General features: G+C 39.0%; 6 non-coding genes and 2 pseudogenes across 6 annotated transcripts; 2 read left to right on the top strand and 6 right to left on the bottom strand.

Annotated features, from left to right (window-relative positions):
- Positions 1-1,288: 1,288 nt before the first annotated feature.
- On the bottom strand, positions 1,289-1,361 carry TRNAF-GAA (transfer RNA phenylalanine (anticodon GAA)). Its single transcript has one exon. It is a non-coding gene; the product is annotated as a tRNA-Phe (tRNA).
- Positions 1,362-30,743: 29,382 nt separating this feature from the next.
- Positions 30,744-30,837, bottom strand: TRNAI-UAU (transfer RNA isoleucine (anticodon UAU)). The gene is made up of 2 exons: positions 30,800-30,837; positions 30,744-30,779 (listed from the first exon to the last, which is right to left on the bottom strand). It is a non-coding gene; the product is annotated as a tRNA-Ile (tRNA).
- A 24,005-nt stretch (positions 30,838-54,842) lies between these two features.
- TRNAT-CGU (transfer RNA threonine (anticodon CGU)) lies at positions 54,843-54,915 on the bottom strand. The gene has a single exon. It is a non-coding gene; the product is annotated as a tRNA-Thr (tRNA).
- A 9,540-nt stretch (positions 54,916-64,455) lies between these two features.
- On the top strand, positions 64,456-64,562 carry TRNAL-CAA (transfer RNA leucine (anticodon CAA)). Its single transcript has 2 exons — positions 64,456-64,493; positions 64,517-64,562. It is a non-coding gene; the product is annotated as a tRNA-Leu (tRNA).
- Positions 64,563-69,188: 4,626 nt separating this feature from the next.
- Positions 69,189-95,068, bottom strand: LOC143668965 (UAP56-interacting factor-like; annotated as a pseudogene).
- On the top strand, positions 81,270-81,341 carry TRNAM-CAU (transfer RNA methionine (anticodon CAU)). Its single transcript has one exon. It is a non-coding gene; the product is annotated as a tRNA-Met (tRNA).
- Positions 95,069-101,598: 6,530 nt separating the features above from the next.
- Positions 101,599-101,671, bottom strand: TRNAK-UUU (transfer RNA lysine (anticodon UUU)). Its single transcript has one exon. It is a non-coding gene; the product is annotated as a tRNA-Lys (tRNA).
- Positions 101,672-102,696: 1,025 nt separating this feature from the next.
- LOC143668964 (RNA-binding motif protein, X chromosome-like) lies at positions 102,697-105,018 on the bottom strand (annotated as a pseudogene).
- Positions 105,019-107,031: the final 2,013 nt, after the last annotated feature.

Below are 107,031 nucleotides of genomic sequence, written 5' to 3'. Positions count from 1 at the left end.
TCTTTAAAACTCTTTCCTCCTTCGGGCAAATGGAGTTCCCTAAGGTGGCTCATCTCCCTGACTTTCCTAGATTCTATCTTAAGGTTTATGGGCAGTTCTCTCACGCTGATGAAGCCTTGCTGGTGGGGATGCTGCACTCCTGCCTAGAAAAAAAACAATGCATTTCCAGCAGGTAAAGCCTAAGCCTGGTAAAGCCTGTCGCCCTCAGCCTATCTCCCCACTGTCAATTGCATTCTCTGGCAGAGTGAAGTCCCAGAGTCAAGAACTGCATTTTACTTTACCCTGCCTTTGAATGAGACATTGTGTGTGAGTGAGCCTAGCAGTGATTCAGGACCAAAGGAAGCACTTACTAAAAAAACTTTTTTTCACTTCTATAACTTTAAACAATGTGTAGAATAAAAAGTAAATTTCCATCGATCTTAGATTCTAAATACCCTATAACCTCCTTTGAGACAACCAGAATTTTCAGTTTCGTGTGTATCCTCCCCAAAATATGCTATGCATAATCAAGTATATTTTTGTTTTTTTAGTTTTTTATATTTTTGGTTTTTTATTTTTTCATAATCAAGTATATATTTAATATCTCCACCTAATTAATGGCAATACACACTGAAATATTTGTCACGAGTGTCTTGTAAATTAATTTCAAAATAGATCATATTCCAGATTAGGTCTTATTCATTAATTTCCTGACACTGTCTTGGGAAAAATAATAATCAATACAACAATGTCTATTTTATTTTACAGTGTATATACACACAATCATACATTATCTTATTAATTAAGAGATACAACAAAATTCAATGTGTTCATGACATCATCTTTTGCTTTCAGGTAAAATGACAAGACAGGCACCAGAATTGTCCTTGTACATTAAAACATCTAAATTGCTTTATAAAATATGCAAAACTTCTAACAAGAGTCAAAATGCTGACAAGAAATTAACAAGCTGAAAGCTAAGGTAGAAACCGAGGGAATTAATGAAGAAATGAAAGCGTTTATGTCTGCATTCTTGCAGACCATTTAGTTAGCTGTAAGCACACCTTAAATAAGGCCATGAATAAACTTTATTTCCCTCAAGGAATTCACTGGAAGCTGTGGAGAAACTTATGTGTAAGGGCATGGAGCTGCTTTTTGCGAGAGAGTTTATAGACCTTCTCTACCAGAAGGATAAATCATGTAGTTCCTTACAACTTAAATGGACATGTTTAGAATTTCGCGATTAAGACTTCTAAGTAGTATCCAGGGCTGGGGAAGGGAAAAAAAAAAAAAAAGAAACACCACCATCTGCCGAAACCCGGGATCGAACCAGGGACCTTTAGATCTTCAGTCTAACGCTCTCCCAACTGAGCTATTTCGGCGATGCTATGCTGCCTTTTTCTTAAATAACATTTTTGTAAGAACTGCTTATTTCCTTTTTGTTCCATTTCAGGAAAAAAAGTTTTCGTTTTGATTTTTTAAAAGTATAACATTTTGGTTACTTAAAAAGTAATTGTGTGGCAGACCACAGTGGCTCAGCAGGCAGAGTTCTCACCTGCCATGCCGAAGACCCAGGTTCGATTCCATGTGCCTGCCCATGCAAAAAGAAAAAGTAATTGTCAGATGAGTAAAAATACGGATTAAAAGTAAACAGATAGTAGGGGGAACAAAGGCTTAAATAAGAGGAGTAGATTGAAATACTAGTGGTCAATGAAAGGGAGCGGTAAGGGGTATGGCACGTATGTGTTTTTCTCCTTTCTTTCTTTTGTTGGAGTGATGCAAATGTTCAGAAAAACGATGGTGGTAATAAATATACAACTGTGTGATGATATTGTGAACCACTGATTGTAACCATGTCAAGAATGTTTGTATGTCTGTTTGTTGTTTATAATAAAAATATTAAAACAAAAACAAAACAACAAGAAAAGTAATTGTCAGCTAAGCTACTGCAAATTGCCATGGTATGCCAAGCCCCAGTACGCCTGAAAATCCTAAAGAATACCCAGGGCCCTATCTGAGGCGCTATAAAAGTTTCACTCACTAAGTTTATTTTTCAGAAACTTTAAACAACCAGATTGTTCCTAGGCCAGATGAGCCCTGAAATACAGAAGCACCAGTCTCTCCAAGAGCAACTAGTTGCATAATGTCTACACCCCTGTTCAACATGAAGAAGTTAAAATGGTCATTGCCCAAATATCCCTGAAAATTGGAAGGAGAATCAAATGAGAGGAAGGAGTTGTAACAGAGAAGTTAGGATTTAACAAATGATTGTGACTACTGAATTATTATATTGATATTTCTTCTTAGTCTCCAGTGTATTAGGATGGCTAGAAGTAAATACCTAAAATTGTGGAACTGTAACTCAAACCATACTTTGAAATTTGCTCTGTAACTACTTCTTAAATAGTATTGTGAAATGTATCACTTTTCTGCATGTCTGTTATATTTCACAATAGAATTTTTTTTTAATTGTGCAGACCAGGCAAAGATTTTTTTTAAATCCAACAATGTGGGAGTGGGTCCAAAGTTTCCAGAATATGATAGCTAGAACGAAAAGAAAAAAAAAGAAAACAAACAGAGCAATAAAGGAAAATTTATAAGTGGTTCCAAAGGCTACGAATTGGGTAGCTGTAGGTATGCAGTGAATGAACACTTTCTTCCAGAATGAGACACTTTCTAAAATTCAATATACCACCATCATTATAATTTGACGTCCAATCTTTTATTCTTTCAGTTGTTTTTATTTCTCTTTCCCTCTATTCTATTGAAGTATCACTTACACAAATTTCACAAATCTTAAGTTACAGCTTGATGAATTTTACAAGTTTTTACTTCCATATAAACAACCACTATCAGCTCCTTCAATACCCCTCTCATTAAAAAAAAAAATTATTGAGAAATCTTCACACATATACAGTCCATACATGGTATACAATCAATGGCTCACAATATCATCACACAGTAGTATATTCTATGATCCTCTTTAGAACATTCGTATCACTCCAGAAAAAGAAACAAAAAGAAAAAAAAGAAAAAACTCATATATCCCATTCTCCCACCTCTCCCTCTCAGTGACCACCAGTATTTCAATCTACCCAATTTTTTACCCTTTATATCCTCTGTTATTTGTTCAGCTTTTTTCATCCTTATTTTATTTATTTATTTATTTGCTCCTCTGTCCATACTTTGGATATAGGGAGCATCAGCCACTAGGTTTCCACAATCACACTTTTATGTTGTAAAAGCTATACAATGATCAATATCCTTAAGAATCAAGATGACTCAACAGTTTCAGGTACTTCCACCTAGCCACTCCAATATACCATAAACTTAAAAGGGATATCTGTATAATGCATAAGAATAACCTCCAGGATAACTTCTTGACTCTGTTTGAAATCTTTCAGTCACTGAAACTTTATTTTGTCTCATTTCTCTCTTGACCCCTTTTGGTCAAGAAAGCTTTCTCAGTCCCATGATGCAAGTTCTGACTCATCTCAGGAGTGCTGTCCCACATTGCCAGGGAGATTTATACCCCTGGAAGTCATATCCCACATTGGGTGGGGAGCAGTGAGTTCACCTGCCAAGAGTTGGATCAGAGAGAGAGGCCTCATCTGAGCAACCAAAAGAGGTTCTCTGGGGGTGACTCTTAGGCATAGTTATAAGTAGACTTAGCTTCTCCTTTGCAGGAATAAGTTTCATAGGGGTAAAACTTATTCAATCAAAAAAAGATTGCTTTGGCTATTCCATCTTTTTTTTTAACATTATTATTCCAATATAAAATTTAAAATCAATCAGTCAATTTCCATTACCAATGCCCCTCCCCCCCCAAAAGAAACCTACTAGTATTTTTATTGTGACTATATGGAAGCCATAGACCAGATTAAAGAGAAAAGATTGAGGGGTCGAAGGATCGAGCCCAATATCGAGGGCTCAGTCTATTTAATTGGTTGTCCCCACTGCTTGCAAGAATATCAGGAATTCTCCTAATGGAGAAGTTGAATATTTCCTCCTTTCTTCCCAGTCCCCTATGGGGATTTTGCAAATACTTTCTTGTTTTCTGCCCAAATTACTCTAATGCTGCCTATCATTTGATACACTCCCAAAGTAACCATTGTTCTGAACTCTTTCATAATAGATGCTGCCATTTCTAAACTTCATCTTTTCATTGAATAAAATATAATTTGCATTCTTTTGTGTGTCTAGCTTATTTCATTCAATATTGTTTTTAAGATTCATCTATGTTTTTACTTGTAAAATTTTTTGTTCCTTTTCATCAATATCTGTTGTATGCATAGACTGCAACTTATTTCTCCATTCTAAAGTTGATGGGCATTTGGATTTCTCCCAACTTGGGGTTATTATAAAAAGCACTCACCTGAATCTTCTGCTACATGGCTTTAGGTGGACTTTAGTACTCATTTATCAAATAGATAAGGGGAAATGGATAAAAAAGATAGAGATATATAGAGAATAGCTAAGTTATATATATACCTTATATGTATATATGTGTGTATACATATATGTTTAACTTTATGAGATGCTTTAAACACCTTTCTAAAAATGAACATACCTATTTACACTACTAACAGCATGTATGAGGGTTCCGGTTGCTTCATAGCTTAGCCTACATTTGATATTATCCATCATTTTCATTTTAGCCATTCTGGCCAAGATAGTTTGCAAACATTTTCTCCTATTTTAGTTTTTTGTGATTTTAACTTGCACTTTTTGATGACTAATGATATTTTACACTTTTGTATGTATTTGCACTTTGAAAAATTGGGTTGTCAGTCTTTTTAAAATAGATTTGTAGTTGTTTATTATATATTGTTAATACAAGTGCTTTGGTCAAATGTACATACTGCCAATTTTCTTCTCCCAGCTTGCAGTATGCCTTTAATTCTCTTAATTTTGCATTTTGAGTTCATAATTTTAATGAAGTTCAATGTATTGATTTTTATGGTTAATGCTTGTTGCATCCTATTTTAAAAATGTTTGCCTAAATTGAAATCACGAAGCTGTTTTTCTATGTGATTTTTTTTCCCTAGAAGCTTTATTGCTTTCACACTTAAGTCTATATCTTATCTTGAATTTATGTATGCTGAGAGGTAAGGATCTAATTCATTTTTCCCATATGATTTTAATTGACCAAACAATATTTAGTGAAAATTCAATCATTTCTTCCGCTAAACTGCAATATTTCTTATGTCATAAAAGAAGGAAATGTATATCTATGGAATTTTTTTTTCCTTTAGGCTCTCTATTCTGTCTCAATGGTCTACATTTTTATCTTTTCAGCAATACCACATTGCTTTAATATCTATAACTTTAAAATAAGTAGTACCTGATAATATAGGGCTTCTACTTTTGTTTTCCTTCCTCAAGATTGCCTTGGCTATTCTGTTTTTTAAAACATTATTATTCCAATATAAAATTTAAAATCAATTGGTCAATTTCCATTACCAACACCCGTCCCCCCCAAAAAAAAGCCTACAAGTATTTTTATTGTGACTATATGGAATCTGTAGATCAGATTGAAGAGAACTGATATTTTACCAAGATTCAATCTGGTTGGAATAATAGTACATTCTTCCATTTACCTAAGTCTTCTTTAATTTTCTCAGCAAGATTTGATAGTTTTCAGTTTCAAAACCATCACCTATATGTAAAATCATTTGTCCTATGAAGGCTTACATGATCACTCCAAAATTAAGCAACTACAGGATATTAGGGAGAACTCCCCAAAGAAATCACCATTCCTCCTTTTATATGCATTATGAGGGTCATTTACCCACTATGGGAATTATATGATTAGAAAAAATTGTTCAAAAGTATCTCCTTATTACTTATAGAAGTAATGAATGACACCACTTCTGCCCTAGAAGTATAGCAAATAAGCTTAAACTCACTGGCTAGAGTCACTATGGATAATCTTATAGTTCTCACCTTCTTCCTAGCTAGAGAGCTAGAGAGGGATGTGTCTGCACCTTTGTCAACCATTCCTACTGCTCTTGGCTAAACAGCACAGGCCAAGGAGAATAGTCAATTACCAAACTCAAGTAAAAGGCTACTTGGCTGTCTAAGAGTTGATCTGAATGGTCTACAGGACATTTTCCCATGCCAGGATTTAGAAATAGGGGATCCTGCTTTTAAGGTATGTTACAAAATTACTTATTTGCTCCTCCTTGTAACCTTATGCTTTGCAGTTGTGCGATACATCCTGTCTGTATTAGTTTCCTAGTTACTAAAACAAATATCATATAATGGGATGTCTTAACAACAACAATGTATTGACTCACAGTTTTGAGGCAAAAAGTTCAACATTGAAGCATCAACAAGGCGATTCGTTCTCTCTGAAGACTGCGGCATTCTGGCACTGGCTTTTCTATCACATGGCAATGCACATGGTGGCGTCTTCTCGTTTCTCTTCTGGGTTCCATTGACTTCCAGCTTCTTGTTCTTCCTTTGGCCTTCTCTATGTCTGGATTTCAATCTGCTGATAGGGAACTCCAGTAATCCAGATTAAAGATCACACTGATTTAGCTGACCACAATTTAACTAAAAATATCTTCTTCAAAATGTCATATTTAGGGCGGACCAGGGTGGCTCAGCAGGCAGAGATCTCGCCTACAATGCTGGAAACATGGGTTCAATTCCCAGTGCCTGCCCATGCCAATAAATAAATAAATAAAGTAAATAAATGGTTGTATTTACAATGGGTTCACACACACAGGAACAAATAAAAGGTTTTTCTGGGATACATAAGTCAATGCTGAATACTGTTCAGGGTCATAAATGCTTGTACATAGCTATTGTTTCAACAAATAATTCAACAATATGTCATGATCCAGACAACCAACAACATTACATGTGGAGATATATCTGGACTGAAAATGGTGATGATTTGGATATTCTCAGCTCTTCATTTCCAGACATGGTTGTTTGCGTACAGCCTGTGCTTGTGTTGAACAAGAGGAGGGACTGACAAGGCCAACCAGAACTTTCTCTTTCTTTCCTGAATCTGCTGACAAGGCCAGACATGGGGGCAGACAAGGGCCTTTCATCCCTAGCCAACTTCAGTTCTTTGTCTTACAAGTTTTTAGCTAAGATGAGAACCATTTGTCCCCTTGAAACTAGCTAGACACAGAGCTAATCATTCTGTGTTCATTTGACTGAGATCTCTTTTGATTGCAAAACAATCCCAAATGTAAATCACCCCATCGGTACCTTGTCAACTCTTCTCCATAAAAATCTAAAGCAAGACACTCTGATTTTTGAATCTGATGTGCTCACCCTATTGCAAAACTCTGAATAAAATCTAACTCCTTACTTAGTCAGCTTTTGTTCTTGACATTATTGAGCTTGTGTTTGAACGTTTTCAATGATAGCTAATATTCTAATTATCAGGGCTGTCTAACTGTACTTGAATAATTCTGAAACTTTTCCCTTTTTAACCTGAGATCTGTCTTCCTCACATATAAGTAATTGGTGTTAGTTTTTACCATAGTAGACACACAGAACATTTTAATCTTTCTTATTGTATATATTTTTAATTACAATTTTTGTTTTGTTGTGTAGGGTATGCACTATAAAAATACAGTTGTTTTTTTCTTTTCTTTTTCTATTAATTTTTAAATTTTTAAAAAATAAATAACAAACACATTCTTAACATATAATCATTCCATTTTACATATACAATCATTAATTCACAGCATCATCACATAGTTGCATATTCATCACCATGATCATTTCCCAGAACATTTGCATCAATTCAGAAAAAGAAATAAAAAGACACAGAAAAAAATTCATAAATACCATAACCCCCACCCCTCCCTGCCACCGATCACTAGCATTTCAATCCACTAAATCCACTTCAACATTTGTTCCCCCTATTATTTATTTTTATGCCGTATGTTTTACTTGTCTGTTGATAAGGTAGATAAAAAGAGCATCAGACACAAGTTTCCCACAATCACACAGTCACATTGTGAAAGCTATATCATCAGACAATCATCCTCAAGAAACATGGCTACTGGAACACAGCTCCACATTTTCAGGCAGTTTCCTCCAGCCTCTCCACTATATTTTGACTGACAAGGTGATATCTATCCAATGTGCAAGAATAACCTCCAGGATAACCTCTCGGCTCTGCTTGGAATCTCTCAGCCACTGTTACCTTACTTTGCCTCATTTCGCTCCTACCCCTCGGTCAAGAAGGCCCTCTCAATCCCTTGATCCTGAGTCCCAGCTCAGTCCAGGATACCTGTCCCAAGTTGCCAGGAAGGTCCACACCCCTGGGAGTCATGTCCCACGTAGATAGGCGGAGGGCGGTGAGTTTGCCCATTGCGTTGGCCGGAGAAAGAGACCACATCTGTAAAAATACAGCTGTTTTTAAAAGTTACCATGTATCTCCTACAAATGAGAATGACCACATAAAAATTTTGTTCAACTTAATTACTGAGGAGTCAATAAGATAGTAGAGCTAGTTCGAAAGAGAATTTGAGGAATGGAGATTTATTTGGTCAATCAATTAAAGGAATGATAAAATATATTTGATGTTAATGTCCCATAAGAAAATAAAACTTTCCTTTATGGTTATAATTCTTACCAGATAGAAATGGTCATTATTTCTACCAGATAGAGATCTATAAGTTAACATGTAATTTTACAATGTTTGTGTCCTAATCAAATAGTGAATTGCAAAGTCAAACAAAAGTACATTCTCCTTAAATAGCCCTTGCATAAGTATGTTTTACAATGGAATTAAAAGGGCATGCAGTTGTTCCTTCATTTACATACGAGTTCAATAATTTTCTTAACAATGTTTTCATTTCTTTTAAATGTTCTTATTATGTTTCTTATCATTTTGTCCATTCTGGTCGCCGTACTCTTTCATCAATGACCTTGTTAAAAGGTAGTTTCTAAAATTGAAATCAGTACCTAAATGTGGTATGGCTAGTTTTCTTGTTCTAGTAAGGTTTCTTTAGTTATTTTTACCTCATTTAATATGGTTATTATGGTCATTTAATTTATAAAATGTGGTTTTATCTTTAGACACCAAACATATGCTCACTAAACACATTCTTAAGCATTGGATACATTTTTAAACAATTTACTCTCTCCACGCTCATCCTCTTATGTCTGTATCTGATCCCAGTATTTTAATATAGCTTTCTAATCTGTGTCCTGATTTACTTATTATTTTGCAGCAGAATGTCCAATAGAAATCATAATTGCAAATATCCAACTGTGCAAAAGGAGAATACCTAAGCACAAATAGGAGACAATTTCTTTTTAAATAAATACTTAGACACAACAGAGAGTTGTACAAGCATTTGGACTTGAGGGAGTCTAGTCTGGAGCTGAGCCACCTCAACCATGGACCTACGATAATGGTCGTGATTCCCTTCTCCCCCAGTAATCCATAAATGGAATCGATGGTGCCAATGGTCCAAAATGATCCCAATGATCCCCTTTTCTAGAGCTTTCCCTAGCCCTCTACAGATTTGATCTGCCTGAGTAAAAACGATAGGAATTTCTTGAAAGTCAATGGTCTATAATTGTTAAGTAAGGATTCTATATGATTCTCTTGGTTCCCATTTCTAGTAAAACAGACACAAGTAGATGACTTCCTTCAATTCATCATACAGGACTGGCACAAAGGCCCCACCCAGCCTCTGAGACACTGGACCATGCATCCTTGAAGAGGGCTTTGCCACCTTCATCCTTGAAAATCTTCCTCCAAGCAATGGACAGTCCTACTCTACAAAATGTCAACTCCTTTGTGCCCAGACTGCATCCTCATCCACCGCCTCACGGTGGCGAAGGGGTGGGAGACCACACCAGCCATGGCTGTCACGGTTCTGGCTATCATCCAACTCGTCACCACGTGTGTTCTTGGGGTCGGAAAGCACACCTTTGGCATACCATACACGCCAAAATAGGCTGTCCTGTAGATGATGATGCCTTGCCAGAGACAATGAAACCCTGGCACAGGTCTCGGATGCTGTTAGACTTTGTGATCTTCACCAGTCTCCCAGGCCTTTGAAATCTCTTTCTGTGCCAGATTTCCCAACACCAGCGGCCACACAGGTTTTAGCGAAATCCACCGGTAGGCAAAGCAGAGAGAAGTTACCCACTGCAGGCCAGCGCGCCAGCAAAATACCTCCAGAACTGTGTGTGCTTGTGTTCACTGCCCAGAAACACCTGCTTATACTTATCCTAAAGGCAAAGTTGAGGGATTGGGTGGGGAAGTAGAGGATGACGCTGGCCAACTCACCACCAGGAGAGGATGCCCTGCTCCCTGGGAAGGCGGACTCTACAGTCCACGATGGCTTTGTACTGCTTGTTGGCGGCGATTCATTTACTGGTAGGGTGTACTTGCAGCTGCAGCTTGACCAGCTCGATGGGGACCATGGCCATCTTGGAGATGACCACGGCAACACAGCCCGCAGGTAAGTCCTTGGCGAAGGAGCTGACCTGCTGGGTCCCAGTGGCGGCGAGGGAGACACAGCCGGTGCAGGGCCAGGTGTAAGCATCAGACAGTGGCGCCGCTAGTTCAGTGCAGCCGCTGCCAGCACGGGCCAGCACCGAAAAACGCTTAATACAACTTTTAACGACACCCTTTCCACATAATTCATTAATGCACAGTAATTGTAATTAGAGACTCTCCATAGAAAACAAACAGACAAAAGCATGTCTACTGGATTACTACTCTCGAGGAATTCATGAGATATAAGGATGATATAGAGCTATAAAAATACTTACAAAATAGCACAAGTACTGAAATTGGATGAAGACATGAATGCTTTGAGAGCAGAGAGGAGGGGGAGACTTGCAAAATGTTTGAAGCAACTTTGGTCCCTGGGGCTTTGGATCACCTCTCCATACATGTAGGCATTTTTTTTTTGCTTACTAAAGCTGATGAAATGCAGTAGACCAGAAATGGGTAGGCTTTTATAGTGGGGACTTATAACTTAAAAGTTTACGGTTATTAGGTCACGAAAAATGTCCAAAGTAAGGCATCAACAGAATGGTACCTTCTCTGAAAACCAGTTGAGGGTGAGCTTGGGCTCCACTGGCAGATAGCAGGCTCATGGCAATGTCTACTGGTCCTCTCCTGGGTTTCATTGCTTCAGCTTCTGGCTTCTCCATCTGTGGCTTTTTCTCTAAACTTCTCTGGGTGTTTCTCTCAATTTCATCTTTTAGCTTCTCCTCCTTTATCCTCTTGTAAAGGACTCCACTAAGAGGATTAAGACCTACCTTGAATGAGGTGGGTCACATCTCATCTGAAATAACCTTATAACCTAATCAAAAGATCCCCCCTACTATAGGTTTCCACCCACAGGAATGGGTCAAATTTAAGAACATGATTTTCTGGGGTACACAACAGTTTCAAACTACCACAACTTTCATCTTGCTGTTTTCCGTGTCTTCAGGGCTCACTTTGAATTTCCCTAACTTTTCAACCTCTAGGATAAGTATCTTTCCACTGTACTTCCATAAGATACTGAATTTACTTCTTCATAGCAATTATTCCACTAATTATATGTGTGTGTATCTTCATTAAAATTGAAGTCCCAAAACATAAGCTCTTGATTTCAATTTAATCCAGCATCCAGCACTCTGACTGGTACATAGTAAGATGTGGAGCTGTATGTATTCAAGAAAAACATGTTCTTAAATGTAATCCATTCCTGCGGGTGTGATCCCATTACAAGCAGCACCTTTTGATCAGGCTACTTGAATGAAAATATGAATGCTTTGAGAGCAGAGAGGAGGGGCAGACTTGCAAAATGGTAGACCCATCTCAGTCAAGATAGGTTTTAATCCTATTACTGGAGCCCTTATACGAGAAATGAAATTCAAGCAGAAAGAGAGAAAGCCATCAAGGCAAGAGGTTATAAGTATGAATGGACACAAGAATGAATTATCTAATGAGTGAATGAATGGTTTAATGAGCTAATGAATTAAGTGAATGATTATAGGCCTTAGAATCCAGTATTTATTTATTTGTTTTTATTAGAGCAGTTGTAGGTTTACGGAAATATAATGCAGAAAGTTGAATTCCATATACTGCTTCCCTCACACAAACGCAGTTTTTCCCTGTTATTAACATTTTATATTTGTGTGGTAACTTTGTTCCAAGTGGTGAAACAATATTAGTGTGATTATATTAACTATAGTTCCTAGTTTACAAGAGGGTTCACTCTTTTGTGTTATGCGGTTATATTCCGGTATAGATACATGACCCAAATTTAACCATTTTAGCCACTTTCAAGTATTCAGAATTGCCAAGTATATTCATTCACAATGTTGAGATACCATCACAATCATTCATGACCAAACTTTTCCAAACACAAAGTTAATGCCAATCAAGCATTAATTCCCCATTCCTGACCCCTTCTTCGGCTCCTGGCAAACTTTATTCTAATTTCTTACTCTTTGAATTTGTATTTTCTGATTATTTCACATCAGTGAGAACATAAATATTTGTCTTTTTGTGTCTGGTTTATTTCACTCAACATTATGTCTTCAAAGTTCATCCATGTTGTCGCATGTATCAGAACTTCATTCCTTTTTACAGCTGAATAATAGTCTATCATATATAAATACCACAGATTCCACTGATGGACACTTGATTACTTCTACTTTCTGGTAACTATGAATAATGCCACTATGGATATCAGTGTGTAAATACATGTTTCAGTCCCTGCTTTCAATTCTTTTGGGTATACACAGGCAAACCTCAAGACATTGAGGATTTGGTTCCAGGCTCCACAATAAAGCAAATATTGTGATAAAATGAGTCACAAATTTTTGTTTCCCAGTGCATATAAAAGTTATGTTTATACTATGCTGCAGTTTATTAAGTATATAATACAAAATTATATCCTTAAAAACCCACATACATATTTTAATTTAAAAATACTTTTTGCTGAAATATGTTAACCATCATCTGAGCCTTCAGCATGTTGTAATCTTTTTGCTGGTGAAGGGTTTTGCCTTGATGTCGATGACTGATGACTGGTCAAGGGGATGTTTGCTAAAGGTTGGAATGCCTGTGACAATTTCTTAAAATAAGAAAACAATGAAGTTTGCTGCATCAATTGACTCTTCCTTTCATGAAAGATTTCTCTGTAGCCTGTAATGCTGTTTGATAGCATTCTACCCACAATAGAACTTCTTTCAATCTTGTCAAACCCTTCCACTGCTTTTTCAAATAAGTTTATGTAGTACTTTAAATCTTTTCTTGTCATTTCAACAATATTCACAGCATTTTCACCAGAAACAGAATCTATCTCAAGAAACCACTTACTTTGCTTATCCATGAGAAGCAACTCCTCATCCATTCGAGTTATATGATAATATAGCAGCAATTCAGTCATATCTTTAGGGTCCATTTCTAATTATAATTCAATTGCTATTTCCACAGCATCTGCAGTTACCTTCTCCCCTGAAGTTTTAATCCCTTCAAACTCATCCATGAGGATGGAAGCCAACTTCTTCAAATTCCTATTAATATTGGATATTTTGGCCTCCTCCCATGAATCATGAATGTTCTTAATGGCATTTGGAATGGTGAATCCTTTCCAAAATACTTTTAATGTATTTTGCCCAGATCCATCAGAGGAATCATTATCTATGGCAGCTATATCATTAGAAAATGTATTTCTTAAATAATAAGCCAGCCAACCTATATGCAATGAAAGGTTCACCCCTGTACTTGGAGTTGGCAGGCCATCTGCTCAAGCACTTGCAGCAGATGGGCCTTGTGCCCCATTGCTCAGAGACAGTGCTGCTACCTCAGTGCTTAGAGATGGTGGAACCTGTGCCACGGTGTTTGTGGAGAGCCTGGCTGCCATCTCAATGCTCACAGGGGGAGGGGCGTACTCCCCAGTGTTCAGGAGAGCATGGCTGCTGCACAAGAACTTGCAAGGGGTAGGGCTGCTGCTTCATCAGTCCTGGAGGATAAAGCTAATTCTGGGGATGACTCCCAGACCTTGAAAATCTAGTGGAGTTTGCCTTCTTGGGTTTCAAATTTGTTTGGGATCTGTGACCCATTTTCCTTCCAATTTCTCCCTTCTGTACTGGGAATGTCTATCCTATGCCCAACCCACCCTTGTATTTTGGAAGCAGATCATTTGTTCTCTAGGTTTTACAAGTCTACAGATGGAAAGGAATTTTACCCCAGTGTGTATCATGCCCATAACTGATTTTGATACGGTTTTGTAGTTAACATGGTTACTGAAATGATTTAAGACATTTGTTATGGTGTGATGGGTAGATATATTTTGCATATGGGAAGAACATGTCTTTTGGGGGTCCAAAGGATGGACTATTGGAGATTGAATTATGTACCCCAGAGAAGTATGTTCTTAATCCATTTCTGTGGATGTGACTCTATTGTAATTAAGACTTTTGAAGATGGCAGTTTTAATTAATCTGTGGCAAACTGAATCAAATTTGGTCTTTAGTCTGGATTAATGGAAAGCCAAGGGAAGAGCAAGAGAGGCTGGCAGTCAATGGAAACTGGAAGAACAAGGAGAAGTTGCTGCCATGTGTATTGCCATGTGAAAGAAAGGCCAAAGACTGAAGGATTACTGGCAGCTAGGCACAGAATGCCAGTCTTCAGGCTGAAAATATTGTTTCGTTGAACCTCAAACTTGGACTTTGCTTAGCCTCAAAACTATGAGCCAGTAAATTTCTATTGTTTAAGTCAAACCATTCTATGGAGTTTGTTTTAGCAGCAGGGAAAGTAAGATATCTGGTATGTCCAAAGTCTGGTCTACTTCATTGATTATTTCTGATGTTTTATTTTTGCCCCTTGGATGGGCTATAATATCCTGTTTGTTTGCTTTGTAATCTTTTGCTGCACCCTATGTATTTTAATATTTAGTAAATATTTTAATATTTAATACTATATAGGGTGTTTAGTATTTTAATACCCTGTCTTAGCTCTGGAATTTAGTCCTTGAACTACCTGTTCCTTACATTTGTATATAGCTAGTGATAGGACAGAGATTTCCTGGACTGTTAGGAGCTAACAAAACAGCCAAACCAATCCAAAAAAACACCCCTCACTGTCTTGGCAAGTTGGCTCTGTATGGGCTGGTACTCTCCTTCAGAATTTAACCCTCTTACTCAGAAGATCAACCTGAAGTGAATTCACAAGTTCCTCTCTGGTCTTTTCTGAGCTTGCGCCTTTTCTTGGGCATGAGCTCATGGCCTTAGGAATTCCCCATTTACTGGGATCCCAATGCCACCTTTTTCCCTATGCAGTAGACTTTCCCTCCATTCCAGCTGCTCTATTGTACATCTAAAGCAGGTAAGCAGTTGTCCCAGGATGCTTTGATTGTTTCTTACACTGTTTTTGAATACAGGGCGAGCTCTGGGATGGCAAGCTAAAGATGAGAGTGTCCTGGATCAGTTCTTCAGGCTGTCAGGAGATAGATTGGCACAGGCATTCATGCACCACAGTATGCCCATTACTCCTTCCTCCAGTAGGGGTTACTCTGCTCCATCTAGAATGAGGACAGGGACTCAGATTGAGCGTACAGGCTGGCTCCACAACAAGCTGTGGAAGGGTGGGGGAGGGGCCAGCAAGGGCACCAGGAACTTTTCTTACCATTTTTATACTGCATTTTCTTGATTTGCTCATCTGATTATTGCTACCCTTTGACTTCTCTGGAGTTCTGAGGCATTTCAGCCTGCCAATTTTTGTTCAAGGACTCTATGGGGAAACAAAACTCTGGAGCATCTCATGCCAACATCTTGGTCTTGAATCTAGTTTTTTTCTTTGGAGCAAGAGGTATACAGGGGTAGAGACACAGGACCATAATGAAATCCTTTGGAGTATAACACAGGCATGAGTTGGTAGACGGAGAGCAATAACTACATTCTAGCCTCTAAGTAAGTTTTACCTCAATTATGGGCACAAATTAAAGAAATACACTAAAAGAAGCCATCAAATAAGACAGAGCGAAGAAAAGTCAGATTGAAAGAGTTACTGAAGATACAATGGATATTTGAAATGAATAAACATAAAAAAAAAATACAGCAATAAATTGGAACACCTAAAGAGAGTGGATAAATTTATTAAAATATAAATTGCCAAAATTAAAGTAAAAGAGAAAATTTTAAACAAAAATAACCAGAAATAATTAAATAGATTAAAATAATAGTCAAACACCTCCCTTTCCCAAATATCCACTTTCATTTTTCTTGGTTAGCATTCTATGAGATCCTATGAGATCTTTAAACCTCAGGGTTTTTGTTTTCTTTAATTCTGAAATGTTTTATCTTCACTATTTTATAAAAAAATTTCTCCTTCTCTGTATTTTCTCATTATGGAATTCCTTTACCTTTAGGTTGACACTTCTACTCTCCTTATCATTTAAATGGTATTTAATTTTCTACCCTTATTGGACAAGTTTCTAACTTTCTAGCTCATTGATGCATTGTTCAAATAGATTCCCACCCTAATTTTCATATACCATGTTCTTTATTTCATCCTTATACTTTCAAACCCAATTTTTCCTCTTTGCTCTTTTTTTTTCAAATTTTTTTATTAATTAAAGAGAAAAAGAAATTAACACAACATTTAGAAATCATTCCATTCTACATATGCAATCAGTAATTCTTAACATCATCACATAGTTGCATGATCATCATTTCTTAGTACATTTGCATCGATTTAGGAAAAGAACTAGCAAAACAACAGAAAAAGATATAGAATGTTAATATAGAGAAAAAAATAAAAATAATAATAGTAAAAAAAAGAAAAGAAAAAAAACAAAAGACACAAACAAACAAACAAACAGACAAACAAAAAAAAACTATAGCTCAGATGCAGCTTCATTCAGTGTTTTAACATAATTACATTACAATTAGGTATTATTGTGCTGTCCATTTTTGAGTTTTTGTATCGAGTCCTGTTCCATAGTCTATATCCCTTCAGCTCCAATTACCCATTATCTTACCCTGTTTCTAACTCCTGCTGGTCTCTGTTACCAATGACATATTCCAAGTTTATTCTCGAATGTCAGTTCACATCAGTGGGACCATACAGTATTTGTCCTTTAGTTTTTGGCTAGACTCACTCAGCATAATGTTCTCTAGGTCCATCCATGTTATTACATGCTTCATAAGCTTATCCTGTCTTAAAGTTGCATAATATTCCATCGTATGTATATACCACAGTTTGTTTAGCCACTCGTCTGTTGATGAACATTTTGGCTGTTTCCATCTCTTTGCAATTGTAAATAATGCTGCTATAAACATTGGTGTGCAAATGTCCGTTTGTGTCTTTGCCCTTAAGTCCTTTGAATAGATACCTAGCAATGGTATTGCTGGGTCGTATGGCAATTCTATATTGAGTTTTTTGAGGAACCACCAAACTGCCTTCCACAGTGGTTGCACCATTTGACATTCCCACCAACAGTGGATAAGTGTGCCTCTTTCTCCACATCCTCTCCAGCACTTGTCATTTTTTGTTTTGTTGATAATGGCCATTCTGGTGGGTGTGAGATGATATCTCATTGTGGTTTTGATTTGCATTTCTCTAATGGCCAGGGACATTGAGCATCTCTTCATGTGCCTTTTGGCCATTTGTATTTCCTCTTCTGGTAGGTGTCTGTTCAAGTCTTTTTCCCATTTTGTAATTGGGTTGTCTGTCTTTTTGTTGTTGAGTTGAACAATCTCTTTATAAATTCTGGATACTAGACCTTTATCTGATATGTCGTTTCCAAATATTGTTTCCCATTGTGTAGCCTGTCTTTCTACTTTCTTGATGAAGTTATTTGATGCACAAAAGTGTTTAATTTTGAGGGGCTCCCATTTATTTATTTCTTTCTTCAGTGCTCTTGCTTTAGGTTTAAGGTCCATAAAACCACTTCCAATTGTAAGTTTCATAAGATATCTCCCTACATTTTCCTCTAACTGTTTTATGGTCTTAGAACTAATGTTTAGATCTTTGATCCATTTTGAGTTAACTTTTGTATAGGGTGTGAGATACGGGTCCTCTTTCATTCTTTTGCATATGGATATCCAGTTCTCTAGGCTCCATTTATTGAAGAGACTGTTCTGTCCCAGGTGAGTTGGCTTGATTGCCTTATCAAAGATCAAATGTCCATAGATGAGAGGGTCTATATCTGAGCACTCTATTCGATTCCATTGGTCGATATATCTATCTTTATGCCAATACCATGCTGTTTTGACCACTGTGGCTTCATAATATGCCTTAAAGTCCAGCAGCATGAGACCTCCAGCTTCGTTTTTTTTCCTCAAGATACTTTTAGCAATTCGGGGCACCCTGCCCTTCCAGATAAATTTGCTTATTGGTTTTTCTATTTCTGAAAAATAAGTTGTTGGGATTTTGATTGGTATTGCATTGAATCTGTAAATCAATTTAGGTAGGATTGACATCTTAACTATATTTAGTCTTCCAATCCATGAACACAGTATGCCCTTCCATCTATTTAGGTCTTCTGTGATTTCTTTTAACAGTTTTTTTGTAGTTTTCTTTGTATAGGTTTTTTGTCTCTTTAGTTAAATTTATTCCTAGGTATTTTATTCTTTTAGTTGCAATTGTAAATGGGATTCGTTTCTTGATTTCCCCCTCAGCTTGTTCATTGCTAGTGTACAGAAATGCTACAGATTTTTGAATGTTGATCTTGTAACCTGCTACTTTGCTGTACTCATTTATTAGCTCTAGTAGTTTTGTTGTGGATTTTTCCGGGTTTTTGATGTATAATATCATATCGTCTGCAAACAGTGATAGTTTTACTTCTTCCTTTCCAATTTTGATGCCTTGTATTTCTTTTTCTTGTCTAATTGCTCTGGCTAGGACCTCTAACACGATGTTGAAGAATAGTGGTGATAATGGACATCCTTGTCTTGTTCCTGATCTTAGGGGGAAAGTTTTCAATTTTTCCCCATTGAGGATGATATTAGCTGTGGGTTTTTCATATATTCCCTCTATCATTTTAAGGAAGTTCCCTTGTATTCCTATCTTTTGAAGTGTTTTCAACAGGAAAGGATGTTGAATCTTGTCAAATGCCTTCTCTGCATCAATTGAGATGATCATGTGATTTTTCTGCTTTGATTTGTTGATATGGTGTATTACATTAATTGATTTTCTTATGTTGAACCATTCTTGCATACCTGGGATGAATCCTACTTGGTCATGATGTATAATTCTTTTAATGTGTTGTTGGATACGATTTGCTAGAATTTTATTGAGGATTTTTGCATCTATATTCATTAGAGAGATTGGTCTGTAGTTTTCCTTTTATGTAATATCTTTGCCTGGTTTTGGTATGAGGGTGATGTTGGCTTCATAGAATGAATTAGGTAGCTTTCCCTCCACTTCGATTTTTTTGAACAGTTTGAGGAGAGTTGGTACTAATTCTTTCTGGAATGTTTGATAGAATTCACATGTGAAGCTGTCTGGTCCTGGACTTTTCTTTTTAGGAAGCTTTTGAATGACTGATTCTATTTCTTTACTTGTGATTGGTTTGTTGAGGTCATCTATTTCTTCTTGAGTCAAAGTTGGTTGCTCATGTCTTTCCAGGAACCCGTCCATTTCCTCTAAATTGTTGTATTTATTAGTGTAGAGTTGTTCATAGTATCCTGTTATTACCTCCTTTATTTCTGTGAGGTCAGTGGTTATGTCTCCTCTTCCATTTCTGATCTTATTTATTTGCATCCTCTCTCTTCTTCTTTTTGTCAATCTTGCTAAGGGCCCATCAATCTTATTGATTTTCTCATAGAACCAACTTCTGGTCTTACTGATTTTCTCTATTGTTTTCATGTTTTCAATTTCATTTATTTCTGCTCTAATCTTTGTTATTTCTTTCCTTTTGCTTGCTTTGGGGTTAGTTTGCTGTTCTTTCTCCAGTTCTTCCAAGTGGACAGTTAATTCCTGAATTTTTGCCTTTTCTTCTTTTCTGATATAGGCATTTAGGGCAATAAATTTCCCTCTTAGCACTGCCTTTGCTGCATCCCGTAGGTTTTGATATGTTGTGTTTTCATTTTCATTCGCCTCAAGATATTTACTAATTTCTCTTGCAATTTCTTCCTTGACCCACTCGTTGTTTAAGAGTGTGTTGTTGAGCCTCCACGTATTTGTGAATTTTCTGGCGCTCTGCCTATTATTGATTTCCAACTTCATTCCTTTATGATCCGAGGAAGTGTTGTGTATGATTTCAATCTTTTTAAATTTTTTAAGACTTGCTTTGTGACCCAGCACATGGTCTATCTTTGAGAATGATCCATGAGCACTTGAGAAAAAGGTGTATCCTGCTGTTGTGGGATGTAATGTCCTATAAATGTCTGTTAAGTCTAGCTCATTTATTGTAATATTCAAATTCTCTATTTCTTTATTGATCCTCTGTCTAGATGTTCTGTCCATTGATGAGAGTGGTGAATTGAAATCTCCAGCTATTATGGTATATGTGTCTATTTCTCTTTTCAGTGTTTGCAGTGCATTCCTCACGTATTTTGGGGCATTCTGGTTTGGTGCATAAATATTTATGATTTTTATGTCTTCTTGTTTAATTGTTCCTTTTATTAGTATATAGTGTCCTTCTTTGTCTCTTTTAACTGTTTTGCATTTGAAGTCTAATTTGTTGGATATTAGTATAGCTACTCCTGCTCTTTTCTGGTTGTTATTTGCATGAAATATCTTTTCCCAACCTTTCACTTTCAATCTATGTTTATCTTTGGGTCTAAGATGTGTTTCCTGTAGACAGCATATAGAAGGATCCTGTTTTTTAATCCATTCTGCCAGTCTATGTCTTTTGATTGGGGAATTCAGTCCATTGACATTTAGTGTTATTACTGTTTGGATAATATTTTCGTCTACCATTTTGCCTTTTGTATTATATATATCATATCTGATTTTCCTTCTTTCTACACTCTTCTCCATACCTCTCTCTTCTGTCTTTTCGTGTCTGACTCTAGTGCTTCCTTTAGTATTTCTTGCAGAGCTGGTCTCTTGGTCACAAATTCTCTCAGTGACTTTTTGTCTGAAAATGTTTTCATTTCTCCCTCATTTTTGAAGGACAATTTTGCTGGATATAGGAGTCTTGGTTGGCAGTTTTTCTCTTTTAGTAATTTAAATATATCATCCCACTGTCTTCTAGCCTTCATGGTTTCTGCTGAGAAATCTACACATAATCTTATTGGGTTTCCCTTGTATGTGATGGATTGTTTTTCTCTTGCTGCTTTCAAGATCCTCTTTTTCTCTTTGACCTCTGACGTTCTAACTAGTAAGTGTCTTGGAGAACGCCTATTTGAGTCTAATCTCTTTGGGGTGCACTGCACTTCTTGGATCTGTAATTTTAGGTCTTTCATAAGAGTTGGGAAATTTTCAGTGATAATTTCTTCCATTAGTTTTTCTCCTCCTTTTCCCTTCTCTTCTCCTTCTGGGACACCCACAACACGTATATTTGTGCGCTTCATATTGTCATTCAGTTCCCTGATCCCCTGTTCAAATTTTTCTATTCTTTTCCCTATAGTTTCTGTTTCTTTTTGGAATTCAGATGTTCCATCCTCCAATTCACTAATTCTAGCTTCTGTCTCTTTAAATCTACCATTGTAGGTATCCATTGTTTTTTCCATCTTTTCTACTTTGTCCTTCACTCCCATAAGTTCTGTGATTTGTTTTTTGAGTTTTTCTATTTCTTCTTTTTGTTCAGCCCATGTCTTCTTCATGTCCTCCCTCAGTTTATTGATTTCGATTTTGAAGAGGTTTTCCATTTCTGTTCATGTATTCAGCATTAGGTGTCTCAGCTCCTGTATCTCATTTGAACTATTGGTTTGTTCCTTTGATTGGGCCATATCTTCAATTTTCTGAGCGTGATCTGTTATCTTCTGCTGGCGTCTGGGCATTTAATCAGATTTCCCTCGGTGTGTAACCCAGCAGGTTGAAAGGTTTTTCTGTGAAATCTCTGGGCTCTGTTTTTCTTATCCTGCCCAGTAGGTGGCGCTCGTGGCGCTTGTCTGTCTGCGGGTCCCACCAGTAAAAGATGCTGTGACTCCTTTAACTTTGGAAAACTCACGCTGTAGGGGGTGGTCGCCAGCCGAAGCGGCTTGGGGGAGTGCCAATCCGAATCTCCCAGCCGGCCCAGTGATCCGCGCGTGGGGAGGGTCGCCGGCCTCCGCGGCTTGGGAGAGCACCTGTCCAAATTTCCCAGCCGGCTCGGGGCGCCAAGCGTGGCGGGGGGGCGCTGGCCGCCTCGGCTTGGAGGATCTCCGATCCAATTCTCCCAGCTGGTCCGGGGGGCCGCGCGTGGGGAGGGTCGCCGGCCTCCGCGGCTTGGGAGAGCACCTGTCCAAATTTCCCAGCCGGCCCGGGGCGCCAAGCATGGTGGGGGGCCGCCGTCCGCCGCGGCTTGTGGGATCTCCGATCCAATTCTCCCAGCTGCTCCGGGGGGCCGCGCGTGGGGGGGGGGGGGCACCAGCCGCCGCGGCTTGAGGGGACCGCCTGTCCAATTCTCCCAGCTGGCCCGGAAAGGAGGGAGAGAGGGACTCCAGTCGCCTGCCGCCCTGGCCCCGGGAAGCACGCACCCCTCGGTGTTCTCACCGCAGCGCATTCTCCCAGCCAGTCAGCCATTCCAGAATGGGGTACGCTGTCTTCTTGGTCTCTGTCGTGACTCCGGGAGCTGTTCTGTATCGTTTCTACTTCCCTAGTAGCTGTTCTGGAGGAGGAACTAAGACCCACACATCTTACTAAGCCGCCATCTTCTCCGGAAGTCTCACAACCATTTTATTTTGCTAATCAATAGTTTGTGGATCAGGAATTTAGAAAGATCTTGGTTAGGTAGCTCTTGGAGTTTGTCACATGGTTGCAGTCAAGGGGTCTGCTGGGCTCTAGTCAATCTGAAGGCTCATCTGACCCTCTTTGCTCTTTTAAAAACACATATCTTTTTGTCCCAAATACTTCTTTTTATTTCTTTAACTGCATTTGTTACACATATTTTTAATACTGATCTCTTTGTTTCAACAATTCCATTTTAGTCAGTATTTGTTGTCCAGTTTTGATTGGTTTTGTTTGATTGTTCTTTTACAGTATTTGTGCTGTTTTGCAGTCTAGTTCTTGCTCCCCTGGGTGTTTCCTTTTCTCCTTAGATCTATAGATTATGAGTGGGGCTGAAGGCCATGTACTAACTGCTATTAGTTCCCGTGAATTTACTGAGAAGAGTGACCATTCTTATTTATATTTATCCTTAAAATAGTTGTGGTTGGGTGGGCCATGGTGGCTCAGCAGGCAAGAATTTGCCTGTGCCTGCCTGCCCAAGTTTAAAAAAATAAAAGTTGAGGTCAAATAGAGAGGGAGAGATCAAGGGGTAGGGGGCAGGGTGCAGCTCCACATCAGTAAGCAAGGTGCAGTAACTTCCCATTTCAGAAAAAATAATGACTGCATGAGACACAACAAAATAGACCTCCAATGTTTTCAGTGCACCCAAAACCCTATCATCATTACTCACCATACATTTCAGTGTTGAGGACCCCTTGATTCAATAACTATAGCTGCATTGTTTTCCAGTTGAGATCTCAGGGTTGATGCTATTTGGCTAACTTTGGCTTGAATCCTGCAGCAGCAATTTTTTTTAAAGGAGTCCATCATCATCAGAGTATCTGCCGCTTCATTACCAAGATTACAGCTTTTAAATTCTTCCCTGGTTTTAACTTCAAGGCTTAATGATGAATCGGAGTTTCAAAGAAGACAGAACTGAATGCAAAAATTTATCTAGATTTCTTTAAGTCAGTTTCTCATTGTCCTGTGGGTCACTTTCTAAAGTACTTTAAGCTCAATATAGGGGACTAAGAGCCCAAATATTAGTCAATACCTCATCTGTTTTCCCCTAGAAGCTTGTCTTTCTCAGGGACAATCTTCAATCCAGCCCTAAAGCAACCTGGATCCACTGGAGAACAACAGAGTCCTTTCACCGTCATCCTTGAAAGGATCTAAGGTCAGCACAACCCCCCAGAGGAGGAGCTGGGCTATAAAGTGACTCAGCTGTTACAGCTCTTCCTTATCTCCTAAGTGAACTACTGAAGTTTTAATTATTTAACTGTATTTTTTTTTACCATAACGGTCATAAATTTTCCTCCTTTCATGCTCAGTTTAAGTGTTTATCTCGCTAACTGCTGTCTGGAAGGGAGAGGAAAATTCTCGTCCTGTTTCTCCAGGATCTTAGTACTGTTTTGTTTGTTTGTTTTTAACTTTTTATTGTATAGTATAACATATATACAAAGCAAAGAAATAAAAAAGTAATAGTTTTCAAAGCACTCTTCAACAGGTAGTTACAGAACAGATCCCAGAGTTTGTCTTGGGCTACCATACGATCCTCTCATATTTTTCCTTCTTGCTGTTCCAGAATATAGGAGACTAGAGGGCTTAAATTTTTTTTTATCATCACAATCAACTTTTTTCCCCTTCTTTTTTATGAAAAATGATATATATATACAAAAATCCTATAAATTTCAAAGGACAGCACCACAATTAGTTGTAGAACATATTTCAGAGTTTGACATGGGTTACAATTCCACAATTTTAGGTTTTTACTTCTAGCTGTTCTAAAATACTGGAGACTAAAAGAGATATTGATTTAATGATTCAGCATTCATATTCATTTGTTAAATCCTATCTTCTCTGTATAACTCCACCATTGTCTTTGATCTTTCTATCCTTCTCTTTAGGGCTATTTGAGCTATGGCAATTCTAAATTTTTCATATTGGAAGGGTCTGTCAGTAATATGGGGTAGGGAGATGAAATTATCTGATGTTTTGGAGAGTATGACCTCTCTAGGTTTCAGGACTTATCTGTTCCAGGGACCCATCTGGAGGTTGTAAGTTTCTGGAAAGTTACTCTAGTGCATGCAACCTTTGTGGAATCTCATATATTGCCCTAAGTGTTCTTTAGGATTGGCTGGAATGGTCCTGATTGGAGGTTGGCAGGTTATGACAGGTAGCAAGGTCTAACTGAAGTTTGTGTAACAGTGACCTCCAGAGTAGCCTCTCAACCCTACTTGAACTCTCTCTGCCTCTGATACTTTATTAATTACACTTCTTTTCCCCCTTTTAGTCAGGATAGAATTTTTGATCCGATGGTACCAGGGTTGGATTCATCCCTGGGAGTCATCTCCCACATTGCCAGGGAGACTTTCACCCCTGGATGTCATGTTCCACGTAGTCAGGAGGGCAATGATTTCACTTGCAGTGTTTGGCTTAGAGAGAGTGAGGCCACATCTGAGCAACAAGAGGTCCTCCAGAAGTAACTCCTAGGCATGCGTATAGGCAGTCTAAGCTTCCTGCTACCTACATAAGCTTCACAAGAGTAAGCCTCATGATCAAGGGCATGGCCTATTGATTTGGGTGTCCCTAAAGTTTGACACAGTATCAGGGGATTCCCTGATAGTAAGGTTTAATAGTTCCATCATCTTTCTCCCATCCCTCAGGGGATTTTGCTAATACTTTTTGATTATCTGCTTAATATACTCTAGGATGTATCCAGGCATTACAATAATCTATACAGGATTAAAGGACCTCCTTTTAGTACTACTTTTTACAATGTGGAGGACCTGAAGATGACCACCAGATTGGCAAAAATCTGTCTATCATGAGGAGCAAAAGCAACAACTGGGGCACTGTTTGGGCAGCTATATTTAAATCTACCTTGCAGTACTCAGTCTATAACCACCTCCCCAAATCAACCTTGTTAATAGGCAATAAAGTAGAAAATTATTTATTGCTGAGTTGGCCATTAAATTTGATCAACATGTTTGCTACCAATTCTCATGGGCTCACCTCAAATCCTGTTAGTTAACCCATAAGGCCATCATCCTTCCTTCCTGAACTCCATGTCTCTGTCAGCCTTCCACTCAACTCACCAAAACTGTATCATGAACTGTGAAAAGTTTGAGATTTTGCTCTACTTGCTACCTAACTATTTAGCCCACCACAGCTTTATGAATGCTGGCAGAAGACGCAAGACTCCTGGGTCAGAAACAAAAGAGTTCATTACTCACTCAATAGCAGTAGCCATAGTATCAACATTTGCACCAGTTTCCTGGGCACTAATTACCATAGAGCAAAGCAAAGAGGCCAGGTGTTGCCTACACATACAGTGGTTTGCTTTACAAGAGAAGAAATCTGATCTTAGAGATCCAAAAACTTTTGTATGGGACAGTAAGCCTAACTGATCTTTGTCTGGAAGGACACACTATCTCTGTCTTCTGAGACTGTGTGCTATGCACACATCCTTAAAAAGATAGTTTGAAACAAACACCTTGCCTCTGCTTTCCTTGATATCCAATTTCCCTTGAGCCTTTAATTTAGTCTTCATTTTTGAAATGGTTTTGTATTTTTCTTCTATTTACTCTCCTATTCACCCTCCTATCACCTGGTCTTTACCTCTTATTGTTTTGTCATCTCTTCTCTGAGCCTCTATACTTCATTTTTTGTGGTTTATAGCTTTATAGCTGTATCTTTCTAGTTTTATGATGAAATATTATAATTTTCATATGTTTTATGGCTAACATACTTCTTGTGAGATTTATGCCATCCCTTTTTGTTCTTTTATTTGTGGTAGTTTTATGTGGAGCTAGAAATTACTTCTTATTTTTGGTGAGATGGTTTTTGGGTGGGAAAGCTGGTTGTATGAGCCTTTTCTGGAGGGAATGATGGGTCTATCTGCGAGGGCTTTCTCTCTTCTATTACTATACCTCTGCCTTTCTGTATAGGATATTGAAAATTCAATCAGCAACTTTAAAGACTGTAGTAACTCAAGCAATCTAATTCTGACTCATACTACCAAGAGGTAGGCCAGGCTCCACAAGCCAAGGGCAATCCTCTACGAGATTATCCTTCAGGCACAGGTCACAAGGTCGGGGACCTAGATGACCTGCGTTTCTGACCAACTGGTTACAAATTCAGGGGTTCTCACCACCCCTTTGGGTTTGACAATTTGTTAGAATGATTCACAGTACTCACTGAAAGAGCCATACTTAAGATTATAGTTTTATCATAGTAAAATAATACAAATAAGAAGAAGCCAAAAGAAAAGATGTACAGGGCAAGGTATGGGAAGTTCTCAAACACAAGCTTCCACGTCCTGCCCATGTGAAGCCAGAATGCTCACCCTCCAACACAGCAGCACTATATATTCTCAATCATGGAAGCTCATCCAAACTTCAAGTGTTCTGAGTTTGTATGGGGTCTCATGTATGCATGATTGATAGAATAAATGCTCATGTGGTTAAATTCAAGCTGCATTTCCCCCACCTCTCCTAGGGGCTGGGCAGGTGGGCTGATACGGCCTGGTTCAAAGCTCTAACCCCCTAATCACATGGTTGGTCTCTCTGATGGGGCCAGCCTCCACCCTCAGACTGCAGCTGTGATTGGCCTCTCCCTGTCATCTAAACATATGTGCTATCAGGTATAGTCCTGCACCCACCATGAAGAACAAAAGACACCCGTATCACAGGAAATTCTGAAGATTCAGAGCTGTTTCCCCAAGAACTGAGGACAAAGACCAGCCAAGTTTTTCATTATACTGCAACTACACTTTCAGAGTCTCATTTGGTTTAGAAGGGTATGTGAATCTGAGGTAGGGTTAGAATTAGGGTGGTGACTGGATAAGCAAAAGGTGAATTCCCAGAAGTGGTCAGACCTCAAGGAGAAAGAGATCTCTGAGAAGAATAGTAATAAGCAGCACCTGGAGACCAAAGGACCCCACCTGAGTGAGTCATCTGACATCAAGTATCCGCAGGTGAGGGAAAAGGGGAGGGTAGTAAAATAGTTAATAAAAATTACAAAAGGAACACAAATCTATAAAAGCAGATGGCCCCACAATCTCAGTACCTCTTGCTTCTCAACCCTCTTTTCTTGCAAGAGTGCCTGCATGTCTTCTCACACGTGTATTCAATAAACTTTCTACCTGCTTACTCTCTGCTGTGCTGTGCCCTTGAATTCTTTCTCACAGCATGGCCAGGAACCTGGAAACCAAATCCAGCAGCAAATCAACTCCCATGTTTTCCAGATCTCACCACACACATCTCCCGACTTCCAATATGATGTACCATTTTTAAAATCTGTATTTTGCTGGTACTTTTTTTAGATGTGCAGCCTCTGACTCACTTCTACCTACACCAAAAATCCTGCCCTCTTCAATCTCGGTCCTGTTTATAGTGATTTCCTTCCAGCCTGGGACCTTCTCCTTCTGGAATAAAATATTTGCTAAAATTTCTGGGATCTGCCAGCAACTAGCCCCTTCAGTACTCTCTGTCCTTTCTCATGGCACCTTCACGATGCACCTTGTGAACATTCTGTTCCTTTCAGCTTCTAGCTGCACCTACATGCAAATCGTGACAAAGGAAGCAGAGATCAGAGTGATTCCATGAGCCAAGGAATGTGAGAGTCCTTTAAAACCTGAAAATGACAAGAAAAGAGATTCTCTCCCAGAGCCCCGAGAAATAAATGTGGCTCCACTGACACCTTGACTTTAGCCCAATGAGAATAATTGATGACTTCTGACCTCCAGATTTGTAAAAAAATTAATTTATGTTGTTTTAAGCCATCAAGTCTGTGATAATTTGTTATAGCAGCATAGGAAACTGATACAATTACCAAAATTTATCAAACTGTGCATTTAATATTTAGTAAACACCAGTAATAATAATTTAAAAAAGCATTAGAAAACCGAGTTGCTGCTTTCTGAGTTGAACAAGGAAGAAGTTGACTTCCTTAGAGTCATTTCAGGGTTCTGAAAACAAGCCATGAGAACTGGGGACAAAAGAGTCCTTGACTGGTCAGTGATTTTTAGAGAAAGTACGAACAATCACTGGAGAGATTTCTTTGTACCACTGACAATTTTATTTTCAGTGTTTCCTCAAACGTCATTTGGCCACTGCCATTGTATATAACATTATAACTAACACTAACTGATACAAAACTGGCCATCATATTATATATTAGTTTTTTTTTTTTTTTTTTTAAAGTATTTTTTTATTTTATTATTTTTTGTTTGTTTGTTACATGGGCTGGGGCCGGGAATCGAACCGGGGTCCTCCGGCATGGCAGGCAAGCACTCTTGCCCGCTGAGCCACCGCGGCCCGCCCTATATATTAGTTTTTAAAAAAATTATCTGGTGTTGGAAAATGTACTGGGGTGCACTTTTCCATGTTCTTCCCTAGCTAATCACATCCAGGCTCTTGCATCTGCTTCTCCCTCTGCCTGGAATTGCTTTCATGAGATATGTCCAAGACTTTTTCCTCCAGTTCCTTCAGATCTCTGCTTAATTGTCACTTACTTAGAGAGGCTTTCCATAATAAGCTGCCCCCCACCTCACTCCCTAACACATACCTTGGAATCCATTTTCCTCCTATCCTATTTTTATTTTTCTGTATAGAATTTACCGCCACCCTGTATAATTATATATATATATATTTTTAACTTTTTAATTATATACAAAGCAAAGAAAGAAAAAAGCAATATTCCCCAAAGGACCCTCAACAAGTAGTTACAGGACAGGTCCCAGAGTTTTGTTATGGGCTACCATACGATCCTCTCACATTTCTCCTTCTAGCTGCTCCAGAATTATATTATTTTAAAATGTTTACTATTTATCTATCTCCATTAGAACTTAAGTTCCAGAGAGCAGGGGCTTCATCAATTTCGCTCACCATTGTTTCCCCAGCCCCTAAGAGAGAAGAACAAAAAGTGTGCACTAGGCCATTGTTGAATAATTCCACCGACAGAAAAAGTGCTGAAGGGAAGGGGATTTGAGATTGATAATGAGTTCATTTTTGTACACGTTGATGTTACAGGCCCAAGGGGATATCACGTGGTCTGCAGGATGTATGGTTCTGCATTCAAATAGGGGATTGGGTAGGAGAGAAGATTTTACAGTCATCAATTTTTAGAGCGTTGTGGAAAGTAAAGGAATGAATATAATACAGAGAACGTGTATATCATTAGATTAGAGGAAAGCTGAGGACAGAACTGTGGGGAACTTCCATACTTAAGTGGCACGTGGAGGAGGTAAAGAGCTGGGAAAAGGAGGGCCCTGCAAGACAGAATAAAATGCAGGAGAAACTGGATAAAAGCATAGAGGTCTTCGACCATTTATTTCAGACACAACCGTCAGGATAAATGTAGTTCTCACAAGTGGTTACCGTTTTTTATTTTCTGATGAAATTAGGAAGAAATACATACCAGCCGCTATGCCTGATGTTTTGCTGCTGTGGGAAATGGGCGTTTCCTGTGAAGCAGTCGAGTCTTTGTAAACCAAGCTGCGGCGCTGCGCTTAGAGCACGTTTAGATGACACAGGTGGAACTGCCTGCAGACGCAGTCAGAGCTGGGCTGCTCCGGGCGGCTGCGGCCCGTGGGCGAGCCCGGCGACAGCTGCAGGAAACCGCGGACCACCACACAGTTATCCCGCTTGGTTGCTCAGCCTGAGGTATCCTTTAAAGAAAGGGAGAGAGAAGGCGCAGAGGAAGCTACTTTGAGGCTGGTACAACCTTGCTGTGAGTTCTCCTGAATAAGGAAAAATGAATTTGCTAGAGTGGATTCGATTTGCCTTCTCTTGCCGTGTTTGGAAAACACCAGATAGTCTCGTTCACCAAAGGAACCTCTGATGTCTCAACAAGGAAAAAACTACAACCTCTTTTTAGACTTTTCTTTTTAAGGACGGGGGGCAAAACGTATGATTGCACTACAATCAATTGGTTCTGAAATCGCGAAGGGAAGAAAACATGCTCCAGGTGAGGCTCGAACTCACAACCTCGGCATCACCCGCACATATACTGCTGTATAAGTACCGCGCGCTAACCGATTGCGCCACTGGAGCATGCTTTCCCCGGGCCTTCCGGGCGCGCTCTACAGAGACACCGGCGAGGGGCGCGCCCCACCGCGCCACGGACACCCCTCCCCACTCTCCGCGCTGGCGCGTCGCGAGAATAAAATACGCTTTGATCCACCTGCTTTCACCTCTCCTGGAAGCATGTTTATGATCCTCCCTCCACGCCACCGGGAGCCCTCATTTTCCGGGGATGCGTCTCCAAGAGGCCCCGAGGGGAGACCGAGGAAAAAGGGCCAGAGGACTCCACGACCCGCGCGTCCTCCAGGGACGCTGTGGTGCCGGGGCGCTTCCTGCACACCCACGACGCCGAGAAGCCGCGCCTGCCCGGCCCTCCCTCCGCAGGCCACCCGCACCCACCGTGCTCCCCACCGCACCCTGGGCTGCCCATCTAGGTCCCCCAGGCCCTTCCCCACTCGAAGCCATCGAGCCCGCTGCTCGCTGCTCGGGTACCTCTTTCGGGAAAACCCGCAGAGCAGCCACCATTCGTTTGTGCAGAGGTCAAAGCAGGGGCCCGCACGCGCTCCATCCCCCTGACTTGGCCTTCTTTGAGATTCACAGCCCACCTCTTAACTCTCCTTTCCAACCTCCCCTCCCCGGGGACACTAATTTTAAAATTAAGTGTTTGTTCGTTTGGTTTTGGTCCGGGGAAAAGACAGCTATCAAAGTATAACTATACCCACGAGATACAAAGCCTTTGGGCTTTATGGGGTCATTTCTGTTGGTGAGAAGACCAGTGTAAAGGAGGGAAAAGCCTGTCTATTCCTGGCCACACCGCACCTAACAAGCAAAAATAAAAGATCAATGACCAAACTTCCCTATACAGACTCATGAAAAAGACAGAAAGAAAGAGGGAGAGAGAGAGAAAATAAAGAGGAATTGCTTCCACATCTCAGAGGTCATTGCATTCCCTGTATTGAGATCTTGTGTTTTAAGTAACTCCTTGAAGTAAGTAGTGAGAGGCGACACAGGCTCTTTGATAATCACTTCACTAGAAAATCTATATCGCCACCACTGTGTCCCACAAGAGACATGGCTCTGCTTGAACCTCTATTTAGATAATAAGAAAAATAATAGCAGCTGACGCTCAGAAGATCTGTAAACCTCACATAAGCAGGTATAGAGCTGTGTTCCAAGTCCAGATCTAGATCTAGAGAACAAGTGCTTGGGGGAGGAGAGCAAGGCAGGTCATACCCAAGTTCTGCTAGTGACAGAATATTATGGTATTGTTCTTAAGGGATGAAAACTTACAAGCTCACAGGCATTTGTATGTCACTAGATAGTAAACTGACTCTCACGGCACACGATAGGACAGTAATATAACATAGGCTTCGGAACCATGAAGTCATGATCATGGACAAAAAAGCAGTTAGAGAGCTTTTTGCTTTCAATTGTTGATAAAGAAATTACTGTTTTCTTAGTTAATGAGAATATAATGCACGATAATAAATGCTACCATTTATTATTGTGTCAAATACATAATTTTAGTTACCTTTCACAGAAACACCATGGAGAAGGTACCACTTAACATTTTCACAAAAGAAAAAGAAAATGGAGGTTCAGAAAGATTGAGTTCCTCAATATATATACCTCATCTATGACAAAACAGTGATTTTTTTTTAGAACTCCTATTCCTACAACTACACGGTTCAGCTCAATGACATGAATAGCTTGCATTCCTGGTACTTGCATACAATAAATATATCTTAAAAAGAATCTTGTTGCAACAGATCATACATTGTATTAATCGTGAGCCAGTATTTCTTCTTCTTCTTATCTAAATTGCTCATATAAACACTCTCTACCAGAAAGTTTAGTGTTTGATCTGCATTTGAGAAACTGCTTCTTTACCAAAGATCTTATTTTCCTTCTAAAGTTTGGCATTATTGAATACTGAATATTAAAATTTTTTTTTCAGAAGGATCTATAAAAGAGCACTTCTGAGAGATGATCTGAGTACTTAGTTTTCCTACTCTTTAGTTATTCCTTTCATCCCAAAGACATAATAGCTAGGTGGTTGAAATCAAAACATTGGGGTCAAAGATTCCTGAATTTGAGGCCCAAATTTTCTATTTACTAGCTTTATGGTCTGTAGAGAATTTTGCCAATATATACATCTGTGTGTACCTAATTATGCTGTTATTTGTCCATATGTGATTGCACAAAGAATAAATACAACTTTCAGAATTCTAAAAGACAATCAGTGGAAAGAAATGGTGAGTGAGGGCCCAGGTGTACTGTGGACTGGATGTCTTCCAGTTGCCCCTGGATTCCTCCCTATACTTCTCTGCCTACTCTGCTGTGGAAGGCTGGCCAGTGAGGACTACATCAATGACTTCTCCTGCCATCTGTTTCAAGTTCAGTTTCATGAATGGGAAGTTCTAGCACAAAATCAGAATGAGAGAAGATCGAGAAGTTGGAGCATTCATTTTCCCAGTTCGCTTTCTGAGCGTCGACTCTGGCTATCTCATTAATGGGAACCATACCTTCAAGGTTCAGTATTTGTTCTTTTCCTCTCCTTCATGCTTAGGAATGGTGTTCTAATTTGCTAGCTGTTGGAATGCGATATACCAGAAATGGAGTGGCTTTTTAAAAGAGGAATTTAACAAGTTGCTAGTTTACAGTTCCAAGGCGGTGGAAATGTCCAAGTTAAGGCAAGTCTATAAAAATGTCCAAATTAAGGCACCAACAAGAGGTTACCTTCACTCAAGAAAGGCCGATGAAGTTCAGGGTTTCTCTCTTAACTGGAAAGGCACATGGCGAACATGGCAATGTGTGCTGGTTTTCTCTTCAAGCTTCTTGTTTCGTGAAACTCCTCCAAAGGTCTCTGGCTGCATGAGCTCTCGGGGTGTTCATGGCTCTCTCTTTCTCCAAAATATTTCCTCTTTTAAAGGATTCCAGTAAACTAATCAAGACCCACCTGGAATGGGAGTCACAACTCCCTCTAATAGAAGGTTAATACCCACAATTGGGTGTGTCACATCTCCATGGAAATCATCTAATCAAGTTTCCAGCCTACAATACTGAATAGGGATTAAAAGAAGGGGCTGCTTCCACAAAACGGATCAGGATTAAAACATGGCTTGTCTAGGGTACATAATCCTTTCAAACCAGGACAGATAGTAATTATTCTTCTGTCAACAGCCCTAGAGTATTGCCCTTTTCCTCCTACCTGCCTGTATCTTTATTAAACAGCTGCTGTATGAACTCCTCTTGAATTATCCCAGTTTGAACGTGCCCATCTGTTTCCTCTTGAGACCCTGACTGATAGAAATCTTCATATAGTTGATAGTGTCAGTTTGATTGACTGAAAGTAGTTTTTAGGACAGAGATGATATTATGAATGTTTTCAATATGGAGGCAAAACTGAAATAAATAACTACTGAAACAAATACAGAAAATCACTGGGTCTCAAATACAGAAAATCACTGGGTCTTATACCCTGCTTTTTAAGAAGGAAATGAAGACCTGGTAACAATTGAAATGTTCTATTAAAGTTAACTCAAACAGCTACTATAGTTGGCATGCAAATTCTCTCTCTCAAAATAAGAAAATGATTTTGAAGGACCCAGAAACAATAGATAAGGTTGCGCTTCTTTTTCCCTTTTGAAAAATATGATGAGTGTTTTTATAACTGGAGAAAAATGCCATTTAACTTTTGGTGTATATTTGCACAAATCTTCAAGAAGATATTAATAAAATGTAAATGCTGTATTAGTATCTTAAACATCTCAGGGCCTGGCTCCTATATAATTATGAGGCACAAGATATCCAACCACATTGAAGACTTCAGGCCTATTAGATAATATTTTCTCAAGCCTGAAAATTGCCTAAAATAGCACCTATAAGTAGTCCCCAGTCCCAAGGATTGATTTATTGGTCTGACATGGGCCCCAGGCATCATATTTTTTAAAAGCTCCCCATTGATTATAGTAATCATAGAGCCTTCCTGTCACTAAATCTAAGGAAACAGGTAAAAACAAGAAAAAAAGTTTGGATCCAGTGCTGGTTTGAAATGGTTACGTACCCCAGAAAAAAGCCTTGTTCTTCTAATCACTCAGTGAAGCTGTGTGATTTCATGTAAATGAAAATTACATGAAAAAAATTTTCTAAACAGCCTCCAGATTGATTCTCTGGATTTCCATGTTATTTGGTGTTTTAGAGGGTAAATTTTAAAGTGGATAAAATGATGCAAAAAATATAAAATGAGCATTTGCTGAAGATTTTGAGCCTATATAATACTATAACTGGTTCAAAGGGAGATTAAAAGTAGTGCACATGTATAATCAGATAAGGAGTACTGAAATGGATTTACAAGTTGGTGCTAGCCCACAGAAAACTGCTCAATATCCTCAGGTGGCAGATAATCGCATTTCTCCAGACATAATTTGCATTTCTATGGACACAAATTATTTGCATTACTATCAGTTTTCTACAAGCTAACTTCTTCTTTCACAGTTATAAAATAGTCTACTCAAAGGCAAACAAAAGCACACATCTTAATAGGATTAGCTTAATGCCCAGAGACACCAGCTTTCCATTGAAAAGATAGTCTATAATCTCTTTTGCCCATTTCAAAACCTTTTATATGACTAAATTTTGAGGACAAATTTTGGTTTGTTCTAAAAAGCTACTATTAGTAGCTTTTGCTTTTGGCAATTCAAAGCCATGAAGTATAAAATTTCTGGAAACAAAAGCCAAGAATATACTTGAAAGAAAAATACTATAAAATGCCCCATGGAAAAAAAAATGCCCCATGAAATGCCAAAATAATTCAGCAAAATCAATTTATTGAATGAATTGGGCTCAGTAGGGTACAGGCATCAAGAAATGTTATTCTCTCCTCACACTACCTCAAGTTTGCTTTGTAGACTTACCTTTTCTTCACCTCTGGATGAAAAAGGAAATAATACCCCATCTTGACCAATTTTTGAAGAGAACAAAGAAAGAAAGGACAATAAGACAGGATGTTTGAAAAGGGATTGTAGAGACTTAGCAGGATTCGGAAATGTAAGGAATAAGGGACTCAGAAAGTCCAGAAAACTAGGGAGCAAAATTGAAAGGTTTAGGAACTCTCAGAGGTGGGAACAGGTAATCCTGGTGTTACTTATGATGCTTGTGCTACTTATGCTGCAATTTCTGTAGGAATTTCTTTTCTTTTTTTTTTAACATTGATTTTTTTTATTGTAAACAAACATACAAACATTCTTGACATGGTTACAATCAATGATTCACAATATCATCACATAGCTGTGCATTAATCACTTGATCACTTTTTTAACATTTGCATCTCTCCAGCAAAAGAAATAAAAAAGAAAAAAACTCATACATATCATACCCCTTATACCCTTCCCTCTCATTGACCACTAGTATTTCAGTCTACTCAACTTATTTTAACCTTTGTTTCCCCATCATTTGTTTATTTCTTATCCATAATTTTTACTCATCTTTCCATATCGTAGATCAAAGGAGCATCAGACACAAGATTTTCACAATCACACAGTCACATTGCAAAAGCTATATCATTATCTGTAGAAATTTCTTGTTTTGTAACTGAGAAGTAAGGATTTAAGGGATGATTATGATTACAGAATCATTATGTAGAGATTCTCTTTTACTTTCTGGTATATTAGAGTAGACAGAAGGAAATATCTGAATTCTCTGAACTGTCATTCAGTTGCCTTGATCTCTAGTGATTAATTGCCTTTATCTTCTGCCCTTGTGAATGTGTAAACCTTGTGACTGACCCTCACTTGTACCCATTTTATCTAGTTCTTCGACTTTGGAGTCTTGTGATGATGAAGGACAGCCTTAATGTTTACTAGTCACTAAAGACAACCCTTAATGTTTATTAATGAAGTGTCTACTCCCTGGTAGAGCTCACCGCATCCAAGATGGAGAGAGGTGAGTCCACACGCACGTGGGCTTCAGTGCGGGCAGCTTTTAAGGATGGGGGTCAGGTAACATCCGGAAGGGGCGGCTCATTAGTTCCGGAAGTCAGGTTGGGAAGGGTGACACAGCCTCTGCAGCTCCAGTTGCAGTGCCTTTCCCCTTTTCCCCGACCTAACATTAAACTTTGGCAGACCCCAAAAGTAGAAGCACAAACTTTAATAAACAAGGAACTTTCATTCATTTTCAAAAGTATGTTACTAGACAAAGGTGGTGGATTCATGCCCAGTGTGCTCAAAAAAACAATTCTTGGGACACTTGTTTTCAAAGACAGAGTTCATTGCTAGGCATGAAGCAGGAGATCAAATGGCCTAGCAGCCTAAAAATCTGTCTCCTCAGGTTTAGGGAGTTAAAAGCTTTTATGGATTCTAACAAGGGGAGAAAATTCATTACTTTTTTTTTCATGGGCAGGCACTGGGAATCAAACCCTGGTCTTCTGGCATGGCAGGTAAGCATTCTTGCCTGCTGAGCCACCATGGCCCACCCTCATTACATTTTCAATGGCAAGTATGAGCAGAAAGGGAGAGAGACAAGAGTTACTACTTCAATAGCAATAGGCAGAAACAATTTACAAATGTGAAAGAGTAAAACTGTGCTGGAGCCAGTTAATGGTTGGTTCTCAGCTGATTCAAGCTCCTCGTTTAGCATTAGGAGATTTGACCTTACAAATGACTTTGAGAAAAAGACCAGATAAAGGAGTACCAGCTTTTCCAACCACAAAGGCATGAAATAAGGACTTTTACAATCATTATCGGAGATGATGATAATGAATCAGAATTCAGAGGTTTCAGGTCTCTTCTCTCCACTCCAATAATACCAGAAAGAAAAAAGGAACATTTATATAATAATCCAATAGTCATAATCATTTGTTAAATCCTAACTTCTTGGTTGTAGGTATGTTACCAGACAAAGGCTGTGGATTCTTTTGCCCGACGTGCTCAATAACCAATTCCTGAGACACCAAGGTTTCAAAGAGAGAAATAGTTTACTACCAGGTGTGTAGTAGGAGAGCAGATGGCCCAGTGGCCCAAAATCTGTCTCCCTGAGTTTAAGGGGTTCAAGTTTTTAAGGATTTCAGCAAAAGGAGATGAGGTCATTTGAATAGCAAGTTCAAAGTAGAAAAGGAGACAGTATTGTCATTATCATTTCAATAGGAAAACATAAGTCGAAAGGAGGGAAGGCAGAGCTATCACTTCAATACTAAAAGTGAAAGCCAAAAAAAAGAAGACAAGTTATCTTTCAATAGCAAATTCCAGATGACAGGATTTACAAATGTCTGGTGCTGAAGCTAATTAATGGCTGACTTTAAACTCTTCATTTGCATTAGGACCTTTGTCCTACAAGAAAATGACGAGATAAAGGGCACAACAGCTCTTGTGGTCACAAAAGCACAATATAAGGGTTTTTACACTCATTTCAGGTATCAGGGCAACTGAATTATAGTTTAGGGATTATAACTGCAGTCATTCGGGTAGTTTTATTAGAGAAAAGATGGACAGGGTTTAGGATAATAAGCACAGTGGCCCCAGATGATGTAATTAGAGGTTATTTGATTTTTGAGCATGCACAGACTGGTTACCTGCTTAGTCACAGAATGTATGAAAGAAAATGGCAGAATGAGGTATAAGTGACTTGTAGATTAAAGTCTAGGCTACTGCGCATGTCAGGCAGGCCCACTTTGGTTAAATCCAGTCTTGATTATCAAGATAACTTTAGATTTAGGGTGGGTGAGTTCTCGGCTGACCCTAGACCCTTCATTAATAAACATTAGGGACTATTGCAAGACTCTAAAGTTGAAAAACCGTATGACTGGGTACAAATGAATGTTAGTCTCAAGGCTTTTACAATCACAGGGGCAGAAGATAAGAGCTATACAACCATTATCAGAGAGCGAGGTAGCTGGATTACAATTTAGAGATTTCAGGAATTTCCCTCTGTCTACTCCAATATACCAGAAAGCAAAAAGGAATATCTATATAATGATCCAGTAATCAAAATCATCCCTTAAATCCTGATTGCTCAGTTACATGTATTCTTCCCAAATGGAAATAGACAAATAAATTGAAAGACTAAAAGAAATTGACTGGACTATGGTAATTACTTAAAAGTAATTCCAATACCACAGTCCCTATTTGTTTGGTTAATGTTGTTGTGTCATGAAAAATATATATAACTGGAGTAAGGGAGGAAATTTAAAGACACTAGACTCTTAGTCTTCATACCAAAAAAGACAAAATTATTTAAAAGATATGCTAATTGTCAGCAGAATTCTTTACAGTCCATTCCTAAGGTAAGTGCAAGAAGTTTTTTCTCCCAATTTTGCCAGGAACCTGCTGGCAATTGGATTTCATAGATTTAATGCCTGCAGAAGGCAAGAGATTTTTACATAGTCATGGTGTGTCTTATGACTGGATGGCCTGATACACACCTCTTCAAAAGCTGATGCTCGGGCAGTGACAAAAGCTCTCTTAACATGCATGATTCCCACTTTTAGGATACCAGAGCATATTAAATTAGACAAAGGAAGTAATTTTATTTGTACTATTGTCCAGGAGATACACAAATGCTTGCAGATTCCTTTAGGCTTCAGCCCTTGGGCATTATGAATCAAACTTAAAAAAAAAAGAAGCATTCATTGGCCAACATTCAGCAATCTACTCGGTTAAAATGGCCTGCAACTTTGCCAGCAGCTTTGTTAAAAATTAGAGCCACCCCTGCAAACAAGCTCGAGATTTCTCCCTCTGAACTTACGTTTGACAAATCCATGAATTTGGGTCTGAGACCATGTTCTGTGCCTGATTGAACTGAATTCTCTCATAATCATGTTCAATACCTAAAATAACTACTCTCTTCTCTAGAAACTCTGAGCCTTCAAGTCAGAAAGAACTGGAAGGATGTGCCATAGAAGGCCTGCCACCCGTCTCAACAGGGGAATTCTGTCTACACAAAAGTGGCCTAGAGGAAAGACAGACTGTCACTATATTGGGGTTTCAAGTACTGCTGATCACCATAAAGTGAAGAAATCTGTGTTCATGCTTCCCATGTGAAACCAGCACTACAAGAGAACTGGACAAGAGTTCCCACAAAGGACTTGAAACTTAATTTTCTGAAAAAATTGATATTGGCACTAAAGCTATTCTAGCAAACTTAACTATTCTCATAAGCTGCTTTGCTGTCCTATTTACAGTAATGGCTATCTCAATTACTTTGAGTCACATTTTCCTAGCAAACAAGTTATGCTGCTTGTTTCAATTTAAATTTGGACTGCTTGGAATAGTTTAATGGTGAAAAAGAAAATGATCACAAGGGTTTCAAAGACCTTTACTCATATATCTCAGCAGCAGTTAGCTATGAAGCGACTTCAGTATGTTATTATTAGTATGGAACTACAGGATTGTTCATATTTAAGGGAACAATTAGGTATTGGTACTAGACAATACCATAAGAAAAGATGGTTGGTGTAGCAAAGAGAAATGTCTACTTGATAGACAAATTTAAATTTGACATTTGCAAATAGAGACTATAGAACCAGGTCTAAATTCACTAAATTAAAATCAGAATGTAAGTTTTCCTCAGTCCCAATATGGATGGATAAGTAAAAGTGGGTGTCTGTCATTCATGGAGATTTAGTTGTTTCTTGTAATAAAAATGACTATTAATTTAGACGGATGCACCAGACAATGTGAAACAAGCAAAGAGGACTTTATTCAAAGTTACATGTAATAGAGAAAAGAAAAAGAGACCAAAAGACAATTCTGAGAGAGAAAGTGAGATTAGAAGGCTATCACAATAGAGGAGAGAAAGTGTTGCCGGCGTTGGTTTCCTACATTTTTGCCCATACTGCGAGAAAGAATTCAAGAGCACAGCACAGATCAAGTAGGCAGGCGGAAGACTTACCAAGTGCATACGCAGAAAGGCATGTGGCATTCTCACTAGAGAAGAGGTGAGAGGTGAGAGGCCCTGGCTCTGTGAGGCAATCCGCTTGTACAGGTTTTTGTTCTTTTTGCAATTTTTATTAACTATTTTAGTACCCTCCACTTCTTCCTCTTTGGTGGATGCTTGATCTTAGATGACTCACTCAGGCAGCGTCAGTTGGCCCCAAGTGCTGTTTATTGTTTGGCTTTACTTATTCCCCCTCCCTCTTCCTTGTTCAAGGCTCTTCTTCCTACCCTGCCTTCTCCCCAGGGTGGTGCCTGGTGGTAGATATTGCATTTGGCTGGGTGGGCTGCTGCCTGGTGTTTTGCAGAGGTCGGTAGCCCCAGGCAGGTTGTCTGTGCAGGACAGGCTCTTCTGACCTTGATTAACCATACTTGGTCAAGGACTTCTTCACAGGATCTTTTCTCCCTTATCAGGTCCCTGCTCTGGCCTGACTCAAGAGGACCCAACTCCACTGAAACAGAGGGCGAGAGGAGTTTTAAGAAACGAATGGAAAAGCACTGGAGAAGGAGGTCACGCAACAAGGTATGCCAATTCTATGATGCTATTTCCTGAGTTTATAATGGAGGCCAGGTAGAACATGTTTATCTGGATTCTTAAGTGTCAAAGTGAGGAAGATTGAAGTTAGGAAGAAGCCTGTCCAAAATTAGTCAAGCTAGGGAGAAGTGAAGACCCCATAATGGGGGGGAGGGAACCTCTTTTTTTTTTTTTTTAATATTTTTACTGACACATCTTCTCACACATAAAACACATACATGATGTACAGTGGCTCACAATATCATCACATAGCTGTGTATTCATCACCATGATCATTTTTAGAATATTTGCATCACTCCAGAGAAAGAAATAAAAAGAAAAAACACACACATCAAGTATCCCTTACCCCTCCCTCACATTGGCCACTAGTATTTCCAAATACACAGCTTATTTTACTCCTTATCCCCCTAATTATTTATTTATCCATATTTTCCCCCTACGATTCATCTTTATTCCATATGTTTTACTCGTCTGTTGATAAGGTAGATAAAGGAGCATCAGACACAAGGTTTTCACAATCACAGTCACATTGTGAAAGCTATATCATTATACAATCATCTTCAAGAAACATGGCTACTAGAACACAGCTCCACATTTTCATGCAGTTTCCTCCAGCCTCTCCACTATATCTTGACTAACAAGGTGATATCTATTTAATGCATAAGAATAACCTCTAGGATGACCTCTCGACTCTGGAATCTCTCAGCCATTGACAAGTTGTCTCATTTCTCTCTTCCCCCTTTTGGTCGAGAAGCTTTTCTCAATCCCTTGATGCTGAATCTCAGCTCATTCTAGGGGTTTTCTCAATCCCTTGATGCTGAGTCTCAGCTCATTCCAGGATTTCTGTCCCATGTTGCCAGGAAGTTTCACACCCCTGGGAGTCATGTCCCACGCAGACAGGGGTAGGGTGGTGAGTTTGTTGTGTTGGCTGGAGAGAGAGGCCACATCTGAGCAACAAGAATTACCTGGGGGTAATTCTTAGGCCTAATTTTAAGTAGGCTTGACCTATCCTTTGTGGGGTTAAGTTTCATATGAACAAACCCCAAGACTAGGGGCTCAGCCTATAGCTTTGATTGTCCGCACTGCTTGTGAGAATATCAAGAATTCAACTTGGGGAAGTTGAATTTTCCCCCGTTCTCATCATTCCCCGAAGGGGACTTTGCAAATACTTTTTTATTCACTGTTCAAAACACTCTGGGATTTATCGGGGCATCACTCTGTACAAACCAACAAAATTTCATGTCCTACTCAAGGTTCCATGTACTTATGGTGTTCAATTAAGGTGTCTACATAAGTTATATTAGGAAATGCACTAGTCAAAATATAAATTTTGTACCAAATAAACATTTTTTGCTTTAGTCTCACACATAGAGTAAAATTTAAAAATATTAATTACCATCTATTTACAGTACCCTGCAGTAATGACATTCTTTTGTTCTTCCTCATGCAAAAAAATTTTTTAAATTTGTACATTTAGTCACTATCATTATACACTCTAGGCATTCCTGGATTATACCATCTCAGTCTTTATCATCTATCTTTCTTTCTGATTTCATTTCTGCCCCTATCCATATTTTGTTACTCATCTGCCCAAACCCCAGATAAAAGGAGCATCAGACGCAAGGTTTTCACAATCACACAGACACATTGTAAACGTTATATCTTTATACAATTGCTTTCAAGAATCAAGGCTACTGGAGTACAGCTCAACAGTTTCAGATACTTCCCTGAAGCCACTCCAATACACCATAAATTAAAAAAGGGTATCTATATAATAAATAAGAATAACCTCCAGGATAACCTCTCGACTGTGTTTGAAATGACTTATTTATGTCTTCCCCCTTTTGGTCAAAAAGGCTTCCTCAATCCCATGGTGCTCTGTCCTGGCTCATCCTGGGATTTCTGTCCCATTTTGCCAAGGAGATTTACATCCCTGGGAGTCATGTCCTGCATAGGGGGGAAAGGCAGTGAGTTCATCTGCCTAGTTGGTTTAGAGAGAGAGGCCACATCTGAGCAACAAAAGAAGTTCTCTGGGGGTGGCTATTAGGCCTCATTTTAAGTAGACTTAACTTAGCCTTTGCAGGAATAAGTTTCATAGGGGCAAACCCAAGATTGACATCTCAGCCTATTGATTTGGTTGTCCCCAGTGCTTACAAGAATATCTGATATTTTCCAAATGGTGAAGTTGAATATTTCCTCTTTTCTCCCCAATTCCAAACGGGACATTGCAGATACTTCTTTATTCACTGCCCAAATTACTCTGGGATATATTGGAGCATCACACTAACTTGGACAAACCAACAAAGCCTATTCAAAATTCCATATATTTACAATGTCTAACTAAACTGACCCAACAAGTTAAATTAGGTGATGTGTAACCCAGAATATAAACTTTGCATCAACCAAACATCCCTTCCTTTGGTCTTACATAGCAGTTGAAATTTTAAAATATGGACGATCTCATCCTTTACCGTGTATTCTGATTTATCCCAGTCCTATCCAGAATAGCTTCTATGCTGGTTTGAATCTTTTGTGTACCCCAGGAAAGCCATGTTCTTTTTTTTTTTTTTTAACTTTTTTTATTAATTAAGATATCATTTTTTATTAAGATATTCCATTCTACATATACAATCAGTAATTCTTAATATCATCACATAGTTGCATATTCATCATTTCTTAGAACATTTGCATCAATTTAGAAAAAGAAATAAAAAGACAACAGAAAAAGAAATAAAACAATAATAGAGAAAAAATATATATACATACCATATCCCTTACCCCTCGAAAAGCCATGTTCTTTAATCCTTATTCAATATTGCTGGGTGGGAGCATTTTGATTATCCAGGGGACTGTAATCCACCCAATTGTGGGTGGTAACTTTTGATTAGATGGTTTCCATGGAGGTGTGTTTCCACCCATTCAAGATGGGGTTGCTTACTGGAGCCCTTAAGAGGGAGCCACTTTGGAAAGAGCCACCAGAAGCAACAGAGCCCACACAGCCAGAGATCTTAGGAGATGAAGAAGGAAAATGCCTCCAGGGAAGGAAGCTTCATGAAACAAGAAGCCTGGAGAGAAAGCAGATGCCTCCATGTTCACCATGTGCCTTTCCAGTTGAGGAAAAACCTTGAACGTCATTGGACTTCTTGAACCAAGGTATCTTTTCCTGGATGCGTTAAATTGGACATTTCTATAGTCTTGCTTTAATTTAGACATTTCCACAGCCTTTGAACTATAAGCTCACAACTTAATAAATTACCGTTTTTTGAAAACTGTTCCATTTCTGATATATTGCATTCCAGCAGCTTGCAAACTAGAACAGCTTCATTCATATCTCTGGTCAAAGTCTGATGGGAGGGGGATTTCTTAACCTATGCTGCTTTTCAGTATCACAGGATTCAGGTAAAATGAACATGGCCAAGACATTTACAGCCATGAGTCAGATAAGGCACTAATTTATGTGACCCTTATATTTCAGATTACACATATCAGATCTCTAAATGTTTCCTTGAAGCCTTCCTCAATGACTTTGGAGGTGGATGCCCTACCATTCTCTCTCCTAACTCCTTTAGCTGTGGACTAACTTCAGACCAATGCTTCCACCTCCGCCATCATTCTCATCACTGATTTCACCTCCTTCATGCAAAATAAAACTCTCACACTGCCATACCTAGCATCCTGAAGATAGCTAATATACAAACTTACCTACATTTTTATACTGCCTTATTATCCTTTTGCCTTCAGTCTGTCACTACACATAGCAAGTGTGTTCTTTTTGAAATGCAAGTAAGAGTGTCAGTCCTAAAATATTTTTTCTTATGCACTTTTTATTAAGACCCCCTTCCCCCTTTTCCCTGTAACCTCTGATTGCTTTCTATCTCTGCATATTTGCTAAATCTAGTCATCTCTCATAAGTAGTATCATACAATATGTGTATGTCGGTCCTTATTTTTAAATGTAGAAATAACCTCTCACTGCTCTTAAATTGAATATCAGATCCTTCATGTGCCTGAAAGCTCTGCAAAATCTGGACCCCATCCACCTCACTATTTCAGATTTCCATGGCAGCACCTGCTTGGTATGGTCATTCTAGTAACACAGGGCTTTTGTAAGTTTTTTTTTCCAGGTAGACACAGCTCACCTCAGGTGTTCCTTCTGCCTGAAATATTCTCCTTTTACCTACTTAAGTCTTTCTTCAAGTCAAATTCTCATAGCAGGACATACTTCCCTTCAGAGCATTCATCACAGTTGCAAATTTACATGATTTACGCTACTATTGATTTTCATCTCTGTCTTTTACTAGATTGCAAACCCTAAAAGATCATAGAATGGGTATTTAAAAAATTCTTTTGTTCTACCTGTGCCTAGAATATTACCTGTCACAGATTTTACTGCGAAAAAATTTATAGAATATTGAATAAGAAAACAAGCATTTTCTTTTCAGTGTATAAAATCTTGATTTTGCTGCCACTATGAATCAAAATTGAATCGACGTGCTGAGCTGGAGACCTGGGTTCAATTCCTGGAGTCTGCCCATGCAAAAAAAAAAAAAAAACAATTGAATCGAGGTGGGGAAAATGGCAATATGCTTGAAGACTAATTTTATTTAATACTGTGGATTAAAGGTTCTAGAGAAAGAAAGGAAGGCTATCTCCTAAAATGGTGCATGTAAGGATGAAGATCAATCAAATAATTTGATAATTTACATTTAATATATAAGATAATTTTACATTGTGAAACAAAGAAAACCCATGATGTTTGTTTAAAAATGATAGAACTGTTAAAAGGTAATTTTAAAAATATGACAAAATCATGACTTTCTCAGAGATATAAAAATGAACATATGGTAAGGATTTTACTTAGGTCATTAGTAAAATGGTGGAGTATTAGAGCTGTTTTCAAAGGCGAAGCAACAGGACACATTTATAGATCAGGAGCATTGAAATGAATGTAGAAATAAAAGTAGAAGAGAGTTGTGAAATAGCTCCCATAGAATTGGAATTAGATAACTTACAAAAGTTTGTTATACGTAAGGGTTTCCCATTGAAGTCCAAAAATTTCCTTACAGAATATCAACTTTTGAAAAAATTACATAAAAAAAGGCTAGAAAGCCTGGTCAAGAGATCTGGGCTCTGGGTGTGGGTTGGCTTGCAGCAGGAAGCTGGCAGGTTCAGTCAAGTAAAATAGTGCATGATATTTGTCATTGGTTGATTGGTGGGGAGAGGGGGGGGTTGGCAAGAAGGTAGCAACAGAAATGCCATCCAGCACATGTTGGTCCGTGTGCCTTCTCCCCAGAGGTGGGCATGGCCCAGGCCTGGTCTGTGCTCAGGCCTGGGGTCTAGAGTTAGGATTCTGCTGTGGAGGTCCCCCAGAAGTCTCCCTGGCTCAGTCCCCTGCTTCCCTGGGGGCCTTGCACTAGTTTGGGTCCTCTTTTTTTTTGCCATGTCCTGCCTCTTTCCCTGACTACATGGTGTAACTAATTCCATATCCAAAGGGAAGTAGTGGTTCTGATTGCAGAAGAGACAGCAGCTTTAATCTGGCTTTCTAAAAGTTCCCAGCTCAGTTCCTTCCTCCACCCCTCTCAGATTCTGCATCATTCTCTTCTTCTTGGTCTTGGGCTGATGTGCCACAGTGAAGAGGCTGTGAACAGACAGGGCGGGCCCCAATATGTCTGAACTGCATTCCAGAACAAGTGGAGGGCTCCACTATGTATAAGAGCCTGGCTTTGGAACTCCACCTTCTGTCAGCATTCGAGCTTTGAATCTGTGGCCTTGGAGGCCTAGAAATTGCTTTGAGACCACAGAAGCCTTTGGAGAAAACCTGGCCACAACTTCTCATCACTCTCTGGCATCATGGGGTTTCCCAGGCTGGCCTGCTATAAGCTGCTTCCCTGAGCTCAGTGAGTCCCTTGCCGTTCTTCAGTTCCATTGCACTTCTCCATTTCTACTTCAAAAGCAGTCAATAAATTCATTCAACAAATATCCTTTGACTGCCTACTTGTGCCAGGCACTATTCTAGGGCTGAAGGAGAAGGTGTGAGTTGGCGAGAGAGACCTGGGAGGACGGCAAAGTGAGTATTGGCATCATTTAGCCAACACAGCTAAGTGAGTGTTGGCATCTTCAACTATGAAGATGGCCCTTGAGAGCATTTTCCTCATTCTCTCCAACACATTGGCTCTGGACATTGCTCAGGAACGCCCCCAAGAGGGCTCGCTACATGCATTGCCTTGGCCTGCTTAGCTGCTCAGCTGGTGCTAGCCAAGCAGAACAAGAAGCAGAACAAGAAGCCAGAATAGCATTTGCCTCTGTGGGCAATTGGGAAGGACAGAAAGCAGAGAGAGCCTTGCACCTGGGACCAGGCTCAAATGACAGAGTCAGCTGCATTCCCTCTGGACCAGGCTGATGGGCCCTCTCCCACACTCCCTGAGTACTATAGCATGCATTCCACGCACCAGGTTTTACAGTGCTGGTGGGGAAGCCACAGAACCTTCTTGACCTTGTCAGCTTGAGAGCTCCACCCTTTTGGGGCCGGGAAAGAAGTTGGAGTGTATCATCCTTTCTGGGCCACTTGGAATTTGGCTTGGGCCTCTCTGTCTTTGTAGGAATTAGGTGAGTTGAACACTCTTGGGCATATCTCAGAAGGAGGATCTTTGATCCAGATTTTGTCTCTCCCCCAGAGGTACCTGTCTACAGACTCTAGGTGTGAGGCTCAGGGCAGGGATAAAGTGACCAGGCTTAGGTTGTGGACTAGCAAGTGTGTTCAGAGATCTTCCATCCCATTACACTCTGACTTCCTTCCATGGAGAGGCAAGCAGTGCTACCAGGAGGGAGGGGAGCTGCAAAGCTAAAATCTCGGGCACCATTTCCTCCCCATCATCCTTATCACAGGAAATATCGAATGTAGCTTGTCTGTCCTCAACCTATTTTTCCCTTTTTCTCTTTTTATGGTTCTTATCCTTTCTGTCCAAGAGGCCATGTGGTATAGTGGGAAAAGTCCCAGAGGGCCATCAGAAGTTCTGGGTGGCCACCCCAGCTCAGCCCCTAACTCACATGGGAAATTGGGTGGGTCCCTTCCCCTCTTGGACCTCAGTTTCCCCATTTGGAAAAAAGTGATTTGAATCAGCTGCTCTCCAAGGTCTTTTTCCTCTCTGTCAACCTATATAGCTTCATTTTCTCTTACTTTGCTTTTTTGGGCTCTTCTCCATCCAAGGGTATAAGAAGTTTCAGGACCTGTTTCAGTTTTGGAATCCTGCAAGCACATTCAAAGACTGGCCTGAAATTGCATAAGCAACATTATTCCAAATTATTTTTTTTCAAAAAGCACCTTTCCAACCAACTGCCATGCTGACCTTTACTCATGTCCCTCTCCCCTCTCTCATACCTGTGCTCCCACACTTCAGTGGTCCATGTTGTTTGCATGTTCTTTCTGTTCTTGTATACTCAATAAAAATGAAATAAATGTGTTTGATGCTGTACCACAAAAACAAAAAAGGCTGGACAAAGCATTCAGAACACTGCAATGAACACAATTTGTGTGCATGGTATATGGTATTAGATATTTGTAAATGGTGCAATTCATGCTGCTATTCCAAATGTATGAAGTAGATATTGTAAGTATTCCTGTGTGAAAGAAAGTATAGATTTTATTTTACAGTCCCTATAATGCAGTAAAAAAAAATCTTAAATCTACTTGCCTTCAGCTTTTAAAAAAAAACAATACTTTTTTTTTTTATCTTGAACTAGCTTTCAAAAATAGTACAAAAGGGTCTCATATACCCTTCACCCAGTTACCCCCAATGGTTATACCATAATATAAAAACCAGGAAATTGATATTGATGCAACAAATGTGGGTAGTTCTATGCCATTTTATCATATGTAGATTCATGTAAATACTACCAGTAACAAGATACACATCAATTGAGGTGAAGTATTGCAACCTTATATCCCTTAAATGCCTTTTGCTAGTCCCCACTTATTATATAATTGTCATAAATATTTCCTCTACATACATTGAGAACCATACTGGCCAATTTTACACTTTTGCTTCAGAAAGACAAATATTATCATGTCTCACTCATATAAACTATGTATAGTATACAAAATCAAAGAATTGAAGTTGAGAGCATGGGTTATCAGATTGGACCCTATTGTAAAGCTTCCTAGATTGTAAGCTTTTACAACAGTCACATCTATTCCAGAGTTGTAATTATTATTTTTAAATTCTGAGATATTGAGCTATTTGTATATAACCTGGTCATTCCCTGAAACTTTGGGTATTTATGTGACACTTGAGACTCAGAGTTAGAGCTCTGAAGCTATGAAAGTTAGCATTATCCCATACAGGAACTGTTAAAAAGCTGAAAAAGTGAGCAGACTTCTATTAGAGATATGAATGAAGCTGATCTGGATAGGACTGAGGCAAACCAGGATTTACCCCTCCCAGGGGTGTAAAGGATAATATAGTCCATATGTTAAAATTTCAACTCCTGATTGAGATCAAAGGGAGAGATATTTATTTGGTGCAAAAATTATATTCTTGGTGATACAACATATAATTTAACTTGTATGGCCAATTTATTCAAACACTATAATTACACAGAATCTTGAATGGTAAGTGAGATCTTGTTGGTTTGTACAGGTTTGTGTGATGCCCCAATATATCCCAGAGTAATTTGGGCAAAGAATAAAAAAGTATTTACAAAGTCCTCTTGGAGGACTGGGGAGGAAGGAGGAAATATTAAACTTCCCCATTTGGGGAATTCCTGATATTTTCACAAGCAGTGGGGACAACCAATTCAATAGGCTGAGCCCTCAATCTTAGGATTCACCCCTATGAAACATACTTCTTTGAAGGAGAAGTTAAGCTAACTTATAATTATGCCTAAGAGTCACCCCCACTCAGAGAACCTCTTTTGTTGCTCAGATGTGGCTGCTCTCTCTAAGCCAACTCAGCTGGTAAACTCATAGCCCTCCCCCTTACATGGGACATGATTCCCAGGGGTGTAAATCTCCCTAGCAACATGGGACACAACTCTCCAGGATGAGCCGGGACCTGGCATCATGACTCTGAGAAAGCCTTCTTGACCAAAAGGGGGAAGAGATTAATGAGACAAAGTTTCAGTGGCTGAGAGATTTCAGAGTCAAGAGGTTATGCTGGAGGTTATTCTTATGCTTATCTTATTCTTATTCTTATCTTATTTTTATATAGATATCCCTTTTTAGTTTATGGTGTATTGGAGAGGTTAGAGAGAAGTATTTGAAAATGTTAAACTGTGTTCCAGTAGTCTTGATTCTTGAAGACGATTGTATAATTATACATAGCTCTTACAATATGACCATGTGATTGTGAAAACCTTGTGTCTGATGCTCCTTTTATCCAGAGTATGGACAGATGAATAAAAAAATATGGATAAAAAGTAAACAAATAATGGAGGGGATAAGGTGTAAAATAAACTGTGTAAATGGAAATACTAGTAGCCAATGAGAGGAAGGGGTAAGGGGTATGGAATGTATGTGTTTTTTCTTTTTATTTCTTTTTCTGGAGTGAAGCAAATGTTCTAAAATGATCATGGTGATGAATACACAATTATGTGATGATTTGTGAGCTATTGATTGTACAGGTATGGAGTGTATGTGTATGAAGACTTGTTAATACATATACTAAAAAAAATAAAGACAAAATAAATAATGGGGAGGATAAGGGATTAAAAAATGGGTAGATTGAAATACTAGTGATCAATGAGAGGGAGGTGTAAGGGGTATGGGATATATGAACTTTTCCTTTTTATTTCTTTTTCTGGAGTGCTGCAAATGTTCTAAAAATGATCATGGTGATGAATGCACAAGTATGTGATGATACAGTGAGCCACTGATTGTATACTTTTGATTAAAATATTTAAACAATATTCTCAATAGAAAGTTAACAAAAAGTTGTTTATCAGGACTCTATTGAATGGATGTTTGAGGCACCTTTACAACCACTACTCACTACCATTATCAATATAACGCATCCTTCTGCAGAGACATTTAAAAGTTTCTTTAATAATTCATCCTCTCTCTCTGTCTCTTTCTTCCACCCCATACCCCCATTATCTGAAAATTTTGCTTTGTAACACTCTAACCAAAACCATTCCTGCCAACGCCAAAGAATACCAGGGTTTTATCTGAAATTCTACAAAGGTTGTACGCACAAGGGTAACTTTCCAGAAACTTAGAACCTCCACATGAAGTTCCTAGGCCAGATAAGTCCTGAAACTCACAGGGGCCAGCCTCTCCAGAACATCAGTTAGTTCTGTCCCCCACCCATATTATCGACACCCCTTCCCAACACAAAAAAGTTAGAATGGGTATAGCTCAAATTCCCCTAAAGATTGGGAGAAAGATCAAAGGAAAAGGAAGAGTTATAACAGAAAAGACAGGATTTAACAAATGAGTATGACTGCTGAACCATTATATTCATATTTCTTTAGTATCCAGTGTCTTGGAGCAGGTAGAAGGAAAAATCTGAAATTGTGGCACTATAACCCTGTAACATAACAATATTTTTGCATTTTTCAATATCCCCCAAATCTTCCAACTTTGCCAGCAATTATGCACATTCCTGCACGTGCTCTGTCAGTTCTGTGCCGTTGTTATATTTCCCCAAGGTTAAGTCCATGAGAACTTGTGTCCAGAGAGACAAACATTATGAAACAAAAGAGTTAACTAAGTTAGCAACACATACATGTCCTCTCTTGGCTCTGTGCCTTCTTTGTCTACGTGCACTATAAAACTTTGCTTCCCCCGCCGCCTCCCTTCCTTCCCCGATCAAAGCAAAACCCTTTCACACTGAACTCTGTATCAGCCCCTATCAGAGCAACTTGACTCCTAGATTTATTTCTTTCTTCACTCCTTTAAGTAAGTCCCTATAATAAAGGCTCATGTCTCAGTCTGTGCCTGGTGTGTTCTTTGTTCTCTGGGCTGGAAAAGCCCCTTTGGGATGGGACAAACCCATACCAAATTCTGAAATCTGTTCTATAACTACTTGTTACAATGGACTTTGAAATTTATTGCTTTTTTTTGTATATATGCTATATTTCACAATAAAAAATGTTTTTTGAAAAAGATTTTGGTAAGGAAAATCACACTTAAAAACAAAACATGACGCAACAAAAATAAAAAGACACCTCCAAAAAACAAACTAATAAGACTTTTACATCAAGAAAGATGTCTATTTTGCCCTGTGCATTGCATTTTAAAATTACCAAAAAAAAAGGATCCATGAAATTTACAGCTTTTTCCCAACATGTGTCAAAATCATAGCCTCTGAAGTTCAGTGGATGAGCTGGAAATACAGAAATTGACACATTAAAATCACTACATGGTGGTGCGATGGTGGCTCAGTGGCAGGACTCTTGCCTGCCATGCCAGAGACCGGTGCCTGCCCATGCAAAAAAAAAAAATCATTACAAAGATAGTTTTAGGTTTCAAGACTATTTTCTGTTAACCCCAGACTAAATAATTTCCTAATAATTTTGGCTGCCTGTAGAGCACATGCAGATTTGGATATGTAGTATTCATTCATTCATAAAAAAAAAAATTGATCACACATATGTTGAGTGCCTACTGGCAGGTTGTGATTCATCCCTAAAGAAATCTTGGTTCGTATACTCAAGAAGTTTATGTTTTAGTAAGAAAAAGAGAGAAAAAAAATCAATCATTTGGTAGATATTATGCAAATATATGTTCCAATAAAGGTGTGCAAATGGTAGTATGCAAGTACATGAAACAGCACCTCTCACCTAGATTAAGACTAAAGTGACAAACTGAATTCTGAAAGACGGATAGGGCTTAGCTAGAAGGGATAGAGTTATGTTTCAAACAGAGAGAGCAGTATCCATGAAGTTATGAAAACATAAATTACCCTGAGGTCTTGGAGGAACAACCAGAGTCCTGAATTGCAATCAGTAGAAAGCTGCAGTGGCTGATTTTAGTGGAAACAAATAATGTGTGCCGATTCTGCGTCTTGAAGCAGTTTAAGGTAGAAATCTTGAATATGGCACAATGTAAAGTGTATTGGATTATTTCAAGAATCCAAAGTACTTTCTTGAGAAATGTATTTGTGGCTTCTGAGCATTATTCTATTATTAATTACTTATATAAATGTGCTGTAGGGAAATTCCATAATTTTAATCTATGATGTAGATTATGATTTTAACAATTTATGTAAGTCATTTATATGTTACCATTAGGTGTATATTTTTGAGGGCAGCTAAATTCCAATTATGGGATGATACATTGAGTGCCTTCTGCACTGCTGCTGTTACTTTATTTTTCTATATTACTTGATCTTGGTTCTTTGATCTCTAGGCACTTTTTTCTTCTTTTTTTAGGCAATTTTTAAACTTCCTAAGGAATGTGCAAACACATCACACTTCGTTTACATTTCTTTTGCTACAAACCATCACTAACCAGTACAAGGGTCCATCCTCTGCAATGCTCTGGGATACAATATGAATGGGATAAAACTTCTGTCCTTAGGGTTGCTTAGAGTCCTTTAAATAGAAATGACACACCCCCAAGAGAACCTCTTTTGTTGCTCAGATGTGGCCTCTCTCTCAGCCAACACAACAAGCAAACTCACCGCCTTCCCCCTCTCTACGTGGGACATGACTCCCAGGGGTGTGGACCCTCCTGGCAACATGGGACAGAAATCCTAGAATAAGCTGGGACTTGGCACTGAGGGATCGAGAAAACCTTCTCGACCTAAAGAGGGAAGAGAGAAATGAGATAAAACAAAGTGTCAACGGCTGAGAGATTCCAAACAGAGTCAAAAGGTTATACTGGAGGTTATTCTTACACATTAAATAAATATCACCTTTTTAGTTAAGGCGTAACAGAGAGGCTGGAGGGAACTGCCTGAAAATGCAGAGCTGTGTTCCAGGAGCCATGTTTCTTGAAGATAATTGTATAATGATATAGCTTTCGCAGTGTGACTGTGTGATTGTGAAAACGTTGTGTCTGATGCTTCTTTTATCTACCTTATGGACAAATGAGTAAAACATACGGATTAAAAATAAATAAATAATAGGGGGAACAAATGTTAAAATAAATTTAGTAGATTGAAATGCTAGTGATTAGTGAAAGGGAGGGGTAAGGGGTATGGCATGGATGATTTTTTTTCTGTTTTCTTTTTATTTCTTTTTCTGAATTGATGCAAATGTTCTAAGAAATAATCATGATGATGAATATACAACTATGTGATAAAATATATATATATAAATGACAATTATAACACAGCCTTTTAGGACAACGGTGGCTAAATTAGTCAGGTCTTTTTGGGTTGCAAGGAATTGAAACTCATTACAAATTTATTTACTGGAAAATGGTACCCTACAGCTGAATTTCCTGTATCATCAACAATTCGGTTAAGTCAAACCTTGTTTTAATCTCTTCTGAGGAATTTGTTTTAAAACACCCTACCTAAATTGGCAAACCATCTGTGTGATGTGAAGGTAGTGTTTAATAGATGTCCATACGTTAAAAAATTCTGATTCTGTGTCAACGTGGAAAACGGAGCCCTTCAAAATAGCGCCTATAGGCCCCAGCGAGATTCGAACTCACGACCCCTGGTTTACGAGACCAGTGCTCTAACCCCTGAGCTACGGAGCCTTAGCGTAAGACTCATTTTACTCCTTATCCTAAACATTTGTAGATACAATCTCAGCTTTGGGATGGGGTGGAGGTATTGGTTCCTCGAAAATTCGATGTCCCACCATCATCTCCTTTGCGGTTCTCTGGGCTGTTTACAAATTCCTTCACTCTCGACAGAAATGGAACTGAGACCAGGGGCGGCGGCCTTTGAGAATGAAAGACCTTCCGGAGTTTTCATCCAGGCAGCAAACCCCAGGCCGAGTTTCTTCCTCTGTACTGGATGGCGCTGGAATGAAAATACAAGAGTTCGGTGCGATGGAACCGTGATGGACACCAGAGAATTGCCACACGTAACTTCCACTATTGTGAGGGATTGGGAGGGGCATAGAAAAAGCTGTCTCGGGACTCGGCTCGGTCAAGCAACAACCACAATGGATCGAGACCGGATTAAAAAAGAGAGCTCAAGCACGAACTGCAGGTCTCCCGTCCCAAGTCAGGACTCCTGGGCAGTTGCTGAGCCGTCCCTAGAGAGCATCCGAAGAGAAGCAAAAATACTTTTCCTTTCTACTCTCAAGGTTTCATAGCCGGCTCAAAAGGAAACAGTAGGTCTCAGTTAAACAGCACCAACGAAAACTACTCGACTACTGAAAATACATTATACAAAATACAGAATAACAAAAGATTCTAGAGTAATATTCCTAAATGCTCATTGATTTAACTTTACTCTGATGAATGTGATTTGGGGAGCCAAGTGATTCGGGACTCAGAAACTGTAGGACCTGACCCTTGGGCTCTGTGTCACTAAGCTAGACGCAATTTTTCTCTATTGGGGAAATCACAAATGTAGGAAAATTACTGTTCATGTCACAGACGTTGCTATAGGTCCAATTCTTGAAATGTTTCCGTCCATTATGGTCAAGAGGGGAAGCTCTCTGAGGTGGACTTGGGAAAATCTGGTTGTTTTAATCAGTGCCCAACAGGAGGCAGGTAGCACACCAGAAGGGCAAATTGAGGAGAGATTACTGGATGATCTCTTTACAGATATACTATATTTTAGTATAATGTTAAGAAAACCAAGAAGATCGGAGGAAACCATCAGAGATGAGAACAGTGGAAGTCTTTAGCATCCCAGACATTAAGGGCAAGGGGGAGGACCTGGGTTGCCAGGATTTGGAAAGAATTCTGGCCATGGGAAAGCAGTCACCCACCAGGAGCTGTGCCTGTAGAGGAACACGGCTTGGCAGAGATAGAGTGGAAAAATATGTCCACCTACACCTCTTTCTTCCTGCTGTCTGATCTCCTGCTGGTACTTTCCATTGCCCGGATCTAACGTGAAGCAAGGAGACAAGAAAACCCATGTGGTGCAGACTTCCAGGGCACAGAGTAGGGCAGAGAATGGAATGCCTAGAAGGGCCAATGGAGAATAATCAGCACACTATTGCAATTTGTAGTGATACCTTCCAGGAGTTCATTGAGTCGTGAATTTCTATCCTAGATAGACCTTGGGTCATAGGGGAAATAGGAACTTGAGCAGCTTATAAGAAATATTTATTTCTAGACATTTTTTATTTTCCTATATTGGGAGGACAGCCATTGCAAAGAAGAATACAAATGTATTTGCTATAAACTTCCATGAAGTGAGGACGCAGGTATGAGGTATAGATGCTGGCCAACAGATGTACCCCGCTGAAACTGTACAGGGCAGGCAGAGCTTTTGTCTATTAAGGCCAAGAAAGTATATGGAGAATGTGAGGAACTTATGACTTCAAGTGATATCTTGTTTCATACCAAGCACTGGGCTAAATCTGCAGTGGTATTTCCAGGCTACATTCTGCTGTATTGCTCCTTCTGGAAGGACAACCCATTCTGTTTCTCTTGGGGCCTTTGTGAGATACATAATTTGTTTCATAAACCTCTTTCTAATTATACTAGGAGAAGGAATTCTCTTTTAAAGTGCATAATATTGACTTTATTAGTTAAAGTTCTCTAGAGAAACAGAACCAACAACAGATATCTGTAAATATGAGATTTATAAAAGTGTCTCACACAATCATGGGGGTGCAAAAGTAAAAAAAAAAAAAAAAAAAATTTAAGGCAGGCCACAAGCTGACAGGTCCAATGAAGGTCTTGATAAACTCCCAAAGAGAGACTGGCTGGTTGACTGAAGGGAAGAGAGTCTCTCTTCTGAATTCTCCTTAAAAGACTTCAGGTGATTAGATTAAGTGTCTCTCACTGCAGAAGACACTCCCCTTAGCCAACTGCAGATGTAATCGGCCATGGATGCAACCAACATGTTCATGATTTAAGTCCATGAAATGTCCTCACAGAAACAGATAGGCCAGTGCTTGCTTAACCAGATAACTGGACACCATCACCTGGTCAAGTTGACACATGAACCTGACCATCACAGTCCACTTCCTGTCAACTTAACAGCTATTCATATTACCTTAAGCCATATCTAATCTCTAAATAGAAAACAATAACTGACAGTTTTTTTCACCTAACAATACTTAACTGTCCTGTAGACAACCAAAAACACACTAAATCTCTCCAGAAAAGGGTGCAAATCCTTGGGTAATAATCACTCTTAAACTTGATATCCCATACCTTAAATACTATAACATGAACAATACAACTTATGTCATATGATAAAGGGGATAAGATAAAGAGAAAAACAAAGATATTTGCTTTATGTGCAAATACAAACATATTCATTACAAAGCAAGAAATAAATATTCATGCCATGACAGTCCTCATTTCTGTAACTGATCATGTGGTCATAGTTCATTTTTATCACTACCTTCTTTCACTATCCATTCCATGTTCCCTTTACCATCAGCAAGCACTTAAGCTGGCTGTGGTTCTTTGCCTGGTGGGATGACCTAAAAGTTCATTCCTGAAGTTTTTGGGCCATTGGTAGTCCTGCTTGGATTGAGTTGTTGCAGTTTTCCATTGACTTTAATTACAGGGCATGGTAGTAGTAAGAGATGCCTTAAGGGATCTCAGGTATTCCAGGAATACTCTTTCTTACTGCCATTGTGTAGTTGCAGTCCTATTTTCCCTTGATAGCCAGGGTCAACAAGTAAAGTAATCCCCTCTTTTGCCTGTTGATACAGGGGCATGAGTAGCTCGAAGTGACCAGGTGGTAGTCAACTTCAGTTCAACAGAATCAAGTGGTGTCTCCTAGTAGGAACACTCCTCCTTTGGGAACTGTTTTAGTTTGCTAAAACTGTCAAAATGAAATATACCAGGAATGGAATGGCTTTTAAAAGGAGAATTTATTAAGTTGCAAATTTACAGCTCAAAGACCAGGAAAATATGCACATTAAGGCAAAGCTATAAAACTATCCAAACTAAGGCATCATTGGAAAGATATGTTGGCTCAAGAAGGTGGATGATGTTTGGGGTTTCTCTCTCAGCTGGAAAGGCACATGGCACCCTCTGCTAACTTTCTCTCCAGGCTTCTGCAATGACTTCCCCAGGGACGTTTTCTTTATGCATGTCCAAAGGCCTCTGGCTGTGTGCACTCTGTCAGTTCTGTTGGCTCTTTCCAAAATGGTTCCCTCTTACAGGACTCCAGTAAACAACCCCACACTGAATGGGTGGAGACACATCTCAGTGGAAACCAGCTAATCAAAAATTACTACCCACAATTGTGTGGTTCACATCTCTATGAAAACAATAAAAAAGATCTCACTCAGCAATATTGAATGAGGATTAAAGGACATGGCTTTTCTGGGGTACATAATAGCTTCAAACTGGCACAAGAACTAAGACCTGTTGACCAGCAGAGTTCAAGGTTTCAGGCACAGGAAGCAAACACTTTCCTAGTGGATCACTAGTGGTAACAGTAAGTAGTGCTATTCCCATTTCCACCCCTTGATTCCTGGACCCGTGAATTCTGGCTATGGAGAAACAGCACCATAGAGTAGATGCTGATTCAAAGCATGCACAGCTTCTTAGAGAACATTGCCCCAGCCCTGCAAGGCATTGCCACCTAGTTGGCACTGTAATTGGGTCTTCAAAAGGCCATTCCACCATTCTATCAATCCAGCTGCTTCAGGATGATGGAGAACATGATTACATCAGAGAATTCCATGGGCATGTACCCATTCCTGCATTTCATTTGCTTTGAAGTGGGTTCCTTGATCAAAAGCAAGGCTATTTTGGCAGAAGAATTGTGTGCAAGAAAAGCAAATCCATATCCAGAGTATGTGTCTGTTGCAGTTAGAATAAATCATTGCCCCTTCCATGATGGAAGTGGTCCAATGTAACCAACTTGTCACCATGTAGCAGGCTGATTACCTCGGGGAATGGTGTCATATCAGGAGCTGGGTGTGGGTCTCTGCTGTTGGCAGATAGGGCACTCAGCAGTGTGTGTAGCCAGGCCAGCTTAGTGGACATCTATGTTGCTGAGCCCATGCATAACCTCCAACCCTACCACCATGACCACTTTGTTTATAAGCCCATTGGGCAATGCAGGAATGCCTGGGGGAAAAGGCTGACCTATTAGTCATAGAATGGGTCATCTTATCCACTTGATTATTCAAACCTTTCTCTTCTGAAGTCACCCTTTGATGCAAATATCTTCCTGTTTTTTGCCCATTCAGAAAGGTCTATCTGCATGCCTCTGCCCCAGACCTTTTTGTCACCAAATTTCCAATCATGCTCCTTCCAAGTCCCTGAGCATTCAGTCAAACCATTAGCAACAGCCCATGAGTCAGTATACAAACACATCTTCTGCCAATTTTCCTTCCAAGCAAAATGAACAAACAGGTGTACTGCTTACAGTTTCACCCACTGGGAGGATTTAATCTCACCACTGTCCTTCTGGAGCATCCAGAAGGGAGCTGCAGTACTGCAGCTGTCCACTTTCGAGTGGTCCCTCCATATCATGCAGAACCATCTGTACACCAGATAAAAGTCTTCTCTTCCTCAGTCACTTGACTATAAGGAACTCCCCAAGAGGTCATAGCTCTGGGCTGGGAAAGAGAGGATAATGGGGCAGGAGTGGGGGATGGACATTTGGGCCACTCTTCATGTAACTTACTTGTGCATTCAGGACCTGCTCCGGCCATATCTTGTATATACCATTTCCATTTTATGATGGAATGCTGCTGTGCCATTTCCATTTTATGATGGAATGCTGCTGTGCATGTCCAACTTTATGGCTTGGTGAGTCAGACCACACCCAGCTCATGATAGGCAACTCAGTTCTTGTTCTAGCTTGCTAGCTGCTGGAATGCAATATACCAGAAATGGATTGGCTTTTAAAAAGGGGAATTTAATAAATTGTGAGGTTTACAGTTCTAAGGCTGAGAAAATGTCCCAATTAAACAAGTCTATAGATATGTCCAAGCTAAGGCATCCAGGAAAAGATACCTTGATTCAAGAAGGCTGATGCAGTTCAGTGTTTCTCTCTTAAGTGAAAGGCACATGGCAAACATGGTCAAGGGTTTCTCTCTCATCTGGAAAGGCATGTGGTGGACACAGCATCATTTGCTAGCTGTCTCTCCTGGCTTCCTGTTTCATGAAGCTCTTTGGGAGGCATTTTCCTTCTTCATCTCCAAAGGTTGCTGGCTGGTGGACTCTCTGCTTCTCATGGCTATGTCATTCTCTGCTTTCTCAGAATCTCTACTTTCTCCAAAATGTTTCCTCTTTTATAAGATTCCAGTAAAGTAATCAAGACCCACCTGGAATGGGTTGAGACATGTTTCCACCTAATCCAGTTTTACACCCACTCTTGAGTATGTCACATCTCCATGGAGATAATCTAATTAAAGTTCCCAACATTGAGTACTAAATAGGGATTAGAAGAAATGGCTGCCTTTACAAAATTGGATTAGGTTTAAAATACGGCTTTTCTAGGGTACATACCTCCTTTCAAACCAGCACATTCCATCCTCTGGACCCTAAAAAGTACATGTTTTTCCCATATACAAGAAACACTAATTCTATCACTATATCAATAGGATAATAAATAAATAAATAATAGACAGGGGAGGGCAGTGAGTTTGCTTGTTGTGTTAGCTGGAGAGAGAGTCCACATCTGAGCAACATAAAAGGTTCTCTTGGGGTGACTCTTAGCCCTAATTTTAAGTAGGCTTGACCTATCCTTTGTGGGGTTAAGTTTCATATGAACAAACCCCAAGACTGGGGGCTCAGCCTATAGCTTTGGTTGTCCACACCGTTTGTGAGAATATCAAGAATTCAACTTGGGGAGGTTGAATTTTCCCCCTTTCTCACCATTCCCCAAAGGGGACTTTAATGCCACAGATTTTTTTTTTTTTTTTTAATGGCTAAAACTTAACTCAGAAGCCGTTACTCCCTCAGTTTTCACTTACCCAGTTTCTGCCCAACAAAAAAAAGCTGAGAATACAAAATAAATGAATATCAAGAGGTTCCCAGGAAATATGCTACCCAAAATTCATGAAATATTGACTGCCCTGTGCCCCACAAGAACCTATCAAAAATGATTGTATTATGACATATTTCAGTTGCAATTCCATATCGCATTAGATTTCAAAAAACATCTATTTTCAGGTCTCTTAGATATTTTTAATACATATTCAGAGATTTTTCTTTCTACAAAAAACATATACATATAATTTCAACAGGTATGATAAGCAGTAATGCAGAGAATTCAACATATGCATATATTTTAACAATACACTGCCAATTTTGCATACTGCTGTCATTGCACTGTTAGTATAGAGGAAAATAAATAGTCAAAATAAAAAGAGTAAAACCTACAAACATAAATATAATTTAGAAGAGATGCTTCTCATTTAATTTTATGGTAATAATATTTGTATGGAAATTAAAGATTTTAAAATAACTCCCCAAATTTAAGTGTATTATACATTTAGGCCTTTACAATCTGTATTAGTTTCTTAAATGCTGTCAGAATGCAATATACCAGAAATGGAATGGCTTTTATAAAGGGAATTTAATAGGTTACAAGTTTACAGTTCTAAGCCTATGAAAATGTCAAAACTAAGGCATCCCGGGGAAGATACTTTAATTCAAGAAAGGCCAATGCATCTAGAACACCTCTGTTAGCTAAGTAGTCACATGGCTGGGATCTGTTGGTCCCTTGCTCCTGGTCTCTGTTGCTTCCAGCATCTGTTCCTGTGGGGGTTCCTCACTTTGCTTCTCCAGGGCTCACTTTCTTCTCTGGCTTCCCTTGGTTCTCTCCAGGTTCTGGTTTGCTTACTATCCCAAGGCAATGACTGCTGGGCTCCAAGCATCACCAACCACCCACGTGTCTGCTCCCCAAGTGTTGGCATCTATGTCAGCTCTACTCTGAAATTTCTGTTGGGTCTGCTGTTTCTGTCATTTCTGACTCTTTCCAAAATGTTTCCTCTTTTAAAGGATTCCAGTAAACTAATCTAGACCCACGTGGAATGGGAGTCACATCTCCACCTAATCAAAAGGTCACATCCACAACTGGGCATACCACATCTCTATGGAGATAATGTAATCAAAGTTTCCCAATTTACATTATTGAATTAGGATTAAAAGAAACAGTTGCTCCCACAAGATTGGATCAGGATTAAAACATGGCTTTTCTGGGGTACATAATACCTTCAAACTTGCATACAGTTTAATTATAGAAACTTAGTGATAGTCCTCTCTACAAGAATTTTAAACTGTTTCTCTCCTTCTGTGCTGGTTTGAAACTCTTATGTATCCCAGAAAAGCCACACTTTTAAAATCCAATAGTGTGGGTGGGACATTTTGATTAGGTTATTTCTATAGAGCTGTGACCTCCCGCCCATTCAAGGTGGATCTTAGTTTACTGGAGTCCTTAAGAGAGTCGACACATAGAGCGAGATACACAGATGCTTGAGACAGAGAGACGCTCAGGGATGCAGTCACTCGAACCAGGAGGTGAAAGCAGGGAAACCTACCAGCAAAGGGCCAGCAAATATCGCCATGTGCCTTCCCATGTGACAGAGGAACCCCAAATGCAATCAGACTTTCCTTTTTTTCCTTAGATATTTTATTAATTTTACCCTCTTTGCTTACATCTCTGATCCAATTTGAGTTGAACTTTTATATGATGTGAGATGGGATATCAAGATTCATTAAAAAATTTTTTTTATTTTTATTGACAAACCAGAACAACATACATACACGAACATTCTTAACATACAAACAATACATACATGGTGTATAATCAATGGCTCACAATATCATCACATAATAGTATATTTATCACCATGATCATTTTTTAGAACATTTGCTCCAGGAAAAGAACTCCAGGAGAAGAAATAAAAAGAAAAAAGAAAAAGTTCAACATATCATACCCCTTATTCCTCCCTCTCATTGACCACTAGTATCTCCATCTACCCAATATATTTTAACCTTTGTTCCCCTATTTTTTTTCTATACCCCTTGCCACTACCTTTCATTGGTACTAGTATTTAACATTTGTTCCAACTATTATTTATTTATTTATTTATTTTTTGCTTGGGCAGGTACCTGGAATGGAACCCAAGTCTCTGGCAAGGCAGACAATAACTCTGCTTGTTGAGCCACTGTGGCCCACATTATTTATTTATTTTTAATGCATTTATTTTACTCATCTGAATTGGACTTTCTTGAGTGAAGATATCTTCTTGTTGATACCTTAGTTTGGACATTTCATATAAAAATGGCCTTAGAATTATAACTTGTAATTTAATAAATCCCTTTCGTACAAGCCAACGCATTCCCGGTATATTGCATTCCAGCAGCTTTAGCAGACAGCAATACCTTCATAACTTAATTCTAGAAAAATCATCGCAACAGGATCATTTCTTTCTTTTTGGGGGCTGAGCTGGGTGTTATTTCATTTTCACACTCACTGAAACATATTCTTCAGTCACAAAAGGCAAACAGGTGCTGCCTGTCAAGGTGGGTAGTACTTACTGAAAAACATCCAAGGATTATTCATGTAAAGCAGCCTGTAGGGCAGAAGCCTGTGATGGGTACTGAACTGCGAAGTGAGAGATGTTTCTAGCACGGCCCTAAATTCATAGTCTGGGTCGGGGAGAACAAAGGGAATGTCCTTTTCTCTTGATAGGATCCCCCACGCCCCTTGTCCAAAGCAGGGGGTGTAGACATTTGTCCAGTAAAAGATTCCACCGGCCCTGGGCAGTATCTAACTGGCCCTGCTGGATCAGGGCTTCAAGTCACCGGCAAAATGTCCCGGGAGCCGGCGGTAGGTGGAGACCCAGACCGGGTCAGTGCGGAAGGAGGAACTCGGCCGCGGGCGGGAGGCTAGGGAGGCCCGGGTCAAAGGACAGGGAAAGGCGTGGCCGAGCGCGGGAGAGGAGGGAAGAAGCGCCCGCGGCACCCAGCCGTCGCCCCTCCCCACCCCAGTCCCCGCTTCAGAACCGAAAGGATGACTCGCCTGGGCTCTAACACTTACTCTCTTGCTTTTCCATTTCGCAGTGAGTTCAGAGATGCCGCGTAATCCGACGAATTCCGGAAACTGCTTTTACTGGATTCTGTTGGAAAGTGATCTATCAGAGCCTACAGCAAGACACTGGTGAAGCCAAGTTCCTGTGTGTCAGGATGGCCGAGTGGTCTAAGGCGCCAGACTCAAGCGTTCGCTTCCCGGAATTGGGGATTCTGGTCTCCGCATGGAGGCGTGGGTTCGAATCCCACTTCTGACACAGTTCTCTTTTTTTGTTCTCCCTATGCTCAATCAAAAGTTTCAGCTTGGAACACTCAGGGATCAACCCTGTTTTAACACACAGAAGAGCCCCTCGCTCCGATTGATTCGGAACACTGGAGAAGTGTTGGAACACCCCAGAGAAGCAGCAGCAAAGAAAGAAATTGCTCTCACACCTCAAATCGAACAATAGACGAACAAAAATTCCTCAACTGAAGAATTCTAGAATAGTTACAAGGTGTTTAGTTTCAGTTCCTTCTCCCAGAGGGAAATAGGCAGTGGTGAAAACATTTTTTAGATCATCAAGAGTTAAAAAGTGCTTCTGCTGTTAAAATGCACTAAATTAAAAGCTCCCTTTGATATTTCTTGGGAGAATTAAATAATTTGATATTCTACCTCCCTTATTTTTTTGAAGACAAAAATTGCGTAGGTTTGAAGTTCTATGTGGAATAATGGTAAGATCTTAGATTTCTTGCAGTGTTGGTATTAAATGAGCTTTTCTTCCTGTATAGCTTTTTTATTTCACTGTTTAAGGAATTTTTATTAAAGCAAGATTTTCATAACCCAAATTATGTTTCCTTGATCAGTTATAAATTCTGTTATCTAAAACAGGAGTGATATTCTGAACTATTCTGCAGAACGGAAATGCAAAATTAAAGAAAAGAATGCTTTAAATTTTTGTACTTTGCTGAAAATTCTTTTTCCCAGGGTCTATAAAACATTAATTTGTTTTTATATTTTACGATGTTTGTGGGGTTTTTTGTTTTGTTTTGTTTTTGCACAAAGAACAAATATTAAATATACCAAAGACATGTTGTTGTTTGATGCACTTACTGTCAATATTTGGGGTAATTTTTAAGGTATAAAAAAGGCAATAATAGCTCTGTACAATACTTAAAATAACAAGAAAATGAAAACTACCTCCACACCACATTTCACAAATTATTCTAAAGACAGTAAACTCATGTTCAGTTGTGTTTTCCTTTGCTTTAAAATAAGCTACAGTAATTCTAAATGTATTGTTCCTCGACCAAATACAAACATTCATACTTGGAAAAATGTTTTGTAAAGGTACTTTGACCTCTACAAAAAGCATAAAATAGCTTAGGAGAGACTAGAGTTTATTTTCAAATACTGCAACTGACTTCCAATAATCTTTTATCAGTAGAAGTATTTTCAAAATACCAGATACTTAGGATCAAATTTAGTTCTTTGGTATAAGCATGAAACTGTTAATGACAGCTTTCCATGGCTTCTGAGTAAACCAATAAGAAACCCAAGGAGCATGAGTGACAATGAAATCTAGTATAAAATACAAGGCAGGCAAGAGTGATACAGTAAATGTTTTGTTTTGTTTTTTATCAGAAAAGTAAACACTAATATTGTACTCTCAAGAAAACCAAAATTTGGTTTAGAGAAATTTAGAGAAAACCAAAATTATAACTTGTAGCTGGAATTTTTTGCTGCATTTTGGCCATAACTTATACAACTCTTTGAGGACTCTAAGGTCTTGGCATAAAAAACTAACTCCCTGCACCACACCAGAAGGGAGAAAAACCAAATTGTTTTCTCCCCACAAATGCCTGAGCTTTATACTGTAAATTAAATCAAAGTGGGAGGTATAAAGCAAGGTTATATTGCAAACTTACTAACACATTTGCATTATTTTCCTTTGTGACATAGACAAGTATATTCTTGTTTTTGGAGTAGGATACTGCCTAATTTAGCAAGCTTAAAAGCTTTTATAATCAACTTTTTGAGTAAGAAGAAAGTTCAGGACTTTATGATTTTCAACTTTACTACCAAAATATTTATGGGACTCAATCTATTTTAATAATTATAGTTCTTTTAAATGTTGCTTGAAAAATACTGTATGGATACTGGACACAAGACTATACTACATCCAAATAGAATACCTCTGAGCTGGATTTTGAAGTTTTTCACTTAGTTACCTGTTCTTCAATCTGCTACTTCTTCTCAAGCTTTCTTCATTTACTAAACACAAACTGTGAGATTTTTCACACTGGACCTTCTCCTACAGGCCTTATCAGATTACTTTGTAAACATACATTTACAGTCTTTGAACACCAACATCTTAAACTGAGACTAATGCCTAGAGCCATATTTTTTATTAAAAGTTTGTCACTAAAGATTTACCATTCTGAGTAATCAACCTAACACTACCTGAAAAAGAGCTGAGTTACAGATATTTAGGGGAATTCCTCAAACTGGAGTTCTAATGAATTTTTTTTTAATTTTTAAAATTAACTTTATTGAGAAATAGTTTACATATAATATGTCCCACTTTATTTACATATTCTGTTGAGTTTGACAATAATCCATTACTTTATCTTTTTTACCTGTTGATAACTCTTGGGGTTATTTCAGGTTTTGTCTGAATAAAACTCTTATGAACATCTCTGCATAAATATTTGCATGGACATACATTTTAACTTCTCTTGATATATACTTAGGAATGGAATTACTGGGACAGATGATAAAGGTATGCTTGGCTGTCAGAAATATTTGAGAACTGCCAACACTTGGTATATCTGTCTTATTTTAAGTTTATCATGCTAAAGAGTATATATAGTATTATTTCACTATGATTTTTATTTGCATTTCCCTAATGAATAGTGATGTTGAGCATCATTGCATGTGATTATTGGCCATTTATATAACTTCTTTTGTAAAGTATTAACATTTTTTTTGCCTATTTCTAGTTGTTTTTGCATGTGTCTTATCATTGAATTATAAATGTTTTTTATGTATTCTGGCTAAAAGACTTCAGAAATTTTTAGTGGTGGTTATACTATCTAAAGAAAATAATCACTGTTGACTATGGTTTCCCCCAAAGAAATAGTGAAGATCAAGCCAAACTTAATTTACTAGACCTATTTATTAAACAGTCTTGATGTCTGAGAATGGGAGGGTTAGAGGAGGATATTTGCAGGTTTTTAGGCAAGTGTGATTTCTGGGACAAGATAAAAAGCAGTGTCCAAAAAGGAGACTAGAAGCAAAATTGGGGAGTTTCAGATAACAAAAAATTGAAAGCTTTTTATTTTGCCAAGTTATGACATTAAACCAAAGTCAATTTTTGACCATTCCCAGTATTATTTTACAAAAAGATCTTTTTTCATAAAAAGTAATGTCTCATAGTAAAGTCTCTTCACTGGTGACTAACAATTTCTGAGTAATGGGATTAATAATACGAAAGTGATAAGGGACTAGAAATTACTTTTCCAAGAAATTTGACTTTGAAAAGGATGGAGGGCGGGCCACCGTGGCTTAGCGGCAAGAATGCTTGCCTGCCATGCCAGAGGACCCCGGGTTCGATTCCTGGTGCCTGCCCATGTCAAAAAAGAAGAGGATGGAGAACAATTGGATATGGGGATCCAAGGCAGGAAATTTTCATTTATTTTTATTTTTAGGTAGGCTGCTAAACATATATTTAGAACTGAGGTAAGAAAAAATACAGTTGAGGGCTGAAGGCACTGGAGCAGTTTCTAATGACATGTACCTGAAGAAGTTAATTAGAAAGCTTTTTATGCAGAGAAGGACAGCATTCCACAGACTTTGTTTATGATCTGTCTCATGGAATGTGAAACCCTAGGCTTTTGTTCCAGGGAGGAAGTTTAGCTGGGATTGCTTCTGCTGCTGTTTTAAGTCCAATACATACTTGGTTGATCTCTTCTGTTTCTGGAAACATTTTCTATACAGGAAATTCTTCTTTTGTAGCCAGCCTCTCACCTGGTAGGGTGACAGGTTCAGGTATTGTGCCAGTCTTCGTGCCTGTGGAGCATCAACATTTCTGTTGTGTCTAAAATGGATCCAAAGTGTCTCCAGGACGGGTCCTACCTCACACTCGTAGGACATGTTACTGTCTTGTGGTCAAATTCTCCTTTTCTCCATATCTTTTCCTTTTTAGGCATCAAGCTGTGCTTTTCATAATTGTAATCACCTACTGCTGCTTTGTGGAGATCTTCCATTCCTTTAGAAGTACTAGGAGTATAGTGTCCAGTATGGGACAATCCCTCCAACACAAGACTTTTGAGTGAGCAGAAATATTTCTTAGAAATTCCTACTTCTGCAGCCCCAACGGGACAAGAGAAAGAAGTTTCCAGAGGAGAAATGGGAAGATCATGTGATGATTCTTTAAAACCTCTCATGAATTTTTTAAAAGCATTTCTACTGAATAAAAGGCAACTGCACCTATTACATCAACATTATTAAAGTATAAGTGACAGCAACAAAGGGTCCTACTCACATTTCCAAAGACCAAGATTTACCATGGCAAAGTCTGAAAAAATAGGCAAAAGAGACAAGATTCTAAATATCACTATCATAAAAATAATTGATTTCTATATTTGTCTTTCTTCTGCTGCATGAGGAATCAAAGAGCTCAAATAGAGGATTGTTCTGCTGAGCCTACTATGGAAACTTTAAGGACACATAGGTATATATTCCCCGTCTTTCAGGACATTATTTTATACCTCAAAAATAAAGATAGTTATTTCGCCTTGTGAATATTTTGTAATAAAGTTTCTTGAATTTCTATGACAAAGTCTTCAAGCAATTCAACTTTTCAAATAGAGTTGTCACTCAAAAAGTCCTTTTGACATGGGATCTATCCCATGGTTACAAAATTTCCTCTTTTGTTGAATGAGAGAGTGGTTCTTTGTTCCTTCAGAATCCCAAATTGCTCATTCAAAGTCATCCCTGCCTGTTTTCCAACACCATTTATGTAAAATTATAGGAGTACACCTTTGTATTAGATTTGTTCCCGCTTTGCCAAGAATGAGGGTACAGTAGTATGACTTAATCATGGTTTCTGAGTTAGTGGGCACTGCAATGCTCCAGAATTGTTAATGAATACAGCTAAAATTCCTCCATTGGTCATGGAAGTCTACATTGGTGAGTTCTCTTAATTACTACATTGTCTAGCAGTTGTTCTGCATTGAATTGGGCCTGAACCTTCAGGCTTCTTCTGAAAAGAAAAATTACCTGACTCATGTCTTTCTGATGGTTTTAATGTATTTCCACTTCTGTTAAAATTTGCTGGAATATTATTTTTTCTGTTTAACTGGTTAGATCTCTTGAGAATGGCAACTGGTTTCCTCTGCACTTCATTTTGTCTGAGAAGGTCTGCCTTCCTTTTTTTTTTTTTTTTAATTGAGAAATCTTCACACACACACTCCACACATGGTGCACGCCGATGGCCCACAATATCATCACATAGTTGTGCACTCACTACCATGATCATCTTTCAGAACATTTGCATCACTCCAGAAAAAGAAACAAAAAGAAAAAAGAAAAAACTCACACACACCACACACCCCACCTCTCCACCCACCGACCACCAGTGCCTCCATCTACCCAATTCACGCTACACTTTGTCCCCCCACATTTTCCATTTATTTATTTTTCACCCATATTTTCCACTTACCCGTCCACACCCTGGACACAAGGAACACCAGACATAAGGCACTCACAACCATACAGTGACATCTTAAATGTCACATCCTTATACAATCATCTTCAATAATCCAGGCCACTGGAACACAGCTCAACAGCCTCAGGCACCTCCCTCCATCCATTCCAACACACCACAGACCAAAAAGGGACATCTATATAATGCACAAGAACAACCTCCAAGACAACCTTTTGACCCTGCCCCAAATCTACCAGGCACTGAAACTCCAACCTGTCCCATTTCTTTCCCCTCCCCCTGGGTCAAGAAGGCTTTCTCAATCTTTTATGCCAGGCTTTCTGTCCCACATTGCCAGGAAGATTTACACCCCTGGGAGTCATGTCCTATGTAGGAGGGAGGGCAGTGAACTCACCTGCTGAGTTGCCTTAGAGAGAGATTGCCTTCCTTTTTAACATAGGAAAATATCGCTGTATGTACTTGTCACTTAGAGGTGGTTGATGCATACAACCAATTGCTTTTTTATTTCCAGTTGCTTTCCTAGTGCAAGGCCAGTGATAACCCCATAAGGACATCTCCTTCTAGGCATGACTCTTCCTCTCGGGCTCAAGCTTTTCTTACCAAAACCAGAATTCTGTTGGATTCCCCATCTTATTCTCCTCCTGAATAGCTGGGAGAATGGTTTCCTCTGCATTACATTTTGTCTGAGAAGGTCTGCCTTTCTTTTTTTTTTTTTTTATTGAGAAATCTTCACACACACACACTCCACACATGGTGCACAACTAATGGCTCACAATATCATCACATAATTCTGTACTCACTACCATGAAAAAGAATGCACTTTGTTGGCATCTTCTATTTAGTCTCAGAAAAATTTGCTTCTTTCTTTCCTTTCAATTCGACTTTATTATATCATCGAAAGACATATCGATTTTGTTAATGTTTTCATTGCCGTTAGTTTTCAGCAATGGTGCCACAGCCACTGTGGCTCCCACCAACTGGGTACCTTGTATTCTTTTTTTTATATATATATATTCATCATCATGATAATTTATTAGAACATTTGCATCAATTCAGAAAAAGAAATAAAAAGAAAACAGAAAAAAATTCATACACACCATACCCCTTACTCTTTCATTGATCACTAGTATTTCAATCTACTAAACTTATTTTAACATTTGCTCCCTCTATTTATTTAAATTTATTTATTAATTAAAAAATTAAGAAACCAAATAAAACATCAACATATATAATCAGTAATTCACAGTATTATCACTTAGTTGCATATTCATCATTTCTTAGAACATTTGCATTAATTCAGAAAAAGAAATAAAAAGACAATAGAGAAAGAAATAAAACGAACACAGGAAAGAAAAAAAAAAGATTATACCTACCATACCCCTTACCCCTCGCTTTCATTGATCACTAGCATTTCAAACTAAATTTATTTTAGCATTTGTTCCCCCTATTATTTATTTTTATTCCATATGTTCTACTCCTTTGTTGACAAGGTATATAAAAGGAGCATCAGACACAAGGGTTTCACAATCACACAGTAACATTGTGACAGCTGTATCATTATTACCTTGTATTCTTAACTTCAACTCTCCAAGCTCACTCTTTAATTTTAGTTCACATTAGTGAAACCATACAGTATTTGTCCTCTTGTTTCTGGCTAATTTCATTCTGCATAAAGTCCTCAAGCTTCATCCACATTGTTACATGCTTCATGACTTTATTCTGTCTTAGAACTGTGTAATTTTCCATTGTTTGTCTATACCAGAGCTTGTTTAGTCACTCATCCCTTGATGGACATTTGGGCTGTTTCCACCTCTTGGCAATCATAAATAATGCCGTTATAAACATCGATGTACAAATGTCTGTTTGTGTCCTTGCCTTCATTTCCTCTGAATATATACCTAGTAATGGAATTGCTGGATCATATGGCAAATCTATACTTAGCTTCCTGAGGAACCACCAAGCTACCATTTTACATTCCCACCAACAATGGATAAGTGTGCCTCTTTCTCCACATTCTCTTCAGCACTTGCTGTTTTCTGTTTGTTTGTTTGTTTACTTTAATAATGGCCATTCTAGTGGGTAGGAGATGCTACCTCATTGAGGTTTTCATTTGCATTTCCCTTTTAGACAGTAAAGTTGAGCATCTTTTCATGTGCCTTTTAACCATTTGTATTTCCTCTTCTGAGAGGTGTCTGTTCATGTCTTTTCCCCATTTTTAAATTAGGTTCTTTGTCTTTTTGTTGTTAAATTGAAGAATCTCTTTATATATTCTGGATACTAATCCTTTATCCAATATATGGTTTCCAAATATTGTCTCCCATTGCATAGGCTCCCTTTCTACTTTCTTGATGAAGTTCTCTGGTGCACAAAAGTGTTTCATTTTGAGGGAATCCCGTTTATCTATTTCTTTTTTCAGTGCTCATTCTTTGGGTGTAAATCCTAGTAACCACCTTTATTACAAGAGTTATACAATATTCCCCTACATTTTATTCTAAAAGTTTTATGGTCTTAGCTCTAATGTTTAGGTCTTTGTTTTACAGTTAATTTTTGTATTGGGTATAAGATATGGATCCTCTTTCATTCTTATGCATATGGATATCCAGTACTTCATACACCACTTATTGAAAAGGCTGCTCTTTCTCAGGTGGGTTGGCTTGACTGCCTCATCAAAGATCAGTTGTCCATACATGAGAGCGACTATTTCTGAACACTCAGTTCAATACCACTGGTCAATATATCTATCTTGTTTTGACCATTGTAGCTTCATAATATGCCTTAAAGTCAGGCAGTGTGTTACCCCCCCCTCACACACACACTTAGTTTTTCTTTCTCAAGATGTTTTTAGCTCTTTGGGGCACCCTGCCCTTCCAAATAAATTTGGTTATTGATTTTTTTTTATTTATTAATTAACGGAAAAAAAGAAATTAACCCAACATTTAGAAATCATACCATTCTACATATGCAATCAGTAATTCTTAACATCATCACATAGATGCATGATCATCGTTTCTTAGTACATTTGCATCGGTTTAGAAGAACTAGCAACACAACAGAAAAAGATATAGAATGTTAATATAGAGAAAAAAATAAAAGTAATAATAATAGTAAAAAAAAAAACCTATAGCTCAGATGCAGCTTCATTCAGTGTTTTAACATGATTACTTTACAATTAGGTATTATTGTGCTGTCCATTTTTGAGTTTTTGTATCTAATCCTGTTGCACAGTCTGTATCCCTTCAGCTCCAATTACCCATTATCTTACCCTGTTTCTAACTCCTGCTGGACTCTGTTACCAATGACATATTCCAAGTTTATTCTCGAATGTCGGTTCACATCAGTGGGACCATACAGTATTTGTCCTTTAGTTTTTGGCTAGACTCACTCAGCATAATGTTCTCTAGGTCCATCCATGTTATTACATGCTTCATAAGTTTATCCTGTCTTAAAGCTGCATAATATTCCATCGTATGTATATACCACAGTTTGTTTAGCCACTCTTCTGTTGATGGACATTTTGGCTGTTTCCATCTCTTTGCAATTGTAAATTATGCTGCTATAAACATTGGTGTGTAAATGTCCGTTTGTGTCTTTGCCCTTAAGTCCTTTGAGTATGGCAATTCTATATTCAGTTTTTTGAGGAACCGCCAAACTGCCTTCCACAGTGGTTGCACCATTTGACATTCCCACCAACAGTAGATAAGTGTGCCTCTTTCTCCGCATCCTCTCCAGCACTTGTCATTTTCTATTTTGTTGATAATGGCTATTCTGGTGGGTGTGAGATGATATCTCATTGTGGTTTTGATTTGCATTTCTCTAATGGCCAGGGACATTGAGCATCTCTTCATGTGCCTTTTGGCCATTTGTATTTCCTCTTCTGGTAGGTGTCTGTTCAAGTCTTTTTCCCATTTTGTAATTGGGTTGGCTGTCTTTTTGTTGTTGAGTTGGACAATCTCTTTATAAATTCTGGATACTAGACCTTTATCTGATATGTCATTTCCAAATATTGTCTCCCATTGTGTAGGCTGTCTTTCTACTTTCTTGATGAAGTTCTTTGATGCACAAAAGTGTTTAATTTTGAGGAGCTCCCATTTATTTATTTCCTTCTTCAGTGCTCTTGCTTTAGGTTTAAGGTCCATAAAACCGCCTCCAATTGTAAGTTTCATAAGATATCTCCCAACATTTTCCTCTAACTATTTTATGGTCTTAGACCTAATGTTTAGATCTTTGAACCATTTTGAGTTAACTTTTGTATAGGTTGTGAGATACGGGTCTTCTTTCATTCTTTTGCATATGGATATTCAGTTCTCTAGGCACCATTTATTGAAGAGACTGTTCTGTCCCAGGTGAGTTGGCTTGACTGCCTTATCAAAGATCAAATGTCCGTAGATGAGAGGGTCTATATCTGAGCACTCTATTCTATTCCATTGGTCGATATATCTATCTTTATGCCAATATCATGCTGTTTTGACCACTGTGGCTTCATAATATGCCTTAAAGTGTTATTGATTTTTCTATTTCTACAAAATAAGTTTTTGGGATTTTAATTGGTATTGCATAGAATCTATAAATCAATTTGGTAAAATTGACATCTTAACTATATTTAGTCTTCTAATCCATGAACACGATATGCTTTTCCATTTATTTAGGTCTTCCATGATTTCTTTTAGCAATTTCTTGTAGTTTTCTGTGTACAGGACTTTTGTATTCCCAATTGAATTTATTCCTAAATATTTTATTCTTTTGGTTGCAATTGTAAATGGAATTTTTTTCTTGATTTCCTCCTCAGATTGCCCATTACTGGTGTTTGGGAACACTACTGATTTGGGGGCATTGATGTTATATCCTGCCACTTTGCTAGTTTATTAGTTCTAGTAGCTTTGAAAACTCTTGTAGATTTTTCTGGATTTTCAACATATAGTATCATTCATTTGCAAACAGTGAGAGTTTTACTTCTTCTTTTCCAATTTGGATGCCTTTTATTTCTTTTTCTTGTCTAATTGCTCTACCTAGAATTCCCAGCACAATGTTGAATAACAATGGTAACAGTGATCATTCTTGTCTTGTTCCTGATCTCAGAGGGAAAATTTTCAGTCTTTCCCCTTTGAGGATGATGTTAGCTGTGGGTTTTTCATATATTCCCCTTATCATGTTGAGGATGTTCCCTTCTATTCCTATCCTTTGAAGAGTCTTCATCAAGAAAAGATGTTGAATTTTGTCAAAAACTTTTTGAGATGATCATATGGTTTTTCTGCATTGATTTGTTGATATGGTGTATTACATTAATTGATTTTCTTATGCTGAACCAGGCTTGCATACCTGGAGTAAATCCCACTTGGTCATGCTGCATAATTCTTTTAATGTGCTGCTGGATTTGATCTGTAAGTACTTTGTTGAGATTTGCATCTATATTCGTGAAAAAGATGGCTCTGTAATTTTCTCTTCTTATAGTATCTTTGTGTGGCTTTGGTATGAGGGTGATGTTGGCTACATAGAATGAGTTAGGTACCTTTCCCTTCTCTTCAATTTTTTTTTGTAGAGTGTAAGTAGGATTGGTACTAATTCTTTTTTTAATGTTTGGTAGAATTTGCCTGTGAAGCCATCTGGTCCTGGACTTTTCTATTTTGGGAGCTTCTTGATGACTGAGTCAATCTGTTTACTTGTGATTGATTTGCTAAGGTCATCTTTTCCCTCTCAAGTCAGTGTTGGTTGTTCATGCCTTTCTAGGAAGTTGTCCATTTCATCTATGTTGTCTAGTTTACTAGCATACAGTTACTCATATTATCCTCTCATTCCCTCCTTTATTTTCGCTGGGTCAGCGGTATGTCTCTTCTTCCATTGCTGATTTTATTTATTTGCATCCTCTCTCTCTCTCTCTCTCTTTTTTTTTCCTGTTATCCTAACTAAGGGTCCACTGATTTTATTGGTTTTCTCAAAGAACTATCTTCTGGTTTTCTTGATTTTCTCAGTTGTTTTCATATTCTCAATTTCATTTATTTCTGCTCTAATCTTTGTTATTTCTTTCCTTTTGTTTGCTTTGGGATTAGTTAGCTATTTCTCTCTCTAGTTATTCCAAGTGAACAGTTAATGCCTTGATTTTAGCTCTTTCTTCTTTTTTAATGTAGGCATTAAAGGCCATAAATTTCCCTCTCAGCACTGCCTCTGCTGTATCCCATAAAATTTGATATGTTGTGTTTTCTTTTTTCATTTGCCTTGAGATGGTCACTGATTTCTCTTGTAATTTTCTTGGTTCCTTTTTGGAGCTGCTGTAGGTGGGCGGACAGGTTGATTTCAGCTGCTTCAACAGGTTATTTTATAAAAAAGGAAGGAAAAAAAATTCTGGCAGATAGACATGGATTTTTTGTAAATGGGGGGAGGGGTTAAAAAGATTTTTTTAGCTCAGGTTTTTGTTTTTATTTTTCCATAATAAATGTTTGTTCCGAGCTCAGAGCACTCACTGCACACTCTTAGCACCAATTGCCAGGGAGAAGGGTCCTGTATAGCTTTTTAATTACTACCCAGCATTGTCCCTCAATGACATTACAGTTCAGCTAATGGTTGGCCTTACCTAGGATAGTCATTATAGCAGATTGCTAGAGGCAACTCATGTCCACCAAGCGTACTGCAGTGATGGCATTTGATAGTCTTACTATGCAACAGCCACAGGAAATGAAGCAGCTGTAAATGTGGCATGAAGGATAGATTTTTCAAACTGTGTTGAGTGAAAGACAAAACATATCAGGAGTAGCAGGACTAATGACAACTAAAATCACACAACTCAGCAACACTTTTGTTTAGGATAGTTCTTTTCTAAATTATAATATTAAATACTTTAGAGAGGGTGTCTACATGTTGGAGGAGAGGAAAGGACTGGATATGGGACATGAGAGGGAAATATAATGAAACAAAGTAAGACAGAGTTTTCATTGACCAATAACAAAAATGAGTCATGGACAGTCAAGTGTGATTAACTTAACCCACCATGCTGGAGGGTCTGTGCAAATGCTCCCTGCCTCTCCATAATTAAATTCCACTTTCTACTCTCTCCTCATCCCTACAGATTCAAAAGCACCTGAAACTCTTTCTTGCTCTATATTCCCCCTTAAACGATGAAATTCTGGATTATTTTCCTCTTTTCTCTGCTCATTCTTTTCCACCCATTCTTCTGAATGGAGACTGTTCATTTTTCTGTTACCATTTTGCTTTTTTTTAATGCTGAATACAATTCATATTTATTCCAATTTCCCAAAATATGCTGTCAGAATTAGCAGACAGCTATCAATTTCAACAAGCAGCTGTTCCCCCCCTTTTTTTTTTAATTACAGCAGTTGTATGTTTACAGAAAACTCATGTAGAAAGTACAGAGCTCCCATACCTCCTCTCACACATGCAAAGTTTCCCTATTATTGGCATTTTGCATTAGGGTGGTAATTGTATTGCAATTGATGAAATAATATTATTATTATTACACTATTACTGATAGCCCATAATTTCCTTTAGGGGTTCACTCTTTGTGTTATGCAACCCTATGGGTTTTTTTTTTTCCTGTAACTTACATGTAACCTGAAATTTCCCACTTTTCAAATATTCATTTTCAAATACATTCACAAAGTTGTGCTTCCATCATCATTATCTTTTGACAAAACTTTTTCATCATCCCAGACAAACTCCATACCAATTAAACATTAACTCACCATTCTCCACCTCAACCCAGCTCCTGGTAACCTGACTTTATGAATTTGCATATTATGCTAATTTTATATAAGTGAGATCATCCAATATTTGTCCTCTTGAGTCTGGTTCATTTTACTCAACATGATGTCTTCAAGATTTGCCCATGTTATCATATTTATCAAAACTTCATTCCCCTTTACCATCAAATAATATCCCATTGTCTATATGTATCATTTTGTTTATCCATTCATCGGTTGATGGACACTTGGGTTGCTTCCATCTTTTGGCAATTGTGATTAATGCTGCTATGAACATTGGTGTGCAAATATCTGTTTAGTTCACTGTTTTCAGTTCTTTTGGGTCCATACTTAGTAGTGGGATCATACCTAGAAATGAGGCCATGTTAATTATATACTTAGCCTTCTGAGGAATTGCCAAACTGTTTTCCACAATCAATGTATATTCATTCCTACTAACAATGTACTGCAGTTCCTATTTTCCCACATCCTCTCCAACACTTATTTTCAATTTTCTTTTTTTAAACAGTGGGTATGGAATGATACCTGCTTGTGGTTTTGATTTGCATTTGCCTGATGGCTAATGATGTTAAGCATCTTTTCTTTTTTGCATGGGCAGGCACGAGGAATCTAACCCGTTTCTCTGGCATGGCAGGTGGGAACTTTGCCATCGAGCCACCATAGCCCACCCAAATCATCTTTTCATGTATTTATTGGGCATTTATGTATCTTCTTTGGAGAGATGCCTAGTCAAGTCATTTGCTCAATTTTTAATTGGGTTGTTTTTCTTTTGTTGTTGAACTGTAAGAGTTCTTTATATACTCTAGATATTAAACCTTTATCAGATATGTGGTTTCCAAATATTTTCTCCTATTCTGTAGGTTGTCTTCTTACTTTAATGATAAAGTTCTTTGATACACAAAACTTTTAATTTTTATGAAGCCCCATTCATCTATTTTTTCTTTTGTTTTTTGTGCACTTGGTGTAAAGTCTAAGAAACCATTGCTTTAGACAAGGACCTGAAGATGTTTCCATATATTTTCTTCTAGGTGGCTGCTGAAGCTCCAAAGGGCCCCCTACCTTGCCACCCCTACTCATGATACATAGCCCCATTGAATTCATAAAACATATGTTGAAAAATAAAACACTTAACAATTTCAAAAGAACAACTGTAAAGCATTAAACCCCCAAAACAGGGCCCTTCTGAGGAGAGAGGGGTGGAGTAAGGGGTGAGCACTTGCATAGGCTCAAGTGATAAAGCTGGCCTTGATGGGGAGCTTAAATCATATTCAGAATCATGTGGAGAGATAATGGTTTGGTGCCTCTGAAAATGTCATCTGCAGCTCTTTTAACAGCTGCAAGCAGTAGCTATACTGCAGCTGCAACATTGGAGCTTCTAAATAAGACATTTAAACAGCTGCATAGAAATTCAAAGATAGTTTTGACATTAAAGACGAAAAACAGTAAGGAGCAAACAATGAAAATAAAATATCCCCATGGAATCTGGGGATCCTGTGATCCTGTGGATCAGAAAAGATGAGAAAGAGTGGAACCAGCACCCTGTAAAATTCAGAGGGGAATTGAGAGGGAAAGAACAACTCAGAAAAGGGATCAGCCAGCATTCCTGTGATTGGATTTTATGCAGCAAAAATCAGCATCCTTCTGGATTCAGAATCTCAGTGACCAGCATCGTCTCAAAAAACAGCTTTCTCTCGACCATTGGAGAATGATGGTTTCTGGTTCCTTAAGAGGTTTGGAGTACTGATAACCTGTCTTTGTAAAACCCCATTTAAAAGTTACACCTCTCCAACAGTGCTCGCTATCTCTAAGATGTAGACAAGATATCAGAGCAATTCAAACTATATAAATGAATATTCCATATAACCATGAAACTGAAGGGGGTAAGTAAGCATGGGTGACTCCAGCAGTTGGCCATGGACTCAGGTATAAAGAAAAATTCCAGCAAAGGAAGTTTACACTGGGATTTGATGAGTATAAGGCCAATTGCCAAAGGAAGAAAAGGGGAAATGATATTCACAGACCTAGAGGAGACATTGAATAAGCTGAGTAAGTAGCAGTGACTACTTTTTAAAGGATGTTATCAGGAGGGAGAAAGAAGGGAGAAGGTCAAGACAAGAACAAGTAGGAAAGTTGAGGACACCATGGAAAAACATTATAACATCCAGGCAATTTCTTTTCTGGAAGAACTAAAACTAGCTGGCAAAAGCAGGTCCACACAGACGAGTAAAACATACGGATTAAAAATAAATAATAGGGGGAACAAATGTTAAAATAAATTTAGTAGATTGAAATGCTAGTGATCAATGAAAGGGAGGAGTAAGGGATATGGTATTTATGAATTTTTTGGTTTTCTTTTTATTTCTTTTTCTGAATTGATACAAATGTTCTAAGAAATTATCATGATGATGAATATACAACTATGTGATGATATTGTGAATTACTGATTATATACGTAGAATGGAATGATCATATGGTAAGAATGTTTGTGTTCGTTGTTTAAGAAATTAAAAATTAATCAAAAAAGCGGGCCCACAATATGGACAAATCTGGATAAATAAATAAATAATAAGGGGACAAAGGGTAAAACAAATTGGGTAGATGGAAATACTAGTAGTCAATGAGAGAGGGGTTAAGGTTTATGGTATATATGAGTTTTTTCTTTTTACTTCTTTTTCTGGAGTGATGCAAATGTTCTAAAAAATTATCATTGTATACACAACTATGCCATGATATTGTAAGCCATTGATTGTACACCATGAATAGAATGTATGTATGTGAAGATTTATCAATAAAAATATTTTAAAAAAAGCAAAACACAGGTCCACAGACCTAACTAGAAAGCGATTTGAACCTGTTTTCTGAACCAAGGTCCACAGACCAAGTGGTTAAGACATGATACACACATACAACTCATTCAGTCTTGTAACGAAAGAGATAGCAGCCACCATCTTTGTGAAATAAGTTTCACTGTGGTTGGGGAAATAAACCCTGCTGTGTATTGGTGTCTTGTCTCCGTATTTCCCTCATTTTTTGCGTGCGACTATTCTCAGAAAAAAAAAAAAGAAGTGTTCTTCCTTCCGCTCTTCAGCTTCATCTTTATTTCGCCGTGATCGCTCCAGCCTGGCCGGGGACAGGACCGAATGACACCGCAGTGCCCCTGCTTTGTACTTGGCCTCGCCAAAGATGCAGTCGTCAACGCGTCCCGGCTGCAGAGGGAGTACGTGCACTGTGGGAGGCACTGAAAAAATCCGAGTTCTAAATCTAACCCTAGAAATCAATATTTAAGACCCTAATGGGTTGAGTGCCAAGTTCCCGAGAAGGGATTTCAGAGCTTATGGTTTCTTAAATTGCAAAAGTTCAGACACTTTAGAGATTGCTTATAGACAACAATTTTGAGAAGGAAATGTGGGGCCAGCCTAGGGTGAAAGACAGGGAATAGAAGAGATAGGTGGAAACGGAGGAAAGGAAATACAGACAGGAAGAACTCTCTGGACCGCTGTATTAAGTGATGTGAAAATTAATAAGAATCAAAAAGATATATGAGCTGGGGAGCAGAGTGGCGCAGCGGGAGCGTGCTGGGCCCATAACCCAGAGGTCGATGGATCGAAACCATCCTCTGCTAAGCCTAAACTTTCTATTAGTACAATTCTTTTTCTTTATCCAAAACTCCACCCAACAGAAACACAAGGAAGAGAAAGGAAGTCAAGACAATCAGGACAGAGAGAATGCTACATCTTTTGTCCACTCTTGGATATTGATGACTGGTTATTATCAAAATTGAAGAAGAAGGAAACTGTTGAGAAATATTTCACAAATATTGAGGGAACAGTACCACATCCCATTTATTGTCTGCATGCAATGACTCTATCACTGCTTCTTTGCCCTCTGCAGTGATGTCTTTAGCATATCTGATAATGAATGAAGACCTACAGCCCCCGAGGCCACCGACACTATTCCAACAGTGAGGTCGTTCTTCTTTTAAATAGGATGAAGCTCAAGATAAAATGTAGACTTAAAGAAATAGACTAGTAGAAGGATAAATGTGGGCTTTCGGTGTTTCGGAGGAAGATGGAAAGTGCATCGCCCAGTGGTTCCATCTGGCATTGAAGGACTGAAGCATAGGTAAGGAAATGCCTGAAGTGACTAATGCAAGGTTGTAAAGGTAAGGGGAGAGTGAATAGAGAGCAGTGGAGAGAAGAGAGGAGAGGAGACTGGAGAGAAAGTGAAGAAAAGGAATGCAAAGGAAGGGGTAGAGGTGGGGGGCTAGGGTAAACGTACTGAAAACGCCGTATACCAAAATCTTGAACAAGTCGATTTTTTTTTTTACATGTAACAAGTTGATTTTGAAGGAGGTAGTTTTCCCTGACAGAAGCAACTCTTGGAAGTGAGCGTCACATTTATTTGTTTGCTTGTTTGTTTATATTTTGTTCTGGCAGTAAGATTCTAGGAAATCACAACTCTGAAAAAGCTGGAAAAACATGGAAGGGGATAACGGGAATTGAACCACCTGCTTTGAGCCATCATCTTCATTCTTCTTTACCCAACTTTTTTTTTTTTTTTTTTTTTACGTTCCATACTTGCTCTAGTTTGCTAACTGCAGGAATGCAATATACCAGAAACGGAATGGCTTTTAAAAAGGCGAATTTAATAAGTTGCTAGTGTACAGTTCTAAGGCCAAGAAAATGTTCCAGTTAAAACAAGTCTATAGAAATGTCCAATCTAAGGCATCTCTCAAGTGAGAAAGCACATGGCGAACACAGTCAGAGTTTCTCTCTCGTCTGGAAAGGCACATGGTGAACATGGTCAGGGTGCCTCTCTCATCTGGAAGGGCACATGGCGAGCATGGCATCATCTGCTAGCTTCTTCTCCTGGCTTCCTGTTTCATGAAGCTCCCTGGGAGGCACGTTCCTTCTTCATCTCCAAAGTTCGCTGGCTTGTGGACTTTGCTTCTTGTGGCTATGTCGTTCTGCTCTGCTCTCTATGAATCTCTCATTCTCCAAAATGTTTCCTCTTTTATAAGGACTTATCAAGACCCACCCAAATGGGTGGAGACATGTCGTCATCTAATCCAGTTTAACAACAACTCTTGATGAAATCACATCTCCAGGGAGATGATCTGATTACAGTTTCAAACATACTGTATTGAATAGGGAGTATTCTGCCTTTATGAAATGGGATTTAGATTAAAACATGGCTTTTCTAGGGGACAGGCATCCTTTCAAACTAGCACAATACTCCTCATTTATTGATTTTTAAACTTTTTAATTGTGTAATATAACATAATACAAAGCAAAGAAACAAGAAAAGCAATAATTTTCAAAGCACTCTTCAACAAGTAGTTACAGGACAGATCCCAGAGTTTGTCATGGGCTACCATACCATCATCTCAGATTTTTCCTTCTAGCTGCTCCGGAACATTGGGGACTAGAAGGAATAAATATATTTTTTATCATCACAACTTTTTTTTTCTTTCTTTGTGAAAAATGACATGCACAGAAAAGCAATACATTTCAAAGAACAGCACAACAATTAGTTATAGCAGAGATTTCAGAGCTTGGTATATTTTACCCAAATTTTGAGCCTCCTAAAAATTCACCTTAGCCCATCCTCATGCTCTGGATTGTTGAGCTACCTGACTTGCATCTAGCCTAGGTGGTTTAGTCGGTAGTGTGTTAGATTTTTTTTTAACTTGAGGGTCTGAGGTTCAAATTCCTGCTCGGGAGAAAGTGCATGTTTTTTCAGTTATGAGTGGGTTTTTGGATGGAGATCACAGCCAAAACAGGAAAAGACACTACCTTGAAAGAGCATTTACTCTGGTCTGTCTTCATTAGTATGTTTTCCTAATAACAACTGAGCCATCTCCCTAAATTTCCAAGGGGAATAGTAAAAAACAAACACAGAAACATTATGTAAAATTAATTCATGATGGGATTCCTGGGACATAGACCATTTTACAATTTTCTTAGAATAGTTCGTTAATCCGAGGATGAGTTTGTGTGAACCCACTGGAATGCAGCATCTTTGAGAATAACGACCTTTACATCTCCTGTCTCTGAGGTTCCATATGGCTTACACCAGATCTTTTTGTTGTTGTTGTTAATTTTTTTTAATTTAAGAAAACAAACAATACACTTAGAACCACCAGAAATGGACATCTTAGTTAGCTTAACCATAGGCATATTTAAATAAAGTATTCATATAAAGATTGTAAAGCCAGTGTTTGTGCAGTGAGTTTTATAAACCAATTTAAAATTAAGGCAGCAAGGAAAAAATCCTCAAATTCAGATAGCAAAGTTCTTAAATTCTAAGTATAAAACACTAACTTAGATACCGTGTGATCAACTTCCAAACTGTGAATGTTCTCAAAATATCAAGTAGAAAGTTCTTACAAATATCTGCACTGCTATAGTAATGACCTATGTTACTAAATATTTTCCTGATTTCAGGAAATTATGAAGATACAAATATTTTTACAATTAACATATGGAAATTTTAACCACTTAAAATGGATATCTTAGTTAGCTTATCTATAGGCATATTAAAAAATCTAAGTAATTATCATAAAACCTGTTTGCACAATATATTTCATAAACCAATTTAAAATTAAAGCAAGGAAGGAAAAAAACCTATCTGTACATATATCAGTTACTTGTATTCTAAATATTAAAGTATCTTAAATACCATTTGATGAACTATCAAAACTGTGTATGTTCTCAAAATATCAAGTAAAAAAGTTACTACAAATATCAACTTTGTTGTAGTAGGGAGTTATGTTGCTAAATATTTTCAAGTTTTTGATTTCAGGAATTTATTTTTTCTAATATTACTATAACTGCCTATACTTTTTAAACCATTTTTTCTTGTAAATTTTTTCTTTTATATATATATATATATATATATATATATATATATATATATATATATATATATATACACGCACACAAAGAAAAGAAAAAAGCAATAATTTTCAAGCATCATTCAACAAGCTACTACAGAACAGCTGCCAGAGTTTGTCATGGGCTACCATGCCCTCATCTCAGATTTTTCCTTCTAGCTGCTCTGAAACACTGGCGGCTTTATCAGAGTCATAATAATGGAATCATACAGTCTGTCTTTTTGTGTCTGACTTTTTTCACTCAGCATTATGTCCTCAAGGTTCATACACATTGTCATATGTTTCAGGACATCATTTTGTCTAAATGCTGCATAATATTCCATCATATGTATATATACCACATTTTGTTTCGCCACCTTCTGTTAATGGGCACCTGGATTTTTTCCATGTCTTGGCAATTGGGAATAGTGCTGCTATGAACCTTGGTGTGCAAATATCTGTTCATATCACTGCCCTTAACCCTTCTGGGTATATACTGATGTGATGGTTAGGGACAGGTGTCAACTTGGCCAAGTTGTGGTACCTGTTCATCTGATTGGGCAAGCACTGGCCTGTCTGTTGCAATGAGGACATTTCATAGGATTAGGTCATGATCACGTCAGCTACATCCACAGCTGATTCCATTTGTAATCAGCCAAAGGGGAGTGTCTTCTGCAATTAGTGATGCTAAATCCAATCATGGGAAGCCTTTTAAGGAAGACTCAGAGGAGACAGGTTCCATTCCTGCTTTGGCTGGTGAGCCTCTCCTGTGGAGTTCGTCCAGGCCATCCATTGGAGTCATCGGCTTCACAGCCTGCCCTGTGGATTTTGGACTCTGCGTTCTTACGGTCACGTGAGACACTTTCATAAATTTTATATTTGCAAGTGTTCCCTGTTGGTTCTGTTTCTCTAGAGAAACCTAACTAATACAACTGAGTATTGATATTGCTGGGTCATAGGGCAACTCAATATTTAGTTTTCTGAGGAATTGTCAAACTGATTTCTACAGTGACTTAACCATTTTACATTCCCACCAACAGTGAGCAAGTGTTCCAGTTTCTCCACATCCTCTCCAACATTTATAGTTTCCAGTGTGTTTAATAACAGCCATTCTTATAGTTGTGAGGTGGTAACTCTTTGTCGTCTTAATTTGCATTTCCCTTATAGCCAATGAACATGAGCCACTCTTCATGTGCTTTTTAGCCACTTGTATTTGTTCTTCAGAAAAGTGCCTATTCATTTCCTCTGCCCATTTTATAATTGGGTTGTTTTCGTTGGTGAGCTGTATAATTTCTTTATGTTCACAGGATATCAAGCCTTTATTTGATATGTGTTTTCCTTATATTTTCTCCCATTGAGTTGGCTGCCTCTTCACCTTTTTAGCAAAGTTCTTTGAGACATAGAAGTTCTTGATCTTAAGGAGTTCCCATTTATCTATTTTTTTCTTTCACAGCTTGAGCTTTTGGTGTAAAGCTTAAGAAACTACCACCTTTTACTAGATCTTGAAGATGTTCCCCTACATTTGTTTCAAGAAGTTTTATGGTGTTGGCTTAACATTTAGGTCTTTAATCCATTTTGTATTGATTTTTGTATATTACACCAGATTTTTGAACATAGAAAATTCACTTCATCTTGCAAAAGTCCCTGGTTGAAAAGCTCATAACCAAAATCATTTGAAATCTTCTCAACTGTACCTGTTAAGCAATAACTCCCCTTCCCCTACTGCTCCTACCCTGTTAACCTGTAATCTACTTTCTGTCTCTATGAATATGATATTTTAGTTATTTCATGTAAGTAGAGTCATACAATATTTATCCTTTTGTTTCTGGCTTATCTCACTCAATATGATGTTTTCAGGGCTCATCCATATTGTCCCATGTATCAAGACTTTATTTCTTTGAAGGAGTGTACATTTCCTTGTATGTATATACCACATTTTGTTCATCTATTCTTCTGTTGTTGGACACTTGAGATGCTTCCATCTTTTGACGATTGTGAATAATGTAGCTGTGAACATTGGTGTACAAATATCTGTTCCAGTCCCTGCTTTCAGTTATTCTGCTTATATACCCAGAAGTGGAATTGCAAAGTCATATTGTAATTCTGTATTTAACTTTCTAAGGAACTGCTAAACTGTTTTCCACAGTGGCTGCACCATTTCACATTCCCATCAACAACGCATGAGGTTCCTATTTCTCCACATCCTCACCAACACTTGTTATTCCTAATTTTTATTAATAATAGCCATCCTAGTGAGTAGGAAGTGGTATCTCATTGCAGCTTTTACTTGCATTTCCTTAAAAATGTTGAGCATGCTTGTTGGCCATTGGTATATCTTCTTTGCAGAAACGTCTCTTCATGTCCTGTGCCTATTTTTAAAATTGGGCTTTTACCTTTTTGCTATTGAATTGTAGGAGTTCTTTATGATTCTATATTTTAAACCTTTATTAGACACATGGTTTCCACAGATTTTTTCACTCCTTTGTAGGTTGTCTTTTCACGTTCCAGTGCACAAAAATTTTCATTTTTTTCTTTTTTTGTTTATTTATTTTTTGTTTTCAATTTTGATGAAGTCCAGTTTATCTATTTTTTCTTTTGTCATTTGTACTTTTATTGCAAAATCCAAAAATTCATTGTGTAATATAAAGTTCTTGAAGATAGTCCCCTAAGATTTCTTCTAAGAATTTTAAAGTTTTAGTTCTTATAAATTTAGGTTGTTGATCCATTTTGAGTTAATTATTGTATATAGTGTGTGCCAGTTTGAAACTGTTGTGTAGCCCAGAAAAGCCGTGTTCCTTAATCTTAATTCAAGATTATTAGGAGAGATCTTTTTGATTAAGTCGTTTCCATGGAGATGTGATCCAACTAATTGTAGGTGGGACCTATTGATTAAGTGGTTTCCGTGGAAATGTGTCTCCAACCGTTCAAGATAGGTCACTTACTAGAAGCCTTTAAGAGGGAAACAATTTGGAAAAAGCTTCAGAGCTGACATAGACAGAGACATATGGAGGTGAAGAAAGCAAACGCCCCTGCGGAAGCTATTTGAAACCAGGAACCAAAGGATCAGCAGACACAAGCCATAGGCCTTCCCAGATCGGTCTTTCTTGAGTCAAGGTATCTTTCTCTGGATGCCTTAGTTTGGAGATATTTTTGGTCTTAGAACTGTAAAATTGTAACTTAGTAAATTCCCTTCTTAAATTACAATTCTGGTATATTTGCATCCCATCAGTATTAGCAAACCAAAACATGTGACACAATTGTCCACTTTTATTCTTTTGCATGTGGATCTCCAATTCTTCCAACATCATTTGTTGACGAGACTATTCTTTTTCCCTTGAGTGGATGTGGCATCCTTCTGAAAAATCACGTGGCCATAGACATGTTGATTTTTTCTGCACACTCAATTCTATTCCATTGGTCTATATGTCTGTCCTTGTGCCAGCACCATACTGTTTTTACTACTGTAATTGTAATACATTTTGAAGGGAAGTGTGAGTCCTCTAACTTTGCTCTTCTTTTTCAAAATGGTTTTAGCTATTTAGGTACCTTTGCCCCTTCATATGAATTGATGATTGGCTTTTCCATTTCTGCAAAGACAGCTGTTGGAATTTTAATGGAGCCACATTGAATCTGTAAATCATCTTGGGTAGAATTGACATCTTAAGAATATTTAGTCTTTCAACCCATGTCAACCAGCACTATGGCCCCTTTCCTTTCCTTTCATTCCAAATATGGTTACAGATGAATACCTTAAGATCATTAGATGGAGGAAGAAGTCCAAGTTTGATTCACAGGTGGCCCTGCTTAATAAGTGAAGTGCAAATAAAAAGCAATCTTGTATAGCACTGTGGCCCCAATCCCAGGTAGCCCTGAATGAAAGCAGGTTGAAGGAAAATTCTCTAAATGCCTAAAACTTTGGACACTGAAACTGGTCAACCACTTTCTGGAAATAGATGTAGCCAAGATAATAATCAATAAAACTGTGATGGTTTGAAGTTGTTATGTACCCCAGAAAAGGCCATGCTCTTTTAATCCATTTCTGTGAGTACCTATTGTAGGTGGGATATTTTGGTTAGGTTGTTTCAATTGAGATGTGACCCACCACATTCAAAATGGGTCTTAATCCTTTAATTGGAGTCCTTTATGAGAGAATAAAGGACAGAAGAATCCAAGAGAGGTTAGAGAGAAAAGCCCTGGATATGCTAAGAGAGGACCCACAGAAGCTGAGAGAGGAAGCCAGTGAAGCCAGAATCTGAAAGCTATGAGACCCAGCAAAGAAGGACCAACTGATACTGGTCATGATGCTTCCCATGTGACAGAGGTTTTCCAGATGCTGGTAGCCTGTCTTCAGAGTTCAGGTATTGTCATGTTGATGCCTTGAGTTGGACATTTCCATGGCCTAAGAACTGTGAATTGTAAATTAAATCCCCACTGTAAAAGCCAACCCATTTCTGGTATATTTCACTTTGGCAGCTTTAATTTTAACGAACCAAAACAACAACCTCATAGGTTGTGAAAATGGACTGTTTGGTTTGTCAGAGACCTGGAACATGAAAGATTAAAACATCAAGGATAAGGATATGAATAAACATAGGGGAGTGGGCACAAAGTATGGATATCCTTGCATCGTATGTAGTCACCCACTAGAGAGAATCCACCTTAAGAGGCACTAAACAAATCAATGCAAAGTCTTGACAATTTAAATCAACGAGCATCTGTCATCAGTTATTTCAGTTGGCAAAATGGGCATTTATAGTGAGTTCCCTCAAGGAAAAATCAAGTCTATATGTGGATTCAACAGGATAGGCTCCTACTCACCAAATCTGATCAGCAATTGCTACTGCTTAATGTCCAGCTGCTCAGCATTAGCTCCAGAACTGAGCCCCTAATATGGCAACATCCCTTGAAAAGATCACCAGCCACAAGATTTCAGTTGATTACACAGGATACATATTCTGTAAAGGGAAATGATTCTTCTTGACTGGGATCAACACTTTTGGGGATTATGGGTTTGACTTGCCAGTCTGCAAGGTCATAACTAGTACTCCTACCAGAGGGCTTACAGAGTTTTTAATCCACCAACAGAGGATCCTGAATAATAATGCCTAGGAATATGAGATCCATTTTAAAGAATGGAGATATGGCAATAGACATATGATATGACCATGAGATCAGTTAGTTGCATCAAACATCACACTATTTAGAATATGCTGACCTACAGAATGATGACACATTTAAAGGCACAGCTGAAGTATTTGGAGATGATGTCCAGAAAGGATGGGGCACCATCCCTACAATGTGATATACATCCAATTCAACAAGCATTCTATGATGCCTTTCCTCCAATAGGTAAAAGACAGGAGCCCAGGAACCAAGGCAGAAGCAAAAGTGAGCTCACTTACCATTACCTAGTGACTCTGTGACAGACTTGGAAAATTAGTGCATCTCATCCACCCAAATGTAGGTTCTCTGTGTATAGAAATCTTGGTACCCAGATGAATAAATGTTTCCAACATGGATATAGAAAAAGTCTCATTGAACTTTCAATTATGACTGTTGCTCCATCACTTCAGTCTTCTCATGACAAGAAACTAGTAGGCAAATAAGTTACCATAGTAGTAGGTGTAATTGTCCTTTATCCTTAGGACATAGGGGTGTTGTTACACATGAGAGCCAGAAAGAATATGTTACCAAACATGTGATGTACGGGGTAGTCATTTGACACTTTCCTTGTAAATTTTGACCCTAAATGAACAAGTGCACAGTAAGGACCTGAGGAGAACCTGGCGACCGTGGCATATTTCCTTCAGGAAAATGAGTGTACAGTTCATGTACCAGGAAACCATCTAGACCAGCAGAGGTGCTAGCCAAGTGTGACAGGGATCTAGTTGTAGAGAGGGAAATAAAGAGTGTTAGTTGTGGTCTTGAAACTAGTTCCAGAGCTGGGGGCCTATAGATTTTCCCACTAGCCATTTTCCTGTAATGTCCTGTAATTTCTCATGGAAATGACTCAATCAAAATCCTGGGGAAGCTGTTAACATACAAAGTGAAGCTACTATGTGAAGCAATTGGATCCAAGCGGGTTCTGATGTGCTGTCCAGATCCCTGTTTCAGAACCAAGGCTCTCATTCCCATAGCTTCCAGGAGTGTTGCCCGATGAAGCCTCACAGCTGTACCCACCTCTAGGAATAGCTACCTGCCAAAGACCATTCTCTCCCATGATTGCCCTGAGGCAGGCCATGTCCAGTGACTACATTATTGCCACCATCTGGGACAATTTTGAAGGCCATCCCAACTCCAAAGCTCCCTATGGGACTCCATGAGACCTCTGTTGTACTGCTTTTCAGTTTCTCTTTTCCTTTCCTCCATACCTACTTTCATCATATTCTTACAGTATTGTTCTAGCATGTACACTTCAATAAACATTGTGGACTCAAATTTTTGCCTCAGAGTCTGTTTTCTGGAAACTCCAAATAAGTCACTCAGTGAGACAGAATCTAAGTCACTCAGTGAGATAGAATCTTGATTGTAACATTGTTTATTTTCAATTCATGGAAGTATTTAAGTTTACAAGTTTTCCTCTGAGTGCTGCTTCAGGTATATCTTATTATGTCTGCTATATAGTATTATATTGCCTTGTTTTCTACATATTTTACACTTTTTGTTTATATTATCCCTTTGTCTCTAGATTTTTGAAAAATTTTATAATTTTCAGATAATCAGAAAATATTGTTTCTATTTTTTCTACATTTTAGAATATATTGAGTTTTGTTTGATTTTTAAGTGGGTTTTTAATATAGGAACAATTTTTCATGAACATACCATGAGCAATTTTCTCACTTAACTCAGAACCTATGAGTCAGATCTCTCATACATCAATCGATGGGCATTGGAATTGTCTCCATGTATTTAATATTAGAAACAACTCTACTATGAGCACTTACGCACACATTTCAAAAAGAAACAACTATTTCTTGTGTGTATGTTCTTAGAAGACCAATTGTTCATTTGTTAGGTTATATAAGTATTTGGGGGTGCAAGGGTAGTTCAGTGGTAGAATTCTTGTCTGCCATGCTGGAGACCCGGGTTCAATTCTCAGTTCATACACTTCCCAAACAAAAAAACAAAGAAATTAACAAAAACAAGCAAATTTGACAAATAGTGCTGCAATAACTGGCTACCCACATGGAAAAAGAATGAAGTGTGACCTTGCATTACAGCTTATAAAAAAAATTTTTAATTGTTTAAATTACTGTCATGGTCAGGTTCATGTGTCAACTTGGCCAAGTGTTGGTACCTGTTTGTCTGGTTGAGCAAGTGCTGGCCTGTCTGCTGCAATGAGGAGATTTCATAGAATTAAATCATGATCACGTCAGCTGCATCCACAGCTGATTCCATTTGTAATTAGCCAATGGGAGTATCTTGTTCATTGAGTGATGCTTAATCTAATCACAGGAAGCCTTTTAAGGAGGATGCAAAAGAGGCAGGCTCTCTTCCTGCTTTGGCCAGTGGGAGTCTCCTGTTGATTCTGTTTTTCTAGAGAACCCTAACTAATACAGCTTGGTACCAGGAGTGGTTCTTAAGAAACAGAATTTTAAAAATGGATTTTAATGAATGGTTTTCTACTCTGATTGGGCTCAGAGGCACTAAGGACTCTGATTCCCATAATCAGAGTGACAGTCCCAATCCATGGAGTGAGATGGCAAAAGAGATAGTCAAAATATCAGCATTCGATTCTCCTAATGCTTTGCTTGTATGAAGCCAGAGCTATGGCCTCTTGGGGAGTTCTTTACAGTGAATTGACTGAGGAAGAGAAAACTCGGCCCTGATTTACAGATAGTTCAGCGCGATATGCAGGTACCACCCGAAAGTGGACAGCTGCAGCACTACAACCCCTTTCTAGGGTATCCTTGAAGGACAGTGGTGAGGGGAAATCCTCCCAGTGGGCAGAACTTTGAACAGCGCACCTGGTTGTTCATTTTGCTTGGAAGGAGAACTGGCCATAGGTGCGTTTGTATATTGACTCATGGGCTGTTGCTAATGGTTTGGCTGGATGGTCAGGGACTTGGAAAGACCATAATTGGAAAATTGGTGACAAAGAGGTCTGGGGAAGAAATATGTGGATAGAACTTTCTGAGTGGGCTAAAAACATGAACATATGTGCATCCCATGTGAATGTGCAACAGAGGGTGACTTCAGCAGAGGAAGGTTTTAATAAGCAAGTGGATAAGGTGACCTGTTCTGTGGATACCAGTCAGTCTCTTTCCCCAGCAACTCCTGTCATTGCCCAGTGGGCTCATCAACAAAGTGTTCATGGTGGTAGGGATGGAGGTTATGCATGGGCTCAGCAACATGGACTTCCACTCACCAAGGCTGACTTGGCTACAGCCACTGCTGAGTACAGTCTGCCAGCAGCAGAGACCCACACTCAGCCCCCTATATGGCACCACTCCCTGAGGTGACCAGCCAGCTATGTGGTAGCAGGTTGATTACATTGGAGCACTTCCTTCATGGAAGGGGCAGCTTTGTTCTAACTGCAATAGACACATACTCTGGATATGGGTTTGCACGCAGTGCTTCTCCGAAAACTACCATCCATGGGTTTGCATAATGCCTAATCCATCATCATGGTGTTCCACACAGCATTGCTTCTGATCAAGGAGCGCACTTCACAGTAAATGAAGTGCGGGAACGGGCACATACTCATGGAATTCTCTGGTCTTACCATGTTCCCCATCATCCAGAAGCAGCTGGATTGATAGAATGGTGGAATGGCCTTTTGAAAACTCAATTAAAGTTCCAACTAGGTGGCAATACCTTGAGGGGCTGGGGTAATGTTCTCCAGGAAGTTGTATATGCTCTGAATCAGCATCCGCTGTATGGTGCTGTTTCTCCCATAGCCAGGATCCATGGGTCCAGGAACCAAGGCATGGAAATGGTAGTGGTACCACTCACTATTACCCCTAGTGATCCACTAGGAAAATTTTGCTTCCTGTCCCTGTGACCCTGAGCTCTGCTGGTCTACAGGTTTTAGTTCCAAAAGGGGTAGTGCTTCCACCCGGGGAAACAACAATGATTCCATTGAACCGGAATCTAAGACTGCCACCTGGTCACTTTGGGCTACTCATACCCCTGGATCAACAAGCCAAGAATGGGATTACATTATTGACTGGGATGATTGACCCTGACTATCAGGGGGAAGTAGGACTGCAACTACACTATGGAGGTAAAGAAGAGTTTTCTTGGAATATAGGAGATCCCCTAGGGTGTCTTTTAGTACTACCATGCCCTGTGATTAAAATCAATGGAAAACTGCAACAGTCCAATCCAGGCAGGACTACCAATGGCTCTGAAACTTCAGGAATGGAGGTTTGGGTCACCCTACCAGGTAAAGAACCATGGCCAGCTGAAGTGCTTGCTGAGGGTAAAGGGAACATGGAATGGGTAGTGGAAGAAGTTAGTGATAAATCTGAACTACAACCATGTGCTCAATTACAGAAATGAGGACTGTAATGGTGTTTTGTTCATGTTATACTATTTAAGTTGTAAGATATCAAGTTGAAGAATGAATATTACCCAAGCACTTGCACCCTATTCTGGAGAGATTTAATGTGTTTCCAGCTATATGCAGGACAGTTGGGAATAGTTAGGTGAAAGAAAAAATGTGTGTTTTATTGTTTCTTATTTAGAAATCAGGTATGGTTTAAGGTGATATGTACAGCTTCCAAGTTGACAAGGGGTGGACTGTCATGGTCAGATTCATGTGTCAACTTGGCCAAGTGGTGGTACCTGTTTGTCTGGTTAGGCAAGTGTTGGCCTGTCTGTTGCAATGAGGACATTTCATATAATTAAATCATGATCACGTCAGCTGTATCCACAGCTGCTTGCATTTGTAATCAACCAACGGGAGTGTCTTCTGCAATGAGCAATGCTTAATCTAATCCCTGGAAGCCTTTTAAGGAGGATTCAGAAGAGACAGGCTCTCTTCCTGCTTCGGCTGGTGAGCGTTTCCTGTAGATTCTGTTTCTCTAGAGAACCCTAACTAATACAATTATAAACATTTAACTTTTCGAGACAACACCAAATTATTTTCCAAAGTTGTAAAAATGTGTGCCTCCACTGTTAGCATAGAGATACTGTGGATCCAAATCCTCTCCAACAATTGCATTCTCTTGTATGAATGACAGGAACATATGTGCAGCAATGTTATAATCCCTTCTTGCATGGCTGTTGATTTTGGAATTTTGAAAAACATTGAGAAAATAGTTTTACAGAGTCTTATAATAGAGTTTTCATCAGAAAAATTCAAAAAATCAACGAATTTCCCTATAATTCCCCACTCAGAAAGGGCACAGCGTTCAACCTGCCAATACCTGACAACCAAGATTCTTCTGCACTTCCGTTGTCTTCCTGCTTAGTACATTGGGAGGAACCCACTTGTCACACAGGAGGCTGGGGTGGAGGCCAGGCTCCATTCCCCGAAGGAAAGGTTTGCAACTTAGCCATTTTTGCCTGGGCGTCAAAACTATTCTTCCTGAGGTCACTACCCAGAAAAGAACTATCTGGTTATTTTCTGTATTATTTGCCTTTTTTTTTTTTTTTTTTTTTTTTTTTACTGGGTCTCCTGCGTGTGAGCTTATCGATGGGTTCATCGAGCAGGCGACAATCTTCTGATTGAAATCCCTGCCACCTTCTTTCTGGGAGGTGGGGACACCGATGGCACCGGGAATTCAAACGTGACTCCCTGGCTCCGCAAATATTCCACGATCTCTGATTGGTAGATTTCATCTGTCAACTGTTTGATTTGAGGTGCGAGAAATAGCTTTCTCCGCTTCAGTGTTGCAGCCATCCGTGGCTGTGAGGGTCGGTGTGGGAGATGAGGAGCGGCCTTGAGAGGCGCGGGGGAGGGGGGCACAGGCTGAGAAGGGCTCTAAATCTGAGCAGGAGAAAAGCGCTATCCTTCCAGAAGAGTGATTCGAACGTACCAGCACACGCGAAACTCAAGACTCCCCACCCGGGTACAGCGAGCTTTAGCTTTAGTAATACCTTAAAACTGTAGCCGACACCTGGTTAAAGTTGCATTCAGAAAGTATTTCTACAAGACTTCTGGTCCGAGCAGCAATTCCGAGTGGACTGTGTGCAAAGTGGAAGGGTGGGAAAAGACAAGCTTCATTGGAAACGGAGGTGGTCTCGCGTGTCATAGGCAGGGCAGCCCTGCAGATCCCGAGTCTGCCCACGCTGCCCACCCCGCCACCCATTTCCCCACCCCTCCACTCCACCCCACCCCGTGGCCCTGCCACACCCGCGGGTTCCTGTTGACCCTATTTCCTCGAACCTCAGAAAGAGCCAAGCTGGTGGGTAAAGTGCGTGTATGCTTTACATCAGGCCTCTCCGCGGCAACCTTTTTCAGCCAGATATTCATGGGACCCACACCATCTCCCTCCGCTTACATTTTAATTTAAGAAGTAACCGGTGTGATGGATGACTGTGGACGGGACTTAAACATTCCTTGTGAAAATATCCAAACTAAATCATCCAGGGACAGATACCACCCGCTATCGGGTGGGTCACTTCTCCATGGAAATAATCAGAAAGATCCCACCCAGCAATATTGAATGAGGATTAAAGAACATGGCTTTTGGGGGGTACATAATAGCTTCAAACTGGCATACCAGGTATAACTTCAATTTGAGCCCCAGTATCAATTAAACCTATGAAAGTTTGCCAATTGGTGCATTTCAGCAGATGTTAAAATTAATTTACAACTTACCTTATAGAGGCACAAAAGCTAATTGGCACAACTTTATCTTTTATTGCATATATTTTTAGTAAATTTAAAATTTCTGACTGAGTTCAATTGTGACTTCTGCTGCAGTTTTTTTATTTCCTCCCCCATTATGTAGGGTGAGTGAGTGTGTGTGTGTGTGTGTGTGTGTGTTTACTGGATATACTTGAGGCTGAGGGTGAGTCCTCTCTACCCTGCTCACATTTATAAGTTTCTTTCCCTGGAGAGTTCTAAAACAGTATCCTCAGGGTCAGGAGCCTCCCCCTTGGTAATTATTACTTTATTAGGTTTAAGGACCTCAACCTTAAGTTTGGTTTGAATTAACTCCTTGACATGATGCTAAGTCATGACACTCAATCAAACCCAGAGTCTTTGTTGGTCTATTTCATAGTCACCCAACAAGGTGATGGTGTCCTTTTGCTCATAAAGAGGTGTGCAGGTAAAGCATTCAGAGCCTTCTTTCTGGTCTTTGCAGTGGAGAAAGGGTGCCATAAGAATTTTTAACCTTCAGGGTAAGGATTTTGATTTGATGACAGAGTCAGAGGTGGCAGTAGTAGCAGCTTAGGGTCCTAGTGAGCCACCTGCTTTTAGGAATAGTTATCAGCATACAATATAGTGGCTGCTGTTCCCCACATGAGTGACACCTGAGGGGCCCATTTATTGCACAAGATGTCACACTTTCCCCTTAGGGCTCTGTAGAATGGAGCCAATGCCTGATTGCAACACACAACCAATGGGCTGTTCTGCTGAGCTAAGCATCAGTCACACTTTATGCTGGAATCAAGATCACAACTCAATCTGAGACGTGCAGGTAGATCTGGGCTAAGACACATGTGCCAATTTGAATCTATTATGTACCCCAGAAAAGCCATGTCTTAATCTTGGTCCAATCTTGTGGGGGGCAGCCCTTTCTTTTAATACTGATTCAATATTCTAGGGTAGAAACTTTTGATTAGAGTATCTCCACAGAGATGTGACGTGACACACTCAATTGTGGGTGTGACCTTTTAATTAAATGGAGATGAGACTCCACCCATTGAAGGTGGGTCTTGATTAGTTTATCAAAGTCTTTAAAATTTGGGGGAAATATTTTGAAGAAACCTGAGAAACAAGAGAGAAGATGCAGACACTAGGAGAGCATGTGTTTCAGAGCTGACAGTCAACAGGAGACCCAAACATTTGGAGATGCAGAGCAGATGTCGCCATGTGCCTTTCTATGAGATGCTAAGTAATCCAGAACCAAGAATTGCATCCCAGAGGAGCTAAGTAAAGGCCCACAGGTGCAGAGTGAGGAACCCCACAGGAAGCAGAGGCTGAAAAAAATCGAATCCAGGAGCAAGGGACCAGCAGATGCCAGCCATGTGCCTTCCCAGCTAACAGAGGTGTTCTGGATGGCATCAGCCTTTCTTGAGTGAAGGTAACCTGCTATTGGTTCCTTAGTTTAGACATTTTCTTGGCACTAAACTGTAAACTATAACTTTTAAGTTCTCTTTTTAAAAGCCATTCCATTTCTGGTATATTGTTTTCCTGCAGCATTAGTAAACTAATACCACACATGATTCAAGAAGGGCTACTTTAAGGAGGGCTCTAGTACCATACTCCTGTCCCTGAGTGCCAATTATTAAAATGTCCAACTTTGTTGTGTTAAATTCATAACAGGTAGGATTCAAAAAAATGCATTGCATGCAGTGCATCTCAAAGAGCATGCTGGCCAGCTGGCAGCAGCTCAAAGTACATGCTCATCAGCCAACACCAGAGTCAGTTAGCAATTCATAGCAAGAGAGGAAAGACCAATGGTGTGGTGTCATCACCTAGAAATTCTGCTCACAGCACCAATTGTTGTGGTCACTTAGTAGGGGAGGATGGTCCCCCTTCTAATTAATGGTCAGATGTTGAGATCAATGATACCACAAGCAAACCAAGGGGGTAAGAACAGATTCATTTACTCACATGTTGAGGGCTTTTAGGGAGAGGCACTCAAGCAGTCTCTCCATAAGTGAAGGGAGGGGAGAGTGGCGCTGGGTTTTATTGTAGTTAGTGATTGGGAACAGGGTGAGGATTCTCGTCTGCAGTACAGAATGGGACTTTTACGGTTTGGACTACCCCCTCCCCCATTGCCCAGAAAGGAGACAAGCACATGGGCTTTCTTATCAGCTTGCCCAGATGTGGGGCAAGTGGGAAAGAGACAAAGGTGGATCCTGAAAGCTTCCAGGAGTAAAACTTAAAATGCACAGTCAGGCTCTTTATTGCAATAGTGTTGGCACATACAGCATTTTGTATTGTTTATGTTTGGTTGTTGAATAATACATGTCTAGTTAAGCCAAATTTAGATTAGGTAATTGGAACTAACACAGTTCACAGATTGAGGGCAGAATCCTTTAGGAATCTGACAAGCTATTCACAGATGAACACATCTTTCCGTCTGTCTTCATCCTGGGCTGAGGAGATAAAGCACACTCAAGTTGTCAAGAACTGATCAATTTCTTAACACTTGTAAATCATAGTATCAGTTCCAGAAAGGTAGTTTACTAGAGGATGTGAGCTAGAAATACAGGAAAATGATCCAAATCATATGTGAGACTAAAGTAAAATCCAGGAAACTGCATTATTATTATTATTATTATGTGCTGAGAGTAGAGAATAAAAAAGCTGGTGGAAAGCCATTTTAAAGGACCACTGGGTAGGAATGAATAGAGGGTGAAAGAATTGGATGGGTTCCAGAAAGAAGATAAAGATTTTCTCAGATAGATCAAACATGAGGGAGAGACTGCAAGAAGGCTATCCCCGCCCCCCCAATACAGGTGCCTTCCAAAATAATGGCATATGTCATAACAAATGAAAATTCCTAACAATGTAGGATTTAAACTCATGCTTTCAGAACTCAATCAACTGATTAAGTCCTTAACAGTGAACATCACAGTTTTTTATATTTTTATGCCACCTCAGTACTGGTAAACAAATTTCCATAATGCGTTTTGACAAGTCAATTGCCTACCTGAGTAGAAAAATGTCAAAGAGTGTAAAATCTGGGAAAGGGAAAAAAGTTTTACATAACTTTTCCAGGCTATGTAAAACCATGAAGAGTTAATATTAATTTAGATTCCACCTTTCTTTCCATAGCTTTCACCACCGCAATACTCTTAGCCATGTCCATACACACCCTCACATCCATTCCATTCTTTGGCCAGAACTTGCTAGTAGAAAATTTTCAAAGAAGAAAGCAATTCAGGAGAGTCTTGGGATGAAGCAGAGGTATTAAAAGAGATGAATGGAAGCAGGGGGATAGTAAATTAAGAAAAAGGAGTCACCCATACTTTTGTCAAACTCAAAGAATTGATACTAATGGCGGAAACTCTCTTCCATCCATTTGTGCTGAGCAGAGTGGTGCAGTGGAAGTGTGCTGGGCCCATAACCCAGAGGTCGATGGGTCGAAACTATCCTCTGCTAGTCAATTTGCCTCTATAATTATGAAAGGAATCTACTGTTTTCCTTAATTTTAGACTGCAATCTAGCAAGAGAACGTCACGATGCTTTCCATTTCTTGTCCTGTTCGGTCCTCAAAGGAATCTTACTACCAACGGTTTTCAAATGACGTTGCTGTAGGAAGCATCAGGTCTCTTCTCTCTGCTGGCATTAGTGTTTACCTCACTGCTTCACTCTCTCTTCTGCAAAGGTGCTCAAATTGAAGACCTAACAGGACTGTGGCCGTGAATACGCCTTCCTTCATGGCCAGTTCATTCTAGTCCTTGTACGTGGGTGTGTGAAATGCACTAGAGGAGGACCTGGATCAATGTGGAATCCCAGGGGTTCAGGTGAGTAACCAAGTGTATACCTTGCCTTGATTGCCAGGAAAGAAGGAGCCTAAATGACAAACGCGGAATAACAGAACCCAGCAGAGAAAGGACAAGGAGAAAAGGAAGAGAAATGAGTGGGTGGAGAAAAGGAAGGAGAAAGAAAATCCAGCACTAGGGCAGGTGAGCTGAGGAATGAAAAGCCTGGAGAGGAGAATTCTGAGAGATGTGGTCCTCTCCATGTAAAGACAACCTTGGAAGGGGAAGTCACATTCCACACCACTTTTTTTCCTGGCATTGGGAAATCCCTGTTATAAAATTCAGAAAAATAGCTCCCAGCACGCCAGTGGTCTTTAAAAGCTCTGCCTTGTGTTGTAAGACATAACCATTCTCTTTCCCCATCTTTTGATTCTCTTGAGTTTTCTCTTTGCTTATTTCAGTCTTTCCCAAAGTGAACACATTCTCTCCTCCTCAAACTCATAAAGGAACCCTTGCATTCTGCTCTTCTCTCATCTCCTACAGGTATGTTCCATCTGCCAGGACTGCTATGCACTGTCCAACTACTCTCTTTCAGTAATAATTGACCCCAGTGAAAGTGTCTTCAAGTGAACCCTGCGCTTTTCTGAGCACGATTTCCATCTTCATTTCCCTGGCAATTATGCGCATTAATCTGCTTTTAAATGAATAAATAAGGGAGAGTTAAATGATCTGTTCAGTGATAATAGGCTCCAGAGCCAGTCCAAGACCTTAGGTTATAGCGCCACACTTTTGGGAAACCTTTAGAATCCCTGAGGAAATGAGATTCTCTAGCTCTTTTTGGAGAGCTCATGCTTTTATAGACTGGATGAGGACTCTGGCATGTGCTAGGTGATTCACTGGGGAGAAGATCAGACTTTTGAATTTTTAATCCATGTGTCAGTTGAAGGTCTATTTCATACTCGATGTCAGGCACATCTGGATACAGAGGATGCCAGATGACTTGCATGCTGGAGGAGTTCTGAGGGACAGCTTAAGGGGGAAAACCTCCTCTTCTCCTAGTGACATAGTGGAAGTGACATGACATAGTGGAAGTGAAGGAAATGAGCATGAAGTAATTCACTCTTGCTCTGCGCACACAGTATCCTCCAGGTGAAAGCCTTGACTTTTTGCCTAATAACCATTTAAAGTCTTACAAAAACTATAGAGCATAGAAGTTCATTTTCAGAATAGTTTTGCAGGGAAAGCACAAAGTGGAAAGGTAATACAATATCAAAAGGTTTGAACTGTAGTTTTCCACCTGTTTCTTGCAGGGAGGTGCAAAACTTCAGTCCATTACCATGTAGTCAATCAAAGACATGACGTCAAACGCCACTGCTCAACTAGGGCCTACCTCAAAAGACACCCTAACTTGGGTGTTATAAATTCTCTTGAAGCGTAAGCTAAACCCTGACGCCTGAACAGGGACTTGAACCCTGGACCCTCAGATTAAAAGTCTGATGCTCTACCAACTGAGCTATCCAGGCCTCAGCAGACTGGGCAGGTCGAACCATACATAACCTAACTCTTCACCGGAAGAGCTAGCGGAATCTAGGGCTTCAGGAATTAATAGGGTCTTCCAAAAGTGTAATTCAGTCATATGGGTCTCAGAATTTCTGAGTCATTTATCAATAAGTAAATCATTTAATTTTCATAATGTACATTCATTAAAAGTTGATTCATGTGCACAGTGGTAGGGAGAAGGATTACACTATATATATAGAGTCACTTATTGTGGAAGGGAGATAGCTGGTTTGGCTGTAGGGTCCCTCAGAGACTGCGTTTACTCATTCACCAGCCTCTGGATAGGGGAAGGAGGTGACCACTTTAGGAACCACTGGAGTAATTGAAGAGAATACTTGAGAAAATCAAAGTGTGAAATGAAGATGAAGAACTTTGACACAAGGCACACAAGGCCCGGGATGCAAGTCCGCTTTCCCTTTTGGAGATTCCCACCCTTCCCCTGCAGTTTCTGAGATTGTTCCTGGATTTTTTCCCCCCTTTTGGCCAAAGTTTCTTATTTAATAGTCATTTAACACACACTTAAATGGCCTTACTTGGGAAGGGGGGAAGGGGAGAGTCTTGCAGATTCCTAAGAAAATGTCAGAAGGGCAAAATATGGCCAGCATTATCCATCTGCTTTTTTTGGGGTTTACTGGGTGAATAGCACTTTCCTTACATAAGCATCTGATTCAGGTTTTTCCTACTGTCAATACTGAGATGTCAGTTTGAAGACATCCTGAAATCCTGTGAGTAGCATTACCAGGACCACCCTCTAATATCTAAGCCTGTTTGTGTAAGCAGAGAGATTGATCGCTCCATTTTAAACTGGCTAGATGTTTGTGGAAGCTCTTAGGAGTGCTGCTGCATTTATTGGGAAAAATTAGAAAGTAGTCTTTAGGGATATTTTTACTTGGAAAGTTACAACACTAATATGCAAGTTCAAGTCTTACATATTAACATTTGCTTATTGAAAACAATGTCATAAATCAAATAAATTAAACATGTTTTACTTTTTCCTTCCAAGAACATAAAAGTTATGGAAGGGAATTTAACAGGAAAATTTTTAAAAGTAACCAATTCTTCCTTAGTAGTCTTTGGGTAGTTATAACAGTTTCCACTTTTTGTTTATTTCTTTGAACAGTGATTTTGATACTAAGTTGCTTTATTTTTTTCTTCGTTTCTGCTTCTGCTTCCCCCTCTATCAGATTGGCTTCCTCCACTGCCACCATCTCTTGGTGCTCCCGGGCTTGAACTGCTGTAGGAATCACATGGAGGAGAGTACTCCCTTTACGTAAAAGAGGTAAGCGCTCTTTCTTGCTTGCCAACATGAGACCATTTGAGAAAAGATCACTTTCACTGCTTGAATAACTTTCTAGATTTCCACCATATCCATCGCGTGAGCTGCAGTAGTCATCACAATGACTACTTTCACCTTGAGATGGTGGGAGCCCATGTAGGTGGACCACTACATGAGTTACTATAACTTTCATATCTCCCCTCGGATGATCTGAATAATCTGGATCGACAACCATAGTCATCTCTATCACTACAGCCTCTTGATGGACAGTCATCACGTGAACTGGAATGACCATAATCATGGTTATGTTCAGTCTCTTGGTGGTGGTGCATAACTTCTTGGATCACATGAATTTGGTAATCCTTGCTTGATTATTTGTCTTTAGTAGAATATCCATCATCTCCTGGGGACAAATAAATAAATCTACAAGTGGGCAAAGGTTCCCTTCATGCTGGGCCTCCACAACTATCTCTTCCACATGATTCAGGAACTCTTCCATTCTACCACTGTTGGGAACTGGTCCTGAGGGGGCAGAACTTTAAGGTGGAGGATCCCCACTTAATGGTGGTGGGCCTCTTTTTACTGGAAGTGGTCCCCTGGAAGGATTCATGTTAAAATTCATGGAATAGCCACCATCATCCACGTGCCCTCCATGTGAGAGGTCCTCTTGTTCCTCCAGGTTCTCCTCTTCCACCTCTAAGACCTCTGGGAGGGCTTTTGCTTCTTGAAGGTGGAGTGGTTCATATCTACCACTTTCAAATGATGGGTTAGTGGCATGTTCCACCTTGATAGCTTTTCCATCTAATGACTTTCCATTGATGTTTCTGACTTTATCCTCGGCGTCTTCTGGACTTTCAAAGGCAACAAAAGCAAAACTTCTCGATTTGTTGGTTTCACAGACTTTCATCAAGAGTACTACCACTATTTGTCCATATTTGCCAGATACTAATTCAAGACTTTTCTCGTTTGTTTCTGTATTGAGTCCACCTATGAAGAGCTTTCCTGGAAATCTACTTCAAAAATTTTTTCCTCCAGAGTTGGAGAGAGGCAAGGACAGTTTCAAGCTGGTGCAAGCTTGCCAACAGGCCCTTTCTAGAGGCTCAGCAGGGGTGAGGGCTGCTGAGTATGGATGGAGGACAGGAGGGGGAAGCTGCAGGCACTACTGCACAACCAGCAGTAGCTGGGTTCTTGGGAGCCAGAAAAAGATATATCCAATTTCTCTTCTAATTTTTTCTTCCCCATTTTATCTTGAGCAGCAACTTATTAAGAAATAGAAATCATCCAGCAGTTGAAGACATAGTGTCCATGTTTCCCTCATTGTGCCTTGGTTTTTGAGACATTTCTTGAGTGCCTACAGAGAGAGGCACCCTGGGAACAAAATTCTTAAGCAAAAGTGGCAGAGAAAGAAGATAGTTCCAATTACTCATTCTGAACCAATACTATTTCTATCATTAAAGACACTAGTTATTATTTTTTCTGTACATGAAGACAAATACAATCCTGATTGAATATGAAGAAATAATGCATAAATGTGATGTCTCACCCATGGTATCAACTAGATTTAAAAAGTATATTGTAAAAGTAATTTTATTATATAACTTGTGCACAGAATTTCAGGAATTAAAAATAATATGACATTCTTGGAGCAGCTAGAAGAAAACATGAAAGATTATGGAACAATAACCCATACCAAACTTAAAATTCTGTTCTATAACTACTTGTCAAAATGTACTTAGAAATGTATTGCTGTTTTCTATATATGTTATATTTCAAAATTTAAAAAAGGTTTTAAAAATATTGTATATATGTAAAGCTGGGGAATGACATTTAGATATTACTAAATGTTGATCAGATGCTATTTTTACTTTACCTAAAAAACAAATCATCACATCTGCAACATTGGGGGGGAGGTTTGCTACCCCCCATAAACACACACACCTCCACTTCTCAAATGTTCAAATCACGTATGAAACAGACATCCTCATTCTCTCTCTGAGCTTAGTCTAGGTACCTTTTCCTGACTCTCAAGGTCATGGATGAGATAAAAGTCAGAGCTGGAAGAAAGGATGGGATCAGGATGACTAGGGATGGAGTAATTGGCAAGATGGGATGACCATGATGGTTTGGGGAAGGGTGGAAGTAGGTTAAACAATGAAATTGTAGGTTGCACCACTTCTTTCTGGTACATAGGTCTGTTTGCTTTTACTCTAAAACTCTAGGCCTCATGATGCTTCCTCGACTTTGCCCTTATTGTTCCCTTTGCCTGGAAATATCTACCCCAGATAGTCACATAACTCAGTCCTTTTATTCTCTCAAGTCTCTGCTTAAATATGACTTTCTCCTAGAAGCCTTCAGTGACGACACTTTAATATTGCAAAAATCTCCCTTACATCTTATATCCCTTCCATACCTACATTTTCTTTATGACACTCATCACCATCAAGTCATCTACGTCATTCAGATGCTGGGCTGGCACTCACAGGTGGGCCTTGACCTGTTGAACACAAATAATTTTATAGAACATTGCCATCACAAAAGGCCTCTCAAGACAAAAAGCAAGACCACCCAATAACCATGTCTGAACAAACAAAACATAAACATTGTCCAAGCCATAAAATGCCTAACGTCTCTCTCTCTCTCACAGTTAGTGAATGACTGCTGCTTCTCTACCAACAGGAACTTCAGCTTTACGAACTACTCAGCTCTCCCTTTAGAGAAGACTCATTAAGATATCCAAGCATAAAATTACTCCCATGGCCTAACAGTATCAAACCAGCACAAAGCCTCACTTCCTTAAACCCTACCCCAAATCACCCATCCAAACCCCAAATCCTGTAATAGGTTCCTTCTAACATTCTCTTACTGTGATGCCCTGCAGTTCCTGAAGGTTTGCGTTCTCTCTTACTACAACAAGTAATACATCCAACTTGTTCAACTGCAGGTTTTGTCCCTGATGGTCTTTGACAGGACTGCATTTACACTAACTAGTTTGGTTAACTGTCTGACCCCCACTGCTCCACTCTGTATCTTTGGTACCAATTACAAAACCTGAAACTGAGCATGTAATCAATAAATGTGTGTCAAATAAATTAATAAATAATTAAAATGTAACCCTTAGAGAGGAGAGGCAGGGCAAGATGGTGGCACATCTTGGTGGCACAGTAATGTGTAGATTTTAGTTTTCTTCTAAGGCAACTAGTGAATAGCCAAGAATTGAATGGAACAAGTGTTGCAGGGACATAAGTGACCACACACACATCATACACCAGACTGGAATGGGTGGAATGGCTGAGATTCCACACAGAACTGTAAGTCTCTCAAGCCACAGAGGCTGGTGCACCTCCTCCATGCATGGCAGGCTGGTTCCCGGAGTGGTAAACAAACAGACCCTACTAGCAGTAAGGTAGGTAGCTGAACCAAGCTCCAGTTGAAGAATTAACAAATTCAGGCTGCTGAAAACAGGCCCTGAGCACAGATAAACCTGGAGTAAATACCAAAGAAACCCGAAGTTTTTGACCCAGAGAAAGGGGACTGGACTAACAAAAACAACGACAAAAACAGGCTTTTTGAATTGGACAGTACAAAATACTGGAAATGGGCTGGACCCCAAGAAAAGGGAACTCAAAGAGCTTGGGAACACATCCAGCCCTGTACCAACCCCAACTCCTTCTTTTTTTAAATATCCTTTCATCAATATTTTCTTAATTTATTTTGTATTATTAAACCAAAAGCAACATAAAAACAATGAACATTCTTAACATACAAACATTCTGTGCATGGTGCACAATCAATGACTCACAATATCATCATATAGTAGTATATTCATCATCATGATCATTTTTTAGAACATTTTCATCTCTCCAGAAAAAGAAATATAAAGAAACAAGAAAAAATTCATACATACCATACCTCTTACCCCTCCCTCTCATTGACCTCTAGTGTTTCCATCTATTCAATATATTTTAACCTTTGTTCTCCCTACTTTTTTTCTATACCCCTTCCTACTCCCTTTTATTGATCACTTGTATTTCAATCTACTCAATTTAT

This window comes from Tamandua tetradactyla, chromosome 25 (assembly GCF_023851605.1).
Source record: "Tamandua tetradactyla isolate mTamTet1 chromosome 25, mTamTet1.pri, whole genome shotgun sequence".
NCBI lineage: Eukaryota > Metazoa > Chordata > Mammalia > Pilosa > Myrmecophagidae > Tamandua > Tamandua tetradactyla.
This window is presented reverse-complemented; position numbering and strand designations above follow the sequence as displayed.